The following is a 144179-nucleotide window of genomic DNA, read 5'->3' as shown; positions in this document are numbered from 1 at the left end:
GACGAGGAGCTGGTGGGAGTGGGGCTTTGGAAGAAGGGGTTGGGCTAAAGCACCCTGGTACACTGGAACTGGGAAAGGCATTCCCATTTGCTACACGGCCATGATTGCCTAATCCCAGGTAGGTGCTTTAGATTCTCTGTATCTTTGAATTGCTTGTGAGGACAGTATAAGTATCAGTATTCTCATTTTACCACAGACGAAATGAAGACTCTTAGAGATGAAATTGCCTGAAATTACATGGCTGGCAAAGTGCAGACTTTAGATTAGAACCCAGGGTAGTTGGATGCTGGAGATCTGATGTCTCCCACCACACCACAGCCAGATCACAGACCACCAGTTAAGGACCCCTGATCTGGGAAAGTTGGGAATGTATACGCCTCCCTTCCCCCTAAAAGTGGGCGAAATGTTAAATGGGAAGAGGCAGGCACTTTCTTAATTCTCAGCACCACTTTTGTTGATGACTCTGAACCCCTTGGACCTGGGTCATAATGGCTCCATTTAAAAAATCAAATTGAGGAAAAATAACAAAGAGCTAATCCAACTCTATGCAAATGTAGCAGATAAATTATGTCTGTTCACACTCAGGTTCCCTTTCTGTAGTTCCCCCCCTCCTCAGATTTACTGGCTTGCACCCAAACCAGCCTCAATTTGATTCACCAGAAGCCCTCAAGGCTGAGTAATTCATATTTATTCACAATTGTATGCACAATGCACTCAGAATGCAGTTCCTGTTAGCTCTGAGCTTCTCAAACTTTAAGGTCGGGTACAAATGCAGATTCCCGATTCAGTAGGTCTGGGGTGGGGCCTGAGAATCTGCATTTCTAACGTGCTCCTAATGGATGCTGATGCTGCTGGTCCTTGGATGGCTTATTGAGTAGTCAGAGCTTAGGTCATATTAATTTGCCTAACTGGGTACTTTCTGAGCTGGGACTCACGGTAAAACCCTCTCTCAGGGAAGATTGTCTTTCAGGCACTTCGTCATAGCATGACTCCATCCTGATCTCTGGGAAATGAGAGGTTGTGTGTGCTACGAACAGAGCTTAGAGCCTCAGCAAACAGTTGTGCAATGTATTCTTTTTGTGTAAGGAGACCTTCCTGGGTTTTGAAGTCACATCAACAGTCACTTGTCGACTTGAATTCTATATAAAAGATGGCTCTTTGTGGAACCTCCTCTTTCACATTTGCCTCAAATACATACTTCCATTGTGAATTATCCACATAATTAAGAATGCACAAATTAGGCATATCAATCTATGTATAACAGTAGATTGTAGCACAGATACTAATATAATCTTATATTTGCCTTATGCCTATTTCTTTAAGGTTACATAATTATATCCTGAAAAGAGCCACAATGGTCATCTAGTATTATTTTACAGAGGAAGAATTGTGGTTCACAGAGGGTGATTAAGCTGTCCAAGGAGACTCAGAGTTAAGGCTGCTAGAACCCAGAACTCAGTCCAAGGAGTCTGGAACTGGCATGCGGACTGGGTCCTCTGTACCAATTGGTAGAGGCAATCCAAGGCACATGAGTTCTCCAACTGTCTGCATCCTTAAATATTCCCCCTGAGGAGGCTTTGACATTCCTGCCTACACCTTCTTTGTGTGTCTTTAGGAATCCACAGACTACAAGGGATGGCAAGAAGGCTGTGTGTTATGTGGTGATGTCAGCTGCTGGCGTCGCTGAGGTCTCAGTGGTGGGAAGTTAGAAGAGAGGGTGTTGGAACCGAACTGTCGATTCCCTCCTGGGCAGGGGTCGCTGCGAAGGATCACCGACACGAGATTCACAGCAGAGAGTTATTTATTACTAGCGCGCTAGGGTCCCAAGCTCTAAGTTGGCCCTGGGACCCCGACTGCTTGTTACAGGCTGTTTATATAGGCAAACACAAGTTCAAACACAGCTTAGGTCGCGAAATTCAAACAAAGCTTTAGGCGCGTGGTAATTGGGTCTGTCTATGGCCTGAGCAAGGTGTCTTGTTCTAATTGGTTAGAGCAGGACCTTATGAGGTTTTTTTCCTGGAGTTGTTGATTCCGGGAACTTCGAGGCAGGGTGGGACCCCCGGAATTGGCAGGGTGGGACCCCATGAGGTTGTTTCCCGGAATTGGCAGGGTGGGACCCTATCAGGGTGGGACCCTATCGAGGCAGGGTAGGACCCTATCCAGAGCCACCTGGTGTTAATTTTTTTAAGTTCTTTTTTTATGAGGCCTAGTTTCTAAGTTTTATGCGGCCTAGTTTCAAGGGTAGCAGAGGAACCCACCCTGTTGCCTCGGGAAGTATAATAGAAAGCATACTCAAGCATGGCTTGCTAGCCACCCCCACGTTTAACCTTGAGAATGTCAGAGCCTGAGGGATCAGCCTATGAGCCTCCCGTCTTTATGAATGAGTACTTTCCTGGGGCTGGCAGGGCAGCTCCTTCCAAAATACAAGTGGGTTCCATGGTGAGCACCACTTGTCTGGATATATGGCAACTTTTCAAAATTTAAAAAAGAAAGTAAGTTTAAAAAAGAAAATTGTCTAAGACAGAAGCAACTTTCAAAGAATTTTTATCCCTCAGGCTCTTTTTTTTTTTTTTTTTTTTTTTTTACCAATTGCACATACATATATTAATACCTGCTTATGCAAAATAATACTCTCCCCTTTTTTCTTCTTTCCTTCCCTCCCTCCTCCTCTTCCTTTCTCTCTCTGTCTCTCTTTCTCTCTCCTTAACTTGGAATTCCCTGAAAATGCAAGTGTGCTGGGAAGCAAACTTAACCTATACAACATGTATGGAGCTAAAATTTTTAGATAATCAGAATTTAACACAACACACTAAAAAGTGTTTCTCAAAGCCTGTTATATGCAACAGAGTTTCCATAGGATGTGCTGGTAAAACCAACCAACCAAAAGAAGAGGTTCTGCCTTTACTTAATTGAACAAATATCCTTAATGCTGCAAGTGGTATGTATCCCTTACAAATTTCCAGTGCCAATTAGCAAATTAAAATACCGGAGAAGTACTTTAGTAATGAAACATTTACATTTTGTTTCAATGTAAAGTGTGGTCTGAAAACTTACTCAGCCGAATGTCTGAACTGTTTTTGTTGGTCTGTGGTAAGTACTGAAATGAACTAGATAAGCATTTAGAAAGTTTAGAGAAATTAGAATAATTTAATGCTTGTTGATACTACTAATTTAAAAAGCTGGGGTAGTATTTCTTTTTGTTTTTTAACATTTTACCTATTAAATAATTAGTTTTACTGTATTTTGCAAAAAAATTGGTCTGAGACAAATTGAAAATTAAAGAAAAGAAATTGGTCCTTTACCACAGGGAGTTTGAAAAGCACTGGTTTAAAACCATTTTTCCCAGACTTATTAGACCAAAGAAACCCTGTTAAACTACCCTGTTAATAGCCTAAGGAACTTGAGTTTTGCAGACTATATTTTGGGAAATGCTATGCAAAAAATTTAACCAGATGCAATTCAATCGTTCTTTAATAATTTCAAAAGCAGCTCAGGAATTTGAGGGCTTCAGGCTCATCATTTAGAGCCACAGTTTTCAGTGTGCTGCAACTGGGTTGTAGTCTTAGCTACTCAGCACGTGTACAGCACAGGCGACCATGCTGCTGTGTTTGCCATGTGAAGAGCCCAGGGGTGAATATTAATAGCCCTGAGAACCTGAGCAAGGAGTGACATTTGCAAAAAGCAAAAACATTTTTAAAAAGGGAGTGACATGAGATGATGTACTTAGCACTAATTAAAATTTCATGCTTGGCCAAATCAAGTACTCATATTTTAGATAAATTTAAGACTATACGTTATGAAAATTTTATTTCCTCTTCTCATTCCTTCAAAACTGAGTTGGAAGAATTTTCTTTTTTAAAAAAATCCTTATTTCCCCCAAATTACCTTAGTTTAGTGCTAATTTAGTGTCTTCATTATTAATTCAAATTTGCAAAGTTAAAAGAAACCAGTTTCTCTCTCGATTGTAAGAGGAAAAAGAAATGACTTTATTTTGGCTGGGCGCAGTGGCTATCGCCTGTAATCTCAGCACTTTGGGAGGCTGAGGAGGGCAGATCATCTCAGGTCGGGAGTTCGAGACCAACCTGGCCAACAGGGTGAAACCCTGACTCTACTAAAAATATGGAAATTAGCTGGGCATGGTGGCAGGTGCCACCCTGACTCTACTAAAAATACATAAATTAGCTGGGCATGGTGGCAGGTGCCTGTAATCCCAGCTACTCAGGAGGCTGAAGCAGAAGAATTGCTTGAACTTGGGAGGTGGAGGTTGCAGTGAGCCGAGATGGTGCCACTGCACTCCAGCCTGGGCGACAGAGGTAGATTCTGTCTCAAAAAAAAAAAAAAAGAAGAAAAGAAAAAAGAAAAAATTTACAAATATGATTGCCTTTTAAATATCTTTCTGCCAATGTGCTGGTCCTTCATGGGTCCTTAGCTTCTGTGCCTTCCCTTCTGTTCCCTGAGGTCTATTTTAGGAAGCTGGAAATTTCACTTCCCAGACACTCTTGTCAGTTGACTTTCTGTTAGGCTCTGCCCTGGGAAGCCTTGACAAGAGACTGGGAGGCAGGCAGAGGAGAGCCTGCTTCAGGCTTCTGAGGCGCTGCAACAGGGGCTGGGGATTCCTCAGCTCCACGCGCTGGTGCTCAGGGCTTACTCCGTGGTGCTGCACTTGGCAGTTTCAACATTAGTCTGTGGCTGCTCCCTGGTGGGCCCAAGACAGCGCAGGACAAGCCAGCGGCAGAGTAGAGAGGATGTGCCTGGTAACCCTTTCCCCTCCTTTTATTCCACAGCCCCAGAAGTGATAGTATTTCCTCACATTCCTAATATTTGGGTTATCTCATCTTCCCCTTTTGTTCTTTCAGCCTTTTCAACACTGTAGTAATGAGTTGTCTGTAGTAAATCCTCTCTGTTTGAAATATCTAGCAAGGTACCCATCAGTAAGACATTCAGAAGAAAAACTGATACTGGTACCCTGTTTAAATATGGAGATATACATATTTGAGTTATATGTACATATATGTTACATTTCATATCCAAAAAGACTGCAATTGAAAATATATTTTAAAGTCTACTGACAAGACCTTGTTTTGCCCAAATTCGTGCAAAGATGCAATTGGTCATTTAGTAATGAAATAAACAAATTAGAAGTTAAGGTAGCTGGATGGTGGTAGGTGAATGGGAGTGAGAACCTGTAGTTGATCAAGTGTATAGTAACAGATACTGGCTTTAAAAATGTATTACTTGGCTGAGTACAGTGGCTCATCCCTGTAATCCCAGTACTTTGGGAGGCCAAGGTGGGAGGATTGCTTAAACCCAGGAGTTCGAGACCAGCCTGGGCAACATGACGAATCCCTGTCTCTAGCAAAAAAAATTACAAAAATTAGCCAAGCGTGGTGGTGTGCACCTGTGGTCCCAGCTACTGGTGGGGGCAGAGAGGGGCGGGGGCGGCGGTTTAGGTAGAGGATTACTTGAGCCCTGGAGGCAGAGATTGCAGTGAGCTGAGATCGTGCCACTGCACTCCAGCCAGGGTGACAGGGCGAGGGAAAGACCTTGTCTTTAAAAAAAAAAAGTACTTCATGTATTTCCTGAATAGTTCGAATAGGTGTTTTCCAAAATGCAATTCATAGAACTCTGGTCTTCACTTAGGGAAGAAAGAGGGATTCTGTGTTCATTTAAGTCTGGAATTTAGATTGTATTTTACTATTTCTCTTCGCAAGTCATAAGGCTATTAGCATATAAGTGGCTCTGAGAGCTTGTAGTAAAGGTACCTGCTTAATTTTGTTTAAATAAAATTTTCTAAAATTTGGTTGATCATGGGATTTTTTTCCTGTTTATCAATAGTAAATTGCCATATTTTAGAACTTATTATTGGACAAGCATTTTGCAAGAATTATTTTATTTAATCCACTGCTTAACTTACACACATGCACACATAATTTTATCACTATCCCTAAATAGCTATTGCTGGTTTTTGGATTCAAGGAAATGTAACAATGAATATTAAAAAATGTAAAAGATAAATATTTCATCACATATTATGCTTATCTCCTCACACATTTCACTCTATGCCATATTTGGCTTGGTATTTTAATTTTATAAACATTTCCTTATGCAATATAAATTGCATAAATAGTGAGTATATGGCTTCCTTAGCCAATGCTGGCAGCACAGTATTATTGACAGCATCTCCCCTGGAAACTGCTTTTCCTCACAAAGTGTCCAGGGATTAAAACACAGAAAGATATAGGAGTAAGGATTTTTTTTTTTTTTTTGAGACGGAGTTGCTCTGTTGCCCAGGCTGGAGGGCAGTGGTGCCATCTCGGCTCACTGCAACCTCTTCCCGAATTCAAGAGATTCTCCTGCCTCAGACTCCCAAGTAGCTGGGATTACAGGCATGCACCGCCATGCCTGGCTAATTTTCGTATTTTTTAGTGGAGACAGGGTTTCTCCATGTTGGCCAGGCTAATCTCAAACTCCTGACCTCAAGTGATCCACCTGCCTTGGCCTCCCAAAGTGCTGGGATTACAGGCATGAGCCACCACACCCGGTTGAAGTAAGGACTTCTTTTTTTTGAGACGGAGTCTCACTGTCTTGCCCAGGCTGGAGTGCAGTGGCACGATCTCGGCTCACTGCAACCTCTGCCTCCTGGGTTCAAGCAATTCTCCTGCCTCAACCTCCCAAGTAGCTGAGATTACAGGCGCGTGCCACCACGCCCAGCTAATTTTTTTTTTTTTTGAAGCAGAGTCTTGCTCTGTTGCCCAGGCTGGAGTGCAGTGGTGTGATCTTAGCTCACTGCAACCTCTGCCTCTAAGGTTTAAGCGATTCTTCTGCCTCAGCCTCCCAAATAGCTGGGATCACCAGTGCACCACCACCATGCCAGGCTAATTTTTGTATTTTTACAAAATTACTATAGAGATCAGGTTTCAGCATATTGGCCAGGCTGGTCTTGAACTCCTGACCTTGATATCCCCTCGCCTTCGCCTCCCAAAGTGCTGGGATTACAGGTGTGAGCCACAGCGCCCGGCCTAATTTTTCTATTTTTAGTAGAGACAGGTTTCACCATGTTGGTCAGGCCGGTCTTGAACTCCTGACCTCATGATCCACCCACCTTGGCCTCTCAAAGTGCTGGGATTACACACATGAGCCACCGTGCCCGGCCAAGGAATTCTTTAATGCTTTCGACATTTATATATAAATGCAACACTTACCTTAACCTGATAAGTAAAAATAACCAAAGTCCACCAGGAAATTTAAGAGAGCATAGCGTATGTCTTTATGCTTTGAGCTGCAGGATAATAACCGGAGTAATATTAAGTTGGTGCAAAAGTGAAAGTAATTGCAAAAACCGCAATTACTTTTGCACCAACATGATGCAATGTTCTGTGTGCCCAGTGGCCTCCTGAATATGGAGGGGAACCCGAGCCAGCCTCCACGTACATCCCAAGAACCCTTTCTATTTCTAGTGAATGGTGTAGAACCATGGCTCATGGAAAAGGTTGCTTGCTTGCTTTTTTTCTTTTTAATGTTAAATCAACTGTAAAAGAAAGAGGATCTTTTAAAAAATTTCTGTTTGTTCATGTGCAAACAGGCTTCAGCATACCCTGTGGCTCCAGAGATGCAAACGTAACTTGGAATTTGAGTCTGGATGATTCTTAATGGGAGCCATGATTTGAATTTGGCTGAAAATTCTCAATCTGTTTTTCCAAGACAGGCTGATGACGGCTGCTGGCCAGCACTCTGGCTGGCCTGGCAGAGCCTGCTTTGTCCCCTCCTGTTTCCCTTCCTTTGAATGGGCCTTTGAAATGCCCAGCTAACAGCTGCTGGAGGCGGGGCAGAAAGGCCTGGCAGAAACAGGTGGCTTCACCTGTGTCACAGTCGTGCCAGCTCCAACAACTGGCCATCGGCTGGGAGAAGGATAGTGGGGTCAGAAAGGCAAAAACAGGAAGGAGGGGGGAAAGGGAAGCACAAATAACGGGGAGGTGGAGGTAGAGGAAAGGCTGAAGTTGAGGAGAGCCTGGATGTTTGGACATCATTTAGCACCAGTGAATTAAGAGAACTCATGGAGATGTTAAGGTGGATGATACTTCTCTGTCTAAAATATGGCCACTTCGTTTCCTTAGGTTCTCTGATCCTGCGATTCCAAATGGAGTTTGAAACCTGATAAATTTAACCAACTCGACCAGACTTAGACCACACACACTTTCCAGGTTTGGAGGTGAATTCCGTCTCAGTCCTCCTGGCAGGAGGGCTAAACAACCCAGGGAGGTTTGGTTTTAGGCATCCATGCCAAAGGCCTTGAGGGGAAAGCCAGAGAGCAAATCAAGAGATATGAGCAGCATCATAACTAAGAGACCACAGGCTGGACAGGCGCAGGCTCCTCAGCGTCCTGGCTGGTTCAACTGAACCCCAAGCATCTGCACCTGCTCCAACCCGTTGAATTCTCACACCATCTATCCTTTCCAGGTAAATCCCCTGATGGGCAGGTGGGACACCTCTGGGAATCCACGTGATGATGTGCCCCTCCCCAGCCTTGGTGTGCTTTTACTACTGGTATGTGTAACTTTTCTTTGGAGGACTGCTTTGAGATGCTGGGGCCATTTGATCGCATGGACATGGAGAGTCAAAAATGCCTGGGACATTCCACCCCTGCAGCCCTCAGCCAACCACTGAGTGGTGACTGGGTCTGGATCCTGGTTCCCTTGCCTAAGCTCTGGACAGACTCTGAGACATAACTTGTCCTCTGGAGCCCCTCTGCAAGAACAGATTGAAGTTGCCTCTGTAGGATTTGGCTGAGATCGAACCTTTCCCTGTCCTGCTTCCCAGTTCCCTTGCTCGTTTCCCCTGGAAGCACTTTAATAAATCATTTGCACCGGGCGCGGTGGCTCACGACTGTAATCCCAGCACTTTGGGAGGCCGAGGCGGGAGGATCACAAGGTCAGGAGATCAAGACCATCCTGGCCAACATGGTGAAACCCCGTATCTATACAAATACAAAAAAAAAATTTAGCCAGGCGTGGTGGCGTGCGTCTGTAGTTCCAGCTACTCAGGAGGCTGAGGCAGGAGAAGGGCTTGAACCTGGGAGGCGGAGCTTGTAGTGAGCCAAGATCGCGCCACTGCACTCCAGCCTGGGCGACAGAGCAAGACTCCGTCTCAAATACAGATAAATAAATAAATAAATAAATAAATAATCATTTGCTCCTGAATTATCTCAGCATTTGCTTCTGGGGAACCGAATGTAAGACAGGCAGTTTTTAAAATCCAGGTATCCCTGAGGGAATAGTGCTTTATGATGGTAACAGGTTAGCTCTGATCTTTTCTTTTTGTGAGACGGAGTCTCGCTCTGTCGCCCGGGCTGGAGTGCAGTGGCGCAATCTCGGCTCACTGCAAGCTCCGCCTCCCGGGTTCACGGCATTCTCCTGCCTCAGCCTCCCGAGTAGCTGGGACTACAGGTTCTCCTGCCTCAGACTCCCGAGTAGCTGGGACTATAGGCGCCCGCCAGCACGCCGGGCTAATTTTTTTTTTTTTTTGTATTTTTATAGAGACGGGGTTTCACCATGTTGGCCAGGATGGTCTCGATCTCCTGACCTTGTGATCCGCCCGCCTTGGCCTCCCAAAGTGCTGGGATTACAGGCGTGAGCCACAGTGCCCAGTCAGCTCTGATCTTTTAATAATAGTAGTACCAGCAAACAGCTGGCCTTGACAAAACTGAACTTAGTATTGGTGAGTTTCAGTGTTTTTTCACTCTCTGGAGAAAGTCTCCTTGGTTTGGGGCACTCTCCAGAAACAGCCCAAGGCTCTCAGGGCTTTATGGATCGGAGGCTGAGAGGAGCATCCTGGAGCTGAGGAAAGCTTTGCCGAGGGCTGCCTTCGCCCGGTGCGATGGAGCCCCAAGCACATCCCTGGCACAGAGGAGGGGCTCTGTCAATTATCTGCAGACAACTAGGGGGCCCGTCAGGGTCCTAGGCTATGATTTCAAAGCAGAAGAGCTGCCCATAGTTCTGACAACTTTTTACCAGTACTCCAATCTGATAAGAATGAAATTGCAAATTAGAAGTTCAAGGCTGAATTATTTTAATAATTTTTGCAATGTTTTCCACTATCTTAGTATCACAGCCTATAGCAGTAATTTGAAAAATCCTTTTAGTAAAACAAATGCTTTTAGCAAATGGTCTTTTCCTCTAGGCACACAGGTGTTTTGTTCTTAACTATATGATTATTGCTCCATTATATATATATATATGAGACATAAACACCTATGTCATGCATGTCTACATTTTATACATATATGTGTATATATGTATATAACTTTTATATATACCTATATAACATATATATGTATAAAGTTATGTGTGAACCAGTATCATTTATGGAACATAAAGGGAACACGTTTGATTTGAGCAGGGCAAGAGATGGGAACAATGTACACCTTGAAGCATGAGTGAGAAGTGATGGTAGAAGTTGAAAAGTCTGAATAAATGGAATCAATTCACATTTATGTTAAACAGACTGGGACCAAAGCATAAAGAATGTAATATTAATTTAAGTTAAATCAGTACTTAGGGTTGATATTATAGGGTTTTGTTTTTAAAATGCAAAGAAATCTAGTTGCAAGTTAAAGTCCTAGATGTATGTGATTACTCTTTTTTTTTTTTTTTTTTTTTTTTGAGACAGAGTCTAGCTCTGTCGCCCAGGCTGGAGTGCAGTGGCACCATCTCGGCTCACTGCACCCATCCTCTCCTTCCTGGGATCAAGCAATTCTCCTGCCTCAGCCTCCCAAGTAGCTGGGATTACAGGCGTCCGCCACCATGCCCAACTAATTTTTGTATTTTTAGTAGAGACAGGGTTTCACGGTGTTGGTCAGGCTGGTTTCGAACTCCTGACCTCATGATCTGTCCAGCTCAGTCTCCGAAAGTGCTGGGATTACAAGCATGAACCACTGTGCCTGGATGATTACTCATACTTTTTTGCTCAGTGTGAGGTTGAGAAAAGGTAAGGGTGTTGATGTTAGGTTGGTGTAAAAGTAATGGCAGTTTTTGCCATTCATTGGAGTTTTTGCCATTACTTTTAATGGCAAAACTCACAATTACCTTTGCACCAACTTAATAGTTCACGAATCTTTTAAAAAACAATTTTTCAAAATAATTGTTTTGAAGTGTATTACAACTGAGAAGAGAAATGCTGTGTAAAGTTCGAAGAATAAAATTGAAGCACACTCCTGCATCCTGTGCACTCAGCATTAGAAATAGGATATTTCCAGTACTTTTGAAGACCCACCCTCTGAATTCCCCCTCCTACCTCCATTACATCCTTTCCTTTCTCTTAAGACATAACAGATATCCCAGAATTTGTATCAGTTACTCATTTGCTTTTCTTTATAGCCTTACATCTAAGTATGGAGACTCCAACAATATATTGTTTAGCTTGGTATGTTGTAGACCTTTATATAAATGGAATCACACTGCATGTTTTTCTGTTAACTTTTTTTTTTTGTTTCAACATTACTTTTGAGATGTGTTTGAGATGAATTTGTAGTTCATTTAGTTTCATTGCATTTCATTTCCATTGTGTGATTATGCCAGCTGGGTTCCAGCCCGCTTAGTGTGAGTGAACGTTGCTAATGCCTTGCCTCAGACCTATGGCACTAACCTCTTACCTCCTGCCCTAGGTGCTTAATTCTAAAATGTGGAAGAGTTTGCTCCCTTTGGGGTAAGCCTCTAACTGATGGTAGCTGAAGGCTATGAATAAATGCTGCCTCTCCTTTTCTCTTCACCATGCACAACCCAGGGATGCATTTTGTACTGCTTCTCAGTGAGGACCCAGGAACCACAGCACCTCTGGCAGCATACAGAATGCGCCCTCATGTTGCTCTCACTCCTTCCCTGCTTTGTTCCCTTGTTGGTACTTGCCCCCTGGGATCACTCTCCAATACAATGTTGTACCTTAGTTGGCTGTGCTTTGGGAATCCCAGGCTAAGACACTTTGATTCCATTATAAACATTTACAGCTATACATTTTCTTTTCAGCACCTTCATTAGCTGTATCTCAATATATTTCAATTTGTAGGTTTTTTGGTTTTTGTGGAATGGGGAGTTCTAAGACTTTCCTAATTTTCACTATTATGTTGTTATTGACCTATCGATTATTTGTATGTGTTTATATTTTGTAGATTTTGAAAGTTATCTTTTCTGTTATTGATCTCTTAGTTATATTGCAATTAGAGGTTTTTTCTTTGAAAAAACCTGATTCTTTCTTTGAAAAAAAACTGATTCTTTGAAATTTATTGAGACTTGCTTTGTGACTTACTACATGACCAGTTTTTGTAAATGTTCTCTGTGTGCTTGAAAAAGTCTTTTCTTCAGTTTTGTGGGTACAATGTTCTATATTATTGTCCTCCCAAATCTTCTATGTACTTGCTGATTGTTTTTCATATGCCTGTTCTGTCAATTACAGAGAGAAGGATATTCATATCTTCCACTATGATGGCAGATTTGTCCATTTCTCTTGGGTAGTCAATTTTTGCTGCATATATTTTTGCTTTATATCATCAGCCAAAGTTAGCCAGGGCTCAATAATGGAGTTGAGGTCAAGAAAATGATTGTTTCAGCATTTCAAATTATCCTAGGCTGTTTTAAAAAGAGAAAAGTAGGTAAGCCTTAGCTGAACCATTTTCTTTAAGTAATGGGTGAACGGGTAAAAAAAAAAAACCCTAATTTGTCTGTAGTAAGTTGTTCTATATGAATATATGGATTTTCCACATAACTGAAGTTTAGACCAATTAAATGTATAAATCCTTAAAAAATTTAAGTGTTTTCTCTCCCCACCCTTTTATTTTGAAAAATTTCAAATCTATATAAATGCAAAAGACTTGTGTAATGAAAGCACATGAAACATGAGCACCTTCTTCAAGATTCACCAGTTATTAATGTTTTTGTCATATCTGCCTCCCCCTCACCCCATATATATTTTTTGGGTTGAATCATTGGGATACAGCTTGCAAGCATCATGACACTTCACCTCTGTATGTTTCGGCATGCATCTCCCAAGAACAAAGATATCCTCCTAAGGAACCACAATACCATTATGACATATGAGGATTAAATATTGATTCAATAGAAAATCATCTATTATATACTCATATTCAAGTTTCCACAATTAAGCCCCAAAATGTCCTTTATAGTTAGTTTTTATGTAAAAATCTAGTATTCAAGTAAATTCCCCATTGCATTTAGTTGTAATGCTTTTTAAAATTTAGAACAGGTAACCACTCCCTTGCCCTGACCCTCAATTTTGTTTGTCTTATAAGAAAGTGACCCTTAGAGACCAGGGCAGTGTGCTGTAGAATGTCCCATTGACTGGATTGTCTGATTGTTTCCTCAAGGGTAGATTTAGGTTACTTTGTGGCAAGAATACTATAGAGGTGATATTTCCCTTGCATCATATCAGGAAGCACATGATGTCATTTCTCTCCCATTATTGGTGATGCTATTTCTTTGGTCAGGTTTATTAAGGTATAATTTATATATCATATAATCTATCCTTTTTAGTGTATAGTTCCATTACCTTTTTTTTTTTTTTGAGACGAAGTCTGACTCTGTTGCCCGGGCTGGAGTGCAATGGCATGATCTCAGCTGACTGCGACCTCCGCCTACCAGGTTCAAGCCATTCTGCCTGCCTCAGCCTCCCAAATTGCTGGGATTATAGGTGCCCACCACCACGCGTGGCTAATTTTTTGTATTTTTAGTAGAGACAGGCTGGTCTCGAACTCCTGACCTCAGGCCATCTGCCTGCCTCAATCTCCCAAAGTGCCGGGATTGCAGGCACGAGCCCCCGCACCCGGCCAATTTTTGGTGTGTTTTTAATAGAGCCGGGGCTTCACCATGTTCACTGGACTGGTCTCAAACTCCTGACCTCAGGTGATCTGCCCGTCTCAGCCTCCTAAAGTGCTGGGATTACAGGCGTGAGTCACTGTGCCCTGCCCCATGAGTTTTTAATAAATGCTTGTGGTTGCCTAACTATCACTTCAATCTAGATGGAAACTATTTCCACCATCCCCAAAGTTCTCATGCCCCTTTGTACTCAATCCCCTCTTTATACCCCCAAATCGAGGAAACTACAGAGTCAATTTCTGCCACTACAGTTTTGACTTTTCATGAATGTAAAATAAATGGAATCATGCACTATGTAAACTTTTGTATCTGGCTTCTTCCATTTAGCATAATAAGTCTGGGATTTACCCATGCTGTTGCATGTATCAATAGTTTGTTCCTTTTTGTTGATTAGCATTACATTGTATACATATAGCAAAAGTTGTTTATTCACTCACAGTTGATGGACATTTGGGTTGTTTTAAGCTTTTAGTTATTATGAGTCAAAAGCACCTGTGGACCTCTGTGTAGACTTACTTACATTTCTCTTGAATAAATACTTAGGAATGGGACTACTGGGTTGTATGGTAAGTCTGTTCTTAACTTTATAAGAATCTGATAAACTATTTTTTTCAGTGGCTGTACCATTTTGCATTCCCACTAGCAATACATGAAAATTCTAGTTGCACCACATCCTTGCCAGAACTTAGTATTGTCAGTCTTTTAAATTTTAACTTTTCTAGTAGATGTGTAGTGGAATCTTATGGTAGGGTGATGCTAAATTTAATTATATGGTATGACGGTGTCCACCAGATCTTTCTATTGTAAATATTCCTTTTTACTTCTGTCATCAACAGATAATATATTTGTGGGCAATACCTTGAGGTCATGTGCATATTCTATTTTATTTCACTCAATGACTTTGGCATCTCTTAATAATATTTCCCTGAATGAATTATTACATTGGTGATTGCAAAATAAGGATTTAAGAAAATTCTGCTTTTTCTACATTTATGAACTGATATTCTTTTTAAAATAATTGTTTTATTTTTAATTTTTGTGGGTACATAGTAGATGTATATATTTATGGGGTACATGAGATGTTTTGATACAGGCATGCAATGTGAAGTAAGCATATCATGAAGAATAGGTTATCCATTTCCTCAAGCATTTATCCATTGAGTTGCAAACAATCCCATTACACTCTTTGAGTTATTTTAAAATTTAGAGTTATTATTTACTATAGTCACCCTGTTGTGCTATCAAATAGTAGGGCTTATTCCTTCTATTTTTTGTACACCTTAACAATCCCCACCTCCCCCAGAACCTCCAACTACTCTTCCCAGCCACTGATAACCATCCTACTCTCTTTGTCCAAGAGTTCAATTGTTTTGATTTTTAGATCCCACAAATAAGTGAGAATATGTGATCTTTGTCTTTCTATGCCTGGCTTATTTTACTTAATGTAATGATCTCCAGTTCCAACCATGTTGTTGCAAATGACAGGATCTCATTCTTTTTTTATAGCTGAATAGTACTCCATTGTGTATCTGTAAAACTTTTTTTATGTTTGTCCATCTGTTGATGGACACTTACATTGCTTCCAAATTTTAACTGCTGTAAATAGTGCTGCAAAAAACATAGGAATGCAGATATCTCTTTAATATACTGATTTCCTTTTCTTTGGGTATATATCCAGCAGCGGGATTGCTTGATCATATGGTAGCTCAATTTTTAGTGTTTTTTTGAGGAACATCTAAACGTTCTCCATAGTGGTTGTACTAACTTACATTCCCACCCACAGTATACAAGGGTTCCCTTTTCTCCACATCCTTGCCAGCATTTGTTATTGCCTGTCTTTTTGATATAAGCCATTTTAACTGGAGTGAGATGATATCTCATTGTTTTGAGTTGCCTGTCTTTGATGATCAATGATGTCGAGCACCTTTTCATAAACTTGTTTGCCATTTGTATGTCTTCTTCTGAGAAATGTCTATCGAGATCTTTTGCTCATCTTTTGATTGGATTATTAGATTTTTTCCTATAGAGTTGTTTGAGTTCCTCATATTTTCTGGTTATTAATCCCTTGTCAAATGAGTAGTTTGCAAATATTGTTTCACATTCTGTGGGTTGTCTTGTCACTTTGTTGATTGTTTCCTTTGCTGTGCAGAAGCTTTTTAAGTTGATGTGATCCCATCTGCTCATGTTTACTTTGGTTGCCTGTGCTTGTGAGGTATTGCTCAAGAAATTTTTGCCCAGACCAATGTCCTAGAGATTTCCCCCCATGTTTTCTCATAGTAGTTTTATGGTTTGAAGTCTTAGATTTAAGTCTTTAATCCATTTTGATTTTTGTGTAAGGTGAGAGATAGGGGTCTAGTTTCATTCTTCTATATATGGATATCCAGTTTTTCCAGCACCATTTAATGAAAAGACTGTCTTTTCCCCAGTGCATGTTTTTGGCACCTTTGTTGAAAATGAGTTCACCGTAGGTGTGTGGATTTGTTTCCGGGTTCTCTTATTTTGTTCCATTGGTGTATGTCTGTTTTTATGCCAGTACCATGCTGTTTTGGTTACTATAGCTCTGTAGTATAATTTGAAGTCAAGTAATGTGATTCCTCCAGTTGTGTTATTTTTGCTCAGGATGGCTTTGGCTGTTCTGGGTCTTTTGTGGTTCCATATAAATTTTATTTTTTTTTTCTATTTCTGTGAAGAATGTCATTGATATTTTGATAGGGATTGAATGGAATCTGTAGATTGCTTTGGGTAGTATGGACATTTTAACAATTGAGTCTTCCAATTCATGAATATGGCATATTTTTCCATTTTTTGGTATCCTCTTCAATTTCTTTCATCAATGTTTTATAGTTTTCATTGTAGAGATCTTTGACTTCTTCAGTCAAGCAAATTCCTAGCTATTTAATTATATATGTGGCTATTGTAAATGGGATTTTAAAAAATTTCCTTTTCCTCATGTTCACTGTGAGCATATAGAAATACTACTGATTTTTGTATGTTGATTTTGTATCCTGCAACTTTACTGAGTCTTATGAGTCCTAATAGTTTTCTTGTGGAGTCTTTAGGTTTTTCCAAATATAAGAGCTTATCATCTGCAAACAAGGATAATTTGACTTCTTCCTTTCCAATTTGGATGCCTTTTGCTATCATTCTCCTGTCTGATTGCTCTAGCTAGGATTTCCAGTACTACGCTGAATAACAATAATAACAATCAGCATCCTTGTTGTGTTCCAGATCTTAGAGGAAAGGCTTTCAGTTTTTTTCCTATTCAGTATGATACTAGCTGTAGGTTTGTCATATATGGCTTTGATTATGTTGAGGTATGTTTCTTCTATCCCCAGTTTTTGAGAGTTTTTATCATGAAGGAATGCTGGATTTTATCAAATGCTTTTCCAGCATCAGTTGAGATGATCATACATTTTTATCCTTAATTCTGTTGATATGATGTATCACATTGATTGATTTGTGTACGTTGAACCATCCTTGCATCCCAGGGATAAATCCCACTTGGTCATGATGAATGATCTTTCTATTTGTTGAATCTGGTTTGCTAGTATTTTGATGAAGATTTTTGCATCAATATTTGTCAGAGATATTGGCCTGTATTTTTCTTTTTTTGTCATGTCTTTGTCTGGTTTTTGTAACAGGTTAATACTGGCCTCTTAGAATGAGTTTGAAAGTATTCCCTCCTCCTCTATTTTTTGGAATAGTTTGAATAGAATTGGTATTAGTTCTTCCTTAAATGTTTGGTGGAATTCAGCAGTGAAGCCATCAGGTCCTGGGCTTTTCTTTACTGGGACAGTTTTTATTACAACTTTAATTTCATTACTTGTTATTGGTCTGTTCAGGTTTTGAATTTCTTCCTGGTTCGATCGTGGTAGGTTGTATGTGTCTAGGAATTTGTCCATTTCTTCTGGATTTCCTAATTTATTGGCACATAGTTGTTCACATCACAGTAGCCACGAATGATTCTGTAAATTTCTGCAGTATCAGTTGTAATGTTTTCTTTTTTCATTTCTGATTTTATTTATTTGGATCTTCTCTCTTTTTTTCTTAGTCTGGCTAAAGGTTTGTCAATTTTATTTAACTTTTCAAAAAACCAACTTTTTGTTTTTTTGTATTTTTAAATTTCAATTTCATTTACTTCTGCTCTGATGTTTATTTCTTCCACTAATCTTGAGTTTGGTTTGCTCTTGCTTTTCTAGTTCTTGAAGATGAATCATTAGATTGTTTATTTGAAGTTTTTCCTCTTTTTTGATGTAGGTATTTATAGCCATAAACTTTCCTCTTAGTATTGCTGCTTTTGCTGTACTTGATATGTTTCGGTATGTTGTGTTTCCATTATCATTTGTTTTAAGAAGTTGTTCAATTTTCTTCTTAATTTTTTCACTAACTCACTGGTCATTCAGGAGCATATTGTTTAATTTTCATGTGTTTGTATAGTTTCCAAAATTCCTCTTGTTGTTAACTTCTAGTTTTATTCCATTGTGGTCAGAGAAGATACTTGACAAATTTCAATTTTTGGATCTTTTAAGACTTGTTTTGTGACCTAACATATGGTCTATCCTTGAGAATGATCTCTGTGCTGAGGAAATTAACTGATATTCTTTAAAAAAAAAAAGAATCTCTTCTCTTCCCCTCCAGCCTGGGTTTATAGTATCTGCACAAATGGATTCTTTTTTATTCAGTACATTATAATCCATTACTTCATTATTAATTTTGGTGCTCAAACGGCCCTGAAGTTGAACATGGGAGCCTCCTCAAGCTGGCTCTTGTGTCCTTTTGGCATGTCTCCATTAGTCTTTGAACATATCCTCACCTTCTAGAATCATAAGACTTTCCAGGCTCATCTTATACTTTCCTGGAATCATCCATTGCTCTAAAGAGCCCTGATTCCTTTTGCCGAGGAATCAATAGTAAATCCTTATGTGTCATAATGGTATTGTGGTTCCTTAGGAGAATATCTTTGTTCTTGGGAGATACATGCCAAAACATGCAGAGGTGAAGTGTCATGATGCTTGCAAGTGCTCCAGTTACTGGGATATCAATGTTTTGAAGCCCTTTCAGTGGGTATACCTGGAGTATATGCTATATTTTTTAAAAATATTGATTTTATATAACATCTCCAATTCAAATCCAACGCTACAGAGTTCTTTTGCATCTACACTCATTCCAAATTCTCCTACAGTGAGAGGCTTGATGTTTTCTTCTCCAAAATATTAACATATTTATTTGTTTTATCCTACAATTATATACAAAATAGTTTCAGATTTATACTCGTTGCTTTACTAACAACAAACCTATTACATGAATTCAAGATTTTTTGCAGTTATTTTTGGCCGCAGGTTGTTACTCACTTAAATTATATTATTTTCATAAATTACTTGAATTGATTATACTTTCTCTGGTGTTATGTTAGCAATTTGATATACAATTAAATTGACTTGTGTCTGCATTTAATGTTAGGGTTTGAACCATTTTGAATATGAAAGACATTTTCTTTATTTCTTCTTCTTATTTTTTTTTTAATTGTAGAGACGAAGTCTCACTCTGTCACCCAGGCTGGAGTGCAGTGGTGCGATCTCGGCTCACTGCAAGCTCCGCCTCCTGGGTTCACACCATTCTCCTGCCTCAGTCTCCCAAGTAGCTGGGATTACAGGTGTGCCCGCCACCATGCCCGGCTAATTTTTGTGTTTTTAGTAGAGACGAGATTTCACCGTGTTAGCCAGGATGGTCTCGATCTCCTGACTTCGTGATCCGCCTGCCTCAGCCTCCCAAAGTGCTGGGATTACAGGCATGAGCCACCGCACCTGGCAACATTTTCTTGGTTTAATCATGTAGGCCTAATCTTGTTTTCAGCAAGACAACTGATAAATTTCTCATGATAACTTCAGATAAAATTTTATCTGTTAGAAGAACCCCAACTAAACAGTTGGGTCAATCTAATTTTGGAGAAAGGTTTCTAGTGACAACTATAGGACCCAGTGACATTATAGAAACAGTTATCAATGCCCTCTTACTAGATGGTAGTAAGCTCCTTTGGAACAGACACTGTCTTTGAATCTCCAGAGCCTAAGAAATGATTAATACATAAAAGTTGTTCAATAAATCTTTACTGAATGAATTGAAGGATGAACAAATAGATAAGTCAGTGGTAGGGAAGAATATCTCAAGAAGCTAAAATGATGTGTTACCCAGTTGAATTAAGTAGGACTGAATGAAGTGTGACATTTATGTTATAAAAAACAATGTACATACAAACGTAGAGAATGTGGGAATCCTGGCTTAGCAACTATGTAAAAAGATTTTTTTTTTTTTGACTCAGGAATATTGGTGCTCAAAAAGCTCAACACCTTGATACAATTATAGACTTCATTAAATATTTTCTGTGTGTGTATAATATCCAGGTAGTCCCACTGTCCATTGCTCTGAAGTGCTGTATCCAATTCCAGGTCACACACTTTTTAAGAGGGACACCGAGGCAGAGGAAGCGCTTTTAGGAGGGTAATCAGCAGGTTGAAGAGTCTGAAAACCACATCCAGGTACTATTATAGATGATAGAAAATGCTGGGGTAGCTTTCCTTGGAGATGATTTTGAGATGAGATGAAATAACAACTGTTCAAATTCCTGAAAGATTGTCACGAAGGAAAAATATCAGTCGCTCTGTGGAACTCAAATGGCAGAACTAAGACCAATTCATGTAAGGCATAGAGGCTGACTTCAGCCCAATATAAGAAATTCCTACAGAGTTGAACAGAGAGGGAATGAGTCACTTCACATTGATGAGTTCCAAGCATGGTGAGGTCCGTGGCATTGTCAGCCACTGCCTGTGTGACCATCTTTCAGGAGCGTCAGAAGGGAATGCCCCGCTCGAATTAGATCAAATGCACCTGAAGGAACTGAACTGGCCAGCTGAAAGAATCCACACTTGAGTCTTCTGGGCTAGTCTCATCAAAGAACATTATTGTTTTCTAGTAATTCGATTTCTCTAATAATGGAGGAACGTTTCCATGTACTGATAGCTGTGATTTTTGTGTCATTCGCCATGTGGCTCTAAACAGTGTTTATCAAATTCAGATCACACATACTAATCCTTCAAATACTGCTTCATATACTGCTTTTAGAGATTCACAATCAATGAGAACATCTTAGAGGGTCTGAGAAGGAAGTTATTTTAACTTTAACTCAAAATTGCTTAAACACAGTTGTCAACAGAACTAATATTTTTAATGCTACTTACTATCTCTGCTTCCAAGTTTCCTTGGTAATGCTGGCTGCTTTCCTCCTTTTTGCATCTCCTGCCTCTGGGGTTATCATTTAATGCTGTTTCTAGTGTTTTGAGACCACAGTCTCAAACACAATTTTCCAAAGCAACCACAAGGTGGCTTTGCTAGTCTTACAAAATCAAGCTGCCGGGCTTTCCTGCAACCTCTGTCTCCTAAGGGCCTTGCGCAGGACTGCTCCACAAGGTCTGGGACCACTAGGTTACCAGTGTACATGAGTTAAGCTAGAACGACTGCGCCTGACCCAGATGAGTGACGTGTTCCAAACAGCGTTATAAGTACTGGGGTTTTCTGGTTGTCTCTTCCAAGTTCCCATTTTGAGGCTAAATTTCCTTAGAATTCATGAGTGGAACTCTTTTCTTCCAGGTCAGTGAAGAGCAGAAGGCCCTGAAATCTGGCAAGACCCGTTTCCTGTGAAGCCACTAGATATTTTCAACTAAGTATATTTCATTTCCTTCCAGGCCTTTGAGCAGAAAGAGATGTGAAGCAGGAAGCCGAGCTGTTGGCACCTCCAGCTTAGCCCTCTGTGCTAATGAGTTAATTCTAATCAGCAGCAACAGGAACAGTTTAATGGTGTTCTGATCCTGATTGCACCATCATCAAAAAATTGATTTTTGCAGGTGTATGCATTTTAATGAATGGGAAAAATAAGCATTGTCCTCAAAGCTAAGAAAGGGATATTTCTCACTGAATCGAAAGAGCTTACACCAGCTGTGCTGCAGGCGGGCAAGAAGCGTTAATGGTTTCCAAGGGCTCTCAGTGGCCTTATGGTTCCCAATTCTAAGAAGATCTATGTGTACATAGACGGTACCTTCAGATATCTTCAGAAAAATCTCTCTGCTTCTTTGTATCAGCTCCTTCTGCGTTACCCGCTGTGTTCTTCCCGTGTAAGTCTTCTCCAAACTTCAGAATTTCATCCATCCATTCATTCATTCATTCACTCATTCACTCATTCAGTAGAAATATTTACACCTACTTTGTGTACAGCACATACGCTACATGCTATAGTTTGTTTGTTTGTTTATTGAGACAGAGTCTCACCCTGTCACCCAGGCTGTAATGCAGTGGTGCAATCTTGGCTTACTGCAACCTCCACCTCCTGGGTTCAAGCAGTTCTCCTGCCTCAGCCTCCCAAGTAGCTGAGATTACAGGCATCTGCCACCATGCCCAGCTAATTTTTGTATTTTTAGTAGAGACAGGGTTTCAGCATCTTGGCCTGGCTGGTCTTGAACTCCTGACTTCATGATCCACTCGTTTCGGCCCCCCAAGATTCTGGGATTACAGGCGTGAGCCATCACACCTGGCCAAGAGTTCTTTAAAAAAAAAAAAAAAAAGACTCTTTGAAGGGACCATGCTTCAATTGTCTTACACATTATGGAATGTCCCTCATTCTGGATTTGTCTGTTGGTTTCTTCTGATGTCTTAAAACTTGCCCTAGTAACCTTCTGTGTTTCCTAGAAACTGTAAACTTAGTCATAAAGATGATCCTGAGTGCACAGTCTTCCTTGAGACTTTCAGCCAGTAATGAAAAAGACAACAAGTGTTGGCAAAGTTGTGGAGAAATGGGAACCCTCATACATTGCTGGTGGGAATGCAAAATGGTGCAGCCACTGTGGAAAAGTGTGTCTATTTCTTTAAAATTTACAGATACATTTATCATACAACTCAGAAATTTCACTTGTAAGTATCTACCCAGTAGACATAAAGACATATGTCCACACAAAGACCTACACATGAATGTTCATAGCAGCATCGTTTTTAACAGCAAAAAGTGGTAACAAGTCAAATGTCTGTCAACCAACGTGTGAATAAACAAAATATAGTGTAGCCATAGAACATTGTTCAGCAATCAAAATTAATGAACTATTGTGATTCCTCAAAATGTTAAAAATAGAACTACCATGTGATCAAGCAATCTCACTTCTGGGTGTATATCCAAAACAATTGAAAGCAGTGTCTCAAGGAGATATTTGCACACCCGTGTTCATAACAGTATCTTTCCAAATAGCCAAGAGATAGAAGCAACCCAGATATTCATTGATGCATGAATGGATAACAGAAATATAGTATATACATGCAATGGAATATTTTTAGCATTAAAAAAGAAGGAAATTCTGTAATTTCTGTAAATGCTACAACATGGATGAAACTTGAAGACATTAAATGAAATAAGCCAGTCACAAAATGACAATCATTATATGATTCCACTTATCTGAGGTATCTAAAGTAGTCCTGTATGCCCTTTTTAGTCTGAGTCTGGCCATGGTTCTGCTGGTCACCTCTGGGGGTTTCAAGAGCCCATTCCACATCCGCATCACTGGTTGTGGCCTCTGGAGTCCTTTCCTAAACTGTTGCAAGCTGAAGTGATCTTAGAACTCACGAATGGATCAGTTCAGCTTGCAACAGTTTAGGAAACTTCACTGGATGCATGGCTAGCTACAATGATAGCCTGACTCAAATGAGCGCTTTTTGTCACATGTTTAATGTAGCCGAAAGCCCATGTGCCATATTGAAAACTCCTCACAATCAAATCCTAGTTAAACTTCACTTCCATCATCATCATCACCCACACACAAGGATAAACAAGCCTTATTGAGAGGAGAAGTGGGGTTGTGACCTTCATCCCCAATTCAAACATGTATGTTCTTTCATGTTTCATTTGGTTATATTTTCTTCTTGTGGGTGCATGGGATTTGTCACACACCTGCCTCTATAAGCACTGGAAATGTCTGTGAGGAGACCTGGTAGCTCCTGACACCTTGACATCAGAAACAATTAGGAGTTGTTCCAGAGCCTGGCATCAGATGATAAACTAAATATTGGAAATACAAAGCCCTTAGCTCTGATGCGTAAAGGTAACGGACCCCAGCTCTAACTCTCCAGCTATGCCTTTGATTATGAGGAAGGTGTATGAATATTTATAAGACTTTAAAAAAGAATTTGGATTATCATCAGATGGCTTTGAACACATGTAATGTTAAAATGTTCTAAGAGGAAGACTAAGGGAAGACAAACACTGGCCAAGGCAGGCTTTAGTCCATTTCCCTGCCCCATTAAACTGAGTTGCCTCAGTATACATTTCCTATTTCTGTTATTTACTCATGTAATCTAGGGTCAGTCATATAACCAGGGAAAGTATGAAAATATATTCTTGGCCGGGCGCGGTGGCTCAAGCCTGTAATCCCAGCACTTTGGGAGGCCGAGGCGGGTGGATCACGAGGTCAGGAGATCGAGACCATCCTGGCTAACACGGTGAAACCCCGTCTCTACTAAAAAATACAAAAATCTAGCCAGGCGAGGTGGCGGGCGCCTGTAGTCCCAGCTACTCGGGAGGCTGAGGCAGGAGAAAGGCGTGAACCCGGGAGGCGGAGCTTGCAGTGAGCTGAGATCCGGCCACTGCAGTCCAGCCTGGGCAACAGAGCAAGACTCTGTCTCAAAAAAAAAAAAAAAAAAAAAAAAAATATATATATATATATATATATTCTAATATGGGGCAGGTTCTGACCCATCAGAGGGATGGTCCCCAAGATTCCTGCTGTGCTAGGCATTAACCTTTCACTTGGTGAATTGTAGTGAAGTCTAGGATGTCCTGGGGGATGGTCTAGGACAGCCAGGGGTAAAGAGAGGTTTTGGGATAAAAGCTTGAATAACTATTAGCAGAATAACTTAGAAGATTTGGGGCAACAGTTATTTACCACCTGGTTTGGAATTTCTTTTCTTTCTTTCTTTTTTTTTTTTTTAAACAATTGGTATGGCTGCACTAGTGCATAACGGCCACGTATAACCTTTCCATGGTTCTGTTCCTCATCTGCAGAATGGGGATAATATCCAGGCTGCCTGCCTTGTAGAGTTATTGAACCTTATATATAGATATTCTCTGAGCACAGTAAAGCCTGTAAAACAGAAATACAGAGTAGAAGTTTTTGAGAGTAATTCCTTCCTGTTGGAGGGCAGGAAGCTTTCCCAGCTGGTGAAGGTTCTCTGGGGCTGAGGTTGTTAGAGGGCCGACTCCAATCTGAGATTACACAGTATTCCAATAAAACTACGGACTAAAAATAGACAATGGGATTGGCCCGCTAGTAGAGCACTTCAGACAGCTACTGGGGCCAGAGTATGGGCGACCGGAACTGAAGCTCCAGGAAGCGGAAAGAACGAACCCTTCCATCCTGGGCTGTCTCTGATGTCTGCCCTTTACCTGCTCTCTGTAGGGTGATTGGGTATGCGTGAACAAGGGATGGAGGGGAGAAAAAAACCCATGTTTCAACTCTGATCCCATCAGGAGGTAACTGTTTTCTGTCAAGGGGAGTATAATTAAAAGAGCTTGGCTCATAACTGAAACTCATTAAATATTTGATAATTAACTCTGTAGTCGTACTAGTAGGACACAGGAGAACACAAGACAGGACACAGCACTCAGAGACAGGGAGAAAGCAACTAACTACTAAAATGGAAGAGAATCCATTTTTGGGAATAAGTCATTAATGGCAGGTATGTTTCAGAGCATATTGAAACAGTGCCGTGTCTTTATTATCTCTCGATTCATTTATTTAACATAAAAATTCATGGCATCTTATGGTAGATGAGGATATACTTATCTTACATGACGCTGCCATCACCCTGTCCTTCTCATATACTTACTTGTCTTAGTCCGTTTTGTGCTGCTAAATCCTGGCCCAGTCACTTACTAGCAGTGTCTCTGGACAAGTAACCTATGTATCAAGGGTTGCCAGACTTAGCAAATAAAAATACAGGATGCCTAATTACATCAGAATTTCTAATTGTCCATGCATACATGCACTCAGATAATAGGAAAATATTGCACAGAACATACTTTAACAATTACTTGTTTATTTGAAATAAAGTATCAGTATCTAAATTACATGCCTCTTTAATTATATTTCTCCAATGATTTGGCTCTCATTAATGGTTCTTTGTTTCGTAGAATGTGCTTATAAAATTCCTTACAGTGACAGTCTAAGTTCCATTTACATTGTAACACAGCTTCTACAGTTATCATATGCTCATTTTATTCTTTTGTCCATTGAACCTTCATTAATGAGAAAACATATGCAATATTAGCATGATAAGCCAGTATACTGGGCATGTATTGGCATAAAGTTAACAACCCAGAGACCTTCTCTTCAAATATGATTTGTTGAAGTATATAATACCATCTTTCATGGCATAAATGGCTTTCCTACTCTTCAGGATTACATTGCATCTCTTCATCAGATAGCTTTTTAAGAATCCACTGACAAAAAAGAGCATTGTCATCAACTTTTATTTTCTTCTTCAATGCTACATATAAAAATTTCACTTGCTCACAGGCCAGAAGTCCATGTAAAAGAATAGAGTTCTCCAAGGGCTGAAACCATTTCAAAAGATAGTCATGGCAAGTGCCATAATAATTATCCACTTAAACAGGAATTTATTTTCCTGTTCTTAAGTAATATTGTTCTTTTTAAGAACAGCTTGGACACTTAAAGGGATAATTTTTGGTCAATACTTTCTTTAATGTACTCAACAGGTTCTTTTAAGCTCTGAAGTACTTCAATAACACTGTTTGCTTTTCTTCAATTTGCATAATCCTATTGCTGAAAGAGATACTAAAAATTAGGAACAAGAAATTAGTAGGCTTCATTTAATGGGTTATTTAAAAAGTCAGCTGCATTCGTTCAAGAGTGCTAACGGGGTTTTGGATGAGAGGGAATTGAAAAACTGTATCAGGTCTGCAAGACTATCCCCACCCTCAGAAATGTACTAGAAGATGGATTTAACCATTCTACGATGTAAATGTTCTTCAGAACATACTGTTCTATACAATAAAACATACAATGTTATCTGTCAACTAAAAATGATAAATACTTTTTTTTTTTTGAGACAGGGTCTTGCTCTCTTGCCCAGACGGGAGTGCAGTGGCATGATCATGGCTCACTGCAGCCTTGACCTGGTCTCAAGTGATCCTTCTGGCTTAGCCTCCTGAGTAGCTGCAACTGTAGGCACACACAACCATCCCTGGCTAATTTTTATTTTTTTGCTTTATTTTTTGTTTTTAACGTTTATTTTAAGTTCAAGGTATATGTGCAGGTTTGTTATATAGGTAAACTTGTGTCATGGGGGTTTCTTGTACAGATTATTTCATCACTGAGGATTAAGCCTAGCATCTGTTGGTTATTTTTTTCTGTCTTTTTATGAGATTTCATACCTCTATATTGTAACTCACAAGAGGAAATATTTTTCTGTTACATTCCAGAATACATATACACAAAACCCCCAAAGTGTCATAAAATAATACTTATCCTGCAATATGTAATGCATTAAAAATTTTTCTTGAAAAAAATACTGGTTGCAAACCATGAATGGTTGTGATCCATGGTTTGAAAAGAACAACTCTAACACAGCTAACATTTATAAAGCCATACCATAGCCAGACACTATACATTCACATTTATTACCCTCATTTAATCCTTCCGTCAACTTCATGATTTATCATCCCCCTTTTACAGATGAGAAAACTGAGGCTTAAGGAAGTTACTGCTCCAGGTCACATTTCGGTAGTAAGGTGTGGTAGTAAGTTGCCAAGCAGGGATTTGAACCAAAGACTGAAGCTAGGAACCAAATGCTTGGTCACCAGACTATGTGGCTTCAGCTGCAGAAATTCAGGGCATTCTTATGCCCGTGGTAGAGCACTCGTGTCCCCCAGAAGAGTTTTGACAGACATTCCTGTGCAGCGTTTGTCATCTCTCCTTGGATCCACTTCATTGGCTCCTCCTGTGTGCGCGTGTGCGAGGACAGAGCGGGACCCCTGGGGGCCACTCTGCTTCACTATGGCCATCATGCTGCTCAGTCAGCAGGGATGCTTTCTTGAGGGAGAGGGTGGGAAAAAGAGGATTTCAGTGTGAGTGTACACTGGTCTGTGGCTTGCTGCTGCTTCATTATGATTCTTTATCTTCTCACCTTCTGTGAGATGATACTAAGTCAGATATGTATTTAAAGGATATAAGAAAAAGCCACATGGGCGTTGACCACAGATGGAAAGCAAAGATCAGGGCATGTGCACGTATCCAGGGTGCTAACATGTCCCTGACTCTAAACTGCTCACTGACTACCGTTCCCATGTGGAGGTCCCTTGGTTCTATTATTTTCTCTTTCCCTTCTGGGCTGCTTCTTCACCTAAAGGGCCCTTGGTCTAGAGACGGGTTCAACTGATGAGATGCACAAGGAGTGGTAGGCAGGCTAATAATTTGGATCCACTTCATACAGACTTTTCATTGATGTCTTGGCAGTCATTTGTTGGGGAGGCCACAGAGGATGAGGGAAGGAGGTCTCGGTGGCTTCTCAGGGGTGGGAGCATATGCCTGTGTCACAGTCAGCCCACTTGACTGCACGATGCTGAGCTCAGCAGCACACAGGACCCATATCACCAGTGGGCATTAGGGGCCACCTGAAGAGTGACCCCTGCAAGCCCCAAGTGGATTCTCAAACTTGAGAATTAGTCAGAATCACCTGGAGGCTGTTAAAATACAGACTGCTGGGCCCCACTCTCAGTTTCTGGTTCAGTAGGCCTGGAGTGGGGACTGAGAATGTGCATTTCTTTTCTTTCTTTCTCCCTCCTTCCTTTCTTTCTTTTTTTTTTCCTTTTTTTGTCAGAGTCTCGCTCTGTTGCCCAAGCTGGAGTGCAGTGGTGCAACTCGGCTCACTGCAACCTCTGCCTCCCTGGTTCAAGCCATTCTTTTGCCTCAATTTCCAGAATAGCTGGGATTACAGGCTCCTGCGACCATGCCTGGCTCACCATGTTGGCCAGGCTCGTCTTGAACCTGACCTCAAGTGATCCACCCGCCTCACCCTCCCAAAGTACTGGGATTACAGATGTGAGCTACCACACCCAGCCAAGAATGTGCATTTCTGACAAGTTCTCAGGTGATGCTGATGGATGTTGATGCTGCTGGTCTGGGGACCTCAAGAAGAGCATCCTTGAGGAGGAGTCCAGCAAAGTCACTCTTCCCATTTCTTTGATGTTTATGAGCCCCTTCCAGGTGGGGCCCCTTCCTTTTACTGGCTGACTCACCCTTTAAACTGATGCGCTGCAAGTCTTGAAAAGAGAGAAACCAAAAACCCATTAGTCTGACTGGGAAAGCCCCGCCCAGCCTCCCAGAGAGGAGTTTCTGTGTGATGCCAAACTCACATAGGTGTTTAAAATGTTTGTTAATTTACTTCACCTGAGGTTGCAGTGAGCTGAGATTGTGTCACTGCACTCCAGCTTGGGTGACAGAATGAGACTCTGTCTCAAAACAAACAAACAAACAAATTTACCCCACCTGAAAGGTTTCTGCATCAGGGGATGGTGGATTCTAACTACCTAAGTGGCCTAGCCAGATGAGCAAAAGCTGGTAATATTTTGGGCTCTTTCAAGAGGGGAAGTACAGGGCTGGGCACAGTGGCTCATACGTGTAATCCCAGCACTTTGGGAGGCTGAGGCAGGATGATTGCTTGAGATCAGGCATTTGAGACTGGCCTGGGCAACATAGTGAGACCCTGACTATTAAAAAATAAAAAAAATAGGTGGGCATGATGGTACATGCCTGTAGCCCTAGACATTCAGCAGGCCAAGGCACAAGGAGCACTTGAGCCCAGGAGTTCAAGGCTGCCATGAGCTATGATTGCGCCACTGCACTCCAGCCTGCGAGACACAGCAAGACCTTGTCTCAAACAAAAAAGAAGAAATACAGTATGAAAAGGACAATACAGTATGATGAAAAGGAGACTTAGCACATGCACTTCTACCCAAATGTACTTTGTGTACATGATGTCACCAAGCCCATTCAAATATGCTTAGATTATAGATTTGCTTGAACCTAAGCCTTTTGCATATTCAGTCTGGTTGCTATGAACACAAACCTGAAGTTGACAGAAGAAACCTGGGGATCAATTAAACCAACAAGGCGCATCTTTATTTTTCACTCCCACTCCCCAGAACCCAGGTTCTGAAAGACTGTGGCTACTACTCGTTCATTTCCCATGAATGCACCAATGAGTACTATCAGAACTCCTGCACCCAAGCCAAAAGCTGGGGCTGCCTTTGTGCAGAAAGAGGTCCTCTTTCATTACATCTGGAAATACTGAGGAGAGCTCAGGGGTGCTTCTTCCTGCATGGGAGCCAGCTGGGAACCAATCACTGGGCTGCAAACAATGGCCACATTCCTCTGTCACTGTGCTCTCAGCAAAATGTTATCAGTCTCAATGAATATGAAATAGGGGCCGGGCGCGGTGGCTCACGCCTGTAATCCCAGCACTTTGGGAGGCCGAGGCGGGCGGATCACAAGGTCAGGAGATCGAGACCACGGTGAAACCCCGTCTCTACTAAAAATACAAAAAATTAGCCGGGCGCGGTGGCGGGCGCCTGTAGTCCCCGCTACTCAGGAGGCTGAGGCAGGAGAATGGCGTAAACCCAGGAGGCGGAGCTTGCAGTGAGCCGAGATTGCGCCACTGCACTCCAGCCTGGGCGACAGAGCGAGACTCCGTCTCAAAAAAAAAAAAAAAAAAGAAAATGAAATAGGAAAAATGCTAGGAGCCTTGAGGTATTCCTATCTTCTGAATGTAGCTGGCTTGAGAGCTGAGGAACATTCATTCTTTCTAGCCAAAGGCCAATAAAAACCCAGAGGTAGAATCCTATGGGATGTCTGAAGGAATCCCACTCTATGGGAAAGATAAACATAGTATGCACAAGTTTAAAGGGTTAGTTTCTATTTTTAGGACTCAAAAATAAAATTCAATGCATCTTCAGCACTATCGACTTCATTCCTTAGAAATGCCAGCAGGAAAAGAACTAACCTGGCTCACTTTAAAGAATGCCCTTGAAGATGGAGTATTATCAATCTCTCTCCCCTAGGGGATGGCCCAAGTTGCACTGCTGCTCTAGTCATTGAATACAATCACACTTCTTTCATATGCCTAAGTGAACCGTAAATTTAAAAATGCTTTAAAAATGCATATTGAGAACAAATGCTATCAACTTGATCTAAAACAGCATTCTTTTTTTAAATCTTAGCATCTCAGCCTTGCCTGTAGAGCATGAAGACCACCGAAGAGGTGAGTCAAAGTTAACTAACTCAGAAAAGCTCTTAGGAGAGCCCATCAACACAATTGATTCAGGCTGCAGAAAGCAAAGGAGACAGACCTGGTGGGGTAAACCAATTCAGGAGAGGGACCATAGGCCGGGTGTGGTGGCTCATGCCTGTAATCCCAGCACTTTGGGAGGCCGAGGTGGGTGGATGGCTTGAGGTCAGGAGTTGGAGACCAGCCTGGCCAACATGGGGAAACCCCGTCTCTACTAAAAAATACAAAAATTAGCCGGGCATGGTGCTATTTGGAAGGCTGAGGCATGAGAATCAGTTGAATTCAAAAGGTGGAGGTTGCAGTGAGCCAAGATTGAACCATTGCACTCCAGCCTGGGCAATAGAGTGAGACTCCATCTCAAAAAAAAAAAAAAAAAAAAAAGGACAGGCACCATATACTCCTTTAAAACCGAAAGAATAAAATAGCCTCAATCAAGAGAAGGAGCAATGAAACAAACGCCCAGAGAAAACTCCAGTAGACTGTGACAGTTGGCTTTCCCCTAATGGTAACGCTGCCAGAGAGGAGAGCTAAATCAGAACAGGTTTAGGAAAAATTGTGTTGCATTTTGTTTCCATGTGGAAGCACTAACAGAAGTGAAGAGGCAGCATGTTCCATTCACTTTTCTGAAAAATCACATGGCTTGATTTAAGGGAGGAGACCACCCCTCATATTGTCTTATGCCCAATTTCTGCCTCCAAAGAAAGAAGAAGTAAAAACTAAAAGGCAGAAATGAAATCTACAAGCAGACAGCCCGGCACCACACCCTGGGCCTGGTAGTTAAAGATCAACCCCTGACCTAATCAGTTACTTGCATTAAAAAAGCACTGTGAAGATCCCTGTCCTGTTCTGTTCCATTCTAATTACTGGTGTATGCAGCCCCCAGTCATGTACCCCTGCTTGCTCAATCGATCACGACCCTCTCACGTGGATCCCCTTAGAGTTGTGAGCCCTTAAAAGGGACAGGAATTGCTCACTGGGGGAGCTCAGTTGTTGGAGACATGAGTCTTGCTGAAGCTCCCGGCCGAATAAAGCCCTTCCTTCTTTAACTCAGTGTCTGAAGGGTTTTGTCTGCGGCTTGTCCTGCTACAGATTAACTTTCTCCCTACCCAGGGCAGGATTGAATAAATTTTACCTCCTACCCCCAGCCGAAGCAAAAGCTACAAAAGGGGGGTTTGTGGCAACAGCTTAAAAAACAAATCAATGAGTGAGAATGCCCAGATGGTCAATCATTATATTTGTTATTTTTGCATTTGGAGGGCACTCTTTACCTCCTTCACCTCTCCCCACCATGACCATCTCCTTCAAACAAGAGTCACACAGAAAATACCTCTCAAATGGAAAATCTATTCTGTTCCAGTGCCACAGGCTTAGGTGTATCTGTGGATTCCAGATAATGGGATGGCCATATGTCAACTTAGAAAGGGTGGGGGCTGTGATGTGACCCCAGCATCCTGGTCAGCTCCATGCCAGTACAACAGTCTTCCAAGTTAAAATGTAGATAAGACACAAGTACATGTACATTTATGGAGGTTAAATATCAGAAAGTGAATCCACTTTAGAGGTTTATAAAACGAGAGGCGGATGATGGTAGGGCTCCATGTGTTGGGCACTGGTGCCTGTTGCAGTCATAATTAACACTGCTTAACTGACATCTTGCTGAGGAAGAGAGGGCAATGGGGTGGTAAGAGAGAAAGTAGACATAAGAAAGGAAAATGGAGGCTGGGCATGGTGGCTCATGCCTGTAATCCCAGCACTTTGGGAGGCTGAGGTGGGCAGATCACAAGGTCAGGAGTTTGGGAACAGCCTGACCAACGTCTCTACTAAAAACCCCATGATGAAACCCCGTCTCTACTAAAAATAGTAGTAGAATGGTGAAACGCCATCTCTACTAAAAATACAAAAATTAGATGGGCTAATAAATGTCTTCTTTTGAGAAGTGTCTGTTCATATCCTTTGCCCACTTTTTGATGGGGTTCTTTTTTTTTTCTTGTAAATTTGTTTAAGTTCTTTGTAGATTCTGGATATTAGCCCTTTGTCAGATGGATAGATTGCAAAAATTTTCTCCCATTCTGCAGGTTGCCTGTTCACTCTGATGATAGTTTCTTTTGCTGTGCAGAAACTCTTTAGTTTAATTAGATCCCATTTGTCTATTTTGACTTTTGTTGTCATTGCTTTTGGTGTTTTAGTCATGAAGTCTTTGCCCATGCCTATGTCCTGAATGGTATTGCCTAGGTTTTCTTCTAGGGTTCTTACGGTTTTAGGTCTTACGTTTAAGTATTTAATTCATCTTGAGTTAATTTTTGTATAACGTGTAAGGAAGGCATCCAGTTTCAACTTTCTGCATATGGCTAGCCAATTTTCCCAACACCATTTATTAAATAGGGAATCCTTTCCCCATTGCTTGTTTTTGTCAGGTTTGTCAAAGATCAGATGGTCGTAGGTGTGTGGTGTTATTTCTGAGGTCTCTGTTCTGTTCCATTGGTCTATATGTCTGTTTTGGTATCAGTACTAGGCTGTTTTTGTTACCGTAGCCTTGTAGTATAGTTTGAAGTCAGGTAGTGTGATGCCTCCAGCTTTGTTCTTTTTGCTTAGGATTATCTTGGCTATGCAGTCTCTTTTTTGGTTCCATATGCATTTAAAGTAGTTTTTTTTTCCAATTCTGTGAAGAAAGTCAATGGTAGCTTGATGGGGATGGCATTGAATCTATAAATTACTTTGGGCAGTATGGCCATTTTCACGATACTGATTCTTCCTATCCATGAGCATGAAATGTTTTTACATTTGTTTGTGTCCTCTCTTATTTCCTTGAGCGGTGGTTTTTAGTTCTCCTTGAAGAGGTCTTTCACATCCCTTGTAAGTTGTATTCTTAGGTATTTTATTCTCTTTGTAGCAATTGTGAATGGGAGTTCGCTAATGATTTGGCTCTCTGTCTGTTATTGGTGTATAGGAATACTTGCGATTTTTGCACATTGATTTTGTATCCTGAGACTTTGCTGAATTTGCTTATCAGCTTAAGGAGATTTTAGACTGAGATGATGGGGTTTTCTAAATATACAATCATATCATCTGCAAACAGAGACAATTTGACTTCCTCTTTTCCTAATTGAATACCCTTTGTATCTCTTGCCTGATTGCCCTGGACAGAACTTCCAACACTATGTTGAATAGGAGTACTGAGAGAGGGCATCCTTGTCTTGTGCTGGTTTTTAAAGGGAATGCTTCTAGTTTTTGCCTATTCAGTACGATACTGGCTGTGCGTTTGTTGTAAGTAGCTCTTATTATTTTGAGATACATTTCATCAATACCTAGTTTATTGAGAGTTTTTAGCATGAAGCACTGTTGAATTTTGTCGAAGGCCTTTTCTGCATGTATTGAGATAATCATGTGGTTTTTGCCATTGGTTCTGTTTATCAACTAACAGGCAAAATAAACAGCTAGCATCATAATGACAGGATTAGATTCACACATAACAATATTAACCTTAAATGTAAATGGGCTAAATGCCCCAGTTAAAATACATAGACTGGCAAGTTGGATAGAGTCAAGACCCATTGGTTTGCTGTATTCAGGAGACCCATCTCATGTGCAAAGACACACGTAGGCTCAAAATAAAGGGATGGAGGAATATTTACCAAGCAAATGGAAAGCAAAAAAAAGCAGGGGTTGCAATCCTAGTTTCCGATAAAATAGACTTTAAACCAACAAAGATCAAAAGAGACAAAGAAGGCATTACATAATGGTAAAGGGCTCAATGCAACAAGAAGAGCTAACTATTCTAAATATATATGCACCCAATACAGGAGCACCCAGATTCATAAAGCAAGTTCTTAGAGACCTACAAAGAGACTTTGACTCCCACACAATACTAGTGGGAGACTTTAACACCCCACTGTCAATATTAGACAGATCAATGAGACGGAAAGTTAACAAAGATATCCAGGACTTGAACTCAGCTCTGCACCAAGCGAAACTAATAGACATCTACAGAACTCACTATGCCAAATCAATAGAATATACATTCTTCACAGCACACCGTCACACTTATTCTAAAATTGACCACATAATTGGAAGTAAAATACTCCTCAGCAAATGCAAAAGAACGGAAATTGTAACAAAACAGTCTCTCAGACCACAGTGCAATGAAATTAGAACTCAGGATTTAGAAACTCACCCAAAACCGCACAACTACATGGAAACTGAACAACCTGTCCTGAATGACTACTGAGTAAATAACAAAATGAAGGCACAAATAATGAAACCAATGAGAACAAAAACACAACATACCAGAATCTCTGGGACACATTTAAAGCAGTATGTAGAGGGAAATTTGCAGCACTAAATGCTCATAAGAGAAAGCAGGAATCATCCAAAATCGACACCCCCAACATCACAATTAAAAGACATAGAGAACGAGGTGGCAGGCGCCTGTAGTCCCAGCTACTCAGGAGGCTGAGGCAGGAGAATGGCGTAAACCTGGGAGGTGGAGCTTGCAGTGAGCTGAGATCCGGCCACTGCACCCCAGCCTGGGCGACAGAGCAAGACTCCGTCTCAAAAAAAATAAAAAATAAAAAATAAAATAAAAGACATGGAGAAGCAAGAGCAAGCAAATTCAAAAGCTGGCAGAAGACAAGAAATAACTAAGATCAGAGCAGAACTGAAGGAGACAGAGTTATGAAAAACCCTTCAAAAAAATCAATGAATCTGAGAGCGGTTTTTTTGGGGGGAGGTACCTTGAAGGGAATATGAAATCTTGGCCAGGAAATGGAGGATTTGTGACTGCAGGTGGTGTTTTCATTATTTTTTCCTGCTCCAGGTAGAACTTCAGGGAGGGGATGATTTGGGAGGTAAATGGCTGAAATTCCACTGGATTTGTGTTTGTGGCCTATAGCTCCTAATACCAGAAAGAAGGGCCTTTTCTGGGGTTGAAGTATTTCTTAAGAGGCCTAGGAAGAATGTGATTGCCTTGAGCTAACTGGCCTTATGAAGAGGACCTTAAACTGAATTGCCAAGTTATTAATCTCAGGATTCACAGACTTTGGAGGATAGCAGGTATGACTCAGAAAGATTTATAGGAAGGAGCCGGAACCATATATATTTATGGCTTCTGATGTCCACAGTGACAACTTGAGAGTAATAAATAATAAGCAAAATGGAACTTGAGATAAAGCATAACACAAAGATGGGAGTGGGGGCAGGAGGGAATGGGATCTGGTCGGCCACTGGGTATATCCAACTTGCTATGCTTTTAAGGAAGTTGTTTTCTGGTGTTTCAGGCAACATGTGAATTACTGAATTGAATTCTGTGGTAGTACTTTAAGAAGGCTCTATTTGATAAATTTAGGTTCATTTAGAGAATAATAGCCAGGATTGGGAAGAGATTCTATTCTGTGTGCTAGGATAGCTGGTTAAATTATTGTGGATTCAGAGAGGAAAACATGGGGGTTCACCATAGCTTGTCTTCAACTACTTGAAGGACTACATATGTGGAAGCACTAGTTTTTATTTGTTTTTGGTGAACACAGGGCATAAAACCAGAACTAATAAGTCAAATTACAAAGAGGTGATTTTCAATAAGGAAGTAATTTGTAACTATTTAGAGCCATCTGGTGATGTGATATTTAAAAAATAGAATGTTCCTCATCCTTAATAACTTAGAAGGCTGAGATGCTAAATGAGAAATCATAACTTCATGAGATCCTTGTACAGCCTAAGAGTCTGTTTCTGAGTTAACATGTACTAGGGTAACTCAAACTTCATTTTAACAGTCACCTTCAATCTTTTTTTTTTTTTTTTTTTTTTGAGACAAAGTTTTGCTCTTGTCGCCCAGGCTGGAGTGCAGTGGCACGATCTCAGCCCACTGCAACCTCTGCCTCCTGGGTTCAAGCGATTCTCCTGCCTCAACCTCCAGAGAAACTTGGATTACACCCTCAACCTTTTTTTTTTTTTCCTCCTTGAATAACTCTTTTTACTTCTGTAAAATCTGGATTTCTGAGTTCCGGGGTACAGAGTTTATGGAATAGCATACGGAACCATTGCCATTCCAGAGTTACGGAAGAGCATCTGGAACCATTGGTTATAAACCATTGTTGTTATTGATAGGTAGAGTTTTAATGATCCATATATATACACACACATACGTATATTTATATATACACACACACACATATATATATATTTTACCATAAAAAACAATGTTTTTCAAATGTAAATTGTGATAGAGGGTGTAGAAAATGTTACGATTACAGAGGGGTCCCCACATGCCTGTGATCATAATTGATACTTCTAGGAATAATCTTAGGAAATCTCATGGACCTGTGAAACTGACTGTCTAATTACTTCTAGAGGTAATAGTTGCAGTTTAGTAGACTCAAATGGTAATTGTCATGCAGTTTTACTGAAGTTTGTGTTGCTTCTTTTTTGTGGTTGGAAATCTTACAGAAGGAGGGGAAAAGATCACAATTTGTTAGGTTAGTTATGAAATTCTCTGTAGACCCTCAAATTATGAGTAATTTAACGAGAATTTTCAAACACTCAAATTCTATTATGTGACATAATCCACATTATGGTGATTAAAATCTAAATATATCCAGTCCTTACTTTGATCATTTCTATGGTTGGGATAGTAATAGTTGCATTTAGGGTAAAAATATGAGTGATGACATAAGACTTCAGAACTTAGGCCGGGCGCGGTGGCTCACGCCTGTAATCCCAGCACTTTGGGAGGCCGAGGCGGGCGGATCACAAGGTCAGGAGATCGAGACCATGGTGAAACCCCGTCTCTACTAAAAATAGAAAAAATTAGCCGGGCGCAGTGGCGGGCGCCTGTAGTCCCAGCTACTCGGGAGGCTGAGGCAGGAGAATGGCGTGAACCCGGGAGGCGGAGCTTGCAGTGAGCCGAGATTGCGCCACTGCACTCCAGCCTGGGCGACACAGCAAGACTCCGTCTCAAAGAAAAAAACAAAAAACAAAACAAAAAAAACTTCAGAACTTTCTCCAGAAGTTCTTTGTTCCTACAGTTATTTTTAGTTATATTTGCTTTACATGCTTATATATGTGTTTTGGGGGCTAACATCCTTTTAAGAATCATTTCTGTATAGTCAGAATACATATTAACTGTGGTGTTGATACCACAGAATAGTTATCTGGGCAGGATGTTCATCTGTAAAGCTCAGAGAAACAAAAAATATTATTTTTATTAAAAAACCCTTAGTATTACATATGGATGTGCTAAGCTCATTTTGAGTTCTGTCACATGGTAAAGCAATACTGTTTTTTATTTATGTGTTTATTGAGACAGGGTCTTGCTCTGTTGCCCAGGCTGGAGTGCAGCATGATGCAATCATGGCTCACTGCAATCTCTGCCTCCCAAACTCCAGCCATCCTCCCACCTCAGCCTCCTAAGTAGCTGGAACTGCAGGTGCATGCCACCACACCTGGCTAATTTTTGTATTTTTGGTAGAGACAAGGTTTCTCCATGTTGCTCAGGGTGGTCTCGAACTCCTAGGCTGAAGCAATCCATGCACCTGGTCCTTGCAAAATATTAGGATTACATATGTGAGCCACTGTGCCTAGTCCGATATTTTTAAACATTTTAATTTATCATTTACTTTTGCTTTTTTGTTTAAAATCTTAAATTTTTTTCAATATTGTTTTTTGTTTACTTACCTGACACCTGCAGCCTAATTTTTGCCATATCTCCCAAAATGTTCTGTGAGTGCAAATATAGGGGTGTGTTAATAGATGTTTGCTTTGTGGGGATTGCAAGGTTTTGGGGAAGCCAGGTTCAAAATATCTTTTACTAAAGGACCTCTTGGAGCCTTAATGCTATTTTCTATTTTTTCCAAATTTGTTTAATAATCTACCGGACAGCATCTCAGAGGATGGTGTCCTTTGGCTTACTCTCTGGGAAATGCTTTGTTGGAAATCTGGAGTTCTGAGTGACTCCCATGTGTTTTCTGCCACAGAGGGAGAAAGGCTGATGTGATCCCTTAGTGGGCAGATGTTAGAGCTCTCTTTTGACAGATTTTTACAAAGTTGATCACAAATATACTTTTATAGTGAGTGGAAGTCCCAGGTTGGGTGTGAAACAGAGTTGTTTATAATTGTGTAAAGTTTCATGTTGTTGCCTTTAAAGCTTCCCTAGACTGTTTTCAATTAGGCAGTAAAATTGTTATAAAAGTACCTCTCTTGTCATAAAACCTCGTGATCAGTTTTGGAAGTTGAATGTTAGGTAACCCAGCCACATATTCACATATCCAAAATAAACACAAGACTGAGAAATAGTAAAGTTTTAACCTTTGTGTCTCTTCCTCACAACACCAGCCTTTTACGAGCTACCAAGCCAGAGCTGTTATCTTTTTCACAGTTTAACGTTAAAATATCTTTTTAATGAAGCCCTTACTGATTGGGGAGAAAAGACATAACTATTGCGCTTTAGTTTTATGTGCTTGTTTATAAAATTGTGTATGTTTACTCAGTATTCCCATAAGCATTGGAAAAGGAAGACAGGTCATTTTTTGTTCAGAATCTTATTTGAGAGAAAAAAAAATGATCAAAGAAAAGATTTGGAAAAAAATCTGCAAATTCAGGATAAATGTCTAAAAACATTTTTAAATGTGATTATAAAATTGACCAGTATAGCTTTTCAACATTTTGTTGTAAGAATCCCAAGAATTTAAGTTTATGATCTTAGTTTACCACCTACAATAGAGACAAATACATGAAGTTACGAATAATGCCATTTTCAGTTTTAAAATCCGTTACAAGTTTCTTCATTCTTTTTTTGCCACAGTGTGTTGTCATTATTCAAATGAGTAATTAGAGTAAGTCAGCTTGTGACCTACCCAAATAAATCTTCTGATTCCTAATAAAGTGTTTTTCATTATACCAAATGCCAGCTATATCAGAGGGGATTAAAAGTACTGAGTACTCCATTGATTATCAAATCCTAAGCAAGGACTTAATTTCTCTTTAAAGCAGCAAAAAGTTGCCCTGCCAATAGTGACCTGAAGCCTTCATGAAGTAGGTGGGATCTCAGCTAGGCAGTGAAATGTGAGTGGGGTTTGGTCAGCTGGTGGAAGTTGGAGGAAAATTATTTACATAGGTGAAAAGTAAACACATTCGGGTATCTAGGAAAAAGAAAGAGGTATTCAGAGTATACCAGACCAGTCTGAGCTATAACACAAGAAGGGCAGGATTCATGTAGAAGAGTTGTAGGAAATAGTGCTGCTGTAATATCTTGTACTTATACAGTTCTTATACCGCTTCCATCCACTATTATGGAGGGAATGGTAGTTGAGTTAAATAGTGAAACCCTGGAGCACACAGCCTTTAGGGGAGCTACTAACCTATTTATATGGTCAGGAAAGACACCTATTTTTCCCTGCTGTCCTCAGCTTCCAGTTATTCTTCTACAGAGTCCCCTAGTCTGTGATCCCGTTCAGACGAGAGATTTGTTTTTGTTTTTTCCAGGGTAGGAGGAAGTGGTCACCACTTATACTAGGCAGTCTAGTCTTCTGTTTATAAATGACCTAGGATGGGGAGCCAAATTCTAGAACCTTGAGTAATCCTGAGATTCTCCAAGAGAATCCAAGAGAATCTCGAGATTATGCAAGATAGTAAAGTGGTCTCATGTTAGTTGTTTCTACAGCTCTCATCAGAAGCAGACACAGATGCTTTTTGTAGGAAAAGCATCTCTAGTTTAAGCCTGTAGGATTCCCAAAGATTAAAAGCAGGCAAGTGTGAATTCAGCCAATCATAGCAGTCAAGTAGTCAACCCAATATATTTGAGAATTGTCAGAAATCATGAATAGATATGTTTCCCAAAGACTATAGGTTTTGGAATCATCAGATACAGAACATAGACTTCAGATATTAGAATTGTGAGAAAATAGTTCCATGTGAAATCTAACATAAAGAAAAAAAGAATCATAAAATTGAGCAAGCAGTAAGACCACCAGGAATGATGAGGAAGACCTGAAAAGAAAATGGATGAAATAGAACTTACAGAAATGAAAATATATAGCTGGGTATAGTGGCTCACACTTGTCATCCCTGCGCTTTGGGGGACTGAAGCAAGAGGATGGCTTGAGTCCAGGAGTTTGAGACCAACCTGGGGAACATGGTGAGAACTCGTTTCTATAAAAAATAACTCCCACCCCCCCACACCGCCCAAAAATATTAATTGGGTATGGGGCACGTGCCTGTAGTCCCAGCTACTGAGGTGGGAGGTGAGGAGGCTGAGGTAGGAGGATCGTTGGAGCCCAGGAGACCAAGGCTGCACTGAGGCATGTTCGTGCCACTGTAGTCCAGCCTGGGTGACAGAGTGAGACTCTGTCTCAAAATAAAATAAATACAAAATGTAATTGTTGAAATAAGAAACTCAGTAGATGGATTAGACATCAGAAAAGAGAATTGATTAGACAATTATCTCCAAAAAATAAGTCAGAATGTTACACAGAGAGACATGAGGATGGATGATAGTGCAGAAGTTGGTGAAGTGGAGGCAGGGAGAGAGACAGCAGAATGAGGTCTAAAATATGTCATAGTGGAATCCTAGGAGGAGATATTAAAATTACATTAGAAAGTGGCAGAAATAGAAGTTCTAAAGGTTATAGAAGCAAGTCCACATAAATCAGTCACAACAAATGTAAATGGACTAAAGTTACCAGTTAGAAAGATTGAATTAGAAAAACAAAATCCAGCTGTTTTAATCCATCATATTTAAACTATGAGGATACAAAAAGATTGAAAGTTTTTATAAAGGAGAGTGATGATGATATACCAGTATACATTAACCAAAAACAAGTGATGTAGTTTTAGTATCAAACAAAATAGGATTTTGGAACAGAAAGCATTAGTAACAATGATGCTTTGATAAAACCATCTGTTAATTAGATGATAAAAGATGATAAAAGTCTGTTAATTAGGAGGATGTAGCAATTTTTGTACTTCATGTACCTATCAAAATGGCCTCAAAATACAGAGGAAAAACTGATAAAATCGCAGGGAGAAACTGACAAGTTTGTTATCATATTTAGAGATTTCAACATACCCTGCTTACCATAAATAAGTTAAACAGAATGTCCATATGTGGATTCGAATAACTATTCAATGGGCATGGTATAACGGACAAATATAGACCTCTGTACCCAATAATTAGATATTATATATTCTTCTCAAGCATATATGGACTATGGGAGAAAAATTAATTATATAGTAATCCATAAAGCAAGTCAGAAGATTTAAAAACAATTGGTAGCACATATACCATATAATTTATAATTTAAATATGAAGCAATTAAGGTTAGAAGGCAATAATGAAGAGATTAACAAAAATCTACATGAATTTGGAAATTAAACACCCTTGTAAATCATGGTTTAAAAAATCAAATTAAATTTTTAAATGCTTAGAAGTGAAGCATAATTAAAATACTAAACTTCTATCTATTCCTCTCTCTCCCCCTCTTCCTATCTGGAACATTCATGAAGCTAATCTTTTTCAATGAAGAACACCTCAAATACTGAAAAGTAGAAAAAGGACAGATGTCATTCTCGGATCTTAGTTAAATCTATAAGTTAATAACAAAACCAGAAAACAAATACTTGTGGAATTTTAAAACTCATGCAAACAGCCCTTAGCTCAAATAGGGATCTGAAATTAAAACAGCAGAATACCTAGAGAATAGCAATAATGCAATTATTACTTACTAGAGACTAAAGGAGAGCTCTGAGGAACATTCATTGCCTTAAAATCCTAATGTCATTAAGAATGAAAATGAATAAAGCCTCTTAACTCATTGTCAGAAAGGACAATCAAAAAACCCGAAGGAAAGAAGGGGGAGATTATTAAATATATACATGCAGAAATCAGTGAGTTAGAAAAATAGAAAGGGCTAAATCCCCATTACGGTAAAGCCTCTGTAGAAACATTCCTTTAACTTGGGCTTTGCGTACCTTGCTACTGATGATGGAGACTGGGAAAGGCCAACATTCTTATTTTCTCCTTGTGTTTTGGGTGATGGGCAGTAGGGTTGGGAAGTGACTGCTTCATAATCATTTCGGAGTTTCAGGGTATTTGTACTTTTTATGCATAGTTTGTCTCTGAATCTTTTTTTTTTTTTTGTCCTTTTTGTGAAAATACTGACTGACTAAAAAAACACTTTTTCATTGATGTTAAGAAAAATGTGTTACTACACATTTTATATCTTAGTTTTTTAGGCGCATTATGGCAGGGCTTTACTATTTTAAAGAGCTCTTAGAAGTTGAAAAGGACTACCCTGTAGAAAAATGGGAAAAGTGCTTACGTAAATGTAATGTCATGTTTTTTTTAAAAAAAAAAAGGGAAAAGGGGCCAGGTGCAGTGGCTCACGCCTGTCATCCCAGCACTTTGGGAGGCCGAGGCGGGTGGATCATGAGGTCAGGAGATCGAGATTATCCTGGCCAACATTGAAGCCCTGTCTCTACTGAAAATACGAAAATTAGCTGGGTGTGGTGGTGTGCGCCTGTAGTCCCAGCTACTCAGGAGGCTGAGGCAGAATTGTTTGAACCCCGGGAGGCAGAGGCTGCAGTGAGCCAAGATTGCACCACTGCTCCAGCCTGGCAACAAAGAGAGACTTTGCCTCAAAAAAAAAAAAAAAAAAAAAAAAAAAAAAGGGAAAAAGGATATTAAACGTCTGTTTACAGAAACAAACAAATGGCTCATGAACATAATAATGGAGACATGCTCAGTCTCACTCAATAATATAAATACAAATGAAAACTATACTAGGAGTCCATCTTTCATTTAGAATATTGTCAAAAATCACAAAGGTTTGAGGTACTGTGTTGGTACCTCAAACCTTACACACCAGTGTCTGTAAGCATGCAACTCTTTGTGAGGGAAAGCAGGGGGCAGTGGCTAATAACAATTGGCTATGCATGAATATTCTTCTATAATCTTAAAGAAGAACATACAAGAATAGTGGTTAACTTGTGTGGAGGAAGGAGAATGAATGAGAGGAAACTGGGTGGTTTGAGGACAAGAGTAGAAGGGAGAGTTTTCACTTAGGATGTAGACATTTTTGAGTGTTGTACTGTGTGAATTTATTACGCAAAAAATTCTGGGACATAATATAGTAGATACATGCGTACCGCTACAGAGAATGCTGATGGTATATTAATTGGAAGTTAAGGTACAGGTTGGTTGTACTTACAGTGACAAAATTAACTCTCGATTTAGCTCCTTAAAAAGATTGTATATTTTTAGGGCCAGGCGCAGTGGCTCATGCCTGCAATCCCAGCACTTTGGGAGGCTGAGGCAGGTGGATCACCTGAGGTCAGGAAGGAGTTTCAGACCAGCCTGACCAACGTGGCGAAACCCCATCTCTACTAAAAAGTGAAACTCCATCTCAAAAAAAAAAAAATTGTATATTTTTACCAAAAGAGAACTCCTTTAGTAATGGCTTGGTGCCAATTATGGGCATTCTTTAGATTTCTTTTCTTTTTTTTTTTTTTTTTGAGCCGGAGTCTCGCTCCGTCGCCCAGGCTGGAGTGCAGCGGTGCGATCTCGGCGCACTGCAAGCTCCGCCTTCCGGGTTCCCGCCATTCTCCGGCCTCGGCCTCCAGAGTAGCTGGGACTACAGGCGCCCGACACCGCGCCCGGCTGTTTTTGTATTTTTAGTAGAGACGGAGTTTCACCTTGTTAGCCACGATGGTCTCGATCTCCTAACCTCGCGATCCGCCTGCCTCGGCCTCCCAAATAGTTCGATTACAGGCGTGAGCCACCGCGCCCCAGCCATTCTTTAGATTTCTAACTTAAAATGTCATTCCTATGTGTAGTCATGGAAACTTAATATCTTCTTATCTGAAAGTAATATTTTGTAGTTTTAATAGAATTTATGAGGGAGTTTGAGTTTTATTAACATCCAGATAGCGTCCTTTAACTTGATTCCTCAATATGGAGATAGACTCTAGAACCAGAAAGCTTTGTAGTTGTCCAGTGGTAGGAAGACTTATAAAAATGAACTGTGAGATTTGTTGATTTTTATTGGGGTACAATTTTGGTTTTGTTATTCTTATAAAAATGTAGAGATAATTGAGAAATAAGACTATTAAGTTAAAATTGTTTTTGAAATGGAAATATTCAGTTTCCTGTGTACTTTTAGGCACAGTGGTAATGCATTCATACATTGTAATAATTTTCACCTAATTTTGATTTAACATGTGTCTCTTTCAGAATCCATATAATCTTAGGAAGAGCCGAACAATCCTGTTATTCCATTGTACAGATACATGAGAAAAATAGTATGTTTAATACAATGTGTTTATTGACATTTAGGACGTTTCATATAATGTACTTGATGTGGTTTGGCTGTGGAATCTCAACTTGAATTGTATCTCCCAGAACTCCCACATGTTGTGGGAGGGACCCAGGAGGAGGTAATTGAATCACCGGGCCGGTCTTTCCCATGCTATTTTCGTGGTAGTGAGTAAGTCTCACGAGACCTGATGGGTTAATCACGGGTTTCCGCTTTTGCTTCTTCCTCATTTTTCTCTTACTGCCACAGTGTAAGAAGTGCCTTTCGCCTCCTGCCATGATTCTGAGGCCTCCCCAGCCATGTGGAACTGTAAGTCCAATTAAACCTCTTTTTCTTCCCAGTCTTGGGTATGTCTTTTATCAACAGCATGAAAACGAACTAATGCCGTATTGATATTTACCCTGTTTTAGTTTTCTGTTTTTGCTTTAGTTTCTTAAAAAAGTACAGTTACCGTAGTGAAAAATTTAAACTTGTGCTGCATCAAAATATTTTAACGAATCTTTAACACTGCTTCAGTCAAAATCTTTGTATCCTGTACACTTAACCTAGGTATCTCAAGTCAGTATATATATATTTTTAAGTGCCTTAATGAATGACCCACTCTACTTACTCGAAATCAATGGTCTTAGGTTAGGAATTGAGTTAAAGGCAACTCTTTATAGATGGAGTTCTTGTTGTAACTGGGTAAATGCAATCAGAATCGTGACTTGCTGTTTCTGAAACATCTTCAGACTATACTTAATACTTTTGACACTCTTACATATTTATCTATTCAAGTAAGAATAGTTTAATTTCAGTATATACTTGAGTATTGAATTGTAAATTTTTTTAAGTTAAATCTAAAATGTCTTTCATAAATGTAGTGGTCTTTAAATTTTGCTTATACCTTATTCACAGTGCATGTTTTGAGTTTTTGTCTCTAACAGTGAGATTTAAAAAAAAAACTAGACTTGAAATAATTTCATAAATAACAAGACAAGAAATAATTTTATAAAGCCTTTTAAAATCATGTAGAACATATTTTTATATGCCATATTATACTTTGCACTAAAATTGTTTCTCTGTCTCCTTGTTTTACAAGGTTTTCTTTTACTAAGTAAATGAACCCATCACATTTTCTACATTATTTGGTGGGGGATCAAGGCAAAAAGGAGGTGGGGGCGCTTTTGGCAGGGTGAGGAGAAGTAGGGCATGTATATAGAATTTTTAAAAAAGGTTCCAGGTAAATCTCTAATTAGAGTGATTTTGTCCCCTGTACTTCCATTTCATTTATTCCCAGAGCCGTTGCATGGACATTAACAGAAAACAAGTAATCACTCTGCTAAGCTTTCCTATATTGACCTCAATGCACAAATGTTTCATTTGTTATCTTCCATTTGATGCAAGAACTGTGCTTGCAAATAAAATGTCAATGAGCTTGTTAAGCAAACAGAAAACGGAACTTACCTGTAATTAGAAGTTAACAAGAAGCTTTTGAAAATATATTAGTTGACAAGGAAGTCAAGAAAAAGAGGATAATAATAAAATATATCAAAACAAAGGTAAATTAAAAATGGAGGAATTTTTTAAATTAAACTCAAGGCTGCCAGATTAGAAAGACAATATAAATGTAATACAATCTCTTTTCCATTAATGTTTAAAACTTGTCCTATACTGACCTGTAAATTTGCCCCACTGATGAAATGGAATCTGAAAATCGGGATACAGATACTCTGGGAAGAACTCCTCCAGATCAGCTCCAAAAAGATACATACTATTAACGGGGGAAATATTGTGAACTGCAGTCTTTAATAGATAACATTGATCAAAAACATTCCTGTGGGTAAATTACATAAAATGCGTTTCTCACCAACAAAAGCCTCTATAAATTTCAGACTAATCTGATGACAATTTAGCTTGTTTTTTAAAATGTGTAATGATATCAAGAAATGCCACCTTAAAGGCCTGAATACAGTCTCTGAGCCTAAGATCTTCCCCGTCTTCACCTCCGTTTCACATGTGGTTGTACATATATTTGAGAGAGCTTCACTCATTTGTTTTGGGAGTAATCTATAACTTTGGACATTTCTTGACGGCAAGAATCAAACCTTTTACAGCTTCTAGCATGCCTCTGTGCACCCCACAGATCCTCAATAAATAATGTTACCCTACTTTGTCATAAAATACAGGACATACTTAGCTGTGCAGCACAGTGTGATTTGATCACACCCAACCTATGAGTGGATAATAACAGCCCTGAATCTGTTTAAAAACCACATTTTCTATTCCCTTTTCATCTGCATGGTATATTCGTTTGGTTTCTAGTAATGTTGGCTCTATCCATATGTTTTTAGATAGTAGTACAAACTATGTTGTGCCTAAGTAAAATTATACCAAAAATTTTTATGGGGAAAAGCTAATGCGCTGCTCTTAATTTTAAGATTTTAGACATTTGAAAATATAAATTTTCAAATGAGATACTGGACAGTGAGAGTTTTATTTTGGAGGCTGCAGGAAATTGAAGTATCGGGGTAAGATTGATAGGCTCCTTTGGCTACTTGTGTATGGGGTTAGGGAGAATACACAAGTTTACAAAATCTAATAAATTCTCTCAGTGCTTACTTTTGTGACTTTACAAAAACTGGAATTATTTTTTCCTAGCTCTCAGTGGAGAAATGTAAGCTGTGAGTTTAACATCATGTTTACTGTGCTTTGGCCAGGATTTTGCAAGCTTTTGTGGAAAAAATTATATTGCTTTCCTTATCCTGTTTGTCACATATATATATCAATATGCTTCCTTGTATTTTACTATAGTAAACTGTATCTTGCATATAGAGAAATAAGTTAGAGTGAATTAAAAGAAATCTTTACTCTGAGGTGGAAGCGTTGTCTAATGGACCATATGTTTAAGCCTTGTTAATAAATCACACTAGAGCCCAGCGCAGCAGTGTGCGCCTGTAATCCCAGCCACCTGGAGGGCTGAGGCAGGAGGATGGCTTGAACCTAGGAGTTCAAAACCAGCCTGGACAACATAATGAGACCCCATCTCAGTCAATCAAGCAACTAATCAATTACACTAAAAAGAGCAAGATCTTAAAACTGTTCTAACAAATGTCTGGGTGTCTAAAGCAATGAAAATAGTTTATGACAGAGTTACAGCAGTCATCAGAGAAAAACCCTGGACAAATTACAAATGTGTGCCAGTTGTGAATTGCTATGACTGCAACTGAAAACCAAAGTTATTTTTGTACAGTCTTCTTGGGTGTATTTGTGTTTAGTAATAACTTGTTTGCAAATTTAGAGGACTCTAGCTATGATTTCTTAGAGACTTTGAACTTGAGGAGCTCACCGTTTAATAGAAGAGAGAACTAGAAACCAAGATTAAATGTGGAGAGTGATGTTCTGCAGTACAGGGTGTATGCAGGGTGCAGAAGCACTATGGCATCGTGTTCTGGCCTCATCTTCTACTGCTCTAGACTTCCTGAAGTGCCATGTCCTGAACCTATCTTTTTTTCCCACTATCTGGACCTCTCTCTGTAGGTGCCATTCTCTCTCCTTGCAAGCCTTTTCCACACCTTATGTGCCTGGTAAGTTCTGTTTCTTCAAAATCTTCTTGAAGCCTGCCTCTACCTCATCCAAATAATTGTTTTGTCTACTTCTCTGTTATTTCCTTATAAATAATTACATTCAATTCTCATTATTTGCAGCAGTTATATTCTATAAAGTTGCCTAGAACACTGAATTAAAGAAATACTAGGCCGGGCGCGGTGGCTCAAGCCTGTAATCCCAGCACTTTGGGAGGCTGAGACGGGCGGATCACAAGGTCAGGAGATTGAGACCATCCTGGCTAACACGGTGAAACCCCATCTCTACTAAAAAAATACAAAAAACTAGCCGGGCGTGGTGGCGGGCACCTGTAGGCCCAGCTACTCGGGAGGCTGAGGCAGGAGAATGGCATGAACCCGGGAGGCGGAGCTTGCAGTGAGCTGAGATGCAGCCACTGCACTCCAGCCTGGGCCACAGAGCGAGACTCCGTCTCAAAAACAAAAACAACAACAACAAAAAAGAAGTACTAAACCCTTGTTCCCAGGGAAAATAGGCACATATATACATATCTTGCATAGCTTATAATCTTAATTCCTAAAAACAACTCATCCTGGTAGATTGAATTTTCTTTATTTACAAAAGAATAAAGGAAGTACAGAAGCGTTAAGTGATTTGCTTGAGGCTGCTTCACTAACAGGTGCCAGAGTTAAGATTCAGACTTCGTCCAATTGGTCCCAGAGCCACAGCTTCTTGCACTACCCTGCACTGCCCTCTGCTGTCTCTATCCTTGGGTCATATTTGTATGAGAGCTGAAACAAGGCGGCTCAGGGTCACCTTAGTTGACCGTAGCTTGGGATGTGTGCAAGGAGTGACAAATTTTTCACTACTATGTGTATATTCATGAGTCACCTGGAAAGCTCCACAAGTATTAATTTGGAGATTACAAACACATTTTAGTAAGTAAGCAAATTTGCAAATACAGGATTCACAAATAATGAGCATCAACTGTATTTGTAAGTGACTGCTAGGGTCTGGTTCATGATAACCCTTTCCCCCAACAATGTGGAATGTTTCTTTAGCTTCTTTGATAGTTCGTTCATTTATTCATTCATATTTTTATTAAACACTTACATTAAGCCAGATTCTGCTGTAAACTGCGGTGAACAAGCTAGAGATTAAGGTCTTGCCCTGTGGATTTTATATTACAGTAAGAAAGACAGAGAGCTAAGTCTGGAGCTCGGGGGAAGTAGACAGTCACTTGACCAAGGTGAAATCTGGTGTGCCCCTTCCTACTTCACATCCCCAGACATACTTCCAGAACGTTTCTGTTCTGTTCTTGGGTATAAACTCTTCCTTTTGAGCCTCTTTCCACTGACGCATGTCAACCTCTACTTGTCTTTTGTTGATTTTGAGGCCACTTGCCCATGTTACTGGCAGGGTATTGCAGAAGAATCATGCCGACTTGCTCTTTGAATTCTGGTTCTGCTACCTACCAGCTGAATTGCTTTGGTCCAGCTCTTGGACTTCTGAGCCTATTTCCTAATTTCAGAAGTGGTGGTACGATGTGTTAGACCCTGATGGGTTGCAAGGAAGAGGCACATACATATCATCTTTGGTAATGAGGGCTGAATGTAAACTTGGATGGGAAGTCATCTAAGTAGCCATATTGTTTCTTGGCTCTAGTACTTTCAAAACGTCACAGAACATTAATTTAGCAGTATATAGGATAGGATTTGAGCTCTGAAGACCTGCCCTCTTTTCCTTTGTTCACCCAACATTTCTATTTTCCAAGAGAAGAGTATCTGATTGGATTAGCCTGTCACCTCCTAAAAACAGAAGGCCCCTATTGGAGAGAATTTTGAGCCATGCCATGTTCTTGGTGATTGATCTCCCTTAAATTCAACCTCTATGTTGTCCTTAGCTGAAACACTGATCCAGCTAACTGATCCTTGGTCCAGTTACTTGTGGCCAAACAAGTAAGGTTGGTTTTATGTGTTATTGGTCACATGGATATGCTACAGATATGCTTTTTGTGTACGCTACAGTTGCACAATAGTTGTATGACTATAGCATATTCAGAAAGAACCATTAGGAGACAGTTTCTTTAGAAGACAATTGAGAGTATAACAAACTCTAGCAGTCCTAGAGTTTCATGGCCTTCTGTCCAAATACTTATCTAATATGATCATAGATAATTGTTAATAAAGCATCTAACAAGGTGATTGACACATGTCAAATATTCAATACATTTCCCTTTTGGTATTGTAGTTAATATTATAGTGTGGTTATTACTTGTTAATATGGCTGTTTTTCCATACTAGACCATGAGCTCTATGAGGGCAGTTTCTACAGTTTCATCTTTCTCTCCTAGACACTTAGTTCAGTGCCTGATACATAGTAATAGAGGCACAAACATTTCAAGAGTTAAGGAATTCTCAACTCTTACTGAAAGAATGGGAGGATATAAAGGTTTTCCAGAGAAGGTGTTATTTAAGCTGATTGTTTAAGGGTGAGGAGGAATTCTTTCTAGGTGAATAAAACCTTGAGGCATCATTCCCAGCAGAGACTAGCAGGTACAAAGACACAGAGATATAGATAGGGTGAAGTTTACCAAACACTCCTAGATTTAAAAATACCAAAAAGAAAACAATCAAAATCAAAAATTAAAATTAAAAATCACCTACAGAAAAAACTATGAATGGGCTTGACCAGAGAGCATGTCACAGTTGATTTAACTATGGCCGTAGATACTCAGTAATGGATGGAAGTTTTAGGGGAAGAGCATAACATTCTCAGGTTGTTGGCAGAGCATCTACAACAATTTAGAAATACAGGTATTGAATTCTGGGAAAGATGACACTGTAGGGAATCATTTCCTTCTCTGTGTAGGAGGCATGTATGTTCAAGGTCACACACTGTTCAAGGTCACACATTGCTCAAAGAGACCATGAGCAATCAAGGGAGACAGATGGGCGAGTACCTGGTTATCATGTGACAAGTGAGGTAATACAGATATGAAGAAAATGCTATCTGAAAATGAAGAAGGAATAATTAGTAATATATGGAGTGCTAGGGAAAGGTTTCTCAAATGAAGCTGGCTGGGCATGATGGCTCACACTTGTAATACCAGCACTTTGGGAGGCAGAGGTGGGAGGATCCAGCAGGATCTAGGAGTTCACGACCAACTTGGTTGACTGAGCAAGACCCTGCCTGTCTCTATATCGAAAAAAAAAATTTTAAATGAAGTGATATTTGAACACTCTGGAACACTATGCAAATATAGGACAGACTGAAAGAATATATCCAGCTTAGTTTGAATTAACATTTTTAGAAATTTTACATTGCAAAAATTGTACATATTCACTGTTGTGAAATTAGAATTGATAAACAAGGAGGGGGGATCTACAAAGCACTCCGTAGGTCCAACATACTGAGACAATGCTTAATGCTTTGATGGATTTATTTTATACTTTCTATGCATATGCATGTATTGTATACATACATATGCATTGTTAAATAGAAATTGTTATGCTGGGTGTTCTATTTATCCATTTATTTTATGAAATACATCCTCAAAGAGTACATTTGCTTTGCTCAAGGGAGTCTTTTGCTACATACTGCTGTACATAATGAAAACTAAAAAAGGAATTAACTTTCCAGCCTTGTGATCTTGTGCTGATTTAAATAGAGGCTTCATCAAAGGCACATTCAGAAATGAACTTGGTGTGTGGGTGGTTATCCTTGGCATTATTGTTTGTGATAGTATGATGAGGATGGCTTCAGTGTCTGCCCACAGGGAACAGGTTAAATAAACTGTGGGACATCCAAACAGTGGAATACTGTGTAGTTGTAAAGAAGAATGAGAAAGACCTATGTACTCAGGTAGAAGAACTCAGATATATTGTGTGGTTTTTAAAAAGGAACAAAGAATGGTATGGTGTATATGGTATGCTGCTTTTTGTGTTGAGAGATAAGAGCAGTATTTGTGAATGTAAATTCTGAAATGATACATGAGAAACCGATTAAAAGTGTTTGGCTGTGGAGGGAGAATAGGATATGAATGGGATTTTGCCACATACTTTTGTAGTTATATTTTTAAATTTTTCGAATTATGTGTTTGTATACATTACCCCTTTAAGAATAAGTGAATGAAGGAATGAAGTGAGATTATGAAAAAAGGATCTAAGGGGCTGCCCATCTTTTTAGTACCCAGTGAATATTAATACATAGCAATAGCAGCAAAAATTGGAAGAGTAACCCCAGAAAGGTGGGGAGTCAGCCTTTCCTTTGTCTTTGCCTCAATTTCATATATTTTAAAAAACGCTGAGAACAAGAAAACAATTTAAAACAAAAATGTTTCCAGACATTTTAAAATAAAAGGAAGATGGGGCAGCTTCGTGTAGTGTACATTCCAGAAATTGACTGAATGACCTCAAGAGGCAGGGATTCTACCTCTCGAGCCTACATGGGATACATACATGAGAAAAAGTAAGAAAAGGAAATTTAAATATAAATAAATGAAAATAACACTTCTTCTTGATTATAAAGGAAATCACATTCTGTAATAATTTGGATGACAAAATATAAAGAAACATCTTTAATTTTGCCAGTCAAAACATTCTGGTTTGTTGCTTTTTATACTTTATGCATATAAACATTGTAAAAAGTAGAATCATAATATATAATCTTTTGTCACTTACTATATTTTGGGCATGTTTCTATGGCAATAAATATATCCTGGTATCATCTTTTTTTTTTTTTTTTTTTTGAGACAGAGTCTCGCTCTGTTGTCCAGGCTGGAGTGCAGTGGCCGGATCTCGGCTCACTGCAAGCTCCGCCTCCCGGGTTCCCGCCTTTCTCCTGCCTCAGCCTCCCGAGTAGCTGGGACTACAGGTGCCCGCCACCTCGCCCGGCTAGTTTTTTGTATTTTTTAGTAGAGACGGGGTTTCACCGTGTTAGCCAGGATGGTCTCCATCTCCTGACCTCGTGATCCGCCCGTCTCGGCCTCCCAAAGGGCTGGGATTACAGGCTTGAGCCACCTCGCCCGGCCGGTATCATCATTTTTAATGGCTGGATGTATATTAAGTTAATCGTTGCACCTCAGGGGTGAATTTCCTCATATGTACATTTTAATGGACTCGAGCAAGCATTTTACGACTGAATTCATAGAAGTAGAATTTCTGGAGGAAAATAATATAAAACAGTTTTAGGGATTTTAATAGAAATTTTCAAATTATCGTGCAGGAAATTTGGTTCAGTTTATACTCCCACCAACAGAGACAGAGCTCTAACTTCCCCCTTCCATTTGCCATCTTTGCTGGTCTTTAAGCAGAAAATCTCATTGTTTTCATTACATTTCTTTGATTTCTAGTGCTTTTGAATCTTTTATATGCTTACTGGCTGTTTTTATTCTTGTGGAAAGTGTCTGTTTCTCCATTGCCCATTTTCTGTTGGAAACCATTTGTTTTCTTCTGAGTAATTTTATAAAATTATAAAATAATTTTATCTTTTAAAATCATATTTCTGAGTAATTTTAAAGTTTTCTTTATGGACTGGGGATTTAAACCTTTTTTTCTGTCACCGAGGTTACAAAAACTTTCTCCTACTAAGTAATTTGTTGTTTAGCTTTATTTTTTCTTTCCTCTTTTAGCTACCCAGGCTCCAAAATCACACTTCACTTTATTTATTTATTTTTAATTTTTTGAGACAGAGTATGGTTCTGTTGCCCAGGCTGGAGTGCAGTGGCATGATCTCGGCTCACTGTAACCTCTGCCTCATAGGTTCAAATGATTCTCCTGCCTTAGTCTCCTGAGTAGCTGGGATTACAGGCACCCGCCACCACACCTGGCTAATTTTTCTATTTGTAGTAGAGGCGGTGTTTCACCATGTTGGCCAGTCTGGTCTCAAACTCCTGAACTCAGGTAATCAGCCTGCCTCAGCTTCCTGAAGTGCTGGGATTACAGACGTGAGCCACTGTGCCTGGCCACATTTCACTTAATTTTTTTTTTTTTTTTTTGAGATGGAGTTTCACTCTTGTTGCCCAGGCTGGACTGCAGTGGTGTGATCTCAGCTCACTGAAACCTCCCCCTTCCAGGTTCAAGTGATTCTCCTGCCTCAGCCTCCTGAGTAGCTAGGATTATAGGCATGCACCACCACACCCAGCTAATTTTGTATTTGTATTAGAGATGGGGTTTCTCCATGTTGGTCAGGCTGGTCTCTCGAACCTCCGACCTCAGGTGATCCACCCACCTCGGCCTCCCAAAGTGCTGGGATTACAGGTGTGAGCCACCACGCCCTGCCATTTCACTTAATTTTTATCCTGCTGAATGAAAGCGTTTTAACTTAGTGATTTTAGTGTAAACAGGAGCTGGACAGAATGTAATTATCTAGGTCTCACTCTGTCACCCAGGCTAGAGTGCAGTGGCATGATCGTAGCTACAGCAGCCTCGAACTCCTGGGCTCAAGCGATTTTCCCACCTCAGACTCCCGAGTAGCTAGGACTACAGGCGTGTGCCACCAGGCTTAGCTAATTTTTAATTTTTTTCGTAGAGATGTGAATTCCCTATGTTGCCCAGGCCAGTCTTGAACTCCTGACTCCAAGTAATCCTCCCACTTTAGCTTGCCAAAGTGCTGGGATTACAGGTATGAACTACTGCTTCTGGCTGAGAGTTTACTTTTGTTTGCTAGTGGTGTTTTTGGTATCTTTTCATATTTGAGGCTTTAGTGCTAGTTCTGAAGTATTACACTCACCATCTGAAGTTTACAGGACTTTTGTTTTAATATTAACAACTTTAGTTCTGCATCTTTGCAAGTATACACAATATGCCTACCAGGACTCTGCTTTATATCAGTCAAAAGCAAGAAGTAATAAAGTAAAACTTTGCCTGGCTAGAGGCTTTGAAAGAATGGAATATTCTGGTTTAATTCTATTAACTTGGAAGTATAAAGTTGAAAAAAAATTCAAAACTTTAATTTCCTGTTGAATGCAATTTGAAAATACAGCCAGTGATCCACTTTTCTTCTCTAGTAAGTTTGGACATTCAGATCTACTTGGTCTTTTATTATAGAACTCCTAGTGTGCCTTAGACTTATATTGTGAAGGTCCCTTTCTAAAACTTTAGATGTAGGAGGATGTAAGTGGTATTGTGTAAGATCAGACTGGATAAGAACAGATACCTGTAAATATACTTTTTAGATTAAATCTCTGATTGACACTTGTTTTCCTGTTTAACTTATTAAAAAAACACATTAGCTGGAGGGTGGGAGTAGGAAGGAGATTTATGTCTTTTAATTGCATGTCTTTGTTTCATATAAAGACAGAACATGTAGTATCCCTGGCTTTGGGCCTACAGAAGGAAACACATTTTTCTACCTGCTGTATGCCAGAGGTTCCTGAACACCTGCAGGGCTTATTGCAGCACAGATTGCTAGGCCCTACTCCAGAGTTTCTGATTCATCAGGTCTGGGGTGGGGCCTGAGAATTTGCATTTATAAAAAGTTCTCAGGTGATGCTGGTGGTGCTGGTCCAGAGATGACATTTTTGAGAACCATTCTTGTATACTAACTGTAAATTGTAGAACTCTAGAAGAAAGCTTAGTTTGGTCTGGGACAAGAAGCACACAGGTTATGGAGCAAATCATGAAAGATTGAACCCTTGATCCCAGCCTAGTGTGGAATTCAGGTAACAAGCAATACATAGTGACATAACACAACTCTTGGTTTTCTTTTCTTTTTTTTTTTTTTGAGACGGAGTCTCGCTGTGTCTCCCAGGCTGGAGTGCAGTGGCGTGATCTCGGCTCACTGCAAGCTCCGCCTCCCGGGTTCACGCCATTCTCCCGCCTCAGCCTCCCAAGTAGCTGAGACTACAGGCGCCCGCCACCACGCCCGGCTAGTTTTTTGTATTTTTAGTAGAGACGGGGTTTCACCATGTTAGCCAGGATAGTCTCGATCTCCTGACCTTGTGATCCACCCGCCTCAGCCTCCCAAAGTGCTGGGATTACAGGCTTGAGCCACCGCGCCCGGCCAACTCTTGGTTTTCATGATTACAAGTCATAGCCAAGTATCGAGTGAGAAATTCAGTTTCATTTGCAAGGTTTGGAGAGGCCAGGTGATTCTCGTCAAATAGGATTTAGTGATTAACCCCTTGAGAGTAGGAGTTATTTATGTCCTTTTTCTCTCCCCCATCACTTAGCATTTAGCCTTACTTTAGAAGGACCTTGTACTTTTTTTTAAACTGGTAAAGAGCTTTGAGTGCTTATTAAATTGAAAACTGTGTTTTTAAAGATATTAGACATGTTTCTTATTTAAAAAGTCTTAACAATAATGTAGGAGAATAAAATAATCTTTTTCCAAAAAAGAGAAATCATTGTGATTATTTTATCTTATTGGAATGTTGGATAATATAGTCTGCTGCATTAATCATCAAGCATGCTATGAGTTTTCCACTTTTATAGGATTTGTACCACAATTGAGGTAATACTGGTAATTCTTGTGCTCCATTTGAAGATGAATAACAAAGGCCGAAATCAAAGACCTGGTATAGAAGCTGTATAATGAAGATAGCTCTGAAGGAACACATATACACACACATAGACACACATATATATAAAGTACGTGCAGATTTTCTTTTTAAGTTTTAAAGTTTTAAAAGTGAAAGTCAGCCCTGCCCCTCTCCTGGAGTGGGCAGGGACAGCAGTTGCCTGTGCAGCTTTCCTTGTGAAACCACAGGTCCCTCCGGCCACACTGCCACCTGGCCATGTCTCCTTTCCCTTTTTTTTCCCTTTTACCTCCTTTCTCATTGACCAATGGGCTTGGAGCATTGAGGCCATGACCTTATCCTGCGTTCTATTGCGGCCCTGGTTACGCCTCCGCTGGCTCAGTCGCACAGCTGCGTGGTAGCTGGCTAGAAGTGTTTAGCAGTGGTTGCCAGGATCACACTGATGTGGTCCCAACTCCGCCTCCCTCCCTGCCCTGTGGTGTCGGAAGAAACTGACACAGCAAATTGGACACAGCCAAGAAAAAAAGGTAAAATGCAGCCAATTGGCCACGGCCAAGAAAAAAAGGTAAAAATGCACGGGGTCGTGGCTACCTGACCTAGTCCCAAGCCCCCTCCGACAGCAGGACCACTGCCAGAGTCTGTGCCACTCCTGAGGCATACTGGGCTGGGCCTCTGGGCTTCCCCAGCCAAAGTCTTGTCAGCCAGCCCCACCCCATCAGCAGCCCAGCCCCCACCCTCACTGGTCACCCCTGGGTGACTCTGGGCTAATGACTCCCAAGGCTCTCCACTCCAGATTTGGTCCTCACCTCCTGCCACCCAAGCCAGACCTCCCTGGGCTCTTTGAGCTCACATCTCCAAGCACCCCCTCCCCCACTGCAGAGCAATGTGGCCCCCCCAAGGAAGGAGTTGTTGGGAGAAAAGCTGAGTATTGGGAGAGAAGCTGAGGCAGGGCTTGCATGTCTGACATAAAGCAAAAGAGTCTTGGAACATGTCCGGGGTTCAGGGTATAAAACCCCTCATGAGCTTTGGAATACCAAGCTCTGTGCTAAAGAGTGGAAGGCTGCCCTGCTGCACCACAATCTAAGCCCAGGGCATAAAACCCCTTGTGGCTTGGATGGAATCCAGGGCTCAGGGCATAAAACCCCTCGTGGCCTCTGGAATGTGTCTAGACTTGCTGGCTCCTTGCTTCTAGCAAGTCCAGGTTCATAAGACGAGTGTATCTTAAACTAGAACATGTTTTCCATTATCTCAAGTAGAATAATGTGTTCCATATACTGCAAAGAAAATGCTAAACTGTCACAGCTGTAGCTCATTCACTTGATGCACTGCTTTCTCTCAACCCTCACATCCTTACTACCTGCTGCTTTGTTTGATCACCAGTAAACAGTGTGGGCTCCCAGAGCTCGGGGTCTTCGCAGTCTCCATACTAGCGTTGGCCCCCTGGTCCCACTTTATGCCTTAACTAGTCTTTTCTCATTCCTTTGACTCCGCCGGACTTCGTAGCCCCCATGGCCTGGTGTAGGGTCTGATCATCCCAACAAGGAATGGAATGTAGTGAGTCACAATCCCCCGGGAACTGTCATTATTGCCACAAGACCGGCCTTTGATCTTAGGACCCAATCCCCTAACTGTTCTCACCCCCTTTCTGGTTCTTCTGGTTGCAGCACAAATTTCCAGCTGGAAGGGGAATGGGAACTATGGAACCTGGGAGCAAGAGGTTTCAGGTTGCCTTACTCCCTTAACTTAGACACTGACAGTGTGAAAAGCTTACACTCCCCACCATCGCCTCCCCCTGCACCGGTGAGCAAACATTGACAGTTGTCAATGGGAGAATGGGATTGGTTGGTTTCCTTCCAGGCTTCTACTCTTAAGAGAGACTTTAGCATTTTGTTTTCTGAGTTCTCTACCTCATATTTGAGTTCTCCATGGTTCTGAGACCAGAGTGCCTTTCAGTCAGTGGTCTCTGGAGTGAGATCTGCTCATCTTCTGTGGAACAGATCTTGGGAAACTGAACTTGACAGCTTGAATCTTCCTCATCTCATCTCAACCTGGGGTACTTTGAGTGGCACAGGATAAATATGGGGCATCTTTCTGAAGCATCAGCTTGGCTTCATTCTCTTGAAAGAGAAAAAATAATATACTTAGGGGTGACAGTCACATAGATTTCTAAGAGTATACCAGACTTCTCTCTGAAATGAGACTTGGGTTGTCCTCTTTCTGATAAATTCCCAGATTTAACAGAAAGGCTGCCTTCTGTCATGAGGATACATTGATGTAAAAGTTTGAGAGGTGCTGGTGTACTTCTTACACTAACAGATGTGTGACGATGTGTGACTCTGAACTGCACAGTGTACAGTTCCTGCCTACTTCATGTTTACTTTTCTACATCTGCCTCTGGTTTTGGTCCCTGGCAGCTGCTGATTCATGGCAAAACCCCAGAGCTCGGAGTCAGAAGACTGAGTTTAAGTTTCATTATTGCCTTTTTTTTTTTTTTTTTAGCCATCGTATCAATCCTTGTCTGTCCTTAAGTGATTATGACAACACCTTGTACAGTTGTTGGTGGCATTAAATCAGATGGTGTATAAGAGTATTTTGTAAAAACCATAACGTAGGATGTGACTGTAGGGGCTTGTAGTTCTCATGAGTATTACTGCTTTTCTTTTCCAAAGTTGAGAGAATATTAGCAGAGGAACAGCCCTTGTGTTCGGCAGGAGTAAAGAGGAAGAAAAGGAAACAAAATGGCAGTAGCACTGAGACAGCAACTTCTGGTGGTTGCCACTCACCTAGGGATGTGAGTCTTGGCTGGCCAGGCTTCTGGGGACAAGGGGCCCAAGGGGCAGTAGAGGGTAATTGTTAAGATTGTGGAAAAACTGTCAGGTACTGGTTAAGAATTCTGGGTTCGAATCCTACCTCTCCATCTGCTAGGGATAAGATTTAGGGCAAATTGCTTGAGCTCTCTTTGGGCCTCCTTTTTCACATCTGTAAAATAGGGGTGCTGTTGTTTTACATATATTTGTGAGGTTTAAATGAGATTTGTTATTGCTGTTGTTTTTATGTTAATCCCTAGTACAGGGCCTGTTGTAAACACCCAGGACACCCAGGAAATGGTAGTTACTGTTTGATTTTCCTCATCCCCATTCTCAAGGGGAAACCAGGCCAATGAGAACAGCCATTTGCCATCAGGCTGTCCCTTTAGGAGTCACTGAAAGGGCCCCAGCATGTGGTGAGGAGAACCCCAGGCACTAGGGTTAGGAGAAGATCTAACTTTTGCGTTCATCTCTGCCATCAGTTTGCTGTGTGACCACAGAAAAATCACTTCTTCCACTGGGCCTCAGTTTCCTCCTCTGTAAGATGATACCAGATAAGATCAGTGCCTTCCAAATTTGTTTTTTAGCTGGAGACCCCTTTGTTCAAGTGAACCATTACTCAAAAGTCTGGTTTTTAAAATAGAGGTGGAGGTCTTCTGGAGCTCTCCCAGATTCATCGCCCATGTCCTGGGCCTGTGGAGAGGGGTCCAGTGAGCATATGAAGAGCTGCACTGGTCAGGTGACCCCACTCCATGCTTAGGGGACTTTCCCTAAGCAATGCAGTCACATGGAGTGGGGTCACCTGACCAGTGCAGATAGATGACTTTCCCATCTATCTGTTCTGGCCCTTGGCAAGGCAGCAGGTGGCCATTTGGTGGAAGGAGGTCACAATCACAGGTCGTGGTTTTGACCTCCTCCACTCTTCTTTAGCATTTCGTTTCCCTGAACCCATATCTTCCTCATTCCCTGACTTTCTTGCCTCTCTCTAAGTGACTCTTTCTCCCCCTGCCCTTGTTTTTCCCTTTTCGCTTCCTGTAGATTCAGGACCTTGTGAAGGTGCTGCGTTCCCCACACTGGACATGTGGAAGGTGAGGGGGTGCTGAGACTTCTCTCTGGCTTGCTCTCTCCAGCTGTGCATGCCCTTAGGCTTCTCTGGTTTGGGGGAATACTTTGTCTTCGGCTTATTTTATTTTGCTGCCTTAACCTTCAGCCTGTTTGTGTCCACTTCTTCACCTGTTTGACTGTTTTTTTTTCCTTCCCCCACATCTTTTATCATTTTAGAGAAGGTGAGACATACCTTAAAGTTTAACAACAATTTGAGAATAACTTTCAGAGCAGGCCTGTGGGATTTAGGGCTTTTTTTTTTTTTTTTTTTTTGAGATGGAGTCTTGCTCTGTTGCCCAGGCTGGAGTGCAGTGGCCGGGGCACGGTCTCAGTTCGCTGCAATCTCTGCCTCCCAGGTTCAAGCCATTCTCTTGCCTCCACCTCCTGAGTAGCTGGAATTACAGGTGCCCATCACCATGCCCAGCTAGTTTTTGTATTTTCAATAGAGACAGGGTCTCACCATGTTGGCCAGGCTGGTCTCGAACCCCTAACCTCAAATGATCTGCCCTCCTCGGCCTCCCAAAGTGCTGGGATTACAGGCATGAGCCATCATGCCCAGCCTGAGATTTGGGCTTTTGAATGCCCAATGTGATGCTCTCAGACTAGGAGGGATGGAGGGAAAAACCCAACCAACCTTTAGGTTTTGCCCTAAAGGCAAAGATCATTAGACCACATAGAAGTCTGTCACTTTTTAAAATTAATTCACTTTGGTTTAAGAGAGAAAACACAGGGTTAAGAGAAAATGAGTTCACATTATAGTTGGAAGGATTGAAGCTATTTTTTCAGAGGAACTAACTGTAAAAGATATGAGGTTAACCAAACAGATAAATGACTGAAACATTCTGCCCCTAATCTCTTTAAAATAAAATGAACACTTAGCCATATTCATTGGGCTCTTGATAGCAAAGGCACTTTGCTAAATAAACAATGGAGAGAATAGATGAACAAGGTAGGCTGCACACTGAGGGAGGCAGACTCGTCTGAAGGAGGCAAGAGAGAATTTTGGAACATTCTAAATGCTCGGCTCTGGGGTAGCTTGGTTCCGAATGGACTTGAGGCTGGGGGAAGTGGCATTTGAGGCTGACTTGAAGATTAAAGGTGGGTAAACATTCATCCAGAAGGGGAGTAGGGGAGGCAGGGAGAGTGGTGAGGTCATGGCCATCATTATGAACTCACAGAGCACCTTTCAGGAGCACAGGGAGCCTGGTGGGGGGCAGGGCATGGGGGTACACGGGGCTAGGAGATGACTTCCTCTGGTTGTGATTTGGCATTTCCTTCATATCTTACTTGCCTGGGGTGCTCCTGACAGGCCAGAGGAGCAGGGCACAAATGGCGCCAGATCCTGTTGAAGATGAGCATGGGGAGGGGGACTGAGACAGAGCACCCTTGCCTGCTGTTAGAGACTTTTCAGTCTTCACACCTGTTACCCGCCCCCGCCAGTGGGTCAGGTCTGTCCAGGTGCTGTGACTCACCTTGCCAGCTCAGAGGAGGTACTGAGTGGTATGGTGCAGAGTACAGGCCTAGAGGCATCTTGCAGCCGTGTATTTGGCTTTTTCTCTGCCGATGGTCCAGTGGATTGGGGGGTCTGGAGCCTGTTTCCTAATGCTCTGAGATTCTGTGCCCAGCCCAGGTCTCTCTGTTCTGGAAACAAAGGCCCAGATCCCCATATTTCCTTTTTGCTGTTTAGTTTTAGTTTTTGTTTTTGAGACAGAGTCTGGCTCTCTCTCCTGGAGTGCAGTGGTGGGATATTGGCTCACTGCAACCTCTGCCTCCCAGGTTCAAGTGATTGTCGTGCTTCAGGTCTCCCGACTAGCTAGGATTACAGGCATCCACCACTGTGCCCAGCTAATTTCTTTTGTATTTTTAGTAGAGACGGGGTTTTGCTATGTTGCCCAGGCTGGTCTGAAACTCCTGGCCTCAAGTGATCCACCAGCCTCGGCCTCCCAAAGTGCTGGGATTACATGCATGAGCCACTGCATCTGGCTCCTTGTTGCTTCTATACCTTCTCTATATCCATAACTGTTTCCCATGTAAGTTTTTTTAAAATTTCTCATTTTTATTACCATGTAAATTTTCTTTCCTTTTTTTTTTTTTTTTTGAGATGGAGTCTCGCTCTGTTGCCCAGGCTGAAGTGCAGTGGCGTGATCTCGGCTCACTGCAAGCTCCGCCTCCCGGGTTCATGCCATTCTCCTGCCTCAGCCTCCCGCGTAACTGGGACTACAGGCGCCTGCCACCTCACCTGGCTAATTTTTTGTATTTTTTTTTTTTTTTTTTGAGACGGAGTCTTGCTCTGTCGTCCAGGCTGGAGTGCAGTGGCACGATCTCGGCTCACTGCAAGCTCCGCCTCCCAGGCCCACGCCATTCTCCTGGCTCAGCCTCCCGAGTAGCTGGACCACAGGCGCCCGCCACCGCGCCTGGCTAATTTTTTGTATTTTTAGTGGAGATGGGGTTTCACTGTGTTAGCCACGATGGTCTCGATCTCCTGACGTTGTGATCTGCTCACCTCGGCCTCCCAAAGTGCTGGGATTACAGGCGTGAGCCACCGCACCCGGCCAACCATGTAGGTTTTCTACTCCAGGAGTGCAGATCTGTGATTGTGGTATCCTGAGTAGAGCTGATAACATTTCCAGAAGTAGGGAATAATGGAGAGAGAGAAAAATATCTTAATGTGATGGGACCATTTGAGGAGAGTAGGCTTTATTTATTTTTTTTAACTCCATTCTTAGCTACAAGACTTAAAATTATCTTCAGTTCTGCTAGCCTCTGTAGCACTTGCTCTAAGGAGGGAAGCAGATTTAGGTTTTCAGAGGCCAGGACCGAAGGGTCCAGTGAGCAGGCAGTCCTTTCCCTGGAGCGAGGTGTAGCCACTTTCCCCAAACCCAGCTTCCTGTCCAGGCCCTGGCTCCCTGGTGTTTCTCTCTTGTCATGCTTAGCTGGTCAGCCAGCTTTTTCCACTGTCTGCCCACCTGGCCTGTTGGATATTAGAAGATCTCTAGAGCCAGATGCTTGGGCCAAGAGTAAGGCCACAGTCTGGAGAGAGGCTGAGTGGGGCTCTGGTCAAGCAAGTAGGTCCAGCTGGGGGCAAGGGAGAGGCTCCACATGACTCCAAGTCCTGAATCCCAGGATGGTCCCCAGCTGCTGTTTCCAGGAAAGAGGCCCCACAATTTCTAAGTTGCCAAGAGCCATAGGGCAGATGTCTTACCTCTGTTTTTTTGGGTGGTTTCTTGGTTGGGTTGATGTTTCTGGATGTAAAAGGACAGGGTAGGCGTGATGACTATGGTTGATTCTCTTTTTACCTCCAGAGAGTGAGGAGAGGCTTCTAGTTGGGCAACTTTTTTTTTTCCCTGAAAAGGCCTGAATCAGTAACACAGTCAATAGGTGCAGTGGCTTATACCTATAATCCTAACACTTTGGGAGACCAAGGTAGGAGGATCACTTGAGCCCAGGAGTTTGAGACCAGCCTGGGCAACATGGTGAGAACTTAGAGAGACAGGGTCTCGCAATCTCATGGGTAGCTTGTTCTCTAGGACCAATTGGCCTTCCTGGGGATGGGGCTGGGGGAAGGCTGAGACTGGCCTTTTACTTGAGGTCTGGGGAGATGCAAGATTGTTGGAATGAGCTTGGGAGCTTCGCTCACCCCACCCTGGGTGCCTGTTACCAGAAATTGAATGACCCTCTTATATGTTTCTTCCCACACAGAAACATGATGCTGACAATGACCCTCATCTTACGGATGAAACCAAGTAAGTGTCTCCTATTGGGGCAGCAGTCTCTAGGCCGAGGGAGTCAGGAAGGCCACTGCCCATGACCTTCTTTTCCATCAAGCCACCTGCACCCCTGACCCATGTCTCCACCCCTAGGACTTTCTCATCCACCAAGAGCCTGTGGTAACTCTACCAACAGCTCAATGATGTTGCCTCTGAGGTACCTCAGAAATTGAAGCCCAGAGTGGGGTGCAGGGGCAAGGAAAGTAGGATAGAAACCGAGGCAGGTTTTCACAAGAGAGGGCAGATCCTGGGAGATCAGCTGATTTGCTGCTGGGCAATGTTGAGGAAGTCGTCTCTTCCCTCAGCCTTCTCCCTTGAAGCTGTTCACATGAAGGAGTTGGACCACGTGACTGGTTGCATCATTTTTTGCTGCAGAAGCACCAGATGAGTGCTGCTCTGAAGGGAGGGATGGTGGGGAGATAAGAACCATGAGATATTTTGGTACAAAAGAGTTGTGGAATGAAGGGTTCAAGATAGGCAGGAAAGAAAATGTTGCCAGTTGCTGGGGAAGAAAGGAAGTCAGAGGGCTTAGACACTGAGGGGGCAGAAGATCTCCATGCGCACCATCATCTCTTGTAGTCAGCAACAGGTATCCACGGGGAGGGCCCTGCATCATCTTGTTAAGAATAAAAAGTTCCTCTTCAAAGTTTCTGTTTTTAAAAACAATAAGTGTTAAGAATAATAGTTCCTTTTAAAAACTTATTTAAAGTTTTCTTTTTATGCTATAAACTAATAAATCTTTTAGTTTACTAATGACTCTTTGTTATGCCCTAGGTAGCTGTTAAATATAGTAGAGAAATAAGTGTATTCTGTTTCTATGTCCTTATATTTTAAACAAAGCCTAAGCTGTTTATTCTAGTTTCTAGTCTGCCTAGATATGCTCGGACATGCCTAGGCCTGTCCCAGCTCATAGCCTATGCCTTTTCCTTATTTGGAAATGTTATTATTATCCTAGTTTCCTGTAAGTAACCCCCTCCCTTTCTTTGTTCTCCATCGTGCCATTACCTATTTAGGGAAGTTTTAAGATTTTAGCAAATCAGAATCAGTTTAGATTGTGAGTTCCAGCTCTAGGACACAGCAGTAGAGTCTTGATGCATCAGGGATAAAAACTCCTGCTTTCCTTTGTTTGGTGTGCTCTCATGGCAATCTGGCTTGCAAACAGGATCCTTCTGCAGAAGTAAAATTGCCTTGCTGAGAAATCTTTTGTTTGTGTGTTCGTGTTCCTTGCGACTCCGAATTTTCATTTCTAACAATGTGCTATCCTGAAGAATCTGGAGGTAAGAGGGCCTGGGCCAAGGTGCAGTGACCCCCTGGGCCAGCCCTCAAACCTCCTCCCACAGTGGGGGTAGGGTGACCCTCTGTCCCCTGAGACAGCCCAACAGCTCCCACCCCTAATTATTGCCCTCTCTAACTCTCCCCGCAGTCCTCCAGCTCCTCCTCTCTGCATGCGTCTCAGAACCAATACCAAGAGGTAACTGTACCCTGAACTCCAACTATCTAACAATCAACTCAATAGAATGATTGAGACATTCTTAAGAGTCCAGTAGGGCCCCCTGGTGCCACTCTGCCAATCCTGGGCTCCAATTTCCCCTTGGGGCCCTGAAGAAAGGGGCTAGGGGTGCCTGGTGCCAAGGGTATATGGGGAGCTGGGGGGCCCAGGTCTCAGCTGGAGGGACCCCATGGAGCATGCATCATGGCTCTTCTGTTGCTGCCCTCTTTGCCTACTGTCTCTTTTCCAGACACCCCTGCTCCAGTCCTTGCCACACACGCCTTGGGATTGTTGCCTCTCAGGGAAGTGCTAGTCTGACTGGTTGCTAGGAACTCCACATTTCTGCCCTGACTCAGTCCCTAATTTTCTCTTTGATTCTGGACAAGCCACCTCTCCTCCTTGGGCTTGTGTTTCCTGAGGAGGTAGAGAGTATCAGATGTCTCTGCTAGCTCTGAGAGTCCAAGATTTAAAGGTCCACTAGAATGTAAACCTCAGGGCCAAGGGATCCTGTCTGTCCTTTTTTGTCCTATATCCCTGCTATGAAGAATTGTACCTGGCCCGTGTGTGCTCAGTGTTGAGTGAATGCATTTTCCAAATCACAAACTGGCAGAATGTTGGGCTTTTCTCAGACTCCATCTATACATGTCACTGGTAGAAGGTCGTGACTACAAGTTGTCCAAGATCTTGGAATTTTGAACAAAGAATTGGATAAAATGCCCAGCAAAGCAAAGAAAGAATGAAGCAACAAAAGAACCAAAGCAGGGATTTATTGAAAACACAAGTACACTCCACAGTGTGGGAGTGGGCCTGAGGAGCCTCTCAAGGGCCTGGATACAGAATCTTCCTGGGTCCAAATATCCGCCAGAAGTTTCCCATTGGCCACTTCATGCTCACCTCATGTAACTGAAGTGGTAGCCGCAATCAGTCTGATTGGTTGCAGAAAGCATCCAAGCAGAGGCTGAAGTGAAGTTACAAAAGTCACACTCCTGTGCAAACAATCTGATTGGTTGCAAAAAGCAACCAGCAACCAACCAGAGGCTAGGGTGAAGTTACAAAGTTATACGTCTTTGCAAATGAAGACTTGACCAGCAATCAGTCTTAACTTGTTGCAGACAGCCAGTTTCCCATCTGCCTCACAGAAAAGGTGAAAGGTAGTAGCCTCTGGTTCTTTCGTTACTCAGACATGGAAAGCTAGGGTTTTCTTTTCATTTTGGTTCTAGGAAGTCGGCGCGAAACAGTCTTAGGTTCCCTGCCTCCGGACCCTATTTTCCTGCCTCATAGAGGTTTATGTTACTGTCGTTTTGGGAGAATCCAGATTCAGACTTTCAGTTCTGTGGCTGTGGGCCAAAACCAACAAAGACCCAAATCCTCTGTCCTTGGGAGCTTGAGGAGAGTTGACCAGTTCGTGGTCCCAGTGGGTCTGAGAACTTTGCCTTTAAAATCCACTCCTGGCCTCTACCTACCGCTTCATGGTCTGGGCAATAGAGTCGAGGGGGCCACCCTTGGTCCCCTTCCTTTGACCCTCCCCACGAAACAGCACAACCAAGAAATTGTGGATCAACTGGAAGTAGTAACGTGATTTCTTTGCTCACAGCATGACTGCTGGGTTTGGGGGGCACTCAGATGTAGAGGCCCCAGTCTCGTCTTGCCCACTCCCAGCCTGGGGAAGAAGGCTTATCCCCCATATTCCACCTCATCCCCACAGGGTCCCTGATAACCTAGTCCCATGGGTGGGCCTGTCCTGGGGCATTGGCGGCATTCAGGAGGCAAGTCCCTTGCTGAGCCATCTCTGCCTCCCCCTAGTAAGAGCTCTGTCTTCCTTTTCCTACAGGAAAAGCAAGAAAGCCAGCAAAACCAGGGAGAGCCCTAAAGAGGCAGAGGTGAGTGGAGGGTGTGAAGTTCCCTCCTGTCCTCTGGAGAGTGTTGCTTTCCTTTTCTTTTAGCACTTGCTTGGCTTTTCTCCCAAAGGTTCAAATCCAGAGAACCAACATACTGATGTCTGAGAAAGGAAAATTAAATACTGAACTCTATCATATGCAATGTGCTGCCAGGAACTTTGAAGGTGGGAATCTGGGCACCCCGTCATCCTTCAACCTGGTGCTTTGACAGGCCTTTTGGGGGAGTCCTTTGGGCCCCATCTCAACCTCTCTCATTTCAGGAGAGTCCACGGATCTGGCCAGCCACCTGCAGTATTCCCAGCAGCGTGTGGGAGAGTTGGATTGGACTCTTTGCTGTCTCGACGCAGCAGAAGAACATGGACAGGGTGAGTCCTATTGCCTGCCCCATCCCTTGGCAGCCCAGGTTCCCAGATGGAGGAGTGAGGGACCTTTAGGTCCCTTCTACAGGATGGAGTGTCCTGCCCAGAAAACAGCATGGGCCATTTCTCATTGCTTTTGTATGTTGTTGTTAGAGGCAGCCTAGGGCTGAGTTGGCTGCTGTGGGTGAGTTGGGGAGCGCTGTGGGGAGCAAGCAGAGTTTGGACGTGCAGCACTGGATGCAGAGCTCGGAGGCCAAGTGCCTACCGTGCCCTTACCTGGCTGTGGCCTTGGCCAAGTCCTAAGTGGGGGATATGGTACTTACACTGTGAAGGTACAGAAGAATATCTTTAGTATGTTACCATTTGTGTAGAGAGAGGGAACGTGTGTGTGTGCGTGTCTGTGTGTGTAAGTACTATGATAATATACATAAAACATGCTTGAAAGTGGTTTCAGAGCCACTGGCTGCGTTTTCTTGAGGCTCAAAAATGAGAAACAAACTAGGAAAGAAGGGAATTTATTGCTGTAACCGGATACAGGGAGAAGGCTGGAGATAATTCCACCAGGCCAACTCGAAGTGTTACAATTTTCTTAGTGCTTATATAGGTTGGGGTTATGTGCCTACGTGCAGCATAGCATTCACCTAAGTCTATTGATAACTAATTTTGTTTCAACTAGAAAGTCAGAGGCAAAAAGTGCTGGCTAAGTCTGATTAAGCTGTGAGGGCCCCAGTACCCTCAAGGCCTGTCTACTGTGGTATCAGAGTGATTATTTCTATCTTATCTCCCTCACAGCTTGGTCTGGAGAGCTGCCTTAGACTCTCCAATGAATCTATTCAAACAGCTGCCTCTGTTACCTTGACTCGTCTCAGATTCCGTCAACCCGAGACTAGGAATATAAGACTGTCTTTATTATTTTGACTTGCTCCAGGTTAGGGAGAAGCCTATGCAAGGGTCCTACTGACCATATGTTTCTTTTCTAGCTTTGATACCTGGGCATGAATTTCTCTAGGTTTAACTATTTGCTCAATGTTAAGGCAGCTCTGTGGAAATTTGTTTGTGTAAACTGGAGTGCTGTGCAGGGCTGTCTGTGTGACTGTCATGAAGGCCTGTCTGTGTGATTGTCAGGGAGAATTGGCCTGCCACAAAAGGATTCATACAAAACTCAGGAGAGAGACACAGGGTGGCTGGGAGATATTTCCCTTCTGTACCTTCTGAGTTTTGGACTATGTGAATTTATCATCCTTTCAAAAGGTGAACAAAAGATTAATTTCCTCCTTCCTTTCTGTGTCCCAACCCCCATTAAAAAAAAGGGCTTAGAGAATCAGATATACCTGGGTGTTCAAATCCCAGCTCTGTCTGAGTGATCTTAGGCAAGCAATTAACCTCTAATACCCCATGTTTTTTACCTGCTCAACAGAGGTAATAGTAGTAACTGTCTCATATGGTGGTTGTGAGAATTAAATGGATTGCTAGCATGGTGCCTGGTGAAGCACTCAAAAGTTCAAATAGTGATAGTAATAATGGTAATAACAATAGCAATATTCTCTGATCTCTCTGGGCCTCTGGTAACCAGCTATAAATTCGATCTCTTTCCCTGTCCCTTCCACCCTTATTGAGTTCTTTGAGAAACAAATGAGACTATGGGCTTGGAAATGCCTTGAAAATATGTCAGCTGTGATTGAGAGTAAGGAAGTGTTAACTGGGGAATAGTTATTATAGCTATTGTTACTGGTCAGCCAGCTGCTCCTCTGCCTGCTATATCCTGACTTAATCTTTCTGTATTTGCAGTATAACAAGGAGGTAACCAAAGACAGAGATGCCCTCAGGCTGAAGTTATACAAGAACAGGTAGGACGGGGGACAGTGGGATGGGAGGTCTGGGGCCCTTAGCATGGGTGATGTGCTGGGAGGTGGGAGGGGTGCAGGTGAGCTTGGTGAGGTGGTCATACAGGTTTGCATGTGTGCACAGGCTAAGCTCTAGCGCTAGCTGTGCCCCTGACTCACGGTGTGGCCTTGGGGAACTCATGTCTTCTCTCTGGTGTGCCACCTGTGACTTGATTCCTGAAGTCCCTTCCAGTGCCACGGTTCTGTTGTTGTGGGGCGAAGGTAGAGGAGCCGTCCTTTCTGCTCTTCATTGTAGTCCTTTCTGTTCTTCGTTCATTCCTTTCTCTCCTGCCTCTGGCCATAGCCAAAACAATGAGGACCTGAAGCAGAAGAACTCAGAACAAGAAGAGAAGCTTCAAGTCCTAGTGACTGCGAAGTCAGGGATTTAACTCAACTTGAAGGAGCTGCACAGGAAGCTGGAGAGGACTGAGCTCCTGCTTCAGGCAAGAGGCTGCAGCCCCAGGGGTGGTGGGAGCCCCATCCGGCTGAGGACATGGTCTAGGGATCATGCAGGGTATGGGGAGGCTCCAGCCAAGAGCTGGAAAATTTGGGTCCTTGTTCTGGTCCTGCCATAGAATCCTCTAGAGACTGCTAAAAATCTACAAACTGGGGCCCTGCCGTAGACCTGGGGAATCAGAATCTCAGGGTTAGGGCTTACATTTTTTAAAAAATTGCATCATGGATGAAAACCATTATTTTATAGATTACACTTATATGGCTAGCTCATGAGTCTGTTTATTTCCTTCTGAGGTTCAAGCCAACACTTCAACTATTCCACGGTAATAATCGAGAGTAGAGTTTTTGTTTGTTTGTTTTTTATTTTGGGACGGGGCCTCCCTGTATCACCGGGGCTGGAGTGCAGTGGCGTGATCTTGGCTCACTGCAACCTCCACCTCCCAGGCTCAAGCGATCCTCCTGCCTCAGCCTCTCAAGTAGCTGGGACTACAGGTGCACACCACCATGCCTGGGTAACTTTTGTATTTGTAGAGACGGGGCTTTGCCATGTTTCCCAGACTGGTCTTGAACTCCTGATCTCAAGCAATCCACCCACCTCCACCTCCCAAAGTGGTGTTATTACAGGCATGAACCACCATCCTTGGCCTGAAATCTTTAAAAAAATTATTTAATTTTTTATTTCTAAAGCAAAGAAACTCGACAGTAGAGATCTTTATTGACCAAGTTGTACATTAAGCCGGGCTCTGGACCTTTTAAAGGGCACTATGTGGAACAGCCCAGGCTCCCCAGATCTGAACTTCTCACTATTTACTATTTGATTTGATTCTAGGAAGTCGGCGCGCAACAGTCTTAGGTTCCCTGCCTCCAGACCCTATTTTCCTGCCTCACAGAGGTTTATGTTACTGTCCTTTCGGGTGAATCTCTTCTCTTTCTGCACTTGCTTGGCTTTTCTCCCAAAGGTTCAAATCAGACAGTTGGAATCTTGATGTTTGAGAAAGCAGAATTGAAGACAGCACTGTATCACACTGAATGTGCTCCCAGGCAGTTTGAAGGTGGGAATCTGGGCACCCACCATCCTTCAACCTGGCGCTTTGACAGGCTTTTAGGGGTAGTCCTTTGGGCCCCATCTCAACTTCTCTCATTTCAGGAGAGTCCATGGATCTGGCCAGCCGCCTGCAGTATTTGCAGCAGTTTACGGGAGAGTTGGAACGAACTCTCTTTGCTGTCTCCACGCAGCAGAAGAACATGGACAGGGTGAGTCGTACAGCCTGCCCCATCCCCTGGCAGCCCAGCTTCCCAGATGGAGGAGTTGAAGCTGGTTATGAAGCTCTTGATGCTAACCAGCAGTTACAGCAGGCCATGGAGGAGCGGGCACAGCTGGAAGCACACCTGGGGCAGGTGAGGCTTTGCGGAGGGAGGGATGTGGAAGGAAGATAACCCCAGGTGGTCAGGAGCAGGTGAGGACCAGTGACAGCCCTTCCTAACTTCTGTGCCCATTCTTGCAGGTGATGGAGTCACTGAAACAACTACAGATGGAGAAAGATCAACACGCTGAGAATCTGAAAGGAGAGAGCACTTTGTGTTGGCAGAGGATGCGGGAGATGTCAGAGGAGGTGAGACCTGACCCTTCAGCCCCAACCACAGATAGGTCACTTGATTGTTCCAGGCATCTGTGAAATGGGAGGAGCACAGCCAGAGGGGGTTCATGGGTCTGGGCTTTGTGGAGGTAGGGGCAGAGAGGGAGACGGTAGCCTGTCCAGCCACCAGCCCTGCTCTCCAGGGCCCTTTCCCCCTGTGCTTTGGGCAGGTGCACACGTTGAGGGAGGAGAGGGCACATAGCATGAGTCGAGTACAGGAACTGGAGACGAGCTTGGCTGAACTAAGGAACCAGATGGGTGAGCTGGGGCTGGGGTGACCTGGGAGCAGGACTGGCGTCAGAGGGCTGTGGGGATGGCTTAGAATGCCCCAGGGAGGTGGGCGCATGGAAAGGCTTTGAGGCAGAGGGAAAGAGGTCTGTGCCAGGAGATGGCAAGTCTTGTCATCTTCACGAGCCTCAATGTCCCCATCAGCCAAGAGGAAAAAGTTGTCAGCCACCCACAGGTGTCTCTATCTGAAAGTGGCTTGGAAGATTGGCTACCATCAGGGTGTGAGGAATCATTAGCAGGGAGGCCAAGTTTGGGGAGCTTGAGGGGAGGAGTGGATCAAGAGAAGGATTTTTTTTTTTTTTTTTTGAGAATGCAGAGGGTTTTTTTGAGAATCATTAGCAGGGAGGCCAAGTCTGGGGAGCCTGAGAGGAGCTGTGTACCAAGAGGAGGGTTTTTTTGAGAATCCAGAGGCCCTTATTGTCTGCTTCCTTTCTCAGCTGAATCCTCACCCCTGGAGCCCCCAGTAGGGGGCACAGCCCTCATGTGAAGTGGCACTTCTGAAGGGACCTGTGAGCCAGAGCCCTGCTTTGATGGCTGTGGGCGAGAGAGGATCATTTTTCTGATCTGCCTCCATCCTTCCCAGTGCCATGGGAGGCAGACACCAAGTTCTGGGGTCTCCAGCTGCAGCAGCAGCTACAAGCAGAGGCTGAGCACCTGTGGAAGGAGCTGGAGAGTGTGGCAGGACAGCTCCAGTGGGCCCACATGCAAGACAATGAGGGCTTGAAACGCCTGAACTGGGAGCAGGAGGAGAGGCTGCTGGAGCTGAGCTCTGAGGGGAGCAGGCGGAGGTACGCAGGCAAACCCTGGGGACCATGCAGAACGACCTCACCACCATCAGCCCTGCACTCTCCCAGAACCCTGAGCTCAAGGAGCAGCTGCAGAGAGCAGCTTTGTAAAACTGGTGCATCCCACCTGGGGAGACTGTCCTCCTCCCTAGCCCTCCAAGACTTTGTTTCCCCACCTGTTAAGTGGGGGCAGTGTAGCCCTCATGTGAAGTGACACTTCTGAAGGGACCTGTGAGCCAGAGCCCTGCTTTGATGGCTGTGGGGGAGAGGGGATCATTTTTCTAAACTGCCTCCATCCTTCCCGGTGCCATGGGAGGCAGACACCAAGTTCTGGGATCTCCAGCTGCAGTGGGAGGCGTGATTGCTTGTCTCTGTCCAGAACAATGAGAACATGGAGATCACCAGTGCACTTTAGTCTGAGCAGCACATCAAGGAGGAGCTGCCAGAGAAGCTGGGTGAGCTGTAGGAGATGGTAATCCCCACTGATTATGCCACTGTAAGGGAGAAGGCAAGGGAGAAGAGAGAGGCAGACAGCTACATTGTACATTGCCCAGACTACTACTTCCTCATCACTGTCCTCTGCCCAGGAGGGGCCCAGTTAGGGTCACCTGCGGCACAGACTGGCCTTCTGGAAGAACAGTGCCTTTCTCCTCCCTGACTTTGGTGCACCTTCCTCCAGCCTGCTGTGGCTGCCACAGGTCAGAACCTGCTGCTGTCTTTTGCTGAGCTCCATGGGGAGTGAGGTCCTCATGTGTTCATGAAAGAGGCTGTGCAGCCCCTGCTTTGAGCTTTGGCCATTCGAAATTCTGCCTAGCAGCCCAAGGCCTGGGCAAACCATATCCACACCCCCAAGTGGCTCCAAGCATGCGTGACTGTCAGTCTGACTGCACCAGCATCTGTCCTACCTGTTCCACACTCTTGTGTCCATGGCACCAAGGCACCTTCTCTCCCGCATGGCCCCCTAACACCCTGCGCTCTGTTCTGTGACAGACGCCAAAGACCATGCTGCGTCTGTATAGCCACCTGCTGATGACACCGTGTTACCTGGTGGTGTCCCTTGCCCTGGTGCCAGTCTCGCTAGTATAGTGGCACCTCAGGTTCATGCCTCCTCCTCTGCCTACTGCCCTCCTGTACCTACTATGGATTCTCTTCTTTTTTCACAAGTAGTTTGTTCCCTAGGGCGAAGTGCCCTTCCTGGGGACTGGGATGGGGGAAGGCTGAACCTGGGCTTTTCCTTGAGGTTTGGGGACATAGAATATTGTTGGAATGAGCTTGGTAACTTGGCTCACCCTGCCCTCGGTGATTCTTACAGAAATTGAGTGACCATCTCATATGTTTCTTCCCACATAGAATGATGATGCTAGCCCCAATCTCATGGATGAAAGTAAGTGAGTGTCTCCTATCAGGGCAGCAGTCTCTAGGCTGAGGAAGTCAGGGAGACCAGTGTCTAAGACCTTCTTTCCCATTGAGCCACCTGCACTCCTGACATCTGTGTCTCTGCCCTTAGGACCTTCTCATCAACCGAGAGCCTGCAACAACTCTCCCAACAGCTCAATGGCGTTGCTTCTGAGGTACTTCAGAAATTGTGGCCCAGAGGGGAGTGCGGGGAGAAGGAAAGTATGATAGAAAGAAGCTGAGGCAGGGATCACAAGAGAGAAGGAAGATCCTGGGACCAGCCGATTTGCTGGGCAATGTTGAGGAAGTTGCCTCTTCCCTGAGGCTTCTTCCTTGAAGCTGTTCATATGAAGGAGTTGGACCCTGTGGCTGGTTACATCATTTTATGTAACCTCCTGTAGAAACACCGGATGAGAGCTGCTTGGGAGGGAAGGATGGTGGGGAGATAAGAACCATGAAAGAAGTTGGCACAAAGAGGTTACAGGATGAAGGGTCCAAGTTATGCAGAAAAGAAAATGTTGCCAGTTGCTGGGGAAGAAAGGAAGTCAGAGGGCTCAGACACTGCGGGGACAGAAGATCTCCATGCGCACCCTCATCTCTTGTAGTCAGCAACACGTATCTATGCGGAGGGTCCTGCATCATCTGCTACCTTGAAGGATCTGGAGGTAAGAGGCCCTGGGCCATGACCCAATGACCCTGCAGGCCAGCCCTCCAACCTCCTCCCACAGCGGGGGCTGGGTGCCCCTCTGCCAGCTGAGACAGCTCACACACACCCCAACCCTAATGATTGCTCTCTCTACCTCTCCCCTCAATCCTCCTCCAACTCCTCTCTTCATGTGCCTCAGAGCAGATACCAAGAGGTAACAGTCACCCTGGGCTCAAGTTATATAACAATCAGTCAACTGAATAAAACCATCAAGTCATTGGTAAGAGTTCAATGGGGTCCACTGATTCCACACTGCAAGTCCTGGGCTCCAGTTTCCCCTTGGGGCCCTGAAGAAAGGACTGGGGGTCCCTGATGCCAAGGGCAAATGGGGAGCTGGGGGGCCGTGGCCTCAGCTGGAGGGACCCCAGAGCACAGAGCATGCATCATGGCTCTTCTGTTGCTGCCTTCTTTGCCTACTGTCTCTTCTCCAGACACCCCTGCTCCAGCTCTTGCCACACATGCCCTGGGGTTGTGGCGTCTCAGGGAAGCACTGGCCTGATTGGTTTTCAGGAGCCCTGTATTTCCACCCTGACTCAGGCCCTAATTTGTTCTTTGATTCTGGACAATCCACCTCTCCTTGGGCTTGTGTTTCCCAAGGAGGTAGAGTTAGAGAGTATTAAAAGTCTCTGTTAGCTCTGAGAGTCCATGATTTAAAGGTCCAGTAGAATGTAAACCTCAGGGCCAAGGGATCCTGTCTGTCCTTTTCTGTCCTATATCTCTGCTGTGAAGAACCATACCTGGCCCGTATGTGCTCAGTCTATGTTTGTTGAGTGAATGCACCTTTCTAAATCATAAGCTGGTAGAAGGGTGAGCTTTTCTCAGACTCCATCTCTAAAGGTTTATGTTACTGTCCTTTCGGGAGAATCCAGATTCAGACTTTCAGTTCTGTGGCTGTGGGCCAAAACCAACAAAGACCCAAATCCTCTGTCCTTGGGAGCTTGAGGAGAGTTGACCAGTTCGTGGTCCCAGTGGGTCTGAGAACTTTGCCTTTAAAATCCACTTCTGGCCTCTGCCTACTGCTTCCTGGCCTGGGGAATAGAGTTGAAGGGGCCACCCTTGGTCACCTTCCTTTGACTCTCCCAAGGAAATAACACATCCAAGAAATTGTGGATCAACTGGAAGTAGTAACGTGATTTCTTTGCTCACAGCATGACTGCTGGGTTTGGGGGGCACTCAGATGTAGAGGCCCCAGTCTCGTCTTGCCCACTCACAGCCTGGAGAAGAAGGCTTATCCCCCAGATTCCACCTCATCCCCACAGGGTCCCTGATAACCTGGTCCCATGGGTGGGCCTGTCCTGGGGCATTGGTGGCATTCAGGGGGCAAGTCCCTTGCTGAGCCATCTCTGCCTCCCCCTAGTAAGAGCTCTGTCTTCCTCTTCCTACAGGAAAAGCAAGAAAGCCAGCAAAACCAGGGAGCCCTAAAGAGGCAATTACAGGTGAGTGGAGGGTGTGAAGTTCCCTCCTGTCCTCTGGAGAATGTTGCTTTCCTTCTCTTTCAGCATTTGCTTGGCTTTTCTCCCAAAGGTTCAAATCAGGTAACTGGAATTTTGATGTTTGAGAAAGCAGAATTGAATACAGCACTGTATCACACTGAACATGCTGCCAGGCAGTTTGAAGGTGGGAATCTGGGCACCCATCATCCTTCAACCTGGCGCTTTGACAGGCCTTTAGGCCTTTGGGTCCCATCTCAACCTCTTTCATTCTAGAAGAGGCCGAGGATCTGGCCAGCCATCTGCAGTATTCCTGGAAGCATGTGGGTGAGTTGCAACGGGAGCAGAGGAAGGCAGATAGGGTAAGTCCAACCACCTGCCCCATACCCTGGCAGCCCGGCTTTCCAGATGGAGGAGTGAGGGACCTTTAGGTCCCTTCTGCAGGATGGAGTGTCCTGCCCAGAAAGCAACATGGGCCATTTCTTGCTGCTTTCGTGCGTGGTTGTTAGAGTCAGCCTGGGGCTGTGTCGGCTGCTGTGGGTGAGTTGGGGGCACTGTTGGGAGCGAGCACTGGATGCAGAGCTTGGAGGCCAAGTGCCTACCCTGCCCTTACCTGGCTGTGGCCTTGGCCAAGTCCTAGGTGGGGGTATGGTACTTGCACTGTGAAGGTACAGAAGAGTATCTTTAGTATGTTACCATTTGTGTAGAAAGAGGGAACGTGTGTGTGTGTTTGTGTGTGTACTATGATAATATACATAAAACATGTCTGCAAGGATTTGTAAAAAACTTAGGAGAGAGGAACGGGGTGGCTGGGAGATATTTCCCTTCTGTATTTTCTGAGTTTTGGACTATGGGTGTGTACCCTTCAAAAACTGAACACCAGATTATACCCCTTTCTTTCTGTGCCCCCACCCCCAGCTGTTAAAAGTGGAGGGTGTCCAGCTTCTTGGCGTCTTGAACAAAGAATTGGACAAAATGCACAAAGTGAGGAAGGAATGGAGGGATTTATTGAAACTGAAAGCACACTCCACAGTGTGGGAGTGCACCTGAGCATAAGGGCTCAAAGGCACCGTTAAAGAATTTTTGGGAGTTTACCCCCTAGAGGATTCCATTGGTTACTTTGGGTATGCCCTATGTAAATGGAGAGGATGAAGTAAAGTTACAAAGTCATTTAGCCATAGGCCCCATAGGGAGGATATTTCCTGTTATAGCTGAAGTGTGAGCAGGCCTTATGTTCCCTGCCTCCAGATCCTATTTTCCTGCCTGACAGCAAAAAAATGGGCTTAGAAAATCAGATATACCTGAGTGTTCAAATCCCAACTCTGTCTGATGATCTTAGGCAAGCACTTAACCTCTGACACGCCATGTTTTTCAACTACACAATAGAGGTGATAATGGTAACTGCCTGCTATGGTGGTTGTGAGGATTAAATGGGATTGCTAGCATGGTGCCTGGTGAAGCACTCAATAAAGGTTCCAACAGTGGCAGTCATAACGGTAATAACAATAGCAATATTCTCTGATCTCTCTGGGCCTCTGGTAACCAGCTATAAATTTGATCTCCTTCCCTGTCCCTTCCACCCTTACTGAGTTCTTTGAGAAACAAATGAGACTGTGGGCTTGGAAATGCCTTGAAAACATGTCAGGCGTGATTGAGAGTGAGGAAGTGTTACTGTGGAATAGTCACTGTAGCTGTCGTTCCTGGTCTGCCAGCTGCTCCTCTGCCTGCTGTATCCTGACTTCACCTTTCTGTATTTTCAGTACAACAACCAGTTAACCGGAGACAGTGATGCCCTCAGGCTGAAGTTATACAAGAACAGGTAGGACGGGGGACGGTGGGATGGGAGGTCTGGGGCCCTTAGCATGGGTGATGTGCTGGGAGGTGGGAGGGGTGCAGGTGAGCTTGGTGAGGTGGTCATACAGGTTTGCATGTGTGCACAGGCTAAGCTCTAGTGCTGGCTGTGCCCCTGACTCATGGTATACTTGGGCAACTCATGTCTTCTTTCTGGTGTGCCACCTGTGACTTTTGATTCCTGAGGTCCCTTCCAGTGCCACGGTTCTGTGGTTGTGGGGTGTGGGTAGAGGGTTGATCACCAAAGCAGCACTTTCTGTTCTTTGTTCATTCCTTTCTCTACTGCCTCTGGCCATAGCAACAGCAATAAGGAGCTGAAGCAGGAGAACTCAGCTTTGGCAGAGCAGCTTCCAGTTGTACTGACTGACAAGGCAGGGATGCAGCGTAACTTGGAGGAGCTGAAAAAGAAACTAGAACTCACTGACCTCACGCTTCAACAGGCGAGAGGCTGCAGCCCCGGGGGTGGTGGGAGCCCCATTCAGCTGGGGACATGGTCTAGGGATCATGCAGGGTATAGGGAGGCTCCAGCCAAGAGCTGGAAAATTTGGGTCCTTGTTCTGGTCCTGCCATAGAATCCTCTGGAGACTGCTAAAAATCTACAAACTGGGGCCCTGTCATAGACTTAGGGAATCAGAATCTCAGGGTTAGGGCTTAAATTTTTTTTTTTTTTAATGCATCATAGATGAAAACCATTATTTTATAGATTACACTTATATGGCTAGCTCATGAGTCTGTTTATTTCCTTCTGAGGTTCAAGCCAACACTTCGACTATTCCATGGTAATAACAGAGTAGAGTTCTTGTTTGTTTGTCTGTTTGTTTGTTTTGGGATGGGGTCTTGCTCTATCACCGGGGCTGGAGTGCAGTGGCGTGATCTTGGCTCATTGCAGCCTTTACCTTCCAGGCTTAAGCGATCCTCCTGCCTCAGCCCCTCAAGTAGCTGGGACTATAGGCACACACCACCACGCCTGGGTAATTTTTGTATTTGTAGAGACACGGCTTCGCCATGTTGCCCAGGCTGGTCTCGAACTCCTGAGCTCAAGCAATCCACTCACCTCAGCCTCCCAAAGTGTTGGGATTACAGGCACGAGCCACCATGCCCAGCCTGAGATCTCTTTAAAATTATTTTTTATTTCTAAAGCAAAGCAACTTCACAGTAGAGATCTTTATTGACCAAGTTGTACATTGAGCCTAGCTTGAGCCCTTTTAAGCGGCACTGTGTGGAACGGCCCAGCCTCCTCAGATAGAAACTTCTCTTTCTTTACCATTCAGTTGTCTAGCTGGTGTGAAGGCCCTAATGCTAACCAGCAGTTACAGCAGCCCATGGAGGAGCGGGCACAGCTGGAATCTACCTGGGGCAGGTGAGGCTTTGCAGAGGGAGGGATGTGGAAGGAAGGTGACCCCAGGGGGCCAGTAACAGGTGAGGACCACTGACAGCCCTTCCTGACTTCTGTGCCCATTCTTGTAGGTGATGGAGTGGCTGAAGTATCTGCAAATGGAGAGAGACCAGTATGCCCAGTATCTGCACGGAGAGAGTGCCATGTGGTGGCAGAGGATGCGGGAGATGTCAGAGAAGGTGAGACCTGACCCTTCAGCCCCAACCACAGATAGGTCACTTGATTGTTCCAGGCATCTGTGAAATGGGAGGAGCACAGCCAGAGGGGGTTCATGGGTCTGGGCTTTGTGGAGGTAGGGGCAGAGAGGGAGACGGTAGCCTGTCCAGCCACCAGCCCTGCTCTCCAGGGCCCTTTCCCCCTGTGCTTTGGGCAGGTGCACACGTTGAGGGAGGAGAGGGCACATAGCATGAGTCGAGTACAGGAACTGGAGACGAGCTTGGCTGAACTAAGGAATCAGATGGGTGAGCTGGGGCTGGGATGACCTGGGAGCAGGACTGGCGTCAGAGGGCTGTGGGGATGGCTTAGAATGCCCCAGGGAGGTGGGCGCATGGAAAGGCTTTGAGGCAGAGGGAAAGAGGTCTGTGCCAGGAGATGGCAAGTCTTGTCATCTTCATGAGCCTCAGTGTCCCCATCAGCAAAGAGGAAAAAGTGCCTGTTGTCAGCCACCCACAGTTGTCTGTACCTGAAAGTGGCTTGGAAGTCTGGCTACCATCAGGGTGTGAGGAGTCGTTAGCAGCAGGGAGGCCAAGTTTGGGGAACCTGAGATGGGCTATGCACCAAGAGGAGGGTTTTTTTTTGAGAATCCAGAGGCCTGTATTCCTTATTGTCTGCTTCCTTTCTCAGCTGAACCCCCACCCCCGAAGTCTGGCTACCATCAGGGCGTGAGGAGTCGTTAGCAGCAGGGAGGCCAAGTTTGGGGAACCTGAGATGGGCTATGCACCAAGAGGAGGGTTTTTTTTTGAGAATCCAGAGGCCTGTATTCCTTATTGTCTGCTTCCTTTCTCAGCTGAACCCCCACCCCCGGAGCCCCCAGCAGGGCCCTCCGAGGTGGAGCAGCAGCTACAAACAGAGGCTGAGCACGTGCGGAAGGAGCCGGAGAATCTGGCAGGACAGCTTTAAGCCCAAGTGGAAGAAAATGAGGGCTTGAGTCTCCTGAACTGGGAGCAGGAGGAGAGGTTGCTGGAACAGGAGGAGAGGCTGCTGGAGCAGGAGAGGCTGCTGGAGCAGGAGTGGAAGGCCGCTTCCTTTTTCAGCTGAACCCCCACCCCCGGAGCTCCCAGCAGGGTCCTCCGAGGTGGAGCAGCAACTACAAGCAGAGGCTGAGCACCTGCGGAAGGAGCTGGAGAATCTGACAGGACAGCTTTAAACCCAAGTGCAAGAAAATGAGGGCTTGAGTCGCCTGAATCAAGAGCAGGAGGAGAGGTTGCTGGAACAAGAGGAGAGGCTGCTGGAGCAGGAGGAGAGGCTGCTGGAGCAGGAGGAGAGGCTGCTGGAGCAGGAGGAGAGGCTGCTGGAGCAGGAGGAGAGGCTGCTGGAGCAGGAGGAGAGGCTGCTGGAACAAGAGGAGAGGCTGCTGGAGCAGGAGGAGAGGCTGCTGGAGCAGGAGCGGAAGGCCGCTTCCTTTCTCAGCTGAACCCTCGCCCCCGGAGTCCCCAGCAGGGTCCTCCAAGGTGGAGCAGCAGCTACAAGCAGAGGCTGAGCACTTGCGGAAGGAGCTGGAGAATCTGACAGGACAGCTTTAAGCCCAAGTGCAAGAAAATGAGGGCTTGAGTCACCTGAACCAAGAGCAGGAGGAGAGGTTGCTGGAACAAGAGGAGAGGCTGTTGGAGCTGGAGCGGAAGGCCGAGCTCTGGGAGGAGCAGGTGGAGGCGCTCAGGCAAACCGTGCAGAACGACCGTACCACCATCAGCCGCGCGCTCTCCCAGAAACACGAACTGAAGAAGCATCTGGGCGAGCTGAAGGAGATGGTAACCCTCGCCCAATTCAAGAAGGGCAGGGAGGTGGGTACCAGCCTCTGGGGAAGGGAAGTGGGAGGCCAGAGGCAGCTGCCTCTGGTGAGCAGTACATGTGACCCCAGCACCCTCCAGGGCAGTGCCATGACTATTTCTTGCTTCCTGCCCTCTGACTTTTAGAGGTGGGTAGCCTTGGACTCCTCCCAATATCCTCTAGCTGGCTATCATCCCAGCTAGAGACATGGAGCCCTCCAATCACAGGGAAAAGACAGTGGTATAAGAGGCTCCTTAGATTCAAACTGAATTCTGGCCTCGGCTCCACTGCTCACTATTGAACTGCTTTCCATCTCTAAGTCTTGGTTTCTTTCACTTAAAAAGGAAATGAGCATTTTCCTCACAGAGGCGCTCAGGATTAAATGAGATAATACGTGGAAAGCATTAGGCATGTAGCACACGTAGCAGATGGGGGTTGGCTCCTGCTTTTCCACCTGTGGCTTACAGGTTAAATGGTGGAAAAAGGGTGTGTGATTTGAGGCTGGGGAAGGCGGCATGGGGCTCTCGGCAAGGGAGGCAGCCACTTAGGCCTGGAACAAGGGGCCAGGGGCCTGGGCAGGCGACAGTGTCCCACGGTGCCCTTGTTACCCTGTTTCTGGGCCCAGAATCTGGAAGCCAGCCACCGCTTGACCTCACACCCAGCGTCTTCCTGCAGGTGGAGCTGAAGAGCCAAGAGGCTCGGAGCCTGCCGCAGCAGCGAAACCAGTGCCGGGGCCACCTGCAGCCGTACTATCAGCAGCTGATCTCTGAGAAAGAGGCACTGCACAGGCAGTTACTTCTGCAGATCCAGCTCGTGGACCAGCTGCAGCACCAGAGAAAAGAGTAGCAGAGATGGCCCGCCAAGAGTTGCAGGAGACCCAGGAAACGGAGTTGCTGAGGGCAGGTGCCCGAGGGAGATGAGACCTGGCAGCCTCTGTGCCTTCTCATTCTCTTTCCTGACCCCTTAGGAGCGCCTAGAAGCAGAACCAGTAGCTACAGGCCCAGTTGAGCTTCATGGCTCTCCCTGGGGAAGGTACGGGGGAGACCACTCAGAGGAAGAGGAGAGAGCCCCAGGAGGAGCGGGGGGCTGTTAGCAGCATAGGATTGAGGAGTTGGAAGAGACCCTTAGAAGAGCTGGTCATTATGCAGACCGGGTGTCTGCACTAAGTTCGGCATCAATATGGTGACCTGGGAGCGGGGGACCACCAGGTTGCCTAAGGATGGGTAAACTGGCCCAGGTCAGAAGTGGAGCGGGTCAGAACTCCCAGGTCGATAGGTAGTGGGACTGTGCCTGGGCAACATAACAGGACCTTGGCTCTTTAAAAAAATACAATAAAAATACAGAACAGCTGCTCATTCCTCTCTGGGGAGGGGCTGACCTAGGGTTACACAGTGAGGGTGGGAGCAGAGGTGGGCCCACTGTACCTCCCTTGTTGGGTTGTCTGAGGACCCCTCTGGTCGCCACCCCCCACCTCCATAGGAGATGGACTGCAGAGTGAGGAGGAGGAGGAGGAGCCTTGGTCCATGCTGAGCATCCTAGAGGACCTGGAGAACTGGGAGGCCATGGTGAGCCTGACTCCCCCTGCCCCACCTTTGCTGCCTCCCTCTCTGCTCCCTCCCAGACACCCTTATGCTCTTGGTTTTTCTGCCTTCTGATTTCTTTGGACTCTCACCCCTTCCCTCAGAGCCAGTGGTCAGACTCCATTTCACCTGAGACCCAACAGGTGCACCCTGTGAGGCCCCAAGGGAAGGGCTTCTCTCTACTGCCCTGGCCCGTTCATCCTGTGTATCCCCCTACAAGAATGCGCACCTCCTGCCCACTAGTGACTTTTTAAAACTTGGCTTTAGCCAGTGCCGAAGAGGAGCAGGCACAGCCACATGGGCGGCTGAAAGAGCAAAGGGTGCACTGCCAGCGCCTTCTCACCTGGTGGCCTTGGCCCAAAAGCAGCCAGAGGCGGCCACCTCAGCCCCAGGGACTGGGGGCGATTCTGTGTGGGCAGAGCCACGGGGCCTTGCAGGGGACCATGGAGAAGCTGCAGGTGAGTGAGTCTTTCCTGGCATGGCCAAGAAGGGTGGGGGCAGGGCAGGTTGTTGCGGGGATGTGACCCCGTTATTTTGACTCCAGAGCCGCTTTATGGAGCTCATGCGGGAGAAGGAGTGGGTGGAGAAACTGGAATGTCGCTGCATTCAGCTGTCTGGAGAAACAGGCACCATCAGTGAGCGAGAGGCCGGGGCACGGCCGGCGGAGCTGCAGGGTGGTCAGAGGGGCCCCAGTGTCTGAGCCCTGTCCTCCTGCAGGAAAGTACATCACATCATACCAGAGCCAGAGGTCAGTGCTGAAGACGTGGCACCAGGAGGATGAGTACGTAAGCAGGTTGGCCCAGGACAAGGAGGAGATGAAGGTAGGGTGCGCAACATCTCTGCAGGGGTGGGGGTGGGGGTGGGCGTGGGCATGGACGTGGCAGCTGAGCACCCCTCCCTCCAGGTGACGCTGCTGGAGCTGGTGTTGCAGCTTATGGGCGGCCACAACGAGTGGCATGGCAGATTCCTGGCAGTTGCCCAGAACCCTGCTGATGAGCCCGCTCCAGGGGACCCAGCCCCCCAGGAGATTGGGGCTGCCGACTCGCAGGGTGGTGAGTAGAGCCCTTGGGCAAGGTGTGCTGGCAGGATGAGGGGAGGGCTCACACGGTGCTCTGAGCCCTGCCTCCCCGTCTCCAAAGATCTCCCACAGTGTGGAGCCTGAACAAGAAGAGGCCGGGGAGGGTTCTCCCCACAACAGCCCCACTGCACAGCAGATCATGCGGCTGCTTCATGAGGTGCAGAACCCCCAGGGGCACCCAGGCTTGGGCAGCAACCCCTGCATCCCCATTTTTTACTGGGCTCAGGAGAACAAGGTGAAGATAACAATCATCTAAAAGCCGGCCACTGTCAGCAAAGCCTGGAGAAGTGGGGCCAGAGGGTCTCCCCGACTATGTCCCTGCCACCCCTTCCCAGTTACCCCTTTACCCTTACAGTAGCAAAATAAGACCCCTATCTAATGAGGGAGACAGGTGCAGATGAGGTGAACATCATTGTCATCTAAAAACAGGCCACAAAATTAAAAAAAAAAAGTTATGGAATTAAAAAAAAGTTATGGGAAAAAAAGTTACGGGATAAAGAAAGTTATGGGATTAAAGAAGTTACGAAAAAAGTTGTAAGAAAAAAGTTATGAAAAAAGTTAGTTATGGAAAAAAGTTATGGAAAAGTTATAGAAAAAAAGTTATGGGATTAAAAAATAGTCATGGATAAAAATTTAAAAAATAAAAAATAAAAAGCAGGCTACTGTCAGCAAAGCCTGGAGAAGTGGGCCTGGAGACTCTGCCCCTACCATGTCCCTATCACCCCTTCCCAGTCACCCTTTTACCCTTAGAGTAGCAAGACAAGCCCCTGTCTAATGGGGTGAGACACACAAGTGCAGACCCTTTGCCGCCTTGGCCAGGGCTGAGTCCTTAAATTTCTGGATGATGATGATTGTTATTTAAGAGCTAGAGGCTCAGAGTTTCTTTCGAGGAAGCCTCATGGCCTCTCTGATGGCCTTAATTTCACCAAAGCAATTTTTCCCTCATGGGAGCTCCCATCTTACTCAGAGAGGCAGTTGAGGCAGGACAATGGAGCTAATGTAGACCAGGCGAGGGCACGAGCTGCTGGAGGTGGGTCCCCTTCCTCAGTGTACATATTGTATCTGTGCAACATTTTGTATATTCTGGGGGTAGGGCTGCCCCCTGGGTCATACATAGCGGAGGTTGGAGTTGGCACATGGGGAGGAGGTTCTAATAATTATTTGTGGCTGGGAAACTTATTTGATAGCATATGGCAGAGGAAGGAGGCAGGGATGGGGTTGTGGCTCCATGGTGATGAGACTCCTGTTTATTTTGCTTTTTATTTAGGAATAAATAGCTTTTGGCCATACTGCTCAGCCTGGTGTGTTCCTGTTTCCTTCACTGGCTCCTGGAGTTTGTGCCACTGAACGGGGAGCGCCAGAGTATCTGAACATGTCCAACCGGGCTGATGGGGACCTTCCAGGCCTGTTACCTGTATGCTGCCTGGTGACACCTGGGGGATTCCACGGGGACTGCCGTGGTGCCTGTGGGGCACAGTTCAGCCCTGACAGCCAACAGGCTCAGAAGCCTGATCTACCGGTGGCTGGGAAGGCAGGTACCAGCACCCAAGGGCACTGACTTCCATCCAGCCCAGGCGTCTTCCATTCCATCCTCCTCCCTCCCTTGCCTGTCTGTGCCTGGTGGCCTGTTTTTTCTGTCCCTCCAGAGTGCCAGCTGCCCTGCAGGCTTCCTCCAGGCTGAGTTAATGGCCCTGCGCCCTTGTGGCGAGAACCAGCTTCACAGGATGAGCCAGCTAAGCTCCAGGGGCTTTCCAGGAAAAGTGTCCCTTGGAAAGGATGTGGCCTTTTCACTGCTCCCAACAACACTCTGTTAATAATGGCTTGGCCCTTCCCCTCCCCTGAGTTCCACAGAAAACACAGCTAGCAGAGGACGCATTTCCCGTCATTCAGGATGGGTTTGATTATCAGCCGAGGGACAGCAGGACTGGTAGAGACTGTCAGGCCACATGGCTGCCTGCACAGTACACCCATGCTTGGCAGGGGACTGAAGGGATGGCGGGGGCTGGCTGTCCACAGGCCGGGCATGACAGGGAGGCCTCACTGGAGGTGGCACACTTTGGAGGGGCAACGTTCCTGTTGGCTACTGAACTCTTCCTTTGGGCAATAAGTTGAATGTCAAAATGAGGAACTATGGGTCATTTACCTTGATGTGATATACCTGGCTCCTTGCCAAAGGATACCTTACTTTTGGTTTTGCTAAGGGAAGAGGAGACAAAACATGAAAGCACTTGTTGACTAAAAGGAAGTCTTGAAAAATGCTTCAGCATTGAAAAGAGAAATGGAAAAACTAGAAAAGAAACCATACTTCCCAGAAGCTCAAGAGAAAATGTCCCCTCTTTCCATATGGCCCACAGATGCCAACTGTGGGAGAGGGTGGCATGTTTAAAAACAGGCAGAATAAGAACCTATTCACAAGCCAGAGATTTGGAAGTGACATTAGCTACCCCTCTCCAGATATAGGGGAAAGTACAGATCCTTGGAAACCCTAGACCTCAGTTTATATTACTGGATTCTCTTTTGAGCAGCAGCTTGGAAAGGCAAAGATGGGGAAGATTTTTAACTTCACTTCCTATGAATTATGCAGCTTCTTGCTAAGCATGGTTGAGAGTTTATTTGGGCAGGAGAGATTATGTGCAGGAACCTAAGAGGAGCCTGCTCTGAAGAATGCTGTCAGCATCAAAAGGGGCGGAGGAGGAGCTGGAATACAACACCCAAACTCCACAGACTCCAGGGCACATCTTGGGAGAGGTTCCAAATGTGGGCCCTAGTGATGCCATCTGCAGCAGAGAGAGCAAGTTCCAAAGAAGATGGGACAAGGTGCCGTAATTTGATGGTGAAATATCTTTATCAAATTTTGATAATAGTATATAACTCTGTATGTATTAATTTCATTAATATGTATTTCAGGAAAAGTGGATAAAATCTAATAATCTCTTCCACAATATGTGTATATAAGTGAGTGAGGATGCCGCAACTGCCTACCTAGCAATCCTAAATTATCCAACTAGCACTCAGGGGAGCTGTAAACTTTAAGGGTCTATATATTTAACCACTACTCAGGTCACTGGGCTCCCTAGCCCAAGTATAGTTTCAGCCAATCTGGCAGCATGGACCCAAATTCGGGGTGATCAAAATCAGTCTTCCTCTGATACATACACAGAATACCCCACCCACCCCAGCCTTGCACCCAACTACAGCCCAACTTTCAAGTTCATTATCGTGATCCCTGCCCTTTGGAGAGCATCACATAATTCACAAGTAGCTGATTGAAGAGCAGGGAGTTGGTTTCATTCATCTTTTTCCTCTTTATTTCTAGCCTACTGCATGGTGTGGTCAGGCTCTGAACACTTATTATGGAATAAAGGAGAAAGGGGAGAAGAGGGAGAGAGTTGGAAGACAGCTAAAATATGCTTGTGTCTAAACAATGAAAAGGAGAGAGAATACTGCAAGATGACTCTTTCCCCTCTTGAAGCCCTCTTACTAACCTCATGCCTTTTTCTTTCCTTATTCTTGCCCTTATCCTTCTTCCAGTGACCCATTCTCTCTCCACTTTTGATGTCACTGATCTTTTCCTGTTTGGGGCCTTATTTCTACCCCTATTTGCTTGCAAGACTATCTACCTTTCTTTTTCTCATTCTCTGCGTATCTCATCTGTTTGTCTGATTTTTACAAATTTGATCTCTTATTCTGTCATCTGATAACTTTTTTCTTTTAAGAAGGAATGGCAGGGCCTCAGGAGAGCCAACGGGTAAAAGAGTAGATAAGAGAAAGAGCATCATCTAATGTTTCCCACAGGGGCAGGGCCCATTCATCCCTTCTCCCCATGCTTTGTCCCAGTAGGTCAGAAGTGGTCAGTCAAGGGTATCCTATCTCATCTCTCTCTGGGCTCCTTTGAGTTGTCCTCCTGACCTACTACCTACTGTTACCATCAACATGGAAGCTAACCCTTTCAGGCACTACCCAGTTTCTGTTGTTAACTGATCTACCTCAAAGAGGCAGTCCCAGGCCCTAATTTTGAGCAGCAGTGAAGACATACATTCTACAAAAGTCAAGAGAACTCCATGTTTTTCCCACAGTTTGCTTCCCCAGAAAACTGACACCTGAGAACTCCATATACCCAAATCTAGTCTTGGTTCGGAGGTTTCTAGGCAACTTCCTAACACATGCACAGAGGCTACCTCTAAGGGGTGAATCCTAGTTTCATCTCCCAAGTCCAGCTTCACCCTAAGATCAGCTCCACTAACTCTAAAGAACCTTATGGTACAGGAGCTATTTCTCATTCATCTTAGAACCATGGATTCTCTGTTTGAATAATAAAATAACTTCCCTAAAGGCATTAAAATTTAAGTTTATTTTCAAAAGCATTGTAATACGTAGAAAAGTTTAGGGAAGAAGCAGTTGCTTGCTGTACAGAATGAATCTATTGGTGTCATATCTAAGAAAAACCATTGTCAAATCCAAAGTCATGAAGATTTACCTCTATGTTTTCTTCTAAAACTTTTATGGTTTTAGCTCTTACATTTAGATCATTGATCCATTCTGAGTTCATTGTGTATATAGTGTAAGAGTTCAACTTCATACTTTTGCATGTGGCTGTCTAGTTGTCCAAGCACCATTTGTTGAAAATACTATTCTTTCAACAATATTCGAAATATATTTCAATTCAAAATTCAACAATATGTGTCCAAGCACCATTTGTTGAAAATACTATTCTTTCAAATGGTCTTGGTGTCCTTGTTGAAAATCAGTTGACCCTACTTGTATGGCTTTCATCCTGGACTCTCAATTCTATTCCATTGCTTTATATGTCAATCTTGTGCTAGTACCACACTGTTTTGATTACTGTGGCTTTGTAGTAAGTTTGAAATCAGGAAGTGTTTGAATTCCACTTTTATTCCTCTTTTTCAAGATTTGTTCTATTTGAGGCCCATTTGCAATTCCATATGAATTTTGGGATGAGCTTTTCCATTTCTGCAAAAAAGATCATTGGGGTTTTGATAGGGATTGCATTGAATTTTATTTGTAGATTCTTTAGGATTTTTAAAATATATATTGGGCATTATTGCTATCTTAAAAATATTAAGTCTTCCAGTCCATAAATATGGAATGTTTTTCCATTTATTGGTGTCTTCAATTTCTTTTAGCAGTGTTTTGTAGTTTTCTGTGTATAAATCTTGCACTGCATTGGTTAATTTTAGTCCTAAGTATTTTATTATTTTTGATGCTATTACAAATGAAATTCTTAATTTTCTTTTTGGGTTGTCCATTGCTAGTGTATAGAAATAAAACTGATTCTCTGCCTTGTACCCTAACTCTGCTGAGTTAATTTCTTAGCTCTAATAATTTTATTTGTAGATTCTTTAGGATTTTTGTATATATATATATATAGAATCATGTCATCTGTGAATGGTTTTACTTCTTCCTTTTCAATTTGGATGCACTCTCTTTTTCTTGTCTAATTGCTCTGGCTAGAAGTTCTAGTACAATGTTGAATAGCACTGGTGAAAGTGGGCACCCTTGTCTTGTTCCTGATCTTAGAAAAATATTTCAGTCTTTTACTACTGAGTATGATGTTAACTGTAGTTTTTAAAAAATGAATACCCTTTTATCATGTTGAAGAAGTTCCCTTCTACTAGTCATAGTTTTCTGAGTGTTTTTATCACTAAGGGGTATTGGAGCTTGTCAAATGCTTTTCCTGCATCAATTGAAACGATCATGTGGGGCCAGGCACAGTGGCTCATGCCTGTAATCCCACCATTTTGGGAGGCCAAAGCAGGTGAATTGCCTGAGCTCAGGAGTTTGAGACTGGCCTGGCCAACATGGCAAAACCTTGTCTCTACTAAAAGTACAAAAATTAGCTGGGTGTGGTGGTGCGTGCCTGTAGTCCTAACTACTAGGGAGGCTGAGGCCAGAGAATTGCTTGAACCTGGGAGGCAGAGGTTGCAGTGAGCCGAGATCACGCTACTGCACTCTAGCCTGGGTGACAGAATGAGACTGTCTCAAAGAAAAAAAAAAAGATCACGTAGACTTTTTCTCTTCATTCTATTAATGCGGTAAGTATATTATATTATTACATTGATTTTTGTACGTTGAACCACTCTTGCATTCCTGGAATAAATTTCTATATTCTGTTATTGTGCTTTACTGTCTCATCTTTTACATATTTTCTCCTGTCATGTTTATTTCCTGCTATATGTGTACATATTATCTCTGCATTTGTCTTTTTCCACACTTGTCACTCTTAATTACTATTTTGTGTCTCTTTTATTGCTTGCATGTTTGGCTGATTTTCCTAGATAAGCACATTATATTTCACTGTCACAGGCAGACTAGAACCAACTCAGCAATGGAGGGCGGAAGGACTCAAGGCAAAATGTAGTAGTTAACCAATTACAGAGGCAGAACACACTAGCTTAAGTCAAGATGAGGTTGCAATGTCTATTTGTCCCATGCCACAATACCTGTGAATCAAGAATGCTGACCTCCCTGGAATCTTCTTAAGATTCTGCCCTAGAGAATGGGGAAAAGAGCTACCATCCTTAGGGTATTGATATGAACTATTGAGAGGCTCCTTGACCAATGGGAGCATGTCTCTGTGACAGCATTTTGGGAATTTAAGGAGCATCAGGAAAGCCTCACTTTGTTAAAGAGGTAAGTAAACTAAACCCTGCTAATAATGCATTTGAGTATACCAGCTTCATATCCTTAGGTGAAGAGCCTGGACCTTCTTAAACATTAAACACTCTGGGATAGAAATGATCAGATCTTTATGTCTACATGAGTACGTTGTGAGAAGAAGGAGAGACAGAAGAGGAAGGTCAGAGGTACAGGGGAAGAGATTCTTTTTTTTTTTTTTTTTTTTTTTTTTTTTTTTTGAGACGGAGTCTCGCTCTGTCGGCCAGGCTGGAGTGCAGTGGCCGGATCTCAGCTCACTGCAAGCTCCGCCTCCCGGGTTCACGCCATTCTCCTGCCTCAGCCTCCCGAGTAGCTGGGACTACAGGCGCCCGCCACCTCGCCCGGCTAGTTTTTTGTATTTTTTTAAGTAGAGACGAGGTTTCACCGGGTTAGCCAGGATGGTCTCGATCTCCTGACCTCGTGATCCACCCGTCTCGGCCTCCCAAAGTGCTGGGATTACAGGCTTGAGCCACCGCGCCCGGCCGAGATTCTTTAAAAAGGGCAAAACGTGCACAAAATGTAGGTCGAGAGAACTATAAACAAACTTCCCCATTGTACAAACGAGCCCAGGGTGAATTCTGAGAGGGGGATCCAAGCAAACAGTGAATTTGCCTTCTACAATTAGGATGCGAATTCCCCTTAAAAAAGGTGTATGCTCAGACATGCGTAGCACAAGTCATAAGACACAGGATTCAGAAAAGACACTAGAAAAATCTGTCTTCCAAATGATGTTTAGTTTTCTGGTTCTAGCTATGCTACATTAAGGCTTTCCCAGTCTCCATCAGCAGGGGAAGGAGTATAAGGCATTGTTGCCAGTCTGAATTCCTGATGTGCAGCCCCCAGCTCTGAACCTTTCAACATAAACCCATCAAGGAGTGTGTTTCTGGTCCCAATCCTGGATCCTACAGATTTGACTGCTATGAGGTCTCCCTGTCCCTTATTTTTTTCCCTAAAATCTGATTTTGGTCTTACTGCAAACCCTTGAATTCTCATAAGATAGATGTATCAGGGAAATTCTAACTCCTAAACCTAAACAAAATAACTGTAAAAAATACCAGAAGAATTGTATTTCAATCAAGTTTTCTTATTTTAAATTGCTATAATGTATTTATTTTTTATTTTTTAACTTTGAAGTTCAAGGGTACGTGTGCAAGTTTGTTACATAGGTAAACTTGTGTTGTGGGGGTTTGTTGTACAGATTTTTTTTTTTTTTTTTTGGTCAGCCAGGTATAGAACCCGTATACCCATATTCCTGATCCTCTCCCTCCTCCCACCCCAACCCTCCAATAGGCTTCAGTATGTGTTGTTTTTCTGTATGTGTCCATGTATTTTCATCATTTAGCTCCCACTTGTGAGAACATGTGGTGTTAGGTTTTCTGTTCCTGCATTAGTTTGCTAAGGATAATGGCCTCCAGCTCCATCCATGTTCCTGCAAAGGGCATGATCTCATTCTTTTTTATGGCTGCATAGTATTCCATGGTGTATATATATGTACCACATTTTCTTGATTTAGTCTGTCACTGGTGGGCATTTAGATTGATTCCATGTCTTTGCTATTGTGAATAGTGCTGCAATGAACATATGCGTGCGTGTATCTATAACAGAATGATTTAGAGTCCTCTTGGTATATACCCAGTGATAGCATTGCTGGATCAAATGGTATATCTGTCTTTAGGTCTTTGAGGAATTGCCACACTGTCTTTCACAATGGTTGAACTAATTTACACTCCCACCAATAGTGTATAAGCATTCTTTTCTCTACAACCTTTCCAACAACGTCTCTTATTTTTTGACTTTTTCCTAATAGCCATTAAATTGCCTTTAACTCCTAATTTCCAGCCATTCCTTGTCTGATTTTAGGTGACAGAGCTGCTGACAATTAGATTTGCCCCAAGGATGACTCCAGTGATAAACGCCATAATGGCTCCGTCTTTGCCCAGCCATTTTGCCAACCAGGAGAATGAACATTCATCCCTCCAGGGACAGGTAGGGAAACCAGTAGGAATCCCACTCCATCAGTGTGATCTTCAGGTGGGAAGGGGAGCGGTTGAGTCCCTGCACTGCAGGTGGAGGCGCACCTCCAGAGCTCATCGTGGGGGAATAGCCTAGCCTTAAAAAAACTATTCATACACAATTTTCAAGCTTGTTTAATGTCAGTATGATTCTAGATCCTTCTGGATGATTGATATTGGAGATGCAGTAGAAAGGGATAGCCCTGAGTACCGAAGAGGTGGGAAGAGGGTACTGCAAGAATACAGTCCCCCATTTCACAAGCTGATCTTCTGATTTTTATTGACTGATTGATTGAAATGGGGTCTTGCTCTGTTGCCCAGGCTGGAGTGCAGTGGCACAATCATAGCTTATTGGAGTCTCAACTCCCTGGGCTCAAGCAAGCCTTTTGTGTCAGCCTCCCAAGTCCCCAGGCTGCTCTCAAAGTCCTGGGGTGAAGCAATCCTGCCTCAGCCTCCCAAAGTGCTAGGATGGCAGGCGTGAGCCACCGAGCCCAGCCCTATACTGAGGACACTGAGAGGAGGCTCCCAGTCATGCAGGGCGGAAGCTACCAACCAGAGGAATCCCACCCTAAGGCAGCCAGGTCCAAGATCTGTTTCTATCAGGTCATGGAGAGACTGTGAGTTTAGGAGTAGGGGTGAGGTTGAGTGGTGTCAGGTTTCAGAAGTAACTCTAAGACTTTTCTCCATTTTAAGTCTGCTTGGGAGCATTTCTGTTCATTTCCCTACAGCAAAGCCACTCAGCAGCACCTACACTGTTTCAGGTCACTTAAATGGTACCCAAGGTCAGGGCTGGATTTTAACTTTTTAACTGGATTAGAAAGGAAGGCTAGTTGGGAGCACATCAGCTAGTACTCACCAGAAGCAACGTGTGCAGAAAAGAGTTAACATAGTAGGCTTGAGACTGCTATCCTTGAAAAGGATACCTTGGCTGCTATCTGGGAACTTGGGTTTAGGGTTCCACACTTTTAGGGGTCGAGCTGAGTGGGAGAGAAGAAGGAGAAAAACAATTTTCTATTATTTGGTCCCAATATATCCTTGTCTCTTTCCATTTCCGCTCCTTTCAGACACAACCCTTAAACTACTTTTCTCATATCTCGTTTTTCTTCTCTCAGAATTATAGAAAGAGATTATTTCTAAAGAAGCTCACCAGCTGTACCAGAGATGCCTATATAGTCTGTTTGAATGACTCTATTGGGCTATATTTTCTGTTTGAATGACCATCTTCCAGTTGATAGCAGTGCTCTTCTTGTCTGCTCATTTCTGATGCTGTGAGTTTTGATTTGTGTCTTCACTGCCTTCTTTTCATCTTTTTTTCAGATTCGTCTCTCCCCTTTCCCTCTGCTATGGTATCCATCTACATTTTTTGTTTGTTCTGAAGCTGTTCTTGAATCTGTTTCTGTATTTGTCTCTGACATAATCTCAGCACTTGAATGTTTGTGTGTCTTCCTTTCACAGCTAAATGCATTCAAAGACATCTTTTCTAGGGAGGCCTGGAGAATTAAGCCGTCTGAGTACATGAGCAGAACTACTTCAATCATCTATTTGTGATCAAAGAACAACTTTGTTGTTGTTGTTGTTTCCGGGCTCCAGTGGGTCAGAAATGATTAGATAGTACTCATGTTTGTCAAAATCTGTGCCCCGACCTGGCTGCCTGCAGGCTCTCCTAGATTCTATCAACAAAGACACACTAACATCCTTCAACAAAAAGCTATCAAGAAGTGGTTTCATTACATGTGTGGAGAAAACACAAGTAAGACGACGACGACAACAACAACAACAAAACCCCAAAATTTTAAAAACCAGAAAAAAAATAGAAAAAGGTGTTTTCAAGCCCCACAGCTGACCACTACTAAGAGTCAATATTTCCAAAGCCCACTATTTTGATGAAATACTTGGAAGCTCCCTGGCCTCTCCTTTTTGACCGGTCTCTTTGGCAGCTGAGACACAGCCAATGGTATTAAAACAAAGCAACAGTGACCTTCCTCCCCACCTCCTACCCTTGCTGCAAAGGCAGAGCCCAGTACCCTAATACACACGTGCGACTGACTCAGCCCCAAAAGGTTGTCCATCACTCCTGGCAGTGTTTCCAGGGCTTCCAGACAGGGCTCCAAGGCTTCCAGGGAGGGTTTCTCCAAGGATTTCAGCAGGGGCTCCAAGACTTCCTTTGAGAGGTTTTAAACAGTTTATGTTAAGATTTCAAGGAGTCCCTTGCAGGAGCTATGAGACTTATCAAGGTTTCCAAATTTCCACTTATAGGCCCCAGTGGAGGCCATAGATTTATTCTGCGGGCTTTTAGATATTTTGGGCAGCAGCTTCTAGCACTGTCTTCTTCTTCAAGGTCTCAGGGAGTAGCTGATCATTATTAATCAGGGAGGCTTCTAGAGGATCCTGTCAGCATATGCTTTCCTCAGCCCCCTCTTTTCATTCAGTCATTCAGCAGACATTTAAAGGGTACTATATTCTAGGCATTGGGCTGGGTCAAACTTATGCCACACAGCATCAGCCTCAAAGAGCTCACAGACATGGCTGCTCCCAGGACTCTCCTGCTGGAGGGGGCTGCCACCATGGGTTGCTGTCTTCAGCTCCCACAAGGCCCCTCATCTATAAAGCCTTGCTTCCCTGCCAGGTGGAACAGCTCAGGGTTCATCTTTCAGTTCTGTGACTGTGCAGCAGTTAGTCTTAGAGTCCCCAGTGCCAATTTTGTTCCAAGCTCTTTCAAGAAGTTTACTAAAACCTCCTGTGGAGCGGCACTAGGAGACTAAATCTCTGTCACCCCACCAGTGACAGTTCTCAGGCTCTCTGGCCCTTGTTTGGCTACACTCTTTTTTTTTTTTTTTGAGACGGAGTCTCGCTCTGTCACCCAGGCTGGAGTGTAGTGGCGCGATCTCGGCTCACTGGTGCCCGCCACCACGCCCAGCTAATTTTTTGTATTTTTAGTAGAGACGGGGTTTCACTGTGTTAGCCAGGATGGTCTCGATCTCCTGACCTCGTGATCCACCTGCCTTGGCCTCCCAAAGTGCTGGGATTACAAGAGTGAGCCACCATGCCCGGCCTTGGCTACACTCTTGAGGCAATGGTAGGGACCCTAAAAGACCAAGAGTCTGAAAAGGTCTTTTAGCCCTAATGCCAATCCCACCCAGCCACACTTTGCTAACAAAGTAGTCACACTTTCCAAGACTTTTCAAATTTATTCCTGCGAATCAAATTCCATAAGCCACAACTGAATAGGAATATATTCTTTAATGAAACACACCTGGAGCGGGTTTGCCACTCTCTAATAAGTCAGAGAAGCCCTGATGGGGTTTTGGAAAGTACATGACATCACAGTGGGTACCAGGAGAGGGCCATGCCTGGAAAAAAGAGCAATAATAATAACAGCTACCTTGATAGCTGTGCAACAGATAACTGTTGAAGCAGTCTACAAATATTTTCTAGGGAACTCGTTTTACCTGCCCAACGTCCCTATGAGGTAGGTACTATTGTTTCATCCTCACTTTACACTTAAGAAATGGAGAAACTGAGATTGTAAGTAACTTGTTCAATGTCACACAGCTGGTATAATAGCAAGGCTTGAACCCTGGCAGTCTGGCCAGAGACTCTGAGCTCTAATGCCTGCACCTCTCCAAGGTGACTGGAAATGTCTCTTACAATACTTCCATTTCCTGTCAGATTTCTTTTTTTTCTTCCTTTCAAATTTTCTTCCATGATACTGGTTCAGCTACTGAAGACCACTTTTGGTCCTGGAGAGAAGGGACAGGAGGGCTTATTGTTCCTTCCCTCAATGTTCCTGAAACAAAATTTTCTCTCTACTTTTCCACCCCGGCCCATTTAGTCAACCCTTCTAATTGGGCCTTACTCTGTTTCCCCCTCTCAAAATATGAATCCTTGCAGACATCTTTCTTACCTTCTCTCGAAGCTGAGAATGGAGGGAGAGGACTGGTCTGCCAAGGGAGCCAACCCTAAGGCCAGAGAAGGGAGCCCCTGGGTGCTCAGCGGGGTCTGAGCCTCAGTGTCTGAATCTGCCTGTGTGACTCTGGCGTCTTGGGGGGCTCTCTGACACCCTCTCCCTTGCCCTCTCCTGTTAGATCCCTTGTCTTTCACGGCTCTCTTCTCTGTTACTGTCTCCTGGCCTGTTTGTCTCTCCACCCATCTGCCCACCATCCATGTCCACCTTTTTGCTGCTGGAGTTGCTTTTTGGGGCCTGGCTTTCCTTCTTTCACCATCTCCTTGTCTCTGGACGCTTCTCAGTTTATTCTTTCTGGATGTATCTTGCTGAGGATGTGTCTGCGTCTGATTCTAGCCTATTTTTTTTCTAAAAGGCTAATCCTCATGACCCCAGGATAAAATCCATTCTTTTGTAACATGGTGTGAAGGCCCTTGCATCTGTCTTCACTTCTGCTCTTGCCACTGCTGCCCTGTAAGGCAGTGCTGCAGCCATAAGGAACTTAATTTTTTCCCTAAATGTGCTCCATCCCTCACAGGTTCTGTTCCCTCCACCGGAAAGACTTTGCCATGCCAAACCTGCTATTCAGCTAACTCCCACTCATTTTCAAGCCTCAGACACAGCTTCCTCTAGGAAAACAGCCCCTGGCCCAGGTGTGTCTTGCGTGTGCTTCCAGCCCATATTGCTGTGAAAGCGATGGTCATGTGTATTGAATTTGCCTATTTACTTACTGTGTCTCCCCCGTTGCACTTTGCTCTTTGAAGGCAAAGAATGACCTTCCTTCAAGAGAACATAGTGAGAAGACTGCTTTTGGCGTCATTCCTTATCAACTGTTCTCTCCCCACATCATCCTCTGAAATGTTGGCTCTTTTCTGCCTGATTTGGGGATTCTACAAGCCCAAATACTAATGCTTCCTCCTCCAAGTCCCAAGAAACACCCTTGAGGGTATTTCTTCTAAAACTTCTCATGTCAGTCTATTTTTTTAAATCATGGAAGAAGGTGAGATTGAGTAGGAGTTTCATGGGGGTCCTTCCGATAACCATCTTGGTGGCTCCACTTACAGGCAGGAAACCTAGATAAAATCAATCATATATCGATAACCCTTACCCATGTTCAATATAAACTTCAAGCATTTTTCAAAGGGAGGCATAATATCTCATTCACAAAAAATTTGTTGAAATGTTTCTTTCATGTATATCTACATATGTGTATATATGTGTGCGTATGTATGTGTGTATACATGTGTACAGATTAGTGACCTATAGATAGCTCTACAAAAGGAGGCTTTATTCATATGTAAGCATAGGATAGGGATGTAGAATGAGTCCTGGATGACAGACAGCACCTTGAACCTGGCTTTTCTGGCTGCATCTGAGAAATTGTGAGTTAGGGCCATGGGCTGGGTTCTGAGAGGACCTAATCAGTTCCAAGTACCTTAAAATCCAAGCTGTGAAGTTTATATATTCTTCTAAAGAAAAATGTCTCCTTTAGTAGTGGTAGCCAAAGAAAAACTACATTTTTGCCTGGCAGAAGTGATAGCCTATTACTCCACCTGTAGTACCTGCTTGTTGAATGAATAGTTGAACGTTGCCCAGCCAATTCGTATATCATTGTTTCCTTGCGTGTTCCCCAATCCTAGAGAGGGCTTGAGCCTTTGATATGCTTTGGATGTTTGTCCCCCTCAAATCTCACATTGAAATGTGCTCCCCAATGTCGGATGTGTGGTCTAGCGGGAGGTGTTTGGGTCATGGAGTCAGAATCCTCATGAATGGCTTGGTGCTGTCCTCGTGGTAATGTGTGAGTTCCCACTCCGAGTTCATGTGAGATCTGGTTGATGGAAAGAGCCTGGCACCTCCTCCCTCTCTCTTGCTCACACTCTCACCATGTGCTATGCTGGCTCCTCCTGAGCCTTCCACCATGAGTAAAAGCTTCCTGAGGCTATCACCGGAAGCAGATGCTGGCAGCATGATTCTTGTACAGTCTGCAGAACTGTGAGCCAAATAAACCTCTTTTCTCTATTAATTACTGAGTCTCAGGTACTTCTTCATAGCAACACGAATTGACTAACACAGCCCTGTACTTTTTCATGAACTGACTAACACAGCCCTGTACTTTTTCATGAACTGACTAACACAGCTCTGTACTTTTTCAAGTTTCTATTGCTGGCTTCACCACCACCAACTAGAGCCTCCAGCAGGGCTCACCCTGCCCTGGTCTCTCTCCTGGCAAAGTCAGCTTCCCGCAGCTGATCCTATACCAGTTCTCCAGGCAGACAAAAGCTCAGAATTACCCTCTCCGTTCTGCACACAGCAGTGCCCAGGACAGTCCTGTGCTTTAAGCCCTTCTTCATACAGTAGCTCTCTTGAGGAACTTATGCAACATTGGCGAGATAAGACTCTCACAGCAGTCTCCCTTTCAATGATTTTGTTAGCTGTTTTAGACATTTACATTGAAATTCTAAGATTATTTTGTCGAATTTTGAAACAACAAACAAAAGGGATCCTTTAGAAGGTATTTGTAAATCTCCCACTGAATTGCGATACAGAGAGAGAGAGAGAGAGAGAGACAGGGTTTTGCTCTGTCACCCAGGATGGAGTGCAGTGGTGCAATCACAACTCACTATAACCTTGAACTCCTGGGCTCAAGTGATCGTTCCACCCCAGCCTCCAAAGTAGTTAATTTTTTAAAGTAAATTTTTTTTTTTTTTGTAGAGACAGGATCTCACTGTGTTGCCCAGGTTGATCTCACACTCCTGGCCTCAAGCGATTTTCCAACCTCGGCTTCCCAAAGTGCTGGGATTATAGGCGTGAGCCACCCTCCCCAGCCTGAGTTGTGTTTTTAAAATCAAGGTTCTCTTTGCATGTCTAATAGTTTTTGCTTATTAAAACACATAGGTGCTGGATTGTGTAGTGTGTCTGTTTTTTACATAATTTATTCAATCTAGCCTAATAAAATACTGCTACTACTATTTCTGCGTGTGTGTGTGTATTTGGATTTGTCAGCTACTTTATTTTCAACTCCTTTGGAAGCATTTTGTTTTAAGTATATTTCTTGTTCAACAATATATTAAATAACATATGGGAAAAAACAAAACCCAATAACGTAGTCTCTCTTAATTAAAAAATTCAACCCATTCACATTTCATAAAATAATTGTTATACTCCCTTTTATTTTTTTCATCTTATTTTATGTTTACCATTTATTTATATCCTTTTTTAAATTTTCCTTTTCCACTTATTCTCCCCTGTGTCCCCTGTTGATTTAGAAATTCTACTCTATTTTTCCATTCTGCTCATAATTACCTCCCAGTTTGTAACACTCATGATCAGACACGTATTTCTTTACTAGTAAATAAAAAGGCATATTCCTCTACATGCCCCCTGCCGCACACACACAAATTCCACAATAGTCACAGAGAGACACATGTCCCATGTTTATGTCCAGCTACTCAGGCACACCTGTTTGGGGGCCAAACAAGCATAGTGGGCTCAGACCTGAGAATGGGACTCCAGGGGCCCAAAGTCCCTGTCTCCATTGATAGGCTAGCTCTGACAATCCCCAGTTACTGATACTCAAAACCCCATTTTTAAAGCTGGAGCTGTCTCTCTCAGACTTAATACACCTGTCATCAGACCTCTCAGAAAAGGTCAGATGGGGACAGATTTGGGAGTGAGAGGATAAAGGGGTGCCCCAGGGCATGGGGGAGAAGGGTATAAGAAATAGTGAAATGTGCCCAAGAGAAGTTGAGGGATGATGTTTGACTGTAGGGCCACTCTGCCTGGTAGGAGTGTCCCTCAGCAGGTACAGAAGCTCTCCAACGCCAAAGCCTGGTGAGGCGCTGTGTCCTGGACATGCATGGGAGAAGAGAAAAGGCAAGACAGGGAAGAGTGCCCTGAAGGGTCACAGCAGGGAAAGGAGGAGAGGGCGCGGTGGGGGATATGGTCGGCATGGAGGGTGGATGAAGAGCCCCTGCTATAGAGGCAGGGCTTCAGGCAGAGGTCCCAGACAGACTGGGCTTCCAGACTGGGGCCTTCTTGTTGTGGAGGAGGTGGGATTTGGACTAGGGAGGAGCGGACAGTAGCCCGGGGTCTTGTGACTCAAGTATTTCCTCTTAGGGAGTGTAGAAGCACGTGGAGACAGGTCAGAATGGGATTGGGAATGGGAGGGCCTCTTATATTTGGCCCTCAGCTGGGCACTCCTTAGGAGGTTGGGTCACAGCCTGAGCAAGACACTCCATGCCCTCTGGGTGAAGGTGGACTCCAGCTCTGGACAGACTCCTCCAGAGACCTGGGACCCTGGACCCCAGCACACCTGAACGGGCTGTAAGGGTCAGGAACACCCATCCTTCCTCACAGTCTGCAAAGGGCCCTTTGGAAAGGAAAACATCCTAGCTCCACTCCCTCATACTTGAGTCCAGGAGGAGTCCAGGAATCAGAAGATAATAGGACTTGTACTAAAGGGAGCTAGAGGAATCCAGGCTGGATGCTGGTGGAAAAGCAGGAGGAGCACTGCTAGCTCTCATTAGCTGAGCATTGACCTCGACAGGTGCTGTGACGTCATCACTAACGTGGAGATGAAAAACCAGAGGCTCTGAATTTAGATTGCTTTCCCAGGGTCGCACACCTAATAGGTGGGAGAGCTTACACAAAAGCTGTCTCTTTCTGATTTCAAAGCCGAATGTCTCAACTTCTACACCCTCCACAATTATTTTGAATACTTTAGCAGCTTTCATTTGGAGTCTGGCCTTACACTTATTATTGAATGGGAAAGGTGACCAAGGAAAGAACAGAATAGAGAGGACTGAAGAGAATAAGGGTGGGGGGAGCCCTTTGTGACTCGGGGCAGTGCCTCCCAGTTCACTTCTATACCTGCTTTCCTCATACACACACGTGTGCAGCTTTGGTTGATCACTCGGTTGGAGAGGTATTAAATAATCAATTAGGTTCCTCTTCCTCCCAAACCATGGAAGAACCCCCACCCACCCTGTCCACATCAGTCCCCCTCAGCTTCCCCTAAGCTTCCATGCCCCTCTCGCTTTCTGTCAGAACTGCACTGTGTGGAAAAGGCCTGCGGGCATTAGGAGGGGCCCCAGAAGAGCAGACAGACTTAATTAGATTGTCAAAGGGCTTGGTCTGTTCTTCCCCATTTCCACAATCTCAGAAGAGCAGACACACTTAATTAGATTGTCAAAGGGCTTGGTCTGTTCTTCCCCGTTTCCACAATCTCTTCATATCTCTGCCCACCTTAAAATTAAAAATAAATTTAAAAATCTGGGCTGGGGGCAGTGGCTCACGCCTGTCATCCCAGCACTTTCAGAGTCCAAGGCTGGCGCATCACTTGAGGTCAGGAGTTCAAGACCAGCCTGGCTAACAGGGCAAAACCCCATCTCTACTAAAAATACGAAAATTAGCCAGGTGTGGTGGTGGTGGGCACCTGTAATCCCAGCTACGCGGGAGGCTAAGGCAGGAGAATTGCTTGAACCTGGGAGGCGGAGGTTGCAGTGAGCCGAGATCACACCAGTGCACTCCAGCCTGGGCGACAGAGTGAGACTTCATCTCAAAAAAAAAAAAAAAACCTACTATGCGAAAAATACAAAAAAAAAAAAAAAAAAAAAGAAGACAATGCAAAACTCTCATGTCATCTATCACACATAAACTGTCACCATTTGGTCATATCTCTCCCTCTGCCCTGCGAAAGGATAAGTGTAAGAAACAAAGTTTAATTGTTGCCTTGTTGGGTGATTATAAAACCAGTGAAGTTTTTGTAAATAACTTGTTAAGTTGTGTAGTATATGTTGTGTCTGCTGTTTAAGTCATTGAAGTCTTCAAAGAACTCTACTTTGTGATTGTAATTTAAATAATGTAGGGATATTTATAATTAAACGAGGAATTAATGAGTAGATGTTCAATTAAAAATGCGTTTAGAGATAGTATCAGATGTGTGAGTATAATAAATTGAGCACAAAACAATACAAATAGTGGTGAGTATGGCTTCCTGGTGCAAAAAAGCCTTTGGACCTGTGAAGAGTTTCAACATAAAGGCTAAGAGGCAGGGGAGATACAGCAGAGAAGACATGAGAAAGACCTAAGAGGCGCTAGAAGCAAGGGGACGACAGGCAACCGGATGCCCCAGGCGCTTCAGAACAAGCTGCCTCCTGCGGAGGCGGCAGGAGAGCCAAGTGGGCTCAGCCCCGGATGGCTGAGGGGACACCTAGAGGGTTCCAAGCAGGGGCAGGACAGGCCCGGTAGCAGGACCTCTTGAGTAAGGGGAGAGGGACAGGGAGATGGCTTTACTTCCGAGGAGCGCTGCGCGGGGAGAGACCGGCACCCCGGTCATGGTGACTTTGGACACTGTCCAAAGTCACGGGAAGACATGCAACTGGAAGGGGGACAGGGGAGGAGGGTCCCGGGAACAGCATGCCTCGCTGGGCCCAGGCTCGGGCGAATCTCAGGGCATCCATGCGCCCGTGTTTATACCCTACGGCCGTGCGTGGAGCTCGGGGCCACCGCCGAAGCCCCCCAGGCAGGGCAGGGGAGAGCAGGGCAGGGCGCCCGGGGCTGGGGCTCCTCCCTGCACCCCGCCACGGAGGAGGGGCTCAGGGCGCCCGCCTCCCCTGACTCAGCGCCCAGCGGGGGCCCTGGCGCAGCCGAGGAAAGCCCGTTAGCCCCGGAAGCCCCTGGCGGCGGGCGCGGGAGACCCCTCTGGCAGCCGTTAAAGGGCGTTGCGTTCCCGCCCCGCGTCCTCCTTCCGTTAGGGTTGGATGGTGGGGGCTGGTTTTTATTTAGCAGGTGCCCCTATGCAGGAGGACGGCCACTGGAGCTCTGGAGAGTGGGACATCCCCAAACCTAAACTGTTAACTGAGACCTGGAACTGTAGCAGAGTCATATATTCTTCCTCTTCTTCTTCTTCTTCTTTTTTTTTTTTTAAGACGGAGTTTGGTTCTTGTTGCCCAGGCTGGAGTACAATGGCGCCATCTCAGCTCACTGCAACCTCCGCCTCCCCCGTTCAAGTGATTCTCCTGCCTCAGCTTCCCGAGTAGCTGGGGTTACAGGCATGCGCCGCCACGCCTGGCTAATTTTTTTTGTATTTTTATTAGAGACAGGGTTTCACTATGTTGGTCAGGCGAATCGTATATTCTTGTGGTGATAGTGGCCTTAGGAAAAACAAACAAACGAAAAACCCCTTCTTGGATGACGTGAGGGAGAAGCCGCGGAAGCCTTGTTAAATAGTGCATCTGGCCTGTGGGGCGGCTTTTGCATAAACCCCTAGAAAATGTGAAAACTCTGTCAAGGGAAGAAGGGGCTGTACAGTGGATGTTAAGTTGGGTGAAGTTTACGGTTCCATCCGTAAATACTGAGCTTCAGCTGCCAACCTCGCAGGCCACTGTTCTTCAGCTCAAAGCTGAGGATTTTGGATCAGATTTTCTGACGAGAGGGGAGCAGACATGCTTCCTGCTCTTTAAGCGATCTCCCTGGGATCCTAGTCATCCATCTAGTGAAGTCAAGAACCCATTAGGGTTCCACCGACCCAGCCTTTTTGTGCCCAATTCACAGATTCTGCCAAGTCAGACAAGCCTAGGGGCTTCTACCACACACGACATACCTATTTTCTTTCTATTCCTTTCTTTTCCCTATCAAAGTCCTCTCAGGCTCTCATAATGATACAAACATGGATTTTACCATCCTCTATTAGACAGGAAAGACAATTCTTGAAATGACTTTTAAGTCACTTTAATGTCATTAGATAAGTCATTTAACAAGCGTGTTATTAAGTTTAAAAAATTAAAAGACTCTGGCCTTTGGTGACTTCCCTCCCTGGTGGGGCACTATACTTTGCTCTGTAGCTGTTGCAGCCTTTTTCTGGCCTGCAGGTTAAGTTGGGTGTGTGAGCTGCGCAAAAGCTCTATAGTCTGTTAATGAAGCAAACGCTGTGGGCCTGACTTGGAAATGCATCTGGATGTGGACTCACCCAAGTTGCTGGGCATCGTGGGATAGCAGGAGAGTGTTTTTCCTGAGACCAGAACCGGGAAAGTGAGAAAGGTTCCTGGCAACAGGGAACCTGAACGAAGGACGGACTTCCTTTACAATTTTGGGGAAGGGCGAGGGTTTGTTCTTAAAGCCCATTTTTAGAATAGGTTAAACCTATATACAAATAGTAGCATTCATGGTGGCAGTAATTAGAGAAGATTCATCACAGTTGTTGGGAACCTAAAGGAAACGAGAGCGGGGATGGGCAAGCCTGGAATTAGAAAAAATATGACCTCTTCCTTTCTCCTGAATTTTAGCACCTCGTCACTATAAGCAGTCCTGGAATTCAGGAACAGTGTTACAGAGATAATTAAACAGTAGTTCAGGTATAATTTTCAAGGCAGTTAAGAATTTGGGATTCAGTCTTGCTGATATTGAATCCCAAATTCAGCACCCTTCAGGGGTGTGGGTCTGGTGAGTGGTGTCAGAGTAGCAGGAATCTTGAGACTGAGGGGTATAGGTGATATTGTTAAGCAGCTACTCGCTGCAAATGGCCTCTCCAAGGTCAGGACACTAGACATGTAATGTCGATTATACAGGAAAGTAGTGTTTGGTGATTTGCTGCTTTGATCTCTCAGCTCTCCCCTCCATTTTAACATCACCAAAATGCCTGAATTTAGGATGTACTATTTGTCCCCACACCCTGAAATCCTGTGCTCTGTGCTGCTGGACTAAGTAGTAAAGAATGTTGGATTCTAGTGGGAACCTGAGGTTGAATTCTCGAGTATCCTACGTGTTGTCCTTTCCTCCAATTGAGAGAGAATCTGAGGAGACCAATGAACTTTTGACCTCAGATCAGAGCTGGAAAGGAGGAGCTTGCAGAGGTATCAGTTCTGTGGGAGGTTGGATTATGACCAGAAAATGGGATAGTGACATGAGGAATGTGGCAGTGGTGTAAAGAATTTTTCTCCTTAGGGTGCTGGTTGAGGGCCTTTGCTGTCACTCCATACGGGGCCTGGAGCTGCCCTTTTGGAGTGATGTGCTGAAAGATGGAGCTCTGTCCTGGGTGAGGATACGGACCTGTGAAAGTGTCGGTTCCTAGGTTGATGGTAATTGGAAGAGCTTTTTGGGTGACTCTGAAGAAGGCTGTTGGGCTAAGGGTAAAAGACCAGCTGTCACGTACAGGCTAAGGGATTCAGGACTCTCTTGAGACTTCTCTTTGGGTGGTAACTGGGATGGTGTTACAGGTGCTGGACAGAAGTCTGAAGTGAGTCAGGGATGGGAGGCTTCCTTTGTGTTCTGTGGCACAATCACAGGCGCAGTGGGAGGGATGGTGTTACTATCCCTCCTCTCCCTGAAGTGCCTTCTGTACAGCTATGGGCTGTCCAGCTGCAACTCACATTGGGCTTTCTCGGCCTTCATACTATGTAGAAAAGGGAGAAAATGTCACTGTGAGAGATTTGGAAAATACATAACACAAAAAAGAAACACTCTTATCCTCAAATAATGAAAAGAAACTGAAGGAAAAAAAATTGTCTAATTTATGGGTTACTTTAGTCCAGGAAGCCTGAGGCCCACAGAATAAATACCCTTGTAGAGAATATATCAGTGTTTAAGTGTAGGTTAAGGGTCTTTGCTGAGGCTGGGGGTGGGACAGAACACAAATCTTCTAGGTTTTTACCCCTTGACGAGAGAGCCTTTCTGGGGGAAGTGCTATTGTACAGGTTTTTGAAAAACTTTTATGCAAAGTACAAAAGAGTTATCAGAATGTGGGCTTCTGAGGGAGTCAGGTTGGTTATATATATAGATTGGGGGTTGTAAAGTAGGCATTGAAAAATAGCTGTGAGTTTCCAGAGTTTAAGGGGAGCAAGGTTGGTAGTTGAGTATTGCGTCCGGGAACCCTTTCCTGCATGGTTGAAGGAATTTGCTCTTGTGGATGCTAACTGGAAGAGGGGAGCTTAAGGTTGCCTGACCAGAGCCCAAAAGAAACTGGAACTAAGGTACTGGCTGGATAGGCCAGCCATAGACACATTTGTGTCTATCCCATAGATGCAAAGCCAGGTGAAGGATACTGGTTCTATTACTCTCATTTCACCAGACATTTTGAGGAATGTTTGATGTATGTGGTCCTGTAATGAGGGACAGTGTTTTAAATTGGATAGCTATCTTTACAAAACAACAGCTTTGCTGTATTTTTCTCACGTGCCATGGGGCAATGAAATCGTTCATTTAATTGCCACAGTCCTGGGACAGCATTTAATTTCTACTGATCTAACCCAGCTCTATGGCCCAAAAAACCATGGCATAATAATGTCATGGAGCTTCCCCATCTTTCTTTGAACAGATGGCCAAAGGAAGGGTTTTAGGGTACCAAGATTATGGCCTGAAATTTTGTGGAGATTTATGGATTGATTAGGATTTCTAACCCTGTTTTTCCCTTCTGAAAGTATTTTTCTGTGACCATTTTGCAAATTTCCCAGCATCTTACTCTTTTAAAAAGCTTGGAAGTTTTCTGGCTCTGATATTTTCCCTTTGGTCTATGTTCTGCCTTTTTCTTAGGTGTTTTTGGCTCTCCTCCCAACTATTAGGTTGGTGCAAAAGTAATAGTGGGTTCAGACCATGAATTTTAAATCATAACTAGGTTCAAACACATCTTTATTAATCAAAATTGGAAACAGTACAATCAACACGTTTTTGCCAACAAGACACAGGTCTATTCCTGTAGTGTAAAAATCTGTGCTTACAGATTTGAGGAACTCTCGGAATGCATTTTCTGCATTCTGTTGGTTGTGGAAGTGTTTTCCCTGCAAAAAGTTGTTGATGCTTGAAGTGGTAGTCAGCTGGGAGGAGGTCAGGTGAATATGGCAGATGAAGCAATGCTTTGTAGCTCAATTCATTCAACCTTTGAAGCGTTTGTTGTGTGACATGTGGTCAGGCCTTGTTGTGGAGAAGAATTGGGCCATTTCTGTTGACTTATGCTGACTGCGATGTGCATCTCATCGATTTGCTGAGCATACTTCTCATATGTAATGGTTTCACCAGGATTCAGAAAGCTGTAGTGGATCAGACCAGCAGCAGACCAACAGTGACCATGACCTTTTTATTTATTTATTTATTTTTTTGGCGTAAGTTTGGCTTTGGGAAGTGCTTTGGAGCTTCTTCTCAGTCCAGCCACTGAGCTGGTCTTTGCCGGTTGTTGTATAAAATGCACTTTTCATTGCACGTCACAATCTGATCAAGAAATGGTTTGTTGTTGTTGGGTAGAATAAGAGAAGACGACACTTTAAAATGATTTTTTTTTATTTTCAGTCAGCTCATGAAGCACCCACTTTTATCAAGCTTTTTCACCTTTCCATTTTGCCTCAAATGCTGAACAACTATAGAATGGCCGACATTGAGTTCTTTGGCAATTTCTTGTGTAGTTGTAAGAGAATCAGCTTTGATGATTGCTCTCAACTGGTCGTTGTCAACTTCTGATAACCAGGTATTACGCTCCTCATTTTCAGGGCTGTTGTCTCCTTTGCAAAACTTCTTGAACCACTTATGCACTGTACGTTCATTAGCAGCTCCTGGGCCAAATGCTTTGTTGATGTTGTGAGTTGTCTCGGCTCCTTTATGACCCACTTTGAACTGGAATAAGAAAATTGCTTGAATTTGCTTTTTGTCTAACATGCTTTCTGTAGTCTAAAATAGACATAAACAAGTAATAAGTCATTAGCAACAAAACATAGTGAGAAATGCCCATTAAAATGATATATAACATAACCACGTTTATTTAAGAATGTATTCCAATATTGAACAGCAAATTCCAACAATGCAAAAACTGCTATTACTTTTGCACTCACTTTAATAATTTTCAGCTGTTCTTTGGGAAGAGGCTAAACAATTTCACAGCTACAGTAAAAACAAAAAACAAAAGACAAACCTGTGTGTCTTGCCACTGATAACATCTGGATCGGTTTTGTTTTCCTTTAAATGGTATTTGGTTTCTGGACCCAAAAGCCCACAGTAGTAATGACATACTTCCTGGTATTCTTGCTTGGGAATAATTCTTGGAGTGTGTAACCATAAATAGCATGATATGCTTCAACCCATAGTCTGTCAGAGTCCCCTTGCCACCATTCAGTTGAAAGACAACTACTAGTTGACAGGGCTTGACAATGAGTTTCCCGTAGGTAGCTCCCGTAGGTAGTCAAAAAGACTCCAGAACTTTTTGAAAATAATTTAGATTTGAAGGCATTTTGAAGAAGAAACCGAGAGCCTATGTTCTAGTCCTGGCACTGCCTTTATTAGCTGTGTGAATTTTGGCAGATCTCCAGATTTCTTTGGGTTGCGGTTTCCTCATGGGTAAAATTGGAATATTAATACCTTCCTCACAGTGTTGTTGGGAGGATTAGATGTGCTCTGTAGTCTGTCATATCACATACATGCTTGCAAATTTTTGTTATAACTTAAAATCCAGTTTTAAATATGCCCTGGCCAAGAAGCTGGGGCACACAGAAAAAAAAAATCAACAAAAGTTTGTCTAAGATCAACCCCTGGGGAGCTCAGAGCCCAGCAGAAAAAGCAGAAAAAGGGTTAATGGGAGTGCTTTTCTGCTCCCCTCATCACTCTGACAGTCTACTGACTGCTAAACTGTTGGGGAACCCTCTGCCCCCGAGACACAGGGCAACACCATCGGTGGCTATTAGAGATTTTCCTGGAAACTGGGAACCGGGTGACCAGCTCGCACAGCTGTGCTGCACCCCTGCCAACCACCCAGACTGGGAGGGCGGTGTCATACCAGTTGTGCATCCCCAGCACCAGTGCCCTGCCCGGAGATCTTCCACTCTGGAGCCATTGCACCACCAGACCACCTGAAAACAACATCACAACCATGCTGAGTTTGGCAAGCACAGACCCGAGGGTCCCTGGGGAGTTATGGGTTCCCTGGAGATCCAACCCTCAGCTTGGACTGCCCCTTGTGGGGATGGAGCATGGCCTGACAAAGCCCACTGGGACAAAGGAAACGTGGGCATAGTGTTGCCAACAGTTGAAGAGGGCTACCGAAGCCCGAGAACAGACGTGGAGAAGGGGGGTCATCTCTCACCCCTGCCCCATTTCGCAGTCCACTGTTCTGGATGCTTCGCAGCTCTTCTCCTGGGGCTTGATGAGCACGTGCTGAAAGAGGGCCTTTTCTGTTCTCCAGCTGCTGTACCCCTGCTGAGGGCCAGTGAGCCCTAAGAGCCTACCTGCTATTTCTCTCAGGTATCATCTATAGGACTGCGCCCTGAATCACACCACCACCACCAATACATGGCTACAACAGACAGCACCCGAAAAAGACACCGCAGGAACCTACCTGCAACCAAGGAGCCTGTACAGAGCCTTGGTCCTCTGAAAGCACCCAGAAATGAAGCCGATTGATCATATACAACATACACCACAGTCAAAACCCCAAGGGAAAAAATGAGAAAAAAGATCAAAATGCCCCATCTGAATGATAGCAAATTAAAAAAAAAAAAAAAAAAGAACCTTCAGCTATTAGCCAGGTATGGTGGCGCATGCCTGCAGTGCCCGCTACTCAGGAGGCTGAGGCAGGAAGATCATTTGAGCTCAGGAGGTGGAGGCTGCAGTGAGCCATGATTGCACCATTGTACACCAGCTTGGAGGACAGAGCAAGATCCCAGTTCTCCAAGCTTACTCTGGGGATTCCTTGGCAGAGAGGGGGGCCTGTTCAGTTTGTTGGAAGCTTCAAATTTTATTTTTGTTTCTCTTTGCCCCTTTTTTGGCCAAGATTTCCTAGAAGCAGCATAGATGGCCACGCTTTTATTTTGTCCCACATTGTTGTCGAGGTGGTGTGGCTTCCTACCCTGGATCCATCCTATCCCTCAGTGGGGTCCCTATGGTCAAGTGACTTAAGAGTCAAAAGACTTAGAGCCTGTTGAACATTCCAGGCCAGAGGGCAATGCAATGGGCAGGCACTCATCAACTCTTCAAACCTTTTAAGCAATATATGAGCCAGGAATCAAAGCCAAAAAGGTTACAAAATTGACTTATCTAAAGTTCTATGCATTGAACTATTGTAATCTTGGTTTTTAGTTAGAATTGCAGCAATTAGCTATATAAACAATAGCAGTTTCCTGAAACTGTTTAAGCTAAGGAACTTTAGAGGCTTGGGTTGTGCCGCAGTGCTTTCTATGGGTCTCTTTAGTAATTTATCCTAGGGTGGCCAATACATTTCTTGTCATATTTTTAGCAGCAGTGAAACTTTATGGTCTGTAGCAATTTGATTCTTGCCCCCTTGAAGGAAATAATTCGCCTGAGGGGGATGAGGCAGAGTGAGAGAATGAGGCAAGTTTTTGAGCAGAAGTGAGAGTTTATCAAAAAGTTTTAGAGCAGGAATAAAAGGAAATAAAGTACACTTGGAAGAGGGCCAAGAGGACAACTTGAGAGATCCAAGTGCCCTGTTTGACTTTTGACTTGGGGTTTTATAAGTTGGCATGCTTCTGGGGTTTTGTTTCTCTGTTTTGATTTTTCCTTGGGGTGGGCTATCCACATGGGCAGTGGCTTGTCAGCACTTGGAAAGCGCCACATGCACAATGTGTTTACTGAAATTGTGCCCATGCTCATTCAAGGCATTTTTCTTTTACCAGTTGAGTGTTCCTAGAGGAAGGTCATATACCAGTTAAACTCTGTCATTTTTCCTCTTAGTGAGCATGCTTGAGCCCACTTGCCCAGCTTCTGCAGTCATATCGGGAAGCTGCTGATCACCAGCGTCAGGTATCTTCTGTCTATTGGGAGACTGCCTCTCCCTGGCACTGGCTGTGACTAATTATTATTTTAGAGAGACATTGGTCTTTAATAATTTTAGACAATGGTACCCTGACATTCCTGGGTGGGGAGCCCTCTTCTGCCCTACTAGTCTCTGTCACCAGGTATCGTGATATCCCCTCGGTAATTCTCTTTTCATACTGGTGGAGGCAGGAACTTTTCCATGGTTGGGATGGATGGAAAAAGAGCCAGATAATGTCCCGGGAGGCAAAGTACTTCAATTTTCTAGCTGTTTAAAACAGGCACCTGTGTGCCCATCCTTGAGTTGGATGCTCTGAACTAACTCTATCCCTTGAAAATGACCCTTGAGACCAGGCATGGTGGTTCATGCCCTGTAATCCCAGCACTTTGGGAGGCTGAGGAGGAGGTTCACTTAAACCTAGGAGTTAGAGACCAGCCTGGAAAACAGCATAGTGAGACTCTGTCTCTACAAAAAAAAAAAAAATTTCTTTTTTTAATTAACTAGGCAAGGTGGCACATGCCTATGGCCCCAGCTACTTGGAAGGCTGAGGCAGGAGTATCACTTGAGCCCAAGAGGTTGAGGCTGCAGTGAGCCATGAGTGTGCCACTGCACTCCAGCCTGGGTGACAGAGTCCAGCCTGGGTGACAGAGTGAGACCCTGTCTCATAATAAAAAAAAATTTTTTAAAGGCCAAGTGGGATGCCAAATGATCCAAAATGAGGGTGATTTGCAGGCTCTGTCAAATCATCTCTAGTCTTCAGAATGTCATGATTCTGGCTGTCTTGGAAAGAAGTAAAACAATGAGAGATAACATTAGTGATTTGACAATCAAAAGAGAATTTTTGTGTCAGAATGAAAAAAAAAAAAGGAATTTCACTAAGGAACCAACTAAAACATCATGAAGAAAATTACAACCCAGTTCTTCTTTGGAGACTTACTGTAGCCAAGAAATAATTCAGGATCAGGAGTTAGCCCAAATTCTAGTCAAATAATAAAGCTTAAAAACAAAGGTCAGGGCTGGAATCTAGTATAAACAGGTGTGGTACAGTTTTCCTTTGAAACATAATTTTTAGCTCTCTCTAGTCCCCCTTTTCTACTAAAGAGAAAGTATAGTAAGATCGATCTGTGTGCAAAATTAGTTTTAGCCTTATTGTACTTCACCTGATTATTTGCACAAAGTGCAGCAAGAATTGTTTGACCATATAGGCTTTGCTGGAACTTTACCTGAAAATTTGTTAGTCTAATCAAAGCCTTGGTAAAATAATCAATGTCTCCAATTGTGCCCTATTAACAAAAAAAAAAAAAAAAAAGGAAACATTCTTATTCATCATATACAAATATAACTATATTGCCATAACATAAGAATACTCATGAATAGTTTCCAAATTTTAGAGAACTCAGGGAGAAAGAAAGGTAAATTTGGGTCACAAAAGTGTAGTTTACAATCAGAGTTGCTGCCTTCCAAACAAGTATGTTTGTTCACTGTTGGGAGAAAAGCTGAGTGTTGGGAGAGAAGCTGAGGCAGGGCTTGGAACATGTCCAGGGTAAAACCCCTTGTGGCCTTTGGAATGTGTCCAGACTTGCTGGCTCCTTGCTTCTAGTACTCCCATGATCTCAAGTAGCCATATGTTTCAAAGAAAATGCTAAACCGTCACAGTTGTAGCTCATTCACCTGATACACTGCTTCCTTTCAACCCCCACATCCTCACCACTTGTTTCTTTGTTTGATCACCAATAAATAGTGTGGGCTCCCAGAGCTCAGGGCCTTCACAGCCTCCATACTAGTATTGGCCCCCTGGTCCTACTTTCTCTGTTAACTTGTCTTTTCTCATTCCTTTGACTCCGCTGGACTTCATAGCCCCCACAGCCTGGTGTTGGGTCCAATCACCCCAACATTCCTGGTGCCCAACGTGGGGTGACGAAGACCCCAGGGAAGAAACACTAGGATGTGTGAAAGTGGAGGACGCATCATCAGAGGGCACCTGAGGACGACTGAAAGAAGCTCGGCAGAAAAGCTGAGCGCTCTGAAGAACTAGGGTAACAATGGGACAAAACGAAAGCAAACATTCTGCTTATTTGAATTTCTTTATTTTTATTTATTTATTTGTTTTGAGATGGAGTCTTGCTCTGTCACCCAGGCTGTTGTGCAGTGGCGTGATCTCGGCTCACTACAAGCTCTGCCTCCTGGGTTCATGCTATTCTCCTGCCTCAGCCTCCTGAGTAGCTGGGACTACAGGCGCCCGCCACCACACGCAGCTAATGTTTTTGTATTTTTAGTAGAGATGGGGTTTCACCATGTTAGCCGGGATGGTCTCGAACTCCTGACCTTGTGATCTGCCAGCCTCGGCCTCCCAAAGTGCTGGGATTACAGGTGTGAGCCGCCATGCCTGGCCAGCTTATTTAAATTTCTTAAGGCATTTATTACAAAAAGGGAGAGTGAAAGTTAGTACTCAGAATTTATCACTCCTTAGTACAGTAAAGCAGTTTTGCCCATGGTTTCTGGAACAAGGGACTATGGAGTTGGATGAATGGGAAAGAATGGGAAGAGATTTTAAAAAGGCATATAAAGATGAAGTAAAAATTCCAGTTTCTGTTTGGTCAATGTGGGCACTAATACAGGCAGCTCTTGAGCCATTTCAAACAGATAATGAGGCAGATTCAGATAAGGAAGACGAGGACAAGTGTAAAAAACTAACTTCAGATTCTGAGTGTGAGGAACAGCTACCAGAGGAGATTAAAGAAAGGAAAGCTAAAAAAAAGTATGTTTTACTAGCCCGTCAGCTCCACCTGCTGAATTAAATGAATGGCCACCTCCTCCCTCTCCCCTTAAAGGGTGAGAAAATGAATTAGCTGAAAAACTTACTGCTCTTGTAGTTGCAATATTAAAACCTGGAGCAATTGGTGGTGCTATACAAAATTCTATTCAAAAAGCTAGAGCTGAGGGAGACCTCAAAGCATGGCAATTTCCAGTTACTATATAACCCAGCAAGGAGGACAGATACAGCTAATTAGGCCACCTTTCTTTTTGTTACTAAAGGAGTTTAAGCAAGCCATTAGTCAATACGGACCAAACTCTCCTTTTGTGCAAACTTTGTTAAAAAATGTGGCTCTTGATAATAGGTTAATACCATAAGATTGGGATACTTTAACAAAATCTGTTCTCACTCTGCCTCAGTATTTACAGTTTAAAACTTGGTGGGCTGATGAAGCTCAAAACCAGGCAAGGGAAAACACACAAGCGCAGCCACCTATGCCTGTTTCCTTTGAACAGTTAATGGGAGTTGGCCCTTATTGGGGTCGATTAGAGAATCATGCAGTAAGGGAGGATGTTGCCATTTTTCAGCTGCGCTCTGTGTGCTTACAGGCATGGGAAAGGACAAACGTTACAGGGATAAAAGATCCTCCCTTCCGTTCTGTCTGAAGAACCATATGTTGATTTTGTTGCTCAGCTCCAACAGGCTGTGTAGAAAGCCATAACTGATACAACAGCTCAGCATGTTGTAATACAGCTTCTTGCATACGATAATGCTAATGCAGAGTGTCAAACTGCTATTAGACCCCTGAGAGGGAAGGCTTGTTTAGCTGAATATATTCAGGCTTGCGATGGTATTGGAGGTAACTTACTTAAGGCTACTCTTTTAGCTCAGGCTATGGCTGGATTGAAAGTAGGAAAGAATATGCCCCATTTCTCAGGCTCTTGCTTTAATTGTGGGCAATTTGGACACACAAAAAAGGAGTATAGAAAAGGAAATGCTATCTAGTAATGGAAAAGTCTCATTTGCAGGACCTCAATAGCAAGTTTTTCAAACTGACTTGGCTTCTGCTCAAAGGGCTGAACTTACTATGGCTATGATAACAGTGTTAAAAACTTTTAAACAGCCAGTAAACATTGTTTCTGATTCAGCCTATGTAGTGCAAGCCACCCCAACAGTTCACCTTGGAATTGCCATCCACAAATCCAGCAGCTCTTTGTCAGTCAAGTTAGAGCAATTTATTGGACATTGTAGAATCTGGCAGCCCCTTACACTGTTCCAGATTCACTGTTCTAGGGAAAAAGAGCCTTCCTGCTCCTCCTCGCACCCGAAGGTAGCATGATCATATATAAACCATCTTCATTTTATTATGGAACTCTGGGCACTGCTTCCCTTTAGAGTGTTTCTCTTGCGTCACTCCAGACAACATGGGTATTTCAAGTGTCAAGATCATTTTATATACTCTGGGTGTAGGGGTAGCTTCACTTAACATCCCATAACCAGCGAGTAAATGCACCTCAAGTGGAAATTCTCTAGTCCAAGGTCCCAGTAGTTGTCATTGGGAGGTACTCACAGGCCTTTGCCATAAGCCCCAATAAACACTCCACAAAAAGCTATCAAGTAGATAATTTGTCCCTACCAGCACTTGAGTTCCTACTCTACACTGTGGGCTTGGGCAGTCTTAGTGGTTCCCACCTAGCATGTCCAGTTCATATTGCTGGAACGGCAGATTTACACGCCTTCTGTTTTATAGTACTAGTGTAGCAGGACCGGTCGCAGACAAAACCTCTCGGACACCAGTTTTAGGAAGGAAGAGGCTTTAATCAGCTGAGAGCATCGGTAGACTCATGTCTCAAGATTCGAGCTTCCTGAAATAAAGATTCTTGTTCCTTTTAAGGACTTACAACTCTAAGAGGTCCATGTGAAAGGGCCATGATATATTATGCAAGTGGGGGCTACATGATTGAGGGCTACATGCATCAGTGATGGGGGCTAGAAGAACAGAACAAAGTTTCACAAGTCTTCCTCATACAATGTCTGGAATCTATAGATAACACAAGCGGTTAGGTCAGGAGTTGATCTTTGACTACCAGGCCTGGTTCTTGGTGCCAAGCTGTCGGGCTATTGATCTCACTTCTGCTTCTTTTTAACTTTTTGCTGCCTTTTTGAAACAGAAGATAATGGGAGAGGTGGTCTCCTTCCTTACTGGTTAGGGAAAACATTCCCCAGTCAGTTACAATACCCATTTTCATAAGACATTTAGGTAAAAGAGACACAGATATTTTACATAAAGCCTATTTAAACATCCCAACTTTCATAATCCTATCAGCCCTTACATTTTTATGTTCTGGTCCCAGGAAACTTTTTCTTTTCCACTTCCAGACCATTTCACCCTTTCTGGTCAAAAAGGATTTGGGTTCTCAGCAGGGACTTGAGCCAAGGGACCCAGGCTCTTTTGTCAATCTTGATTAATTTGCCTCAACACTTCCCAGGCAATTGTTAATCAGCTTTCTCATTGTAACCTTTGCCTTCTGACTGAAGTAATTTCTCCAATCTGGGGCAAATACAGAAAACTAGTTTGGGGATTTTTAATTTTGAAGGACCAGCAGGTTCTCCCTTCAATAGTGTTGTATTAAAACCTTTGTGGTATATATATATATTTATTTATTTCAGTGGCTTTTGGGGTACAAGTGGTTTTTGGTCTCTAAGAAGCTCCAAACTTTTCCTCATTTTCCTTCTTCTAAGCCCTCCAAAGTCTTTCAACCTGCCACCCAATTCCAAAGTTGCTTTCATATTTTCAGGTATTTTTATAGCAATGCCCCACTCCTTGGTATCAATTTCCTGTAATAGGCTGTTCTTACATTTCTATAAATACCAAAGGCTGGGTAATTTATAAAGAAAAGGTGTTTAATTGGCTGATGGTTCTGTAGGCCTTATAGGAAGCATGGTGCTGACATCTGTTCAGCTTCTAGGGAGGCCTCAGGAAGCTTGCAATCATGGCAGAAAGTGAAGTGGGAGCAAATGTCACACACAGTGATAGCAGGAGCCATAGAGAGAGGGGGAGGAGGTGCCACACCCTTTTTAAACAACCAGATCTTGTGAAAACTTGCCATTGTGAGGATAGCACCAAGGGGATGGCATTAAACCACTCATCAGGGATTCGTTCTCATGATCCAGTCACCTCCCACCAGACCCACCTCCAACATGGGAGATTACAATTCAACATGAGGTTTAGAGGAAAGAACACCCAAACTATATCAACATCTTACTTTATATATTCTGTATGTAGAATTTTTTTCTCTTGTATCTACTAGTTTTAATCACATATATTAACTACTATTCTCTTAGTAACCCTCATTTCTGGTGAAAAACCTAGGATTACTTAATGCTGGGAACAAGCCTGTCATAAATAGGCCTTAAAGAAACTGGCCATAAACAGGATTTCTGTGGCAATGTGACATGCTCATGATGGCTATGATGCACACTGCTAGAAGTTGTTCATTTACTGGAGCAGGGCAAGGAACACCTGGCCCGCCCAGAACGGACAACTGCTCAAACCACAAACAATAGCAGGAGTGGCCTGTGCCTTAACAACATGTTTTTGCTGCTGATAATCAGCCAGAGCCTGTTTCTCTACTCCTTGCTAAGAATGCTTTGTTTCCCGTAAGGAATGCTTTCAGCTAATCTATAACCTATAGAAACAATGCTTATCACTGGCTTGCTGTCAATAAGTATGTGGGTCAAACTCTGTTCGTGACTCTCAGCTCTGAAGGCTGTCAGCCCCCTGATCCCACGTTGCTCTCTATTTCTGTGTCTTTGTCTTCAATTCCTTAGTGCCGCTAGGTTGGGGTTTCCATGACCGAGCTGGTCTTGGTAACTTAATTTAATATAATGTTGTGGCTTCTTTGCTCCAGTCGTTCAGCAAGTGGGAGGAAGTGGCATCCAGTGGCTTTTTCACTTCCATAGTTTGGTGAGCAGGAGGGAGTGTTACAGCTTGTTTACTTGCACTGTCTGCAGCTCAGCGAGCCAGCCAGGAGTGTCACAGCTCTTTTGCTCTGTAATTCAGTGAGCAGGCACCCTATGGCTTCTTCTCACCAGTTGTTCTGCAAGCAGGAGGGAGGGTTATAGCTCTTTTTTACTCCTGTGGCCTGCAGCTTAGCAAGTTTCGGGTTCCAGGAAGAATAAGGTATGCAGACACTGGAGAGTGAGCACGGCAGAAAAGAATTTTATTGAGCTACAGAAGGAAAGCTGTCAGCTGTCAGAGGGACCAGGAAAGCAGGCAGCTGTTTATGAGGCCGAGTCTGGGGTTTTTATGGGCTTAGAATGGGAGAATGAATGCATGCTGATTGGTCCACAGGTGGGCTTGGAGACAGCACCATTTGATTGGTTAAAAGGCATTATCCAGAAGGAACCAATTGAGAGAGAGTGTGTAAGATGGGAATAGAAGTTTTCACTCCAGTCGTGGATTCTATCCAGAACTAGCAGCTCAGTCCTCAGGTTGAAGGTTGAGCCCTACCAGCGTCCCATCCCTGTCTGCCTAGGAATTTGTCTGTCTCCTGTTGTTATCAATAACATGACTTTAAAAATTAAATTACTGAAGAGACTAGTTTTATTTAACAACGATCACTGAAGTCATGTGAACTAAATGGCATTTGAGCTAGCTTCTATTTTCCTGAGAAGATATTTCATTTAAGCGCTTATTTTTCTTTAAGCCAATTGATTAGAGCTCTTTTATATAATTTGATAGTGAAATATATAGACATGGCCAGGCATGGTGGCTCATGCCTGTAACCCCAGCACTTTGGGAGGCTGAGGCAGGCAGATCACCTGAGGTCAGGAGTTCGAGACCAGCCTGATCAACATGGAGAAGCCCCATCTCTACTAAAAAAATACAAAATTAGCCAGGTGTGGAGGTGCATGCCTGTAATCCCAGCTACTCAGGAGGCTGAACTAGGAGAATCATTTGAACATGGGAGTCAGAGGTTATGGTGAGCTGAGATTGCGCCATTGCACATTAGCCCTGGGCAACAAGAGCAATACTCTGTCTCAAAAAACAAACAAACAAACAAACAAAATAGACATACGAACACACAGACAGAAGCAGATCTTACAGATTTATAAGCTTCTGCATTTGCAGTTTTCAAAACTTCTCCCCTACTTTAAGACTATTAATCCCTTGAATACCTGTTATATACCCTAAACAACTGTTAGCCATACAACTCTAAATTTGCATCTCCAAAGACATGACTTAGGTGAAGCAGGTAGAAAAGGTATGTCTCAAAGGCCCAAACTTAGATCTAAACAAAGATAAGATTTAGTATATAAACTTTAGGCCATTGTCTTCCCCATAGTTAAAGTGCCTAGTGGTTTAGGTGCAGAGACAGAGATGCCCTTACAAATGGAAGTTTCCTTTAAAGATATACATTTCTTTTTACAAAGAGTTTCACAAGACTAATTTAGTTTGAAGGGTGGTTTTTTTTTTTTTTTTTCCAAACTTACCTTGTTTCTTAATTCTAGAGCCAGATTACTGGCTTTAGGGTAGAGCCCTTTAGGAAACAGGGCTAATGGGAGCAGTGACTCACACCTGTAATCTCAGGACTTTGAAAGGCCGAGGTGGGAGGATTGCTTGAGGGCAAGAGTTTGAGACTGGCCTGGGCAACATAATGAGATCCCATTTTACAAAAATCAAAATAAAAGAAAGTAAGCAGTTTTTAGAACTAAACCATGCTTTTCTTACCCAAACACAAAGAACCAAGTAGTCTCATGTAATAATAACTATTTCCTGTAAACAACACTGCTGTTAGCCACCTCTAACACTATAAACAGTTGCTCATAACTTCTAGCCATCACACACACCAAGGTCTAGTCCTCTCACAGTACCAGGTAATCTCTGGTAACCCTAAAAGCCAAGGGGACCAGGTAGTGCGATACAAAAGAGGGCAGTGTTTTAGACCTGAGAGGAACTTTCCCATGATTCTTGAAACACCTCAAGCAAAGCAGAAGACTCCCAAATAGGGAGTTAAAAAGGACAAATGCATTACATAATGATAAAGGGTTCAATTCAACAAGAATATTTATCTTAAATACATGCACACACCTAACATTAGAGCACCCAGGTTTATGAAACAATTACTCCTAAACCTAAGAAAATAGACAGCCACACAATAATAGTGAAGGATTTCAACACCCTACCCCACTGACAGCAATAGAAAGATCATCAAAGTGCAAAACTAACAAATTCTGGGCTTAAATTGGACATTTGACCAATTGGACCTAACAGACAACTACAGAATACTCCACCCAACAACCACAGAATATACATTCTTCTCATCTGCACATGGAACATACTCTAAGATCGACCACAGCCTTGGTTATAAAGCAAGTCTTTATTTAAAAAAAAGTCAAATTACCTCTCTTCACTGACAATATGTTTCTATGTCTAGAAAACTCTAAAGGTTTCACCAAAAGACTCCTAGTCCTGACAAATGACTTCAGGAAAGTCTCAGAATACAAAATCAATGTCCAAAAATTGGTAGCATTTCTATATACCAGTAATGTTCAAGTTGAGAACCAAATCAAGAATGCAATTCCATTTACAGTAGACACACACACATACACGAATACTTAGGAATATGTCTAACCAAGGAGGTGAAAGATTTCAAGGAGAACTAACTACAGAAAACTGATGAAAGAAATCATACATGACACAAACCAATGGAAAAAGCATTCATTCCGTGCTCATGGGTTGGAAGAATCAATCTCATTAAAATGTCCACTCTGCTTAAAACAATCTACAGATTCAATGCAATTCCTATCAAATTATCAATATCATTTTTCACAAAATTAGAAAAAAACTATTCTAAAATTCATATAGAACCAAAAAAGAACCTGAATAGTGAACCAATCCTATGCAAAAAGAACAAAGTTGGAAGCATCACATTACTTGACTTCAAACTATACTACAAGGCTGCAGTAACCAAAACAGCAGGGTTAGGGGTGCAAAACAGACAATGGAACAAACTAGAAAAGCCAGAAATAAAGCCGCACACCTACAACTAACTAGTCTTTTACAAAATTGACAAAAAGAAACAACTGGGAAGGGACAGTCTATTCAATAAATGGTGTTGGGATACCTGGCTAACCATATGCAGAAGAGTAAAACTGGACTCGCCATATACAAAAATTAACTCAAGATGGACTAAAGCCTTAAATGTTAAGACCTCAAACTATAAAAATCCTAGAAGAAAACTCTTCTGGACATTGGGCTAGGCAAAGAATTTCTGACTAAGACCTCAAAAGCATACACACAAAAACAACAAAAACAAAAATTGACAAGTGAGACCTAATTAAACTAAAGAGCTTCTGCACAGCAAAAGAAACTATCAACAGAGTAAACAGACAACCTACAGAAAGGGAGAAAATATTTGCAATCTATGCATCCAACGAAGGACTCATATCCAGAATCTATAAATAACTGAACAAGAAAAAACAACCATTCTGGGTGCGGTGGCTCACACCTGTAATTCCAGCACTTTGGGAGGCCGAGGCAGGGGTATCACTTGAGGTCAGGAGTTTGAAACATGCCTGACCAACATGGCAAAACTCTGTCTCTACTAAAAATACAAACAATAAAAAAAATTAGCCAGATGTGGTAGCATGTGCTATAGTCCCAGCTACTCCGAGATTGTACCACTGCACTCCAGCCTTGGCGACAGAGCAGGACTCTGTCTCAAAAAACAAACAAACAAACAAACAAAACCAAATAACACCATTTAAAAGTGGGCAAAAAACATGAACAGACATTTCTCAAAAGAAGATATACAAATGGCCAGCCAACCTGTAAAGAAATGCCCATCGATAATCATCAGAAAAATGCAAATAAAAACCACAATGAGAGAGCACCTTACACCAGTCAGAATGGCTATGATAAAGTCAAAAAAATCGCAGGTGTTAGTGAGGTTTCCTTCCTGACTGAAATATATGCGTATTTACCATCCACCATTTGGATATGTCTTCATCCTCCTGCCAGACCCAGCTAATTGGCTAATTGCATCCACCTACACTGTCGGGGGAGGGAAGAGTGAATGATCTCTAACCTACTTTTCTCCCTGGTCTTTTGGTGAGCAGGGGAAGCTTATATTACACACTATTGGTGGGAATGTAAATTAGTTCAGCTTCTGTGGAAAGCAGTTTGGAAATTTCTTAAAGAACTAAAAATAGAACTACCATTCAACCCAGCAATCCCATCACTGGATATATACCTAAAGGAAAAGAAATCATTCTACAAAAGACACCTGTACCCATTGGTTTATCGCAGCAGTATTCGCAACAGGAAAGACATGGAATCAACCTAAGTGCCCATCAACAGTGGAAGGGATAAAGGAAATGTGGTACATATGTACCACGGAATACCACACAGCCATAAAAACAATGAAATGATGTCCTTTGCAGCAACATGGATGCAGCTGGAAGCCTAAGTAAATTAACACAGAAAAAGAAAATCAAATACTGCATTTTCTCATAAGTGGGAACTAAACATTGAGTACAAATGGACAGAAAGATGGGAACGGTAGACACTGCGGACTTCAAAGTGGGGAAGAGAAGGAGAGGGGAAGGGTTTTAAAAAATAGGCCAGGCATGGTGGCTCACGCCTGTAATCCCAGCCCTTTGGGAGGCCGAGGTGGGTGGATGGCCTGAGGTCAGGAGTTCGAGACCAGCCTGGCCAACATGGTGAAACCCCGTCTCTACTAAAAGTACAAAAATTAGCTGGGTGTGGTGGTTGGTGCCTGTAATCCCAACTACTTGAGAGGCTGAGGCAGGAGAATCACTTGAAACCAGGAGGCGGAGGTGGCAGTGAGCCGAGATCGCACCACTGCACTCCAGCCTGGGCAACAGAGTGAGACTCCATCTCAAAACAAAAACAAAAACAAAACAACCGTACATATTAGGTACTATGCTCACTAGTTGGATGATAAGGTCAACAGAAGCCCAACCCTCAACATCATGCAATATATCCATGTGACTCATCTGCACATGAACACCCTGAATCTAAACTAAAAGTAAAGAAATGCCCTGGTCACATAGCAGATATGCTGACATTTCTACCATCAGACCAAGTGTTTTCACTGTCATATATTGCATGTTAAATCACTGCAGTGAAATTTTGTGTTTTTTTTGTAAATATTTGTGCGTGGAAAAGGTCCATAGCTTTCACTAGCCTCCTAAATGGGGTTCATGATGCGAAAGAGTTGAAAGCCAGTACTTCAGAGCTGAAAAGTTAGATTCAATGATGGAAATAGATTGATTGCTTCCAAAAGGTTTCTCTTAATATGTCTGAATAGCAATTGCTGTGCTTCTTTGTATAGTGAAATTCTTAAAGTGGCCTGATAGCTGCACATAATAGTTGAGATTGGAATGAAAATCTTGGACATATGTTTCTGGGTAGCCATTAGATTATCTAATTGCTATTAGTGTTAAGGTGGGCATAAAGCAAATTATTAACTGGTGGGCCTAAGAAAGTCACCTTATCTCATGGGATCTTTTACCTCATTTGTAAAACATTTATAAAAGGAGGAATGTGACCTTGAAGATTTCCAGAACTCCTAGTTTGGATTCTCTGGAAAAGTCAGATCAAAGCTGGACTTGGATGGAGCACTTTTGTGGCAGAAATGAACCAGGCTTTGCGTAGAAGGAAAAAGACGGAGTGTCCAAATGAAGAAGAGGCCCAGAGGATCCAAGAAGCCTCTTCCTCCATAAATGGGAAACACAGGCCTGCTGTGGCAAAGAGCCAGCGTAATCAGGGCAGGATGAGGGCTACTGGGCCACTTTTTAACATCCAGGACTCTGAGGGAACAGAGACTCAACCTCTGCATTTCACCCTGGAACTGACTTGCCAGAACACAAGTTGTCCCTCAGTAAGTGAATACACCATCTTGCCTGCACTAAGAACTTCCCATAGGAAGAAATATAGGAGAAAATGCTCTGGGTCTTCCCACTTCCCACATCAGCTGGCTTGGCCGCGTCTGGCAAATGCTGCTCTCCAAATGCCTCAAGGCACAAGTAAGTCCTAGGGTGAAGCTGTTTGGAGGGGTAAGAGAACCTCTTATCTCTACTTTAGGATAGATTGGAATCCCACCCCACACCAGTCACTTTCGGCATAAAAAATTTTAAACCACTATTGATACTTATTATAAACTTTTACAGTAGAGTTGAGTATTTGTGTCATTGTGGTTTAAATTTTCAATTTCCTAAATGAATAGTGATGTTGAGCATCTTTTCTTCTGCTTATTTGCCATTCACGTATTTTCTTGGGTGAAATGTTCGATCAAATCTGTTGCCTTTCCCCTCTGTAAAATTGAGTTTGAGTTCTTTTAAAAATATTCTAGATACAAGCCCTTTATCAAATATATCATATGCAAATATTTTCTCCCAGCATGTGGCTTGCCTTTAATTAACAGTGTATTTTAAGGAGCAGAAATTTTTAATTTTTATAAAGTCCAGTCTATCAATTTGTTCTTTTATGGATTGCATTTTCGGTGCAGTATTTTAAAAAATCTTTGCCTAACTCAAGATCACAAAGGCTTTCTTATGTTTTCTTCTAGAAGTTTTGGAGTTTTGTTTTTTTTTTTCCCAGACGGAGTTTCACTCTTGTTGCCCACACTGGAGTGCAATGGCGTGATCTCGGCTCACCACAACCTCCGCCTCCCAGGTTCAAGCGATTCTCTTGCCTCAGCCTCCTGAGTAGCTGGGATTACAGGCATGTGCCACCACACCCAGCTAATTTTTTGTATTTTTAGTAGAGACAGAGTTTTACCGTGTTGGCCAGGCTGGTCTTGAACTCCTGACCTCAGGTGATCCACCTGCCTTGGCGTCCCAAAGTGCTGGGATTACAGGCGTGAGCCACCGCGCCCGACCTCTCCTAGTTTTATAGTTTTAGATTTTATATTTAGCTCGATGATCCATTTTGAGTTCATTTTTGTGTATGGTATCAAGATTTGTAAAGGGCGCTTCAGGTGTGGCTCAAAGTTCATTTTTTGTACATGGATATCCAATTGTTCCAACATTATTTGTTAAGAAGACCATTGTTTCTCCACTGAATTGTTTTTGCAACTATGTCAAAGATCATTTGTCCATACATGTGTGGTTTTTTTTCCTGGATTATCTATTGTGTTCCATTGATTTAATTGTTGATCTTTATGCCAACATCATGCTGTCTTTACTGTAGAAAGACAACAAAAAGGCAAAAAAAGTCATAAAATCAGGTGGCTTTTATTCATCTTCTGACTTATTTTTAAGGTAATTTTGACTATTCTATGTCCTTTGTATTTTCCTATGAATTTTGGAGTAAGCTTGTTCATTTCTCCAAAAGCGCTTGCTGGGATTTTGATTAGGATTGCACTGAATTTGTAGCTCAATTTAGGCAAATTGCTGTCTTAACAATACTGAGTATTTTGAACCATGAGCCATGGAATAGCTCTCCATTTAGTTTGGTTTTCTTTTATTTCTCTCAACAATGTAGTTTTCAGTTACAGATCTTGCATATCTTTTGTCAGGTACAAAACATCTTTGTCTTAGGATACTAAGTAGTTTATATTTTTTAATGCTGTTGTAATGGTATTGTTTTTAAAATTTCAATTTCTGGGCAATTGTTAATATTTGCCAATTCAGTTGATTTTTGTATACTGGCCTGCATTATGCAAATTTGCTAAATTCCTTAATGTTAGTGGCTTTTTTGAAGACTATGACATTTTCTACACAGCTAATCCTGTTGTTTGTGAATAAAGATAGTTTTATCCGCTTTCCAATCTAGATGACTTTTCTTTTATAATTTTATTTTTATAGATTTGGAGGGTACAAGTATGGTTTTGTTACATAGATATATTACTTAGTGGCAATGTCTGGGCTTGGAGCGTACCCATCACCTGAATAATATACACTATACTCAACAGGTAATTTTTCATCTCCCTACCTCCCTTCCACTTTTTGGAGTCTCCAATGTCTATTATTCCATTCTGCATGTCTGCGTGTATCATTTAGCTCCCATTTATAGGTGAGAATATATAATTTAGAAACTATGTTTTCAAGTTATTTCACTTGGGTTAATGGACTCCAGTTCTATCCATGTTGCTGCAAAAGGCATTATTTCACTGTTTTTTTATGGCTGAGTAGCATTCCAAGGGATACATATAAATGTATCACATTTTTTTTCTTTCTTTTCTTTTTTCTTTTTTTCTTTTTTAAATGGAGTCTCACACTGTCACCCAGGCTGAAGTGCAGTGGCACCATCTAGGCTACTGTAACCTCTGCCTCCTGGGTTCAAGAGATTCTCCTGCCTCAGCCTCCCAAGTAACTCTGATTACAAGCATCTGCCACCATGCCCAGCTAATTTTTTGTATTTTTAGTAGAGATGGGGTTTCACCATATTGGCCAGGCTGGTCTTGAACTCCTGACCTCATGATTCATCCGCCTCAGCCTCTCAAAGTGCTGGGATTACAGGTGTGAGACACCGTGCCCGGCCACCACATTTTTTTAATCCAGTTGTCCACTGATGGACATGTAGGACACTTCCATGACTTTGCTATTGTGAATTGGGCTGTGATAAACATATGAGTGCGGGTGTCTTTTTGGTATAATGTAGATGACTTTTCTTTTTCTTGCCTTATTGCACTGGTTAAAATCTTCAGTACAGTGTTGAATGGAAATGGTGAAAGCAAACATATTTTACTTCTTCCTGAACTTATGGGGAAGTCATTCAGTTTTTAATAATTAAAAATGATATGAGATACAGGTTTTTGTAGATGTCTTTTATCAGGTTAAGGTAGTTCTCTTACTAGTTTGTTGGAGAGTTTTAGTCAGGGATGGATATTGAATTTTGTTATCAAATGCTTTTTCTGCATCCTTGGAGACAATTGTGTTGTCTGAAGAAACAAGCTAGCCTTGTGGACTACGGAAAATGGGAACAGGGGTTAAATTATTTATAATAATACCCTTAACTTACGATTCTCCAGAATAGGGGTCAGCAAAATTTTTCCATAGTACATATTTTTTGTAGTAAATATTTCAGATAATATTTTTGGCTTTGCAGGCCACATATAGTATCTGTCACTTATTCTCCTTTGTTTTGCTTATTTTTTAAATGTACCTTTAACAATTTTTTGAAAACCTATTCTTAGCTCACATTCAAAAATTTAGGTCTGGCCACCTGAGATGAAAATGTCTTTTACATTTTTAAAGAGTTGGTTTTATAGTTGAAAAAAAGAAGCAATATGTAGCCAGCAAAGCCTAAAATATCTATGATCTGGCTCTTCATAGAAAAAGTTAACAACTCTCTGTTCTAAAATATTGTCACAAAATACTTTGAAAGGAAAATTAACATTTTCATATTTTTCAAGAGCAATTCAGTGGACAAACAATGGTTTTCTGCATATGGGCTGGATTAAATTAAGCCAAGGTATAAGTCAGATAATCAGGGGCAACTTTTTCTCATCTGTGGTACTAGTCTCCAAACTGGGAAATTTTTAAACGAGGGTGTGATTATTAAAAGCATGAAATGTGAAGAAGCAGCTGAGTCTCTCAATTTATTAGTTTGAAATTAATTGATGGTAACTCTGTTTGATTTCTCAGAGACTGAAAAACTTGGCTCCTTGGTTTAGAAGCAGTACTGACTGAAACTTAGTTCTTTGGAAATACACAAGGTATAGTCTTGACTTGAGTCTTTAAACCAACACTTACATAGCAGTAATGATATCCCAGGCATTATTCTAACAGTTTTATGCTCTGGGCCTGTCTCCTGTTCTATAAAAAGAGGATGACAATGATACTAATAATAGCCCTGTCATAAGGTTGCTGAGGGGATTACATATGGTTAACTTGTAATGCATATATGTAATAAATGTTGTTAACTTGTCAGGCAGTGGTGGGGCCAGAATCTGGCTCCGAACTCAGTACCATGCTGTTTCTCCACATTCAGTGCCCCTTTCTCAGCTTCTGCCCTTTCCCTCTGGTCTTCCTCCCCAAGTCTTTTAGTGGTCCACAGATACTGATAGAGGTGAGATGTAACCAAAAAGTCCCATTTGACTCCCTTGTTAGCGAACTACAAGAGTGATAGCACTTGTAAAGCAACATTCAATTTTAATTTGCGGTACAGAATAACGTTTGATCAGTGTTCATTTAAATATTGATTTAGTATCTCTTCAAGAATTCAAAACCTTATGAGTGAGGAGGGCCCGAATGTTTTAGAGAAAGACAGAGGAAGACACAGAGACAGTGAGACAAGAATATAAAACTAAAGAAACTAAGAGTGGGCTGGGCGTGATGGCTCACACCTGTAATCCTAGCACTTTGGGAGGCTGAGGCGGGTGGATTGCCTGAGCTCAAGAGTTCGAGACCATCCTAGGTAACCTGGTGAAACTCCGTCTCTACTAAAAATACAGAAAATTACCCGGGCATGGAGGCGTGTGCCTGTAATCCCATCTACTCGGGAGGCTGAGGCAGGAAGATTGCTAGAACCCGGGAGGCACAGGTTGCAGTCATCTGAGATCCCACCACTGCACTCCAGCCTGGGCGACAGAGCGAGACTCTGTCTCTTAAAAAACAAAACAAAACAAAAAAAGAACAGAAAAAAAAGAAACTAAGAGTGAAGAAAGCTTCTACTCTTTTATTTTCCTCTGACCTGAAAACGAATTTGAAATTTTCCATAGTTTAGATTCATTTGAATCCATTTTAAGCAGTTTGTGTTTTTTCCAAATGAGCCTCTCTAGGTAACCATTGACTGCATATTAATTATGACACTGACTACTTTTAAAGGTCAAGAAACAAAATAACCAAAATCAAAACATGTCATTCAGGGTAAACTACCTCCCCACATTCATTGCCCCTAATGTGCACATCACCTGAGACACTTGATTTTCTTCCTGGGAAATGGGCAGGGACCCATCTGTCCAATGCTTAGTGCCACACGGATCCATACCACTGAGTTACTCCTGTGGCTGGTTCCTGTGCACCACTCTGGACCGGGCCTGATTTTATTCTCCCACAGACTCGTGGTTCTTGTTTTCCCCGCTCTTTATAAATGCAATGCGTTCTTGTCAAGCCCTTATTTGTGTGGCTTTACTTCATATACTAGCATTTGACGTATAAGATCACTGGGAAAAACTACGCAGTTATCAGGCTACAGCCTTTTCACTTTTTCTTGGGCTTTCAGAGAACTCATGCAATGTAACCTACCAAGCGTCTAAAGCTTTTACCACACTTGTCCTTTTCCAGGTACCCAGGCTCTGAAATGGCAACTCGTAATACAGTAACTCCACTTAAAAGTTCCATCCCTGATGTCTTTAGTATTGATCACTCAAATTTGTTGTCTAAAGTAGCTTTAGTTCTCTCTCTTACCTTACTTATTGAGGGCAGAAGAGAGAGGTTCTACTATAAAAGTAATACATCTTCATTTTAGTAAAACCAGAAAATTCAGATCAGCAAATAAAGAAATATTAGAATCACCTCTAATCCCAATCATGCAGAGTTAACTTGCTGGTGTCATTTTCATGGATATTCTCATACTGTTTACCCACATATAGTTTTTTTTTTTTCCAAAAATTGGATACTTAGTAAAATACTGTCTTTAGCATTTTTCTTTTATTTTTTCCAAGTTTCTAATCTTCTACGACATTGATTTTAATGATTTTATTACAGAGGTGTGTTTTACTTTATTTAACAAATCTACTGTTGTCCACAGGTCCCACTCCAGGAGGCTTTTCATACAGAAGATGAGTGGACACCAACTGGAGACACTGGAGCAAGGGCCCCACAGTGTGACATTTGGTTGTCTCTTGATGGGGGAGGGAAAGTGTGCTTTTGGGTACAAGTATGGGATAGGTGGATCCTATCATGTGGAGGATATTGCTTCTCGACCTTTTGGCTAAGATCAAGTGTAGTATCATGAGGAGGCTTCTTTGAAATTGTGGGTTTCCACTTATGTAATCAGTGGTGCCATTATATGCCTAGCACCAAGGTATGTAAATGTTGCATTAAAACCTTCTTGAGGTGGCCGGGCGCGGTGACTCATGCCTGCAATCCCAGCACTTTGGGAGACCGAAGGCGGGCAGATCACGAGGTCAGGAGTTCGAGACCAGCCTGACCAACATGGTGAAACCCTGTCTCTACTAAAAATACAAAAATTAGCTGGGCGTGGTGGTGTGCGCCTGTAATCCCAGCTACTCAGAAGGCTGAGGCAGGAGAATTGCTTAAACCCGGGAGGTGGAGGCTGCAGTGAGCTGAGATTGCACCACTGCACTCCAGCTTAGGCGACAGGTGAGACTCTGTCTCAAAACAACAACAACAACACAACAACAAAAAGAACAAAAAAAAAAAAAAAAGAAAAAACCTTCTTGAGGTATTTGCCATCTCACAATGTATTTATTTCAAAGTGATGCCAAGGGTCTGTAATAAAGTGTACTTATGATGACATGTGATCTGACAAAGCATTTATTTGTGTGAAATGTCTTTCAAATACAATACAAATTAAAGACTATTTAGCTCTATATGTAGCAAAGATTTCTTCACACTACCTAGGATGCAAAAATGTCATACAGTTTGGGGCCCTAACTTGTAAAGGGCCGCAAGAAGTATTATATTTTGTGTTACTATTGGAGGATCCTTCACTATTTAGAGTGTACCAGGGCCTTGGGGCCTAACTCCGAGCAAAGGGTAAAGGAAATGTGGTCGTCTTTGGTCTCAGTCCATTGGGTGGTTTGGAAGATGCCTCTGTCCAGGCCCTATAGTTTTAGTTCAGCCAACCCCACCTGTGGCTGCACTCCCCTAGGGCGGGGCTGGACTGGCTACAGTGAACCCACTTCACTGCTGCTCTCAGTAATTCTGTTCACGGCCACAGGCTAGTCACTGGGTCATGATGCTTTCCCCTTTCCAAGGTGCCTCTGCCTCAGGGATGCCCAATGTGAGTAGACTGGCATTGTTAGCTACTGTCAGAACTGGAAGTCCCAGTTGCCAAACTCCATCTTTTTCTCGACTTGGACAATTCATCCTTAGAGCCTTGCTGGGCCCCTGTCACCCAGTAGAAGGCCGTGGGAGAGAAGGAGATTCTTCAGGCTAGCTCATCCTACCTGCTTCGAAACACACAAGCGGTGTCACCTTTCACCGAGGAGCAAGAAAAATATAACTCAAGACAAATGTCTGACTGCCTTTCTGCAGAGAAAGGAAGATTTTTAACTTTTCTTTTGCTAAAGCACCGCAGTCAGTGAAAATGAACAACGTACCCTGTCCCATGTGTTACTGTATCCAGTGTTTGTCCATCACAGACAGGAGCTTCCATTTATGCAAACCTTTCTATGTCCCAGACAATATTATTCTAAATGATTTTATGTTTTTATTCATTTAATCCTCATGGCCCCAGTATTCCACCCTCATTATTACAATGATGAAACTGAGGCGCTGAGAGTTTACATTATTTGCCCAGGAACATACAGTAACACAAAACTATTTTGTGTCATGAAAGAAATAATACAGTTGGAAAAGTCTGAGAAAAAGCTGGACATTTAGTACCCCTGTTACAATCTTCAAGAATTAAGGTTTTGATGCTTATCTGTTTGGTGTGAGTCCATAAGAACGAGGTGGGACAAAGAATATAACTTCAGCATAACTTCAAAATTTTAGCTTTGATAGAACTTGGAAGTGATACAAATGTTTTGCAAAACGTGGAGAAGATAGCTTTCCTCCTCAAAGAGCAAAGTTTATAATCTTTTTTCGCCTTCTCAATGGAATTGTTGATTTATTTTTTTTTTGCCACTGCTTTCTGGGAATCCCCTTCCATGCCTACTGCTCTCTCAAAAGGAGCGTCTTTACAGCACATAGAACTCTGAAGACTAGAAGGCACAGGGACATGGCAGATTGTGCTAGCACTCTTTGAAGAAACTGCATTTAAAGGAAATGCAAACTGCAGAGAAAATCTGACATTTTAAGAGAAAACATTTTTCTAAGCTAAACCAAGTTTTGTCATTCACAGTATTTATTGTGGAGAAGGAAAAAAAAACATTTTCATAAAAAATATTTCATAGCTCTCTGTCTCAATTTCCTTAAGCAGCAACTGTTGTTCTTTAGCAACTCTGGGAAAGCCTAAGGGACGAGGCAGAGCCCTGGCTAAACTGGGGAACTTTCATAATCTCCCAGGGGTGGAAACAGACTTGGAAGAATAATCCAGAGCAGAGGTATAGAGGCAACCTCTGGATGCCGTGCTGTGAACAATTGACTCAGATCCTATGATGATTCCTGTCTATGTCCAGCATGAATGTTGCCCCATCTTATCAAACTGAGTTGAATGGACATTGCTGGCAGTAGTAACAACAATAGGAAAATTGTCATACCTTTGCTTGCCATGTTAATCAACCAAGTTAATGTGATTTATCTCTAATGTTCCAGGTTAAATACCACTATTTCCTGTAGTGTTTCCCAGACAAAACTGACACTCTTGAGTTTCCCAAAACACTTGTTACACACCCCCATGTTTTGATTTAAAGGTCTATTTTCTTTCCTAAACTGAGCTTTTTGAGAGCAACAACTAAGATTTATCTCTGATTTTGCAGTACTTGCTGGCAATTTATGAACTGAATTGTTGAAGTATATGCCTAATACCAAGGATGATGCTAACATAAGTGGCATCTGATTTTTGTACTTTGTTTGGTTTTTTAGCCTCAGTTCCTTCAAGACTACCCTTTACCTTGTTTTCTGTCCTCTAAATGCCTGTGGCCATCTGCTTCTCGATTCTTTGTTTTCCCTTAGGCAAGGTTTCTCAGACTTCCAATGGAAACTTCAGAAATATCAAGTGCTTGTTAATGCGTACCCCGCAATATCTGGAGATCTGGTGTGAACTGAGATTTGTTGGAGTTTCATACTTCCTCTAAAACATTAATCTAAATTTTTTGTATGTTCTACTACATGTAATACATTTTCCCATAAAACTTCTGAAAATTTTACATAGTTTCATAGTCCCAAAGAGAGTAGTTTGAGATCATGGTGCTAAGCAGTTAATAACTGTGAGCTGATTACAGCTCATGCGAGTGCCTTCCTAGGAAGGCATCAGATGGCACTCTATGAGGAAGGATTTCTGAAATCTGGGAAACAAGAGAGAATTTGGAGGGAATCACCTTATTAGTTGTATCTGATTCTGCCTGACCAAAAGTTGTTACTGACAGGGACTTTGGAGTTGGTTTGTAACACAAGCTTCACTCTATTGTTAATTGCTGACAGTATATTATAGACTGCTGAGAAGAGGATGATAACTGAGATGTACTTAGCGTTCTCTGAAATTCTGTACACATTATCTAATATTATTGTCTTAGTTCATGATAATCCTAAAATATGGATGGAAATATTGGCAACCTACCTGTTTTATTTTAAGGAAAACCCATCTTCTTAATTGAAAATACTTCCTCTAGAGTTAAGTTTTTTTATTTCCAAGGTGTTAGTTTTAGTTGTGTATTTAACCAAGAGAAATAGCCCACTGGCTAGCTAACTTCTTTTTTGTCGTATTCGTTCTTGTGATACATAAAGAAATGTTATACAGCCATGAAAGTGAACAAAGTGGGGTTTCGTCTGCTTTTATGAATGAATCTCACATCAGGTTTAATTAAAAAGGAAGTTTTGAAAGAATATATACAGTCTGTTACTATTAATGTGAAGTGTAAAAACATATAGGACCAAATAATATATTATGTCGGAATACACGCACACATTAAAATTACAAAGATAAGCAAAGGAATAATAAACTGAAAACTCAGGATGTAGTTAACTCATGGGGAAGAGGGAGAAGAGAGGAAGGGACCTGTCATGAGGAGGGTAATACAGGTGTCTGCAGTCGCATAGCAAATACTCTCTCTTTTTAGCTGGGTAGTTAGTAAATGAGTTTGTTACATTATAACTTACATTATGCATATTATTGCATGCATAAAATATTTTATAATTCAAATACTGAAAAAAGGAAAATGTGAGAGTGACATAATATGATGAACAAGCAAAAGTGTGTCTTCAGAAAGGATTTTGCAATTGGAATAGCTCCCAGGTCAACACTTTGGTGCCAGTGATGAGTAGGAAAACAGAATACTTCTAAGACGGGCTGCTGTTCCCAGTCTTTTGTCCTTCAATATTTCAAACTTAAAGACCTATTTATCTTATAAAAGTAAGATAATATTTCATTCCAAGTCTAAAATATTAAAATATGTAATGGACCAACTACAATCAAGAAGTTGGTTAGGGATCAAATAAAATAATTTGTTTTTAGACAGTAACATGATAGAGATAAAAGCAATTTTTACCTTAGGCTTGCATATGCATCAAATTGAACAAAAGTCTCATCAATTTCTTGGATTACGATAAAAGTATGACAATAAATTACTTGTATGGCTAGGTGCTGTAGTCAATGCCTATAATCCTAGCACTTTGGGAGGCTGAGGCAGGAGGATCACTTGAACCTAGAAGTTCAAGACCAGCCTGGGCAACATAATGAGTTCCCATCTCTACAGAAAATTTCTAAAAACTAGCCAAATGTGGTGGCACGTGGCTGTGGTCCCAACTACTTAGGAGGCTGAGGTGGGATGAACACTTGAGTCCAGGAGGTTGAGACTGCAGTGAGCTGTGATCATGCTGATTCACTCCAGCCTGGGTGACAGAGCGAGATCCTGTCTCAAAGAAAAATTACTCTTATGAGACAAATCAGTCTGTAAATTTGAAATACTAAAAGACAATTTCTGTGACTTATGGAGATTTAAGCAATAGTGACTACAGCATCTATAACATGAATTAAGGCAACAATAGTTATGTTAAGACAGATCACACAGAAAGAATATATTCAGTTATATAGAATGAATTCTCAAAAAACATGTACTGGTTTCTTACCATATTTCTTTTTAAGCAAGAACATGGATAATTAAAATATATTACCAAAGGAAAGTAAATTTAAATGCATAACCTGTTCATTCAATAAATATTTATTTCTTACTTGTTATGCAGATGAGGATTACAGATGGTTCTTGACCTCAATTTACCTAAATGCTGATTCAAGGGACTTGACATGTAAACCTATACATGGAAAAGCTATGTGAGACAAATCCAATTCTAGCAGACATTTGATTGTCTATTATGTGCTCAGGTGGAGATGAAAATCAAAATTTTCCTTCTTCAGTTAGTCCAGTAAGAGAGACAGGCAGGGGTAAGCAATAAAAAATTGGCATAGAGTGTGCAAAGTGCTGGAATAGCAGGGTGTGAGGCTGTAGTAACCCAAGAATGGGCACATGCTCTAGCCTGAGGAAATCAGGGAAGGCTTTCAGGAAGAGGTGGTACTTGAACTTCATTAGGAAATGAATGAGTTATGGCACAGATAAAGAATGAGCATTACAGGGAGAGAAAGTAGCATATGCAAAGGCATAGAGATGAGAGAATATGAACTTTCTGGGAACGGCCAGCACAGTGACAGAAGTGACAGAGCTGGTGGGTACGGCAGATGAAGCTGGAGATATTGGTAGGGAGGAGTCGGATCACAGGATTCTCATACACTAGGCAAACAGGTTTGGGCTTTATCCTGAAGGCCATGGGGAGCCACAGAAGGCTGTGAAGAAGGAGAGTGAGTGATGTGGTAAGGTTTGTGTTTTAGCTCCTTCTAGAAGCAATGGGTGATGAGAGATGGGAGTGGAGGCTGACTAGGGCAGCACCAAGAGGCAGGCACACAGACAAGGAAATTCAAGCCTTGGGAATGGAATGTTTCCCTGAGGGAAGGCGGACGGAGTGAGGAAAGGGGACAGAGGGAAGAACTCTAGGTAACAGCAGCATCCCAGGGCAGGACTGGATACCCAATGGATGGGTCTGGCACAAAATGGAGCCCCTTTTCTCAAAGGCAAAATAAGTATATTGTTAAAGTACTAAACTATAAAGTGTTTTTCTTTCTCCTGCTGTCTCACTCTCAACCTGTCATAGTCTTTTTTTACTTGTTATTTAATGGGATGCTGTCTTGAAGATGGGAATACTGGTGGGATGAGTACAGACCCTCACAGGTACCTGGGGACTCATCCTAAACTTGGCCTGAGCTCGTGCCTCATGTGCTCTCCACCTCCGTTCAGTCAGCCACCGGACTGATGTGCTGTGCCCCAGCCAGGGGTGGAGAAGCAGAGTCAGACATCTCCCCTTCCCATGACTTGCTGTCCCCAATCCATGGTGAATAGACAACCTCTACAGGTGTAGCAACCTTTTTTCCGAACGCACTGTGTGCACGGGAGCCAGTGAAAAGCTTGTCCCCTGCTAAGTCCTATGCGAAAAGTGCTGTGGCACCATGCATTGAACCCTTCTAAGTGGGGTCCCTGTCCAGCTGCGCCGATCCCACTCATGATGCCAGGCCTTTCTCAGGGTGGGCAAAAGCAGAGAACTCTTGTTATTAAGACAGAAAAACAACCTGGGAGGAGTATGTGGCCTAAAAGAGGAGTTTTTTGTTTGTTTTTGCTTTTAGAAAACTTGTTTCATAAAGTTTTTCAAGAGCCATGCTTTCAAATATACGTTATATACTTAGTATACTTCAGCAAATTAAATCTTTTTCAAAGTTGAATGTGAGAAACACATCAAACACATTCTAACAGGTACCTGGCTAGCAATTATAATTGCTAGCACTTGTTTAGCCCTATTTGTCAGGTGTTTTACATACTTATGTCTAATTCTCATAAGATGGACACAAGAGAAGCTATAAGCCCAGTTTTTAGGTGAGAAGATTTAGGCTCGAAGAGTATTAATTAAGTTGCCCCAGGTAACTAGAGTAGATGGTGGTAGAACCAGAATTGGGAAGTCAAGTGTGAGAGAGTTCAAATTCACACTCTTTCCCGCCACACCACCCTGCTTCTATCTTTCTTGGGTTTAGAGGAAAGTCGTAAAAGGGCACATATTCTATCTTAGAGAGGCCCTGAAATCCTTCCATAAGGAGGCAACTCCTGAACAGAGTAACAAGGGATAGAGAGGGATTTTGCAGAAAGCTGGGACAGGAAGGGACTTCTCAGGCGCAAGGAACAGCAAATGTAAGTTACGAGTAAAAGAATATAATGCTTCAGGGACTGAGAATGAAGAGCACTTTGAAGCTTACAGAATGCTTTAGCTGCAAGTTCTCCATCTATATTCAACACAGGGATTTTATTATCTTCCCCCTTGTGTAGATGAAAACAAGATCGCAGCAAGGTTACATGTTGTCCCCAGGTACACAGATCAAGAAAATTGCTGAGCTCGGCCTTCTGGTGCCAGATCCTGTGTTCCTCCTTCTCTGCTCCAGTCTGCGAGCAGGGTTGTGGCACACTACGCTTACTTTTCTTTCCTCACGTCTTTCCTGCCCTCCTTTCCTTCTGTTCCAATTCCCTCCCTGACTTATATGCATTTTATTTTGACTGCTTATGTTGTATATATTTTTATAAGCTAGCTTAAGGCATTTTCCACCAAAGCTGGGTATACATCAAAACACGTGTGTGTGTGTACACACACACAATAATAGAAAAAGCACTCAAAAGCTTGCCTCCATAATGAACATATCCACTGTTACTAGGTTTATAGTCTACTCCAGGTCTGGTCCAAAGCATCCACATTTTCGCCCAGGCATGATGCCAGGTGTAGATGTAATGTTCTGTTTTGCTTTTTGTCCATTCAATGTAATATGAAAATCAGGTTTCCATGTTACTACAAAGCTATAATGCAATGGAGAATATCCTGGGTAATGAAGTGTCTTTCAAAGGTTCCACCTATGTTTTGGTGGTTACCTGTGGACTTCTACATTCAGTGTAGTATCCTGAGCCCCAGAAGGTGGAACTGAGTGAGGCTGGCCGTGGGACCAAGTCACCTTCAAGTCTTTAATACTTTGGAGTTCATTTCAGGCCCGTGGATTTTATCACTCTTTTCAAATTATCTGATCTCTACCCTGAGGGAGCGAAAAGGCGATCTCCTCTGTGGTCAGTGGTCATTTAGGTCTTTTTACGCAGCTCAGAGAGCAGCAACTGGAAAGCTGAAAGGCTGCCTAGATTGTGGTTGTTGGCTGTGAGACACCACTTCCCCTAATGCCACTCCCCAGGAGGCTGAACCAGCACTGTGAAAGGGCTTGGAACAGGACTACCGCCAGGGACTCTGTTAGGACCTGCCCCAGACCCTATAGCTCAACATGTAATACTGAGCTATTGGGTCTGATAGGATGTCATGAGCCAAAGAGGCTTTAAACTCCCTGAGAACAGAAGATAGGCCTATGTGTAATAAACCAACACTTAAAGGAGATACACCTGCCAGATTGGAATCTCAGAAGTTTAGGGAGTGATATATCAAAGTCTGATACATTTTTGACTTGCTGACAGGGTACTTGACACATGTTAGAGTTCCCTTAAATGCTTTCTGGAAAGAATTAACCAGGTTGGCTACTGGAGAAAAGCAGCGGCTGAATGTGTCACCTTTGCGGAGAGGCTGGGGAAGCCCCTGCCTGGAAGTTAGAGGACCCCTGACTGAGAACCCAGGAACCCCGCTTAAACTCTGGGCAAACGCTGTTAACAGGAGACTTTGAGGATAAGAAAAGCATGAGGTTTTTATTTCTGGATGGCGCTTCCTCTCCACATCTTACTGGGACAATGGGTTGGGAGAAAAGTTACTTTTTTTTTTTGTATCAATGGTTAATTGTGGAGGAAGGAGCAGAAGAATCAATTAAGAAACGTTAAGCTGTTTGTGGTATGAGGAGCAAGAAGTCATTGGCCTGAACCAGACCCAGAGAGAGCTTTGAAAGCAGGAGAGAGGAGATTCATAGCAAATACTGAATTAGTTGAAAAGTGTTCTTTTCACAATTAATTTAACAGTGATTGAGATTAAAGCATGGGCAAGACAGAAGCACAGCTCTTCAGTCAGGTGCCAGACGGGCTTCCTCATGTGCTGCTATGGCTGTGGCTTCTGTAGGAGACCCTTTACCTTTGCGATCTCCCCCAGATTTCCTGGTGCCTGTAGCCTGGACTGTCAAGAAACGCTGTGTGTGCTCTGCTTGAGGGCTGTGCTGGGCAGTCAGGGTAAAGACAGAAATGAAATGCTGTACATGGTGTAGTTAAGGAGGGAGAGAGTTGCCAGCCCCAGCCTGTGGCAAGCAATTGATGGTCAGCAAATCAACAGAGTTTTTGTTTTTGTTTTTTTTCACACTGAGAGCTGAGCTTCTTAGAATTGAATTGATAATATCACAAGACAACTTATTATTAGGAAAATCTAAATTTATAAAAAATTTGGGCCAGGTGCGGTGGCTCACGCCTGTAATCCCAGCACTTTGGGAGGCCGAGGCGGGAGGATCACGAGGTCAGGAGATCGAGACCATCCTGGCTAACATGGTGAAACCCTGTCTCTATTAAAAATACAATAAATTAGCCGGGCGTAGTGGCGGGTGCCTGTAGTCCCAGCTGCTCTGGCAGCTGAGGCAGGAGAATGGTGTGAACTTGGGAGGCGGAGCTTGCAGTGAGCTGAGATTGCGCCATTGCACTCCAACCTGGGCAACAGAGCGAGACTCCGTCTCAAAAAAAAAAAATTTTTTTTTGCTGCAGTGGGAGAGAACTCTACTTTGATAAGGTTAGCAAGTGTCTCAGGAGGAGGAAGTCAGAAGTTGGGTATTTATAGTGCTTTCGTGTGGGGAACTGATGGGACTGGGCTAAGTTTGTTATATAATAGTTTAGGATTAGTGGACACAGTGAAGCCAGGGTCTTGAAATAAGTCTTGGTAAGTTAGCTGTTGTCTGAAATGCCTGTTGCTCAGATAAGTAGACTATTGTCTCCAATAAGTTGATAGTGAGGAATTTCCAGTAGCAAACAATGTAGTTATTTTTTGGTTTACAAACATCGTTCCTGGGCAAGGCCTTCCTAGAATAAACGAAATCATGTCATAGGTCACTTATAATCTTATGAATTATATTTCAAATGTTCTCAATTCTCATCAGGTGGCTTTCCCGGAATGGCATGAGGAAGTTCCAGATTTTGTGTCAGCACTCAGTACCCATGCAAGTAGCGCCTAAAGGAGCCAGCTAAGGACAAAGGGGGTAATAGAAAGGCATGAAGGTTTTGAGGCTTTTGTACTTGCAGGATATAGATGGAGTATAGGCTTTGGAGACCACGAAGTAATCAAATGTTGGGAGGCAGTCTTGACTTTACTGGAAAATAGAAAGAAGGTGGGGAGGGGAGACTAAGATACTTGGCATTAGAAATCTGTAGAATGTGATAAGAAACCAGAAGTCTACTGAGAGTGAAATTGCAGTAGGATAAGACTTGATTCCTCAGGACAAACCACGTGGGGTTCACACTGAGTGAAGATCTGGACTCCTGAAGCTGTTAGCTTATTGATGGTAGTTAGAAGAATTTAAGGGAGACTCTGGAGGAAACTAGAATGAAATTATGGTAGGACAAGACTTGGTGGTGCCAGGAAGAAGGAACTACTCCTTCTGTCTGCCCCATGGAGGAGGTGGTTAATGGTGCTCTTCCCTTGTGTTGCCACAGCATTGCCTCTTGGCCACTTAGATTTCTGATTCATAGCATAAAAAAAATAAAATATTGGATGAGACAGAACAAGACTTAGACACACAGAGAGAAGCATCAAACAACTAGAATTGAGGTGGCTGCTGGAAAGAAAAAAAGAAAAAAGTTTAAAAATGCAACCACAGAAGTAGGTGGACAGATGTAGTAGGCCAGACTTGGGTACAGATTATGTTCTGTGAAACAGTAAAAGAATAAATGACTCAGAGAGAGAAAGGCACAGATTCAAATCTGTAGAATTACCATGAACACCAAACTAAATCTTACTTCCTCTCTTTGTCCTTCCTCCCTTATTTTCTTTCTCTTTTTGTAGCCATTGCATGCCTAATATATACAGGACTAGGAGCCACAAGTAAAATACAATAGAATCCAGAGATAATTCTAATCTATGAAGACTTGAGTACAAGGCTACGTCGGAGGATACACTTTTCCCAAAGGCTGTTTCATTTATGCAGGAACACGGGGAGGACTAAGAGACTTGAAGATCTGACGCTGAGCCCAGGTTGTCTTACTGGTTGATAAGGTGCCAAGGTCAAAGGGTCAAGAGATAACCAGGTTGGCTGAGGACTCAGATCTTCAAGGTGCTGGCAACCATATTGATGGTAGTGGGTTTTACTAGGCAGAGGGCCTTTTGATCCCTTCTGCCCATATCCAAAGACAGAACAAGGGATTGATAGGGTGAAGTTGTGCCTCCCTCTGTCCTGAGTCCGTTTATGCAATTGAGGGTGGTCAGATCATATCTCTTCCTTAGCACTTGCTCCTCTTTTGGCCACACAGAGATAAAATAAAGGGGGAAGAAAATTTGAGAAAATTGTGTAAAAGGCCAGGTGTGGTGGCTCATACCTGTAATCCCAACACTTTGGGAGGCCAAGGCAGGAGGATTGCTTGAAGTCAGGAGTTTGAGACCAGCCTGGGCACAAAGTGAAACCCCTGTCTCTACAAAAGAAAAAAATTTTTTTAAATTAGCCAAGTGTGGTAGTGCATGCCTGTAGTCCCAGCTACTAGGGGGGCTGAGGTGGGAGGATCACCTGAGTCCAGGGATTTGAGGTATAGTGAGCTATGATTTTACCACTGAACTTCAGCCTGGGAGACAGAGCAAGACTTGTGAATTAAAGAAAAAGAGAAAGAGAGAAAAAGAAGAGAGAAAGGAAGAAAGGGAGAAAGGAATGAAGGGAGAAGGAGAGAAAGAGAAAAGAAAGGAAAGATAGAGAAGAAAGAAAGAAAGAGAGAAAGAAAGAAAGAAAGAGAAAGAAGAGAGAGAGAGGGAGGGAGGAAGGGAAGGAAGGAAGGAAAGGGGAAGAAAGGAAGGAAAGGAAAGAAGAAAGCAAAATTACGTATAACTATAAATACTCTTAAAGTGACAGAAAGGAAATTGAAAGAAACATTTTCATGTGCCTAATTTACATCACAGGTAAGATTCCTGTTCCAGGGGAAAAGACAGTTTCATATAAAGCTGAGAGTGTGACTCTTTAAGTGGAATTGGGTTGGGGCCAAGGTCCTAGGTTTCACTGCCTGTGGAAGAAGCCCCAGGAGGACTGTTGTGTGGTCTTGTGTGGCCCTGGGAGAAGTCCACATCCTTCCACAGCATTGGGATGGGTTCAAATGACAGAAGTTTCTGGCAGTTGAGCCATCAGAGGAACGCCAAGGATCACCTTCTGTCCAGATTTAGATTTGGGAAGTAGGCCATGGTTGGGGCTGGATGTTTCCAAAGGGGACATTTGTAAAGCAAAAATGTAGGAAGGGCAGAATTTTAGAGTGCAGGACTGTGCTTTGAATTAAATAGAATTACTCTTTAAAAAAATGCAGTAATTTTTCTAAAACAGTTAATATATTTTTTCTTTTTATGATTTTTTATAGATAAATAATAATTATTTTGGGGCACATGTTTTGGGGCACATGTGATATTTTGATACCTGTATAATGATAAAATCAGGGTTATTGGGATATCCATCACCTCAAATATTTATTTATTGCCTCAGCCTCCCAAAGCATTATGATTTCAGGTGCAAACCAC

At 43.1% G+C, this 144179-nt stretch overlaps 1 protein-coding gene and 1 pseudogene across 1 annotated transcript; both read left to right on the top strand.

Moving 5' to 3' along the window:
- Positions 1 to 45816: 45816 nt before the first annotated feature.
- Positions 45817 to 101084, top strand: LOC102115030 (golgin subfamily A member 2-like; annotated as a pseudogene).
- On the top strand, positions 73382 to 80806 carry LOC135971563 (golgin subfamily A member 2-like). Its single transcript, XM_065547220.1, has 10 exons — positions 73382 to 73502; positions 73865 to 74069; positions 74564 to 74764; positions 75574 to 75637; positions 76067 to 76126; positions 76307 to 76387; positions 77553 to 77784; positions 77874 to 77959; positions 79358 to 79416; positions 79747 to 80806. The coding sequence occupies exons 1-10, from the start codon at positions 73382 to 73384 to the stop codon at positions 80018 to 80020; spliced, it is 1383 nt and encodes a 460-aa protein (XP_065403292.1). The 3' UTR covers positions 80021 to 80806.
- Positions 101085 to 144179: the final 43095 nt, after the last annotated feature.

This window comes from Macaca fascicularis, chromosome 7 (genome assembly GCF_037993035.2).
Source record: "Macaca fascicularis isolate 582-1 chromosome 7, T2T-MFA8v1.1".
Lineage (NCBI taxonomy): Eukaryota > Metazoa > Chordata > Mammalia > Primates > Cercopithecidae > Macaca > Macaca fascicularis.
This window is presented reverse-complemented; position numbering and strand designations above follow the sequence as displayed.

Excerpts from the sequence above, each read along its gene's own strand:
- LOC135971563 (XM_065547220.1), top strand. The coding sequence starts at position 73,382 with ATGGCAAGTCTTGTCATCTTCACGAGCCTCAATGTCCCCATCAGCCAA. Across the intron at positions 73,503-73,864 it reads AGATTGGCTACCATCAGGGT|TGCCATGGGAGGCAGACACC; the intron begins GTGAGGAATCAT and ends CATCCTTCCCAG. Across the intron at positions 75,638-76,066 it reads TCAATGGCGTTGCTTCTGAG|TCAGCAACACGTATCTATGC; the intron begins GTACTTCAGAAA and ends CATCTCTTGTAG.